Source organism: Castor canadensis, chromosome 8, assembly GCF_047511655.1.
Source record: "Castor canadensis chromosome 8, mCasCan1.hap1v2, whole genome shotgun sequence".
Classification (NCBI taxonomy): Eukaryota; Metazoa; Chordata; class Mammalia; order Rodentia; family Castoridae; genus Castor; species Castor canadensis.
The window spans coordinates 6018228-6162406 of record NC_133393.1 but is presented as its reverse complement, the minus strand read 5'-3'; the positions used below and the strand labels follow the sequence as shown (position 1 = coordinate 6162406).

Sequence of the window (144179 nt, the reverse complement as noted above, 5' to 3'; positions counted from 1 at the left end):
GGGGAAAGTCTGGCATCTTTGTTATGCTAGGCTGCTGCAAGACCTCTGTTTAGACGTTAGGAGCTCTGGTGGGCCCCACAACACTCTAGAACTCTCTGTGATCTTCTTATGCAACAGTGAGCAGTTGTGACTCATTCTTAGCCCACTTACGGCTGCTGACAGGAAGGAGAATTTTATTCTAAGTGAGGGTGTTAGAATTAGAGTAATTGGGAAAATGGGATTTTTGTGTTGGGAGGCAACACAAAAAACTTTGTGTTGGGAGAAAGTACCACTTACTTTCTGGATATGAGTGCAGATGTGACTGAACCAAAAAAAGGCTTAAGGAAGGGCAAACATAAATGTCACTCCTTTATCTCTTGAGTAGCCTTATAACGCAGTGGTTAACACCACAGACTTTGGTATCAGACATACCTGGGTTCAAATTCCAGGTGTACTTGTTATCTGGTCTTGGTCTCATGTCTCTTATCTAAAAGGTGGAGATACTTATGATAAAGTGCTTTTGAAAAACAGAGTTATTTTGAGGATCAAATGAGCTAATGTGACAAAACATTTAGCACACTGCATTATTTGGTACATGCCCAGTAAAGTGTCAGCTGGAATGTTGGATATGTGAAAGCCCCATCATTATTTTTAATGTCAGGTTGATTGAAGCCTAATTTACAAACAGTAATATCTGCTTCTAATAATGTACAGTTCTATGAGTTTTAACACATACAGGTCAAGTATTATCCAAAATGTTTAGAACCAGAAACATTTCAGAATTTGGAGTTTTTCATATTTTGGAGTATTTGAATAAAATTTACTGGTTGTGCAGCCCTAATCTAGAAATCTGGGATACTCCATAATGCTCAAATGTTTCTGATTTCTGAAATTTGCAATTTGGGGTTTTTAGATTAGGGATGCTCAAGCATATAACCACCACCACAATCAATGTGCAGAATGGTTCTGTCATCCCAAAGCATTTCTCTGTGCTTCTTTGTCATCAAGCCTGTCCCCTCCCCTAGACAAACCACTGATCTGTTTTTGTCCCTGTAGTTTCATCTTTTCCAGAATGTTTATAAATGGGAACCATACAGTACCTACAAGAAAGCTCATCATTTTTAAAAGCTGGCATATATTTGGCATCCAAGAAATTAGAGAACCAAGTTAGAATTTTTATTCCAAACCAGACGGTATATTTTCCTGTTGACAAATAGAACAGGTATACTATTTTGAAATGCCTCCTGATTTAGTTCCTCTATGGGAACACAGGTCTTTCTCATTTGCAATCACTACCTATCTGTCATTTTGTCTCAACTTGGAGGATAGAGTTGGCAAGGAAGAGGATATGACACAGTGAAGAGGTCAAGTATTATGAAAGGGGAAAGAAGATTCCCCTCTTGCCTGAAGGAACAGTGGGAGGAGGAGATGTTACTGGTGGAGGTCGTGTTCCAGATGTTTCTTGGTTCTTATAGGGCAACAGCTAGGATTAGGATACTGCCCTAGGTACAGAAAAAGAACCGTGAATAGTGGGAAGACAGCAGAGTGGCTTATTAGCAAAGAATTACAGTACACCTCAAGGGGTGTTGCACAAGGAAGGAACGTTTGTGTAGTAGCTGTCAGGCTTGAGGTTTTACTACCCAATAAGGTAGGTTTACTAGGTGCTGTGAACCTGAGGCCTTCCCTTTGTGCTTCCTAGATGGTTTGACAACTGCACAGTGGCTGTGCTTTTGAGAAAGTGAGGGCAGGTGTCTGCATCTTTGCCATTCCCACTGATCCTCTTCACCCTTGCCGGTTTAGGGCAGTGGAAGGTCATTACACCCTCAAGATGCATGCCCAATCTTGGTATGGGGACTGTGTTCCATAATCATTATCACTGGTCAAGGGCGGGCCTTCTGGGGTTTTAGAGTGGAATCTTATACCAGGGCATTTCCTGGTTCCTGCTCATGCCTGTCTAGCTGTTTAGGCTAACAGAAAAATAGTCATATGAGATCAGAAGAGAATTCTAAGATTCTCAATCTATTTTGGGGGAAGTCTGGGGATTATGGAGAGGAGCAGCAAGGGCAGAAGCATTTTTTCCCCTGCTAATTTGTGGCCTGGACTCTGGGAGGAAATTTCCTTGCAGGTTCCCTGCACCAAACCTAGGAGAGGCCATTCCTAGGTAAGCCTGTGAACATGGTGACTGTCTCCATTCCTATATAGTGTGGAGGGTCTCTGGCAGTTCCCACATGAGGTTAGGGAGAAAAAAGCAAATGAGTTGGGAGTGGCCAACTGTGGCAGGAGATACGACTAGTACAGCGAGCATGGGCCAATTACCAGGCCAGGGGCTCACCAGAGAAAATGACTCAAAGAGGTTTAGCAAGATGCCAGGAGGACTACGGCAGCCAGGCCTCACCCCCAAGCCCTGGCCAAAAGGCCAGATGTTGGAGCATCCATAGGGCTGACCTAGCCTCAAGGGTCACAGGGAGAGCAGTGCCCAGGTTAGCTGGGAAGTGGGAACTGAAACACTTAGGGACACTTCCTGGTTCCCAGAATACCTCTACTCTAGTCCAGTGATGATTCAGTTACCATGTCCTTCTCTCCCAGGCCCATTTTGTGGAAGAAGAGGAGAAGGCAACCAAATTAGTAAGACTAAACATGCTACCACAATTACTGCTTAAATTATTGCAGCCGATAGAGGTGGCTCAGTGCCCAAGGGCTGCTGAGAGTCAGGCCAATTAGTGTTATAAATTGAATGCCATGCATTCTCAGTGCACCTGAGGTTCATGTGTGTAGCTCTGCAGCCTCACTATACTCCCACTGCAACTTCACAGCTACTTTACCTTAATTTCTGCTTGACAGTATCTCTTAATATTGTAACCTCGAGATTCTTAAGAATCTCGGCCTTAAAACTTCTGAGGGAGCTGGATGTTTTAAGGAACAATGCAGTCAGTGTATTCATATCTCTTCAGACAAAGATTTAGACAGTTTTGTGACTCAAATAGGTGCTCCATAACTTTGTTTTTAGACAAGGTCTTGCTACTATGTAGCCCAGGCTGGCATCGAACTTGAAATCCTCCTGCCTAAGCTTCCTGAGTGTTGGAGTTAGAGATGTGTCCTACTATACCTGTCCATAACTCCTCTTTAAGTTCAGGATTTCGCCCTTTGTATTTCTTCAAATGCCCACCCTTTCTTTTTAGATGTATATTATACCATTAGATACATCTGTGCATTTCCACAGGAAAACATGAGCTTTCTATACTGAGCAATCAGAATGCGATTTTACTGCTAGCAAAAAATTAAGAAAATGATTATAAATAGCAGAAAGAACAAAACCCCTTATTTGGGATCAAATAAACTTTAAGTGTTAGGGCAGGTTGTAAGGCCACAGTGATGAAGTAATTAATAGTTACTATTGAAACAAGCTTAGCCCAGGTGAAACTCCATAAATAATTATATTTCCCATGTGTAACTGGACAGGAAAATGGCACCTAAGAAGGAAGGAAAGCAACCCTTTTGTGGACATCCATTAAAACTGAAGGTTGGAGCTGGAATACACTCAGAAATATATTATTATTTTTCTGTACCCTTTCATCATTCTGAAGAAAGGAAATCAGCCTGGGGAGAAAGGGATGGAGTTGGCATTTTGAAATGCATTGAAAAAAACACTAAAGTATGAAAGCTGTTGATAAAGCTGGTATTTATAGGTCAATCAAAGATTGTATAGGATTTATATCTGGACCATAGACACAATGAAAGCCTATTAACGATTACAATTTATTAATGCTGTTCCCATTCACACAGTCATCAGGTTAAAGTAACATGACATTCCTTTTACACACAGATACATGTGAGAGGAAAGGCTGGGTGAGTGACTTCATCAAGATTTAAAATACAATACATTTAATTTAAACTAATAGAAAAAAAGATTTAGATTAAGGTCACCCATGCCAGACTGTACATTTGACAAATTATAAAACTCAGATCCAAATTAGTGTCCAGGATATATCTTTGATATTCATCTACCAATTCTCATGGTTGGAGTCAGCTAATGCAAAGAATAAAAATATATGCATTGACCTGGTGAATTTCTGGTTCCTAAAACTCTGAATTCCCCCCCAAATCCTACCTTTAGATTCTATGACTGGGAGAGATATTATAAAAAACAAAGCCTTCATCTTAATACTGCTGTTCAGTTTCCCCAAGTTCTAAGCCTCCCTTCCTTTGGTAAGACTATCAGTTAGTTTCTTTCTTTCTTTCATATATTCATTTATTTTGTTTGTTATTTATTGCCATGGAATGAATTACCTTCAAGACTTACGAGCTTCAACTATACACATTTATTGTCTCCATTTCTGTGAGTCAAATATCTGGGTACAGTCTAGCTGAGTCCTTTGCTTTGGGATCTCTGATATTGCTATAATTAGTATTAGGATCTCATCAAAAAGCCAGCAAGGAAAGGATACTCCCAAGCATATGTGGTTGCTGGCAGGATTCAGTTCCTTGCAAGTGGTTGGACTGAAGCCTCAGCTCCTCCTGAGGCCGTCCATAGCTCCTTGCTACATGTGCATTTCCAACATGGCAGCTTATCTCATCAGGGCAGGTGAGCTGAAAGGCTTTCTGGCAGGATGAAAGTTACAATGTGTAGTAAGGTAATAATGGAAGTGACATATCCTCAATGTTGCCTATTCTAGTTTAGAAACTTGTTACTCAGCATAATGGAATTGCACATGTCTGTGAAGACTAAAAGGTGGGGATCATTAGGGGCCATCTTAGAGGCTGCCAACCACATTTGTTAATAATTTATTGAGCACTTCCTAGCTGATTGATGCTGTGGTAGGTGTTGAGAAATTACTGATGAATTGTTTTTCTTCTTAAAACTCATAACCTAGCTGGGGAAGGGCAGCAGCCAGAAAATAGGTGATTGTAACTGTGATATGCACACCCAAAAACATACAGAGACTAAAGAATCCACCTTGGTCCAGGTTGAAGGAGGTAGGATGTCAAGCAGGGACATTTCAATGGAGACTTGAAGAAGGACTAGCTTAGAAAAGAGGTGAGGAAGGACGTCTTTCTGGTAGAGGGAATGGTTTGTGCAAATATCCGGAGGCAAGAAAGATGATGACCTATGTGAGATAAAAGTTACTGAAGTACAAAGAATAAGAGAAGAACTTACTTAACTCCTATGTTAAGTAATTTTTTTCAGGAGCCAAAAGCCAAAGGGAAGCCCTTGAGAAGAGACACAGAAGTTTCCTTTGGCCACCTTTCCTTTCAAGTCTTCATTCTTCAGTCTCAGGCTGTAACGCTGGGACACTCCTGACTCCTCTTCGTCCTGTAACAACATCCTGCTGATATTGTACGGAGAGATTCCACGTGACATAGTAACAGCAGGTTAGGCTTTTCCTCCCTCCACATGTCTCCTGTGGGGAGTGGATTATGAGAAGCCTTTGAGAACTTGACATAGCACAGCTGTGCCCAATAATCAGCAGGCTGAGTTTGGCGTGGCCCCAGCTGCAGAAGAGTGCAAAATGCAGCACAGCTGCTTGTCCTGTTTTTTAAGTTCAGAGAAGTAGGAACGCAGGTTTCTCTTGTTGCAATGTCACACCCCTCCCCAAGAACTGTTGCTCCACTTCCTTGTTTACCACTGGATATAAAAGACTCGCAGGAGGACTCGAGGTTTTTTGATGGGGGATGTTGACTGGCCGCTACTGACACTGCTGCTGGCTGTGTGTCTCCACCAGAGCAGCTTTCTGCACTGAGAACTTTATACACAGGCTTTAGAAAAGCTAAGCTAAAGAAAAGCTTAAGAAAACATGGGACAGTGCAAGTCTAAGGAGTGAGACTTTACGAGTTACGCTAATGCAGTTTTTAGAGGCGACTGCTGTTGTTTGTCTGCAAGTCTGAACAAGACTTTAAGAGAGATTAAAAGGAACATGGGACAGTGCAAGTCTGAGGGCCAAGACTTTAAGAGCGATTAAAGAAAATGTGGGACCGTGTGAGTCTAAGGAGAGAGACTTTTAAAAATAGAAAAGAAGGAAGGTTTTAAACAATAAAGAAGAGTTATTAGAGAAAAGAAGCAACGAGGCTGTTGTGCATCTCCATGTGAGCACCCAACACACCTGAGCCCAACTTTATGCATGTCTGTCTTCTATCATTGGTCCTTTCTGCATCTCCCGTCATCCCCCAGTTAGGTCAGGAGGAACCAGGGGACTGTGAAAAAGCTCACTCCAGTCTCCTTGCCTTTTCTTTTTTTTGCTTTTGTTTTGATGGCATTAGGATTTGAACTCAGGGCTTTGAAATTGCTGGACAGATATTCTACTACTTGAGCCACGCCTCCAGTTCTCTTTCTTTTTTATTTTCTCTTTCCTCCTTCCTCTAAAAAATATTTTTTAAAATTCTTAACTGCTTTCTATTTTGAAACTAAATCAGATATGGATCCCTAATAGATAAAACCAATAAAAGTAGAACCATTGGATCAAAGGGTTACAAGAGGAAAAGGAGCACTAAAGAGGACCTCCCCACATTCCATGGGGTCCCCAAGATTCCTTCCTGGAGCTCTAGGACTCTGTAAATTCTCACTTGAGAATTTGCCAGCCATTGTTCCTCATGACTCATTCATTTGGTAACTGTGTTGGATCCTGATGATGTGTCAGGCATGAAGTAGAAGTAAGCACTGAGAACACAAAGGTGATGAAGGTAGTCCCTGCCCATTGTGAACTCTCTGTCTAAGCAGGGATTCACATGGGTGACAAGTCACTGCATTACAATGCTATGTGCAATTGCAGAGGGCTGGGCGGGGAACAGTGACGTTTTCATAAGTAGAGGAGGCTTGAGTGGAAAGAAGTTTGTGTGCGAATAGAGAGTTGCTACTACCTGTCCTTAAGGATTTGCCCCTGAATCTGAAATCACTCTGTCTCTCGGCCAACTTCAGACCACTATCTAGTCAGGATTATGGAAACCCATTCTCACTACGTTAAAACAACTTCCTTGGGCTCCAAGGAGAAAGGCCTCAATCCCTCTCCCAGATTCTAGAACAACCATGAATTAGAAAGCTTGTACTGGGCTTTTGATTTCTCATGGTTTCTGGATTGGAATAGGAGAAGAGCACCTTGCACAATTCTGTACCTATAAGTGTACTGAGGACTGTACTGAGGACACTCTGTGTCCCTACCAGAACTCTGCACAGAGGAGGCAGTGGCAGCCTTCGGCCTCTCTTCTGATTTCAGCATCATAGCACTGAGGTCACCCACCAGGTCTAGCATGTTCTGTTGGGCTACTGGATCCTCCTTGTTCCTTGACAAATCAGAACTCAAAGATGAATTGGCTGATTAGTTACCCAGGGATTTGACTATCATTATGATGACAACCAAAAGGTCATACAAGTCTGAAAATAGTAAATTCAGTAAATTTAAAGCCCTGAAACAGTAAAAGATACCACAGTTGACTGAGGCTATAGCACAATATTAGAACTGGCCATTCAGAGGAAAAGTCTTTAGACGGAATGTTGGGTTGTACCAGCCAGGGAGCCTGTTCAATTGCTTTTTTTCTTGGTGACTCATTCATTATCTTTTTTGCTTAGCCCAGGGCAGTTTAGGATAAAAAAACCAGAGTCCAGCTCAATGCTTTTCTCTTCCTTAAGAGATCTGTCTTAGTCATATAAACTCAGATCACCTCTTGATTTTCCACAATAATAATAGTAACATAATAGTATAGTGTCTTGGGACACTCATGCTGTTTTTTTCCTACCTAGGTAATTAATGCACTTTGTCTGCCAGAGTAGATTGTGAGCACTTTTAGGGTGCTGGTAATGCTCCACCAATGCTGGTATTCATTATTCTCTCCCACCTCTGGTAGATGGTGCAATGTCATACAAAGAATGGTGTCTCTATAAATCTGCTTTGTATGAATGAATAACCATGGTCCACAGTCCTAATGATTAGAGTTGCACGCATTTGTAGGGGAAAGGCCTTCTTGCAGGCTATTTGAATGGGTAATATGTGGTACACAGCTGCCATACAACCTTCATAGACCCCAGGCCAAGTATGTGCAAAAGTCAACACCTTCATACCTTGAAAGAAAAAGATCTCTCATTAAAGAGAGCTCTTTAAAGATGTGAAGGCTCATGCTTGTAATCCTAGCTTCTCAGGAGGCAGAGATCAGGAGGATCATGGTTCAAAGCCAGCCCCAGGCAAATAGTTCTCAAGACCCTATCTCAAAAAAAGCTCAACCACAAAACTGCAAGGAGGGTAATCACTATTTACTTAACCCCAACTTGGAATACACATATTACCAGGCTTTACCTGAGCCTCTTTTTTTTGGTGTAATTTGGCAATTTTTACCACATTTTACTTCTTTACCTAGGAGAGTTTTTCTTGAAAACGATGAAATGAAGGATTCTATCAAGCTGCATGGCTGTATTTCCTTTCACTATTGCCTTTACCTAGAGGCAGGCAATTAAAATTTCATCTCTCTCAGCCTAGATGAGAAGTCAAAGAGCAGAGTGTCATGATGCTCTCATTCAAAGACAGGTTTGTTTTTTAGTGCAAGTAAAGACGCTGAGTGTTCTTGGCCCTGGAGGGAGTTAGGCCTCTGTTTTTAAGACATACCTCCTGGCTTTATGACTGAGTGACTCATTCACCCAACTGACAACTTTCCTCTGGCCCTTAAAGGTGACAGGAAAAGAAGGGATATTGTGAATTGGTTTTTGTCCATCTCTTCAAGAAAAAAGAGAAACCATAAGGCGTGGGTTTCTGCACTAATCTTCCTGTCTTCTCTATTTCTGGCAATAGGCCTTCTTTTTTTTTTTGTGGGGCTGGGAACTGAATCCAAAGTCTTACACATTCTAGGCAAGTGCTTTTTGCCTATATCCCTATCCCCAATGAGATAATTTTCTGGATGTCGAGACATTTTACAGTGGTATGTGGGCAAGTCTTATCCAATCCTCCTTTCCAAACCCTATGGTTTTTAAAAATCTTTAAATAATATCTACCTCACTCACCCACTTAGTGACTATTATGGAACACCAGTGAAAGTCAAGCCATTGTGCTGGTTGCAGTAGCAGAAATAAGAATAAGATCTGGTCTCTCCATTAGAAGTTTACAAAGTTCCTTAAGGGTCACAATAATCAATTATTTCTTAGGGTTTTTCCTCCCACATTAGAATTCGAAGTTAAAGTCTAATTTCCCACACACAATCATTTATTTATTTTCTCTATCAAACACTGTACTAACAAATTAATATTCCTAGATGAACATTTTAATCATGGCATTTTGTGGAGTTAAAATTTTCCATAGTTCTACTCTGACCACAGGATCAAGGTCAATCTCTTAATTTGGGTGTTTAAGAGCTTCTAAAATCTGAAATGAACTTATTTGCTGATCTTACTTCCCAGAATGCCCCATCATAAAATTTCTTCTTGGACAAATTGGTCATATTACTATACTAGCGATACTCTTCCTTTTTTGCATGCTATTCATATAGTCAAGAATGCGTTTGATGCCTTCCGTGTGGCAGTGGTGTGATAAGAGAGGGAGCATGGTTTCTGTACTCAAAGAGCTTATTGTTCATCCAGGGATATGGACAAATGGAATGACCATGGCAGTGATAGAAGGAGCTGTTAGGGGAGCCCACAGAATTGTGCTTAATCCAGCCTTGGAAAAGTTAAAGAATATTGCTCAGAGAAAGTGACAAATCAAGTGAGACATGAAGATTGAGTAGAAGTTCAGGAACAAGTTGAAAAAAAGTATGTTCCACACACGAAAACAGTGTATTCAATGGCCTGGTGATGAGAACTTGATGGGTTTGAGTAACCAAGAAAATCTGAATCAGAATGGAATGTAGAAGTGTGTGTGTGTGTGTGTGTTGTGTGCAGGGTAGGGCAATTGCAAGGGGAGAGGCTAAAGAGAGAAGTAAGGGCAAGTAATTGGAGGTCTCAAAAGCCAGGTGAAGCAGTTCAGACTGGACAGGTTTGTAGCAGCAGGGTCATAACCAGATGTGGCAGCCATGTACAGAATGCCAGGGTCTCTGTCTCAACATCATTGCTGCTTGTGTTGGTCTTTTTTCTTTTCTTGCTATTTACACAAATCTTCCCCACCACACACTATATTGAGTCTCTTCTACCCATTTCAGCATGCAGTCACCAATTTTTTTTTCCTCTCACGTCATTTGACTGTTAATTATTCATAGGCTTGTATCAACACCCAACTTGTGTGTAAGTCTTATATTAACAACAAAATCATGAATGGTATTAAGGTAGAAGTGTGTCTATATATATCTTCTTATATGGATCAGAAAACTTGTCCTTTCAATGATCAGCTAATAAATGTTTAAAGCTTTTCAGACCATATATGGTATCTATCAAAACCACAGACCATACATAAACAAATGAGCATGTTCTGATAAAACTTTATTTACGAAAACAGGCAGCAGGCCAGCTTTGACTTACTTGAAGCAGTTTGCTGACCCATGACTTATCCACACAGAGATCAACATATAATAGGTGTTTTATTAATATTCTTCAGATGAATGAAGAGGCAAGGGCTAAATGTTTGGAATGTTAACAAGTAAGGATTTCCCCAAGAGTACTGGTAATGATCTTCTTAAAAATTTTGATCAATTTCTCTGCATTAGTCCTGAAAGTGTAAGTCTAAGAGTCATTCATCAAGAATTTAGGCAACTAGAGGATCTTTGAAAAATGACCTGGGAAACTTTCCTAAATCAATAGGGGAAGTAGATTACTTGGTGATATTTCATACTAAGTTCTTGCCATAAAGATGATATCTACCATTGATTGAATGCCTACTCCATTCTAATGTCAACTTGTGGGAGACTTGTATTAATACACCCATTTGTTTAATGCTTTGCTGCTTGGGGATTCTTTTTGCTATATGCCCTCATTAATTGTTCTTAAATTCTGCCTTGCATAGAGCTCCAGGGTGTGGATGTGATTCTGCCTGGTTCTTTGGAACTGTATTAACAAGGAAGGCCTTTACTCCATTTCCGGTACCTTGTTCCTTATTTCTACCTGAGATGTCTTCAGAATTGTCTTTGCCGTCTATGTTTCTACCAACATTCTGGTCAAGACCATCTAAGTAATCTCTACAGATCTCTTCCTATGAGCCCTATCCAGAATCATCTTTAACACTGTAATTATGACAGTCTACACTTTTTCTAGCCTGAAACTTCAAACTCTTCCAGCCTCTTCCCATCATCCAGTTGTACATGTTTAGGTATTTGTTACAGTAACAGACCTACTTCTCAGTATAATTTTCTATTTTAATACATTTTATGTTGTTATATCAGAATATCTGAGACTGGATAATTTATTTCAAAAACACAGAGATTTATTTTTTACATTTCTGAAGGTTGGCAAGTTCAAGATTAGAGGAGGTATAGCAAGGGCTTTCTTGTGTCATTCCATGGTGGCAAGCAGAAGGGCAAGATAGCATATGCATGTGTGTGTGTGTGTGTGTGTGTGTGTGAGAGAGAGAGAGAGAGAGAGAGAGAGAGAAAGAGAGAGAATGGGCTTGAACTCTCATCTTTTATTAAGACTCCACTCCCATGATAACTTAATCCACTCCCCACATTCATTACTCATCCATTTATGATAACTGAATCTTCATGATCTAATCACCCCTGAAAGACTACACTAGTCAACACTATTGCATTGGGCGTCAAATTTCAGACACATGGACTTTGGGGGACACATCTAATCATACAACAAACCATAGTACATTTCTATAGTTTGAAAACTGAGCCTCAAATAAGGAAGTAGGAACTGGGGGGTGTGGCTCAAATGGTAGAGTGCCTGCCTGGCAAGCTCAAGGCCCTGAATTCAAACCATAGTACCAAAAACAAAACAAAAAAAACCACATCAAATAAGTAACTAGCTTGAGGTCTTAGGAACAAACCTAGGATTTGAACCCAGAAATACTGTGACGTCAAAGTACAGGTAATATTTAATTGAAAATTACTCTCTATTAATCAGAAGTAACTAGAAATTTTCCTTTCCATCATTATTTCTCAAAACTCCAGGTGTCTAGACTATTCTGTGCTTGGTCTAGGTGGTAGATATGCAACAAATACACAGAAATGAGTAAAGGGGGACACTCCACAAGAGTAGAGGGGGTATTTCCAGGTGATTTGTATTGCTGAGATACTGGAGAACAGGATTTAAACTATGAAAAGTAAGTAGGTACAATGTTTCTCTCACTAACTTCATCTCAGATCCAAGCTTTATGGTAATAGTTAGTGGGTTGGAGTGAAATTGCTTCTCTCCCATGGCCCATTTGAAAAGTATAATGAATGGTTCCTTACATAAGGCTTCCTTGTATGATTTGACCAAGTGTATAGAACTGAGTCCTTCAAAAACAGAGGCTTGTGTCCAGGTTTTAAAAACCACCAACCAACCTGTGCCCAGAAACAGTACTCATTTAGCTTAGCAAGGGTTGAATGACTTCACAGATGCTCCAAGCCAAACGGCCCAGGATGAAAAACAAATAGCAGCAGCTTGCTCTCTTGATATTTCCACGAATCACCATACCGAGTAAAGAAAACAACTTGAATCTGCCTGTTAATCAACTCAAGTCTGAGACTATAACTTGCATCTCGGTATTGTTTAAGTGTTTAAAAGTGCAAAAAATAATGAAAATCCCAAAGCCGAGACCCTGAAAATAAGTTGGGATCCCAATGAAACATCAGCATTTCTGTTCTACCTTTTACTATCTGTCCCATGAAGCGAGTATACAAATGATAAGTGCAACACTGCCTATGATCACAGAACACTGGAAAACAACCTAAGTATCCATTAGTAGGGGTGGCTAGTAACTAACGTAGTGAATTGTAGAATACTCTGCAATAAGAAAAAGGACGTTCCAATGGGTAATAATAAGTACTCAGGTAGATAGCTTTCTTGGTTATATGGCTGAGTATAAAAAGTAAATGGCAGAAAATTAAGTATATTTTGGTAATATTTATGTAACAAAAAGGAGAAAATGAAGTTAAATTTGAGCAACTCTGTATCTTTTCTGAAAGTAAATGTACTATAATGCCTAGTGAGTTGACATGACAGAGCAGGGACTTTGATTTTATTTACGATATTTAATTTTTAAAAGGAGGAATATTCTTGCATTTATTGCTTAATTATAAATTAATAATAATTACCAAATAAATCATAACACTTTAACTTGAAAAAGAAGAGACTAATGGTGACTAGTATGAATCCCTTCTAGATTATTTGCCAAGCTCATATAAGAAAGATGTAATTCTTTTTTTCTGTTTTTTTGTTCTTTTTATTGCTGGGAATTGAACCCATGGCTTCATGTATGATACACATACACTATATCACAGAGCTATAACCTCAGTTCCAGAAAAAAATTCTTAAAAGGGAACTTAAGACTTCTCAAGGAAAGACTTTGTTAAGTGTTTTTGAGACTATGAAAAAAAAGATGACTAAATGTTATGCTGAAGACTTTCTCATGCAAATTTTTATCATTAAAAATTATTTAATGAGTATACTTAAATAGAAAACAACCTCTCCCAAATTAAATGAAGTTGAGTAAAATATCCAGAGTTTTGCATAGTTTTCCTATGTATCACCAATTATTGATTAGAAAACATTGTTGAAAAAAGCACATCAATGATAGCAGCACAAAGGCACAAAACGTCGTAGTATATGCAGGATTGACAAGACCAAAACTTAACTACGAAATATAAAAGAAGATTGAAATAAATTGAGAAATGGAGCAGTGTTCTCTGGTGAGAAAATGAAATGCTGTGAAGGATGAAGCAATCATTCCCAAATAAATTTACAAGATTAAGGCAATCACAAAGAAAAATTACAATGTAATTTTGTTTTATTGTTGGAATTTGAGGACATGATTCTAAAATTCACTTCAAAGAATAGATTGATGAGAAAAACCAACACTTTCCTTGCTTTACTTTATGATAAAGATACAGCACAGAGCTTCAAGTTTTAGAAATTTTGTGATACTAACAAAAGAATTGGTGCAACAGAAGAGAATATAGTTTGAAAGTCTGCTTATCCATCTGACAGAAATATCATAATCCAATGATGAAAGGAAAGATTACACATCTGTTGAGATTTAAAAAAATTGATTATTTAAAAATAATAGCAGAACCAAGATTAATTCCAGTGTTCTGTTTTCAAGATTTCCATAGAATCATAAATTATATATTTCATTTGAAAGTGTAGATTGAGATATAACTGATATTTATAGAGAAGAAAATTCTGACTATAAAGAAAGAAAGAGAGTACAAAAGGACAGGTTATGTTTGAGTACAGAGAAGAGTAAATGTCTTTCACTGGGCTTCTGAGTTGCAAACTGCAGGGGGAGAATTGAAGGTTCCTTGAGCCTGCAAAGTACATGCAGGGGCTTGTTTATTGTATATCAAAAACACCATCATCTGGACTTAAATAAAGGCAGAATTGAAAAGCACTTCGTCAGCATATATGACCAAGATTGAGCCTTTCACCATGGTACATCCCTTCCCACCTCTGTTCAAATCTATGGCTACCCTCATGCTGCAAGCAAAAGTCAAGTAGGTCAGTAGCCTCAGTGCTCTCCGGGCACCCCTCTGACCTGTATTCTTCTGTTCCTTTTCCCCTAGGTGACTCCACACTCGGTGGTACTGGACCTTTGCACCTTCAGCCCATTGAGCACACTCCCCACTGCCCAGTCTTTGCTTTTACGGCTCCCTCTGCCCCAGTGCTCTCCTCCTCACAGACTGCTTCAGACCTCTACATCACCTTTTCAATGGAGTTGCCTCTCCTCTGCTGCTCACCTTATTTTTCTCCATGGTACTGAACCCCAGTGATGTTCTGTATGTTTACTATTTACCTGTTTTCCATCCTCCTGACTCTTGAATGCAATCTCCTCCAGAACAGAGACAGTATCTACTTGGAACCCTCCTATTTTCAGAATCTGGACACCATCTGTATATAGCATTCTGCATTTATTAGTGAATGACTAGCTAAGTGTATTTATTAATTAGTACTATCCCCCCACTTTATTGTTGTGCTAGGTTGGCATACATTGTGGCATTTACAAAAGTTCTTATAATGTATCAAATATATCATACTTGAATTCACCCCCTCCACTGCTCTCCTTTATCTTTCCCTCACCTGATCCCTGGAATAGTTTCAACAGGTATCACTTTTGCATTTACATACATGTGGACACATTTTTTGCACTGTACTCACCCTCCTACCCCTTTCCCCACTACCTCCCCCCTCCCACTGGTATCTCTCCCCTCCTCCCCAGGGACTTGTTCTTACCTCCTGTTCTCTGATTTTGTGGAAGAAAAAGGAAGAAAAGGAAAAAGGGGAAAAATGACATTTTTGATTGTTTGAGATAAAGAGCTACACAAGGAGTTTCCTTGTGATATTTCCATGTATATATGTAGTCTAACCCTAATTGGTTCATCTTCTCTAATTTTCTTCATTCTACCTTAGTCCATTTCTTTTTTTTTTTATGTTTTTTTAAAATTCATTTATTCACAAGTGCATACATTGTTTGGGTAGTTTCTTCCCCCTATCTCCCGCCCCCTCCCTCTCCCTCCCAACCCCCCTCACTTCCAGGCAGAATCTGTTCTGCCCTTATCTCTAATTTTGTTGAAGAGAAAACATAAGCAATAATAAGGAAGACAGAGCGTTTTTGCTAGTTGAGATAAGGACAGCTATACAGAGAGATTCCTAGCATTGCTTCCATGTATAAATGTGTTACATACCAAGTTGATTCATTTCTAACTGATCTTTACACTGGTTCCTGATCCCCTTCTCATATTGACCTTTGTCGCTTTAAGGCTTCTGTATGAGTTCCTCTGTAGTGGGGACTTAGTCCATTTCTTATGGTAGTTTCAGTCAGTTTAAGATTTCTGTATTTATTCATGTATAGAAAGTATATCAATCATATTCATCTTCCTAGTTTCCTTCTTTTACTGTACCCCTCCTGTATAAGACCTCCCTTAGTGTGATCGGTGTTTCCTAGTACTGCTGTATTTGTGTTAGGTCTGTATTCCACATATGAGAAGGAACATGTTGCTTTTGGCCTTCTGAGCCTGGCTAACTTCACTTAAGATGAAGTTTTCCAGTTCCATCCATTTACCTGCGAATGACAAAATTTCACTCTGATTTGTGGCTGAATAGAATTCCATTGTGTATAAATATCACATTTTTTTTTCCTTGAAAAATTTTTTTTTTCATTTTTCTTTTATTATTCATATGTGCATACAAAGCTTGGTTCATTTCTCCCCCCTGCCCCCACCCCCTCCCTTACCACCCACTCCACCCCTTCCCTCTTCCCCCCCTCAATACCCAGCAGAAACTATTTTGCCCTTATTTCTAATTTTGTTGTAGAGAGAGTATAAGCAATAATAGGAAGGAACAAGGGTTTTTGCTGGTTGAGATAAGGATAGCTATACAGGGAGTTGACTCACATTGATTTCCTGTGCGTGGGTGTTACCTTCTAGGTTAATTCTTTTTGATCTAATCTTTTCTCTAGTTCCTGTTCCCCTTTTCCTATTGGCCTCAGTTGCTTTTAAGGTATCTGCTTTAGTTTCTCTGCATTAAGGGCAACAAATGCTAGCTAGTTTTTTAGGTGTCTTACCTATCCTCACCCCTCCCTTGTGTGCTCTCGCTTTTATCATGTGCTCATAGTCCAATCCCCTTGTTGTGTTTGCCCTTGATCTAATGTCCACATATGAGGGAGAACATATGATTTTTGGTCTTTTGGGCCAGGCTAACCTCACTCAGAATGATGTTCTCCAATTCCATCCATTTACCAGCGAATGATAACATTTCGTTCTTCTTCATGGCTGCATAAAATTCCATTGTGTATAGAGACCACATTTTCTTAATCCATTCGTCAGTGGTGGGGCATCTTGGCTGTTTCCATAACTTGGCTATTGTGACTAGCGCTGCAATAAACATGGGTGTGCAGGTGCCTTTGTTGTACTCTGATTCACGTTCTGCTGGATTGTATGGCAGATCTATTTTTAGTTTTTTGAGGAGCCTCCATATTGTTTTCCATAGCTTACATTCCCACCAGCAGTGTAAGAGGGTTCCTTTTTCCTTGCATTCTCACCAACATTTGTTGTTGGTGGTGTTCTTGATGGTTGCCATTCTAACAGGAGTGAGGTAGAATCTTAGTGTGGTTTTAATTTGTATTTCTTTTATGGCCAGGGATGGTGAGTATTTTTTCGTGTGTTTTCTTTTAGCCATGTGGACGCCTGTATGTTTCATTACAAGTAACAGGGACCCACTTAATGTAATTTAAACTCAGATGGTCTAAGGGAGGGTAGCATGGTGTTGTGTGCACCTGTGCTCTCAGCACTTGGGAGGCAGAGGCAAGACTATCACAAGCTTAAGGCCACCCTGGAAGACTGTTCCCACCGCAAAAAACTTATTATGGTTACATATTAATATGATGAGATAAATGACAAATTCAATGTGATTCTAATTTTAAAAACATTATTTTTTCATGAAAAAAAAGACCATCGTGGTATTATCTCTAATGGGGCTATAGGTAACTTTAATTTTGCTCTTTTGTTTTAGGTATTTCCAAAAAAATTTTATAATCACATGTGCTTCTTTTACAATCAGAAGAAAATAGTGTTTTCAAAAGGCAAAAAAGGAACGTAAATGAATCCTTTTGTTGGTTCAATTCCTTTGAGAATGACATAAAAGCCTTTCCATGGTTGACTGCAGTTTCCATACAGTTCTCACTGGATTCTAAAATAATGATGATAATGAAGTAGAGGATAAATGGAAAGTCAAATGGGAACTTCTATGGAGAATCTCATGGGACGCCTTTCCTTATAGACAATTCATGGGGGCTCTGTGAGGTTTCCTCAAAGGACAAGACTATGAGAGCTGTGTGGAATTGTGTGTGCTATCTTCACTGGAAAGAGAAAAAGCTCAACCTTCTATAATGGCTCATTTTTACCTTCTTTCTAGGGTTCACAGGTGATGTCAAAATTGATCCAGTTTGGAATCTTCTGGAGGGAACCCAAGGTCCTTCTAACACCCATAGATATGGGTTAAATGCATAAGCAAACATCTGACCGGCTCTTATTAAGGTTCTTTACCAATGAGCAAAATTTGAGACCAGAAACCTTGCATTCCCTGGTGGACTCTTAAACACCTCTTGGCTTTATTTATCCAGGAAGTTGGAGGAAAAAATGAACTTGCCAATACAAGCTATATGATGGAGCAAGAACATATTAGAGTTTTACTTACATTTATTTTTGTGCTCTCCTTTAGAATTTTCTATTCTCTCTGTGTACAGAATATATTAGCACAGTAATACATGGACACAATTTAAAAAAATTAATACATATGTGCATTGGTGTGTGCTGGCTTGTATTTTTTTTAACTAAGGATACATACAAAAAAATGTTAGGGGTCATAAATTTTGACCAATAGATCTCAGCTTCAGTCTTTAACTGTGAAGTATGTTGTGATTAATATTTTACTGAGGATAGTGAAATATTATATTCTTTAGAGCAGGGATATAGGCATAGCCTGTGCTTAGTATGTTCAAGGCACTGGGTTTGAGCCCCAGAAGCTAAAAGCAAGAAGTAACAAACAAAAACAACAAATGAAACCAAAAGACATAAATAGAAAGCAACAAAAAATCAGAGTGGATCCAGGATTACCCACTTAATAGAATCACTCTCACTTCTTCTTCTTCTTTTTTTTTTTCAGAAAGAGCAGTTTTATTGGATTTAAAATGACAGTATGCTAACTTAACAGCTAGGTTTTATAAGGTTTGAAAATTCCCTTTTTGATGATTTCTCACTTCTGAAATAGGCAATGTGCTTTCTTTTTTCAGTAGAAAATGCAAGCATATATGTATCCCTGTTTCCTCTAAAGCTCCAAATTATCCCTCACTATTAAAGTCTCAATAAAATTTAAAAAACTGGAAATGAGCTGGGTGTAGTGGTATGTGCCTATAATCTCAGCACTTGGGAAGCTGAAGCAGGAGGATTTTGAGTTCAAGGCCAGCCTGGGCTATGAGGTGAGACTGTCTCGAAAACAAACAAATCAAACAAAAAATAAAAAGTGGAAATCATTGTAAAGAATTGTAGTTTCTGGTTGTCTTCAAGTGAGAAACACGCATAGATGTGCTATAGGAATGAAAGTACAGACAAAAATCTGTGTGAGTGACTTATAACAAGAAAGACGGGATAAACATTTATATCACTAATGACAGAATAGACCTTACTACCAAATAAATTATATGAATGAAAATTTCTACTTATATTAATGCTGCCATTTAAAAAAAATCTGAGTTAGCAGAGTAACACATTTTCTCTAAGCTTGTCTTTCAATAACACTCCCTTGCACTCTTAATATGCCTATGGAGAAATGTGCTGAAAAAGAAATTGTCTTGCCTTTTAAATAAAGTTTATAAGTTAAACTATTTTTGTGTTTTTCCATGTTGACTATATCTGGGGATCAAACACAGAGCATCATATGTGCTGCACAAGTGCTCTGCCACTGAGCTACCTCTCCATTTCTGTTACGATTTTTTAATTATCAGATGAACAAAATGATTTTGTGAATACCAAATCAAGGAATAAGAATCTGTAGAACTATTTTCTTATTTTTTAATAAAACATTTCGATTTTTTTTAATCTTTGGATAGATCACAACAGTGCAGCATACTTGTGAACGTCAGCCATCATTTGCATTGCAGTAGGAGTCTAAGCGCATTGGGGCTGTATTCCAACCTCATCTGAAGAGGCAACTTCTTCATCAGTATTCCAGAAATCCAGACTACTCCTCAATCCCCAGATAATCCATGAGCTAGAATTTCAGAGGTGCAGGTGGCACCACTACCTAGAGGCCTTGAGGTCTAGCGATGGGAAGAGAAAAGATGGGGGGAATCAACAACAAACTATGGCCATGGGTGGATTTATATGTTGACTTTATCTCATAGAGTCTTCAAAGAGAAAGACTGGCCATTTGTCAGGGTAACATCCTAAATCGATACTTCTGTCTACTCATGGCCTGATTTAACTACTGAGGAGGTCACAATTCAGAGTACTAAAGAGATCCTTTTAGTCTCTCTGGATCTCACAGTGATGAGATGTTGTGTGTTAGAAAGGCCAAAATGATGAGGAAATAAACAAAAAAATAATCTAAACAAGACCAAACCAATCGACCAAACAACAAAACCAAACAACAAGAGCTTTCTAGTTTTTGTACTAGAAATGGTGAACAGATGTTCCTCAGATCCACCGAGAAATGGACTGAAGTTTGAATAATCAGAATTTAGGTAGATCACATATTTGGTACAGATGAGATGCAGAGCCCGGGGGATAGTTATAAACTGGAGCAGAGGTGATGGGTTAGAAAAGGTGGATGAAGATATTTTCAGAGAAGAATTATTTAACATGGGAATTGAGGCTGTTTAAAGAATATTTGCTCTTAGTAGACATTGAGATAAGGGAATCTCATCCCTGTGGGACAGAATAAATCAATTCTTAGTAAAACACAAATAACTGGGTTCAAGGCCTGAGCATTTGAATTTTTAAAGAATTCCTGGTGGTTTTGATGCACCATGGACTTGCAATTAAGCACACTGAATAAACTATTGACTTTCTCTTGATTGTGAATTTGTTTACAGAAACTAGTAAGATTGTTGACCCTGGTTGCTGTAGTGGGTGATACTGATTGTGGACGAGCTGCAGGAAAAGATCTGGAGCTACTGTACAGATCTTAGAATTCACTAGTGCCTTGAACAAAGGGACATGTTATTTCATTATATTATAATGTGTTTCTTAATTGCTTTTCTCAGCATTAACTATTCAGTTAGCATGTTCTCACATGTTTTCTGTATTGTAATGTCACTTGAGTTTTTTCAAAGGATCTAACATTACCCTTAATTACAGTGTTGATATAACAATCTGTAATGCCCTTCTTTTCTACTTACTCCTGCTTCAAAGTTTACAGTGGTATACCACAGTAATCCCTAGCTCTGAGGATTTCTCCCCTTACACCCAAGAGCAGATGCAGGCTTCAGAACTTAGGTGGTCCAAAGGGTGGAGTGAGGGCTGCTTTAGGTAAGCAAAGGTCAAACCACTTCACTTACCCTAAGTGAAAGCAAGTACCACAACTTCCTAGTGGCTTTTAATTTTATTTTATCATTTGTTTAATATTCTCACTTAATTTCCAAAGAGGAAGTTAAAGCAACATATTTGACTGTTTGTCTAAGAAAGTAGATTTAGGCTCAGAGGAGGTCTGATAACTACAGTATTAGATTTCCATTGTGGTTCCTTATGTGGAAATACCTGACTCAAATAATCCTTGCACTTAAGCTTGATATTTTGAATCGATTTTGGAAATTGATTGTTTTATACATGGCCTGAGAAGAGCAGGGACAAAACCAAGCAGAAGATACAAACATTAATGCAAATTTCTTGTATACTCCACTAGGGAAAGTCTTGTTTCTGTTTAAATGTGCAAATCAGACACACATTTCTGTGGTTGTTAGAGAAGTTTTGTACATTTAAAATGATTCTCTTTCTAGATCATGTAGGTCTCTAAATAACGACTTTCAAAATTTTTATCTACTATTGATCAGCATAATGAATGACTATAAGACATAGTCCTGGAACATATCAGAGTTGTGTAAAATAACTCACTGCACTACTTTATTAAAAGCTTTTTATCTATGTAAGAAAGCATATCAGAATCAAAGTGAGTAAAAAAATATTAATGATTAATCTAGGTGGTGGTATTAAGACTGTTGATCATTGTACTATCTTTGCTCATCTTGAATTATACTAATTATATTAATATTTAATTTGGGGATGATTGATTCAGTAGAAATACAATCAGTACACTCTGTTGAAGTTAATAATTAGAGTGAAAGGGCTGGTGGAGTGGTTCAAGGAGTAAAAGCGCTTGGCCAGCAAATGTGAGGCCTTGCGTTCAAACCCCAAAAAAGAAAAAAATTAATTGGATATTGATCTATTGAATTTATTTGAAGGTACTGGTGTTTGAACTCAGGGTTTCATGATTGCTAGACAGATGCTCTACAAGCTCGAACCATACTTCTAGCCCAAATCCATTGAATTTTAAATTGCCCTAAAAATGACATCACTTTAAACAAGCTTTTTACTAGAGACTCTGGCCTAGCTTTGGTGGAGTAACTGACATGGGACAACCTGCATTTCATTATAAACAACCACAATATCACGCAATGTGTGTGTGTGTGCATGTACACACCTGTTTGCAGAAGCTGAACAACAGTCAGAGAAGGCTGTAATTCCTGAAAAAAGAAATACAAATGCAGCAAACTACACATACAAAAAAATGACTTCACCAATGAATTACTTTAAACATTTAAGGAAAAAATGATAGAAAAAAGAGGTGGGGAAAAACACTTAAAAACTCATATTACAAGGCAAAGATTCCTCTGATACCAAAACCAGAAAAAAATATTATGAAAAGGAAAACTACTGGCCAATAATGTCCAGAACATAGATGCAAAAACCCTTAAAAGTTTAGCAAATTGAACTCACCAACTTAGAATAAAAATAACACTCCAGTGGAGTTTATTTAAGGAATACAATCATAGCTTAATATTTTAATACACTTTGATGCAACTTAATAGAATGAAGAAGAAAATTATATGACCATCTCCATCCAGCAAAATTCAATAGCCCTCATGATAAAAACTCTCAATAAACCCAGAACAGAAAGAAATGTCCCCAATGTGATAAAGGACATCTATGAAAAATCTATAGCTAACAACATATTTAATGGTGAAAGGTTAAAATATTTCCCCCCAAAATATTAAGATCAAGGCAAGTATGTTCACTTTCAATATTTAGATTAGAGGACTTAGACACTTCTACCAGAGGTCTTCAACAATAAAATAAGACTGGGAAAAGATATAAAAGGCACAATATTGTAAATGAAGAAGTAAGATGTATTTGCAGATCACACACAGAAATACTAAATAATAACAGCTACTGAGCTTATTAATGAATTTAGGAAGTTTGAAGGACACAAATTTAACATGCAAAGCTCTGTTGAATTTCTATATATTGGCAAACGGACATCTGAGAACTAGAAACTAAAATTACATATGAATCCTAAAGTACATAGGAATGCACTATGTACTTTATTTATTAATATTTAATAAATATTAATATGTAAATATTATATATTTATAAAACATAATCTGTAAAACTATAAAATACTGCTAAGAATCAAAGAAGATAGACAAATAGAGTGACCTGCCATTTTTTGTTAAGAGCAAATTCTCCCCAAAATTGATTGATAGGTTCAACATAAACCTAATTAGAATCTCAGAAGGCTTTTTAATAGAAATTAACAAATGAATTATTAATTTTCTCTAGTGTTTTGAAAGGACTGAAGGAGATAGAACAATTTTGGAAAAAATGAAAAACACACACAAAAAACCAAAGTTGGAAGATGTACATTATCTAATTTCAGGGGGGCTATAATGCTATGCCATTCAAGAAGTGTACTACTGAGATAAATACAGATCACTAGATTAGAATATAGATACAGGAACAGTTCAGATATATTTGAGTTTTGACCAAGGTGCCAAAGAACTCAAAGGGGAAAGAAAATAGATTCATCAAATCCTTTTGGAACAACTGGCATCTATGAAGCAAAAAAAAAAAAAAAAAAAAAAAAAATTAGTTGAAACCCATACCTCACACTAAACACAAAAAAGTTAATTTTAAATGGATTATAGCACTAAACACAAAAGCTGGAACCAAAAAACTTGTAGAAAAGTCATGGGAAGTTATTATCACAACTCAGAAGCCATCAAATATTTCTTTTTCAGGATCCTCAAAGCATTAGTCACAAAAGAAACAGTGATAAAATGGACTTCACCAAAATTTAAAACTTCTGTTCATCTAAAAACACAGTTTAGAAGTTGAGTAAATAAGTTACAGATGGGAAAAAAGATTTATACACATATATCCAAAAAAGAACTTATATCCAGAATATGAACAACTCCTATGGCTCAATAATAAAAAGGACAACATAATTTTAAAAAATATGATCAAGAAGATCTTTGCGTCCGAAAAAAAAAAATGGAGTGGACATGTTTTCCCTTCATTCTTCCTATGTAGCCTAGCTAGAAACCCCAGGTATTCTCTGTAAAACACAGATAAGAAGACTGAGAGGTAGAGAGGCCACTAACTGAAGAACAGGAGAGAGTTCCCTGGGTTTTCCTTCTGCCTCATAAATTCCAGACTTGGAGCTCAAGAAGACAGCAACCTGGAAATGTTGGCAGGCACAAATGCACCAAAAACTCCCCTAGAAAAGCCTGCTTATTGTAGCCAAAAGACCAGAAAGGGGCAGTCTAAGAAGACAGAAAATTGTTAGTAACCATCTACCCTATGCCACAGGAAAAACCACAACCTCAGCCCCATCCCTGCTGCACAGACCTAGTGGGAGCCTAGACCTCCACTGTCTGAAGGAAAAATGAAGTATCCTATGTGTCCTCCCCCATACTTTACAGTGAAATCAGAGAGCCCTGATTGTAACTTCAACCTTTATATGCTACGAATCACCCTTTCTAGTCTAAACTATCTTAACTGTACGTAACTAAGAATTCTATCTCAATTTAAGATTATTCTTTTCAACTCAACTCCCTATGCTTCTCCACTTCATACTACTTGGTTCTTGTCTTTCATGCATCAGGATGCCTGTCCCACTTCCCTTAGTGCCCAGCCTGCATCATACATTGCATTTCTCCAATAATACCTTTTTCTTGAATAAAATTTATTGATAAAGAGTTTGCCTGCAATTTGTAGCCCCTTAAAATATACTACTTGTTCAAATGTCTCATCATGAAAACTGGAAAGGGAGTGAGATGATGGATATATTATATCATTCCACATAAATGCAACCCATAAATGTATATAGACATGATGGCCAATCAACAAACTGGGTGCAGTTGCACACATCTATAGTCCCAACTACTCAGGAGGCTGAATCAGGAGGATCACTTGAGCCCAGGAGCTTCTGGTCAGCCTGGGCAACATAGCAAGACTTTGTCTCTAAAACCAAAACCTTAAAAAATAGTATTAATGAATTTAAAATAAAGACATGACAACAATGAGATGTACAATTTGATGAGCTACAGTCTAAGGCATGCATGTAACAGTGAAACTGCAGTTACAATAAATATATAGAATTTTCATCACCCTCAAAAATTTCATCTTCTTGGCAGACCTTCCGACCCGCTAACCTCAGCCTCAGCATTTTTTATCACTGTATTTGCATTTTCACTACAGTTTGTATTTATATTTTTGCAACAGGTTTCTTTCACTCAGCAGAATTTTGAGTGAAATTTTGTGTGCAGTTTGCATTTATCAGTTAAAAAAACGGGGAATAGGCAGTGCTGGGGGTGTAGCTCAGTGGGAGAGTGCTTGCCTAGTGCATACAAGGCTCTAGGCTGTATACCTAGCACCACAAAACAAAATGAAAACAAAACAAAAGGCAAAGCGGGCAAAAGAGTTGACAGGTATTTCACAAAGGAAGACATGCCAATAAATAAGAGAGTAAGTACTCAATATCGTTAGTCATCAAGGAAATGAAAATTAAAGTCCCAATGAGATACCTCTACTGATAGCACCAACTCTTGGCAAGGATGTAGAGCAGAGAGGACTGCATGCATTACTGGTGGGCTTGAAAACTGTGCAACCACTTTGAAAGTTGGTCTGGCAGTTTCTCATAAAGTTAAACATACACCTACCCTATGACCTAGCAAACACACTTCTAGGTATTTACCCAGGAGAAATGAAAACATTTGGACACAGAAAAGACTTATACATGAACGTTCAAAGCAACTTTATTCCTAAGGCTGAATACTTCAGCAAGAAAATTATATTTCAAAAAAAACTTTAGCTCATTGGTAGAAGGCATGGTTGGTGTGCGTGAGGCTCTCAGTTCTCCTCCAAAGCAAGCACACACCACACACACACACACACACACACACACACACACACACACACACACACACCCCTTTCTATTTCCTCTTTTACCAGCATTGGCCTCAACAAGAATAGCGGCAAACTAGAAACAACTCAAATGCTCATGAGTGGGAGAATGAATAAATGAAATGGGTATAACTGTCAATGAAATACAGCAGTTACAGAAATGAAATTCCTCAAATAACACAAATACACAATTCATGGGTGAACCTCAATACTGTTACACCGAAAGTCAAATATAAAAGGCTACATTCTGTATGATTCCAGTTATATGAAGTTCTGGACCTGGCAATACCAATCCATGGCAAAAAAAAAGATCAGGCTAGTGGTTAGCAGTGGGGTGGAGTGGGAAGAGAATGGCTGGGATGAGGCACGCAGGGAATTAAAAAAGTTACAGCAGTGTGCTCCTAGTGTTTCACCACCTTGTATTCATACTAGCTGCTATCTTAGTGGGGGTAGGGGCTACACAGACACAACTATTGAAACTCATCCAGCTGTATATGCAAGATCTGACATTCAACTGTATGTAAATGATACTTCCATAAAATGGGGAAAATTAAAAAGAAATAAGATAGAAAACTGCATTATGTAAGTACCCAGAACATATACTGTAATTAGCACTCATCATATCCTAGTAATCATTTGCTAACTTCAGTTTTGGGCAATAAATTGCTTAAGGCACATGTCACAACTGGTCCCATGTGTTCATGAGCCAAGAATGACTGTGTGTTCGCTTGCTAAATGAAAGGCTTTTTAAAAATAAGTCCCCTCAACAGGTCTCTGGTTGGAGAAATGGTACTGTTTTCTAGTCTTCCCAAAGATTTCAATGCAATGTCAGAATTTGACCCACTGAAACCTACTGGGGAAAAAAAAGAGGTCATTTTCAAACGTCAGAGGGCTTCATCATTTAGGACTTTTCTCCAGTCAACATTGCCTTTTAGGAGAGAATGCCTTACTTCACAGTAAGCTCGATATTTTTGCTATTTCACGATGGGAGGAACTACAGAGGTGTTACTGCCACACATCCCTCTGCTCATGTTTCTGAAGATGAATTAATGGAAAGAATGAGGCAGATTTGGTTTAGAATGTTGTGTTACCAACTATTTGCAATGAGAATACAATGTATATCTTGGAATACATTTCTTAATCATCCTGGCCCTCAGTTTCCACATTGACAGGCACGAGAACACCCATCTCAAAGTACCTTAATGGGTGCCCTGCTCAGTAAATAGTACCACCTTCCCCAAGCTCCTTAACAGACAGCAAGAATGAAGAATGTGACTTCCTCCAAATTTCAGGGGTAAACGCTTTCTGGAATTTGGACATTCTTGGGGGAATCTATACATGTCAATTTGAGCTCTTTCACAAGTGAGGTAAGGATGGGTGGGTCAAGGTGCATGAAGTTGTAAGGGCTTGGAGAGCCTCACCTTTTATTTCCTTGGAACATGACAAGCATTTTATGACAGTGAATGATGAAATAGTGTTTGTACTCTATATTTCTCTGTGAAAGAGTACTTGGGGAACCATTTCTTGTGGTCGTTGTTGTGTTTATTTGCTACTTCTCACTGGAAAGCATTGGTCTTGGACTCAGCTGCTGAGTCACTAGCTGGTGGTAGACACTCACATCAGTACAGACTGCAGCCATGATTCACCGTGAACAATGCTCCCCAGTAGGTGCATAGGAGGGCCATCACACGAAGGTCTCCCCTGCAGCCAAATGCAGGCTCTCTGACTTTCTTCAGTTTTATTTAAAGACAGGATCTGTTTTGCCTTTGTCACACCCTACAGGGCCAACACACTTCATGCACCGCGAAGCCCAGCCAGATCTCTGTAATGAATTACCTGGGTGAGTGGTTGGGCAGTAGGAGGGAGGGGAACAAGGCTGTAAAGAAAAAAGAACAAGAACAAGGTAAAGTGTTTTGAAATATAACTTTCTTCTGCAATACTCAGTACTGTCCCTATTACAAGGGACAGTTGTACTAAGATGTGTGCAGGAAGGTTAACAGGACAAGGTTTGTAGAAAAAGTTTGGTTGGTTCATTTCAGTCATCACTTACAAATTATTCACATTCACAGCAGAATGTTTCCAAACTTTAAAATAAAAAACCTGAAACAAACAGATTTACAGTGTTAAAAACAATAGCCATTGGTACAGCATGTTCTAAGCATATATTTGAGTCTTTAAATTCTGTGAGGTAGGTAATACCGGTATTGCCCCCCAAAGGTTCATGTGCAGAAGATTTGGTCTTCAGTGTGAAAAGGGTGAGAAGTGGTGGACGTTTAAGAAGTGGTTTATTGGAAGGTGATTTGGTCATGAAAGGAATAATGGAGTTCTCACGGGATCCTAGTAAGTTCTCAAGAAAGTAGGTTGCTTTATTTTATTTTATTTTATTTTTGAGACAGTGTCTCACTGTGTAGTCCATCCTGGCTTCAAACTTGCAAGCTTCCTACCTCCACCTCCCAAGTGCTAGGATTACAGGAACACACCATCACTCTAGCTGAGAGTGGATTGTTATAAAGGGAGGCCACCCCAAGTGTTTGACCACTTCTACACAAAGCCAGTTGTTTTCCTTCCTGCCTCTCTGCCATGTTGTGGCATGGACAAGGAGCCCTTCCTAGACGCCAAACAGATGGGGTTGTTAAATCTTGGACACTCAATCTCCAAAGCTGGAGGCTTTTTTTAAATAAAGTAACCAAACTTAGATATTGTGTTATACAGAAAACAGAATAGGATATTTCTTATTTTATAATAAGCAAACTAAGATTCAGAGAATTTATGTGCTTGCTTGGTATTATATGGAAGGTAAATAACAAAACCAAATAAAGATTCAATATGACACTCTCGTGCATTCTCTTGAGTTGGGTCCTCTTTCATACATCTCCTTCCTGTGGTTACATCTGTTTTCCAAATGGGAATAACCAATGAAGAGTGGAGAGCAGAGAAAACCAGCACATGTATCATTTCTAGAGTACGTTACGAGTACCACCAAGTTGGGTGTGGTGGTGCACACTGGTAATCTCAGCATTTGGGAAGCTGAGGCAGGAAGAGTGTGAATTTGAAGGCAGTCTGTGCTACACAGTGAAACCATCTCAAAAACAAACAAACAAATCAAGAAAGAAAAAAAAGTACCACCAACACAAAGAAGAAATCCATAAATATACACATATAATACCATCCTTACCTCTCTATTCTCTCTCTTTCTCTGTCCCACCGCCCACCTTTACTTCTCCCTCTCCCCCTCTATCTCTCAACTAAAAACACTGGTACCTGAAGCAAAGTGGGATGGTGGTTACTAGCGGATGAGGGATAAGGGAAGTAGGAAAATGTTGGTCAAAGGATGTAAAGTTTCAGTGATGCAGGATGAGTGGACTCTGGAGATTCAGTGTGCAGCGTGATAAAATGAAAAATAACACAGTGAATGCACTTACGTTTGCTAAGACAGAACATTTTAAATGCTCTCACCTTAAAAAGAAAAAACCCAGCAACTCTATGTGGTGATGAGAACGTTAATTAGCTTGAACGTAGTAAATGTCTCACAATGGGTGCCTAAGCCAAAACATCATATTGTATGCCTTCTATTTGTTAATTATGCCACCATAAAGCTGGGGAAAGTGTACTCAGCCTTGCGCAATGGTAATATCTGACTATGAATTCAGCGAAACTTAAAGATATACTTGTATTTTAAAGCTCCAAAGAGTACCCAGTACACGTGAAGTTAAACTCATCAATGTGGAGAAACAAAACACTATATTCTGCCTAGCAGAAAGCTTGCTCAATTTTCTTGCCAGCCCAATGTATTTTTGTTAGAATTGTTGACCACTGAAATGATTTCCTTAGCAGAGAATTTTTCAGTAAACTTTGCATATCACTGCAAACTTCCTGTTCCCAACTGCTGTTCCTCTTCTCAGGCCCCTCATTAGAGGCAGCAGGAGTGCTGATGGTCAGCAGAAAGTTAACTTGGCAGGGTGTAGGTTTAAAGGCATTGACTTGCAAGGGAAGGAACTTTTGATTTTGTTTTGTTTTACAAAACTCTGCTCTTTACTTGTGGTATGCCTTTTGAGGTTGCAGATTACCTTTTGAAGATAGGGACTTTTGGTTTAGCCTAGTTCTCAATACAGGTTGAGTGTCCTTAGTTCAAAAATCCAAAATCCAAAGTGCTCCAAAACCCAACACTTTTTGAGCATCAACATGGCTGCACAGTGGAAAGTCCACACTTGATTTCATACAATGGTCCTAGTAAACATTAAGGTGCACTAAAAATCTCGCATAGACATCTTTGGGCAATTGTATTAGTTGTATATGAGATTTAAAATGAATTTCATGTTTAAACTTGGGTCTTATTCCCCAAATATCTCATTATGTACATGCAAATATTCCAAAATTTGAAAAGAATCAAAAGTGGGAAACAATTTTGGATAAGGGACACTCAGCCTATACCTGGAAAATATTTGGTACATATTGTTGAATGGAATGTTTAACACGTGCTTATTTTGACCAAATAAAGAAAATTTCATGAGTCATTAAGAAATATTGTTATTAGTATATGATAGTTATACAGGGGGGTTCACTGTAACATTTCCATATGTACATGTATTTGATTCAGCCCCTCCCTTATTCTCCCTCCTAGCCTTTTCCCCTTCTTAAAATGACTAACAATTTTCAGTGTTCCATCTTCATACACATATAGGAAGTACATCAACCACATTCACATCCTTTACTCTCTGCACTTACCCTTCCCCATGTTACGTGCCTTTCCCTTAACATGACCTGTTTTACGTTCCTGTTCTTCATTGTTTAAGTGTCTGTTTGTTGTTCAGTAGGGATTTTGCCTTGACATTTTACCTGTAAATATATTGTGCTTAGTGGTTCACATCTGTAATCCTAGCTACTCAGAAGGCAGAGATTAGGAGGATCATGGTTCAAAGCCAGCCTGGGCAAACAGTTTTTGAGACCCTATCTTGAAAAAACCCTTCACAAAAAAGGGATATGGAGTGGCTCAAGGTGTAGGCCCTGAGTTCAAATCCCAGTACCACAAAAAAGAAAAAAAAATACATATATAGTAATTGTATAATTATATATAAAGTGCTTAAATCAATCTAACCCCCTCCACTAAGTCTTCCTCACCATTTTCTCCCTACCCCGCATTGTTCAACTTTTTTCCTTCTGTCTTGTTCTTACACAGATGTGATGTATTTCATTGTTATTCACTGTCTATATTCTTTTGATCTTTTCCTCCTCCCCTAGTCTCCTCTAATAGTCCCACTTTTGGAAACATGTTCTGTGTATATTTATATGTACACATAATAATGTTTATATTTGTATTGGATCTATTTTCAACACATGAGAGAAAACATGTGACCTTTATCTTTCTGAGCCTGGCTAACTTCACTTAAGATGATGTTCTCCATTTCCATCCATTTACCTGTGAATGACAAAATTTCATCTTCTTTATTCATGAGCCATGTTTTCATTTTAGATAGAGATTGCAGGAAGAGGCACTCTTTGCAAATTGGAGACTATAGTGCAAATTTAAATGCTGGGTCCTCAAACATAATTTTAAAACAAAGGCCTCTGACTCTTGAGTAAGTACAAAATAGTCACATAGTTACACTGATCCTCCTTCTAAGTCATCAGGCTTGCCTGCATGGGGTGGGGGTGGGGGTGTCACCTGGAGTGTGATAAATAGCCAGGTTTTTAAAAACACAGCTGCCTAGTCTCAGACTCAGAAATTCTTTGTGATTCCAGCCTGGACTTCTGAGTTTTTTGTTTTGTTTTGTTTTTTAGCTTCTCTGGAGATCCTACTGGAACCAAAGAAAGCATCATTGATCACTGTCTTAAATGAATGATCACATTTAATCAATACTTTCTAAGTATCAAGTACCAAGCTAGGCATCTGTTATCTTTTGTTTTACTAACATGGAGAAAGGTACTCATAGCTCATAGAAGTTAATTTGCTTACTATAATAGAACAGATAACTGTACAAGTTGGAAAGCCATAAAGAATGGGGACAGAGACAGAGAGAAAGAGAGAGAGAGAGAGAGAGAGAGAGAGAGAGAGAGAGCAAGCGAGAGAGAGAAAGAGAGAGAGAGAACCCCATGACCTCGTAACTAAATGATTGACTTGGAACATGAAGACAGCCCAGCACTGTCTTCCGTTGACGTTGTAATCATAGATCAATGTTCAAAAGAGTCCAGTGTCAGCACTCATTGAGTTGAGCACAAGAATGGTTGAGAAGCAGGAACTGGGCAACCACCACAAAGAAAACAGGGGGTGAGCTGCCCACAGGGTGGGACTCACCCTGTGAGTTCAGTTCCCCTGCGGTAGGCTGGCAGGGTGTGTTACTAGACTGTCTGTCAGCTGCAGACAGACAAACCACTTAGAAATCCAGGGAGCAGCTCTTTGATGAACAGAAGTTGGATTAAGGAAATCAGCACTCAATCAAACCCAACTTCAGTTGTGACAGAGAAGCTCAGTGCCTGTTTGATGGAAGTTTGTGACTTCAGTGTTTATATATGCTGTGTAATTTTTGGCTCAAATAACCCCTGTGTCCATCCTTCCTTTTTCTCTCAGAATTCTCCTTCCTTCAGTTTCTGCCCTCTGTTTTCATAAACTATTGGTTCGTCTGCTGATACACGTTTGGAATAATTAGAACTAGAGAACATTTTCCGAATCTTGTTTGGATCAGTGAGAACTGTCTATATTGAAAAGAATATAGAATCAGTGGCACTTGGAGAATGGAAGATGAGAATGAAATTGGAGTATACAGAAAGTGACGGGGAGGTACTTAGAAAGAAAACAGAAACAGAAACAGAAACAAAGACCCAGAAAGGGAGGGAGATTAAAAAAAACCACACACACAAAAAAAGTCAGGGCTGGTGGAGTGGCTCAAGTAGTAAGAGTGGCTGCCTAGCGAGCATGAGGCCCTGAGTTCAAGCCCCCAGGACTGCAAAAAAAAAAAAAAAAAAAAGCTCAGACAGGAGACAGAATCAAAAGGAGAGACAAACACAGGCTGACTGCAGAGGACAGACAGAGTAAAGGGGAGGTGGGGGGACAGAGAGGTATTGCCAGGCAGGAATATGGAAAGTTTTGTCTCACAGCAATGAGGAACTGGACTGGTTTGCCTGCAGGGTCAGCCTTTCTAGCCAGGGCTGTCAAAGGCTATAAGTGTAGTCATCATAAGTAAAACCAGGATTTCTTTCCCTGAGGCTCAGATCCCATTCCATCCGGAGGGCATCTGGTGGATGTGCCATCTATGCCAGCACTCTGGGCCACGGGACCTCACAGAACTGCAGCATGCTGGAACTGAGGACCTTGTGGTAGACGTGAGTGGCTTCTTGGCGAGCGCTTATCCATGCATCCTTTTTCCAGTACAGCCTTCACTGTTTGTGGGGAAACCACCCTTCCCAGCTTTCAGTCCCTGTGGTTTTTGTGGAGTTGACGGCACCTCCCTGACCCCACCCTCTTCCAGGGATAGTTTTTCCTGTGGTCAGTGACAGTTTCAGGGGTAGGTACATAACCGAAGGGAGGCAAATCTGAGTCAATCAGCCTCATTTTGGGGGATTTACCCTTGAATCCAGACTTGAACCATGGAGACATGCTGGCTGGCACTGGGGCTGCCATCTTGCCACCATGTGTAGTCTGAAAGTGAACTCAGTGTGAGAACAGCAGAGTGAAATGAAAACTGTGTTCTTGTGGCCTCTTCTGAACACTGATGAAGCTGTTTCTGAAGTTAAAGCCCTATATTGCTTTTTACAAAAGCTAATAGATTGCTTTTTGCTTTCTAGTTTAAATTAACCCAGTTCAGTTTGAATTTTCTGTCACCTATAACTAAATTGTAATTGGTATAATGCCTTGGATCTTCATGTACCACTATGCCATATTAAAAATGAGTTTAAGAAACTTAAGTTACAGCTAGTTAGTGGCAACATATGAACTGCTGTTTCATTTACCATGTGCCTCCTACATCCTTGAATCCACTCTTTCACCCTCTCCACCTTATTTTGCTTTTTAATCAAGATATAGGGCCCATTTCAAACATGTCTCACTCTGGTGACTTCACAAGATCTAGCCCTTTGTGAAATTGCCACCTCAACCAATACTTATCTTTCCTCAGCCATCTCCCCTTTCTGTGTGTTCGCTCCTTTCCTGGGCCATGGTAAGCAGAATATGACAGGTGTCATAGGTGCTTTTTATGTGAACTTACCAAACAAAACCTTTCTTTTTAAGAGAGAACAGCAAACTATGCCACAGAAATAAAATTTTAGTGTAGGAATTCCACGTATTTTAGCATGTGATCAGAGGACATAATTTGGAGTTGCCAACCTTTTTAGAATCTCTGAATTGTCAAACCTGAGCACTAGGTCCAATATTATAAATGAAAACTTTGTAAGGTTATAAATGACAGATTTATAATTAAAAATGAAAGATTTATAAAAGACTATAGGGCTGGCAGAATGGCTGAAGTGGTAAGAGCACCTGCTTAGTAAGCGTGAGGCCCTGAGTTCAAACCCCAGTGTCACCTTTTTAAAAAAGATTATAAATGAAAACTTACTGAAGAATCCTGAAATATGCCTTCTACATAACATCAAGTTTAAAGCAGTAGTTCTAAAGTTTCCTCATGCATTAGGATTACTGGAGAGAAGGCACAGAGGGCTGACCCCATGCCAGAGTTGCAGTTCAGTGGTCTGGGAATTTACATGTCTTTCTTTTTCATTTTGTGGTACTGGGGTTTGAACTCAGGGCCTATACCTTGAGCTACTCCACCAGTCCCCCTCCCCTGCCTTTTTTTTTTTTATTATTATTATTGTTATGGGTTTTTTCACAATAGGATCTTGTGAACTATTTGCCTGGGGGCTGGCTTGGAACTGCGATCCTCCTGATCTCTGCCTCCTGAGTAGCTAGGATTACAGATGTGAGCCACCAGTGCCTAGCTTGAGAATATGCATTTCTAACATGTTCCCAAGTGATGCTGATGCAGGTCTTGACACCATGCTTTGAAGATCATTGTTTGTATTTAAGCACAAACCTCTGAGACACAGTAGTTAGGCATCAAAACCTCTCAAAACTGTTCTTAGTCCCAGAAGTTAAGTCCTACCCAGAAGAGCTAGGCTGAGAGCTTGAGGTGCAGCCTGGGCAATGGTGGGAGATGGGGGCGTTGTCCTGCAGGTTAGCACACTTGTGACTCAGATGCCAGACTACACCCAGGCATCCACAAGTGCTAAATCAGCTGATGCTTGGGGGAGGGGAAGCATTTTTGCAATAGGAATTCAGGGTTATTTTTCCTTTCCCTTAGTTCCTATAACTCTGGGAGCTCCGCTACCTACTTCTTCCATCTCCATTCCAGGCAACAACTGGACCCATTCTATTCTCACCAGGTCAAGGGAGGGATGATGTAGCACAAGCAGAGAAACAAGAAGTCTGTTTCCTGGCTTGTGCATAATCCAGGTGTCCAGGCAGGGCAGCTGACAGCTTGTGTGTGTATGTGTGTATGCGTGTGTGTGCGGCCAGTGCAGCTGCACACAGAGAGGGTCCTGTGCTTGGGTTTAATGTTCTTTAGTGAGTGTTTTGAAATTCTTAATTATTTTATCTTTGAGTTTGGGACTTGTAAAGTCCAGCAGGACAAGGGAGTGTGCTCCAGGGGTTTGGTACCTTGGCTCCTATGTATTCTTGCTTCCACTGCTACTTGGTTCCCTGGTTTTTGTTTGTTTGTTGTTGTTGTTGTTGTTTTCAGCACTGGAGATTGAACTCAGGGCCACATGCTTGCTAGGGAGGGACTCTACCAATTGAGCCACTCTGCCAGCCCTGGTCCCCTGACTTCTAGTGCCACATACGTTGCCCAATTGGCTTTCCACTCCCTGGGTCCTATTTTGCTGTCTCCCTCCACAGCTGGAAGGGATCTTGGTGCAGATGCATGGAGGGTAAGAGTCTAGTTTGTACCCTGATGCATCTGCTATGGGGTCAGGGCAACAGCCACTTGGCCCCAGGCTGTTGCTGCCACAGTCATTTGGTTGACAACTCTTTTAGAGTGTCTTGCTCACTTCCAATCCAGGGATTAAGTGTGTCCATCCAGGAAGTTTGTGTTACTTTGGGATTTGGGATTGCCTACCTCCGGTGGGCTCCTGAGAAGAGGAAGTTGACTTTCCTAATCCCCAGTCCCTAATTGTCATTTTGCATCAGGTCTGAAAATAATGTAGCTGGCCTTGTTGCACACAGGCCTGAAAGAGTGCCCTCCCTAGAGACCTCTGCACCCCAGAGGAGCAGAGAAGTAATGAAGTCTTATTGATAGCTTGGCAAGTTTTCACTCTCCCCAGCATTGTGTGGGAACAAAAGAGTCATCACTTGCACCTCAAATTAAAGAACTGAGTCTAGAGAGAGCTGGAACTGGGGGTGTCTCTGGCCAGAGAGAACTTAAGAGTGACCTGGAAAGTCAAAGACTAATGGCAAGATAGGAACAAGGATATCTTGGGGGATGCTCTCATGAATAAATAGTGACTCAAACCAGGTGACCTCCCCAAGATGTGTGTGCAAATCCCAGAGTGAGGACTAAACTCCTAGTGATGAATGAGACGGAGGTTTGAAGTAGAGAACAAATTGGATTATAGCAAAATAGGGGCTATTAGATTTCTTATGTTCCTTTGTTTGTAGATTGAGGTTTACAAGATAGAGGTTTAGAAGATTACTGCACTTGTTCAAAACGTGAAGCTTGTGGAGGTTACCAATGACGATTTAAGAAAGGGGACAGCTTACCAGGATGAGAGCTGGGAGACAACGATCAGGTTTGGGAACTAAGAAAGGAGTGCTGAAAGTTAACCACAAAAGCCCAATTACCCAGAGGTTAAGGAACAAAGGGAGTAAGCTCTCAAGAAAGAGGAAAAGATGTAGCAAGGCACAGTTTCCATGTAAGAGAGTTGCTTAAATTGCTCTTTAAAAATATTTGTTTAAGTTAGATGTTAAGAATTGCACTTGAAATTCCAACACTCAGGAGGACTGCAAGTTTGAGGCCAGTCTGGGCTACAGAATGAGTCTCTGTCTCTGTCTGTGTGTCTCTCTCTCTGTTTCTCTTCCTCTGTCTGCCCCTAACCCTCTCTCCTGCCCTCCTCTCTCTCTCCCCACCCTCATTTTTCTCTCTCCCTCTCTCTGCCCTCCTCTCCTGCCCCCATCTCTCTCTCCCCACCTATCTCTCTCTCCCTGTCCTTTCTCCCTCTCCTTCCCTCTTTCTCTCTCTCTCTGTGTGTCCTCCCACCCCATGCATGCACAATGTTTTATCATATTCATATTTCCCTTTTTCCTGTATCTGGGAGAAAACTTTTCTTAAAGCCACTTAGCTAGGTTGTTTGCTGGCTGTTAGGGAGGACATCAGGATGCAGAGGAAGGACAGTTAGTGGAAGTTGGCAGGAACTGAGTCTCCCAAAGACTGCAATGAGTGAAGCCTGATGTTTGCTGGGGAAAGCTTTTTGGCTGTTTTGTTTTTCTTTTCCTCTATCTCCTCTTCTAATTTTTCTACAATGAACACGCTTTGCTTGTCCAGTTATTACAAAGGGGGGAACTCTGCAATGAAAAGGGACTCACAGTGCTTATAGTCAAGATGCACTTATGATTCTAATTTCTCCTCTACATTTGGAAAGAGAGAGGGAATAAAGGGGATGACAATAGAAAAGAATGAATCACAGATAGTTCCATTCTTTTCTTTGTTAGGTGAATCCAGAGAGAAATGAAAGAATAAACCTTTCTCATGAACTACAAGGAAGAAGTGGAAGCAGGGATGTCCCAATGGGGACCAGGTCTTCACACGCCCAAAGCCACCCTCAGAGCCCTCCTCAGGGAGCAGCTGCAGATGGACTTACAGCCCACCCGAAGCATCAACCACTGTAGGTTACTGAGCTTGGGGGATAGGACCAAACTATTCCTTGCAAATAAAAATTCTTGTATAACCAAATAAATTCCAGGTTATAGTGAATGATATGAAACTCAGCTAAAACAAAAATTATTGCATTCAAAGTTCTAGAATGTTTGCTGAAGCTCCCTAGAGTGGGTTTGACTTATGGAAGGTTTTAGCTTCTCTTTGTGGTGCCAAATCTGCCACAAGAGAGGACTCCTGATGTGAACGCAGCACCACCCTGTGATAAACCAGACAGAACACGCTATTCAAGAGGCCTGAACAGCCAGGAGAACAAAGACAGGAGAAAAGAAAGTCAGACTTTAAAAAAAAATGGCCTTTGATGACTGATTTGTCCTTATGGAATGAGAAAGAGTTAAAAAGCTTCTTCAGAAGAGGGTCGAATCTCTCACACTTTCACAAGAGTGAACACTCTACTTGGCTGGGTGCCCTTCTCCATTGATGTGGCCTCTACGCAAAGAGAACTGGGTCCTGGTTCTCAGAAGCTCATGTTTCCCCTCTGTCATGGATTCTGTTTAGCTCTTGCTGGGAATTTTTTCCTTATCTGCATCATTTTTCAAAATTCTTCACATGGACACTAAATCAAAAGGGAAGAGTCCCTTTGGAATGTTTCATATCATGACTCAGTAGGCTCTTCCTGACTCTCCTGGGAATCTCATCCATGTACAGAGAGGTCCATTGATGCCCGTGGTCCCTGTCAAGTCCAGATGCAAGAGTGGAAAAGATGAGCTAGAGTCTATTTCATGTCGGGTTCATTGGGAAAGTTCTGTTGCAGTCACAAGTCAGAGAAGCTTAGCACTTAAGATGCAGAAATAAAAGAGCCTGCTGTTCAAATACATGGGGTGTTTCTGATTGTGCGTGGATCCAGTAGTTTATATGCAGACTGTTGAGAGGAAGATGAATGGACAACAGGGCTCTGCAGTGTCCTTTTTAAACATGCAATTCAGCCTGTTTTGGGTGGTAACTATAAACTTGTGCAACTAAAGGAAGTGCTGATATGAAAAAGCTCTGCCAATTTTCTTTCATTTCATTTTAATCCCTGAATAGGGAAGGGAGGAACAGAATTTAAGAAAGTTTATTCAAACCTGTGCAATCTAAGTTCTTTCTAGACACATAGTAACTTTGGAGTTTTGAAAGACTATCTGATTTAAGGATTCAACAAGAAACACTGATTTGATATTTTTGGTAGTATTGGGGTTTGAACTCAGGTCCTCACACTTGCTAGGCAGGCACTCTACCACTTGAGCCATACTCCCATACTGTTATGTTTTGTTTAAATTAACATAAGCTAAAGCCTCTTGGCATAATAACTTTCACTCTCACACAAAAAGAATGGAGGAAGATTGACAATGGCAGTTAGCCGAAATTTGTTCTTTAAGCATGAGTACTTTTGTGTCATTTATAAATAGGTCATGAGACTTTGATTTGCTCATTTGTTCATTAATCTTTTCATTTTCTTCATTCATTGAACATCTACTAAGTCATACTGATAGGCACAGGACATATGAAATTAAGTAAGACAGTGTTACGTTTTGAATATGAAATATCCCCCACTGGCTTGTAAGTTGAAGATGTGGTGCCCAGCTGGTGGTGCTGTTATGGGAGTTTGTGTAAACCTAAAAAGGTGAAGTCTAGCTGGGGGAGGTAGGTTACTGTGTTGTGCCTTTGAAGAGTATCTTGTGTCTCTCCTCTTCTCTCTCTCTCTCTCTCTCCACCCCCCACCCTGAGCTCCATGAGATGAATAGCCTCTGTCACATGGTTCTGCTATCGTGACACCTCAGGCCCAAAGCAATAGAGCCAGCTGACCATGAACTCCAACCTCTTTCCTTGTTTTAAGGTGTTCCATATAAGGTGGAATAAGACAGGTAGTCCCCCTTGCTTTTTCAACTTATTGCAGTCATGAAACCTGTATAGAATACATGGAATTGGTATTTAAATGCCACAAAAAGTAAACAGTAGCAGGTGGATGGGGGAAAAGACCATAATTTGAACTACACTACAATGGTGGGGAGTTTCCCATGTTTTTCCACTCTGGTATCCCATGGCCTGGTCTCAAGGCATTGAGAAGTGGGCACTGGCAAGGACAGAGAGCTCTGGGAGAAGGCCTTTAGTGCTGACTAAGGCCTAAGGTAATAGGGAAAAGGTGTCCTAAATTCCCCCATTTTCCTCATTTTTCTCTAATTTCTCACAGTCTATTCTGTGATGGCACCTGAGACTCAGGGAGAGCAAACTTCCTCTCTGCTTGGAAGAACTGTGGTACCAAAAGGGTGGCACAAATTCCTGTTTGTTTTTCCTTTGTCCTCTGACCACATGACTCCTGTAATAAAGAGTATGGTTCTATTTGTTTATTCACTTATTTATTTTTTCATGGCAGGGTCTCACTATACATACTAGGTTGGCCAGGAACTTGTGATCCTCCTGTTTCTGTCTCTTGAGTGCTGGGATTACAGACAAGCACCATCATGCCCAGTGAATTCTGATTCTGTTTTTGATGTTTGACTTGATAGTTGACAGATTTTTGGGCCCCACCATTTCCCTTTCTGCTTCACATCTGAGAGAGCAGATGCTCCTTTGGCACTGGTGGGAAGTCTAATCCATATAGGTTTTAGCCTCATGCAGGATGTCTCACCCCAGTCTCATTTCTGAGTCATCATAAAAACCAAGCTGGTCTCCTTTCTTGGCTCTTCCCAGCCATGTTCAGATCAGCCTGGAGGCCAACTTCATTCTCCCCAGAAAACTTCATGTGAGTGATAAACCTTTTCATGCCCTCCTGCCCCATGTGTGACATTATCAATCTTAGCACAGAAATCAAACTTGGAATGCAGGGTCTGTCTCATTTTTGCAAATGACCACAACAGCCCCCAAATGGGCCCAGTTGAGAAAGGGAACACAGAGGAGACTAAAACAAGGAAATTTCAGGGAACGAGGAAGTACCAGGGAGATCTTAGAGAGCAGGGAGCTTGGAAAGCTACCAACCAAGCTATTTAGCAACCTGGGTTTATTCCCATGCTATAAATGTATGAATCTGACCATACAGACTCTATGGTAGACTGTGAGAACTGAGCAGGAGAGAGATCATGGCCTCACTGCCAGACTGACCACTGAGTGGTATATATCCACTAGATCTGAGGAACACCACAAGAATCAAAACAGAACTGACATCAAAACCACAACCCACAGAAGACTGGTCAGAACTTGTAGCTTGAAGCCACTGGGTCAACTGTCTGATTCAACAAAAATGTCCATGTTCTATAGAATGTAATCCATTGGATTAAATAATTCCATAGGGTTATCATTTTTAAATGATTTTTAAAATGCACATGATGTAGTCCAAAATTACTCGGCATATAGAGAACCAAGGAAATATCAACTTTGATGAATATATACATGTGTTAAAATCTGTAACTTGTACAATAAAATGTTAGTATTATTGTATTTTAGTTTAAGAATTAAAAAATCCAAATGATGTTCTTTCCTTATAAGAAGTTTACTATTGAGTGTGAAATAAAATGACAAGGTTTAGTACCTATGATGATAGACTTATGGGTAGGATAATGTGAGATCACAGTGGGATACCTAACCTAGTTTATGAAATGAGGATCAAATTGAGATTGGCTTCCAGGAAGAAAAGAGTTTAGTTAAGTCTGAAAGAACAAGTAGATAAAGAGGAGGTAGAGAAGTACACATAAGTAAGGAGCAGCATGAACAGGGATATCAGAACAAGTGGGCACAGGAAACTGAATAAACAGTTCTGATTTGTTGAGTTACTTGCTTTCAGGCAGGGAGTTGCAGAAAAGAATGGCGGAATGCCCAGGACCAGTCATGGAAGGTTTCAAATACCATTATATGCCATGTTCACCCTATAAGTCAGCCTATCAGGCGTCTGACGGTAGTACTGTCAAAATTAACACAATGGTCATAGTGTAACCATGGCACCATTTTGGGCCTTGGTTTCTTTTGGCAGAAACTTGGTATGTGCCAATGTATGTATGGTCTTTCCTGTTTCCCAGACTCCCTTCCAATTAGATTGCTGAGTGATGAAGTCTGCCTGGCTCTGAGTGAATGTCATTCACTTGGATGTCTACAATATCCAGGATGACTTTCCTGAAGTCTCTTCCCCTTTCACATTGGCCTCAGAGGCTGTAAGTCAAAGGGACATGAGATTAGAAGGACGGAGCCTAGGTCACTGATTCATCCACTTGGAGGAGAGTTCCTGACTAGGGACAGCCATGAAGGAGTCTGCACAAGTATACAGTGTACTTTCCTTGAGTGAGCCACTGAGATTTCATAATTTGTTAATGAATCATAGTGCAGCCTATCTGACTAATGCTACCTCTCCATCTCCATATCAACAGCATGGATAGCCTCCCTTCAAAGTCTTTTCTGGCTACATAAATCTAACTTAATCAGTATTGAGAAAGCCCTGGTCATCTGGGTTCTTTGTGCTTTACCCAAACTCGATTAATCTTGCCTGTGTTCTTCCTCTCCAGGATACTTCTATATCTTAGAAGATTATGACATATAGCATGAAATAAGCTCTCAAACCTCACCTACTGTAGCTTACTTTCTAGCTCCTGACTCACCTTTACAAGTGGTGGCTCAGAGTCTGGATGAAAACCTCCAGTAACTGAAAAGTTATTGTTCTAACTGTACAAAATTTCTTTCTCCCTTACATTTTAAAAAAGGAAATTGCCCTGTTCATAATTCCTAATCCCCATGGATTATGTCTAAGGTCTCCCTCCCACTATTTTTTTTTTGTTGTTTGTTTTTTTTGAAACAGGGTCTTGCCATGTAGCCCACCCAGGTCTTGAACTCATGATTCTCCTGTTTCTGCCTCCTGAGTGCTGGGATTACAGATGTGAGCCACCATGCCCTTTTTTTTTTTTAACTTTTCAAATGAATAACTAATAATTCCATTAAATGAAAGAGTATTAACTCCATTTGGGACATCTTCTTTATAAGTAAGAGTTCCTTTTTTTTAGCCCCACTTGGTTGTGCATGCTATAATCCTAGCACTTGGGGGGAGGTGGAGGCAGGAGGATTATGAGTTTGAGGCCAGCCTTGGCTACAAAATGAGTTCAAGATCAGCATGGGCTACAAAGTAAGACCCTGTCTCAAAACTCTTTCACACACACACACACACACACACACACACACACACACACACACACAAGTTCCTTTTCCCCATACACAATGAACTATCTATTTAATAGGGTTGTAAGGCCTGTGTGTGATAGTTCAGTAATTTCCATGTGCCCACTAGTAGAAAATTCTCTCTTTGGGAGGATCTTCTCCATAATGTCAAGGTCAGGGTCTGACAATTAGCCACAGCAGTCTGAAAATTCAAGTCTTTGGAAGCTTTGAGCCAATCTATGCATCCATGGAGAATCTGAAGCCACAAACATCTTCCAAAAGTCAATTCAGTGAAAAAAGGAAACCGAAGTGGATAGCTTCATCTGGCTGGAAAGTTTTAACAAAGCCATTTGCGCCAAGGGACTGTCCAAGGCAATGGCTGTTATACAGCTCATAATGCTAGATAGTTAAACACATTCCACAAATGGAAAAATTGGTGAATTGGACTGCATCGAAAAATTCCCAGCTTTTATCTGCAGAGGACTGCTGAGAGAATGAAAATAAAAGTCACAGACTGGGAGAAAAGATTTGTACATCATATATGTAACAAAGGATTAGTATTTAGCAAATATAAAGAACACTCAAAATTCAACAGCAAGAGAAAAAACAAGCAAAAAATGAATGGTGGCAAATAAGCCCAATACAAGAAGTCATTAACCAGTGGGGAAATGCAAATTAAAACCACAGTGTAACATCACTACATACCTTTCAAGAGGGCTAAAACAGGCTGGGCTGGGTGACACATGGCTGTAATCCTAACACAGGGAAGGCTGATGTGAGTTCAAGTTCCAGGCTGCATAGTGAGATTGAGGTGACCCTGGCTTACATAATCACTCACAAGGATGTGTGAGATATAAATTAGTGACACCATCAAATGTTGGCCAGGATGCAGAGAAAACTGGATCTCATCCACTGCTGGTAGGAATGTAAAATGGCATAGCCACTCTGGAAAACAGTTTGACAGTTTCTTAAAATACTCAACACATCTTTACCCTCTGCCCAATATTTCTCCTCCAGGGCATTTATCCCAGAAACAAAAACAAAAATGCATTTTTACAAAAAAATGTACATAAATATTTCTATCAGGTTTACTTCTGATCGCCCCAACTTGGGATCAACCGAGAGGGTTAAATGTGCTATGGTCACATCATAAAAAATGATGTGACCTTTTCAGCAATGAAAAGGAATTAGATATTGATAGATGCCACAACCTGGATAGACCCCCCCCAGAGAATTATGGTGACTGAAAAAAAAACCAACTCCTCAAAGGTTTCATGCTGTGTGATTACATATATATAACTTCCTCAAATGTAAAAATACAGAAATAGTGGTTGCTAGAGCTTGGGGAGGAGGTTGGAGTGGGTGGAGAAGTGGGTGAGGTTATAAAAGGTGCACAGGAGGGAGGGGTCATTATGGTGCTGAAAATGTTCTGTGTCTTGAGTGTGTCAGCGTCAGTAACCTGTTTGTGATTCCTGTTTGGAATATATTACCATTGGAGGAATCTCTGTATTATTTCTTACAACCACCTGTGGGTTGACAACCATCTTCATATAGCAAGATTAGTTTTAAAAACACTTCTCAAGCCTGGGTTGCTGCCTATACCTATTAAATTGTAATATTTGGGGTGAGACACCATCAATACTTTTCTTAAGTGATTCCAATGGGGAATGAATTGGGGAAATCACAGAGCCGGGTATCTCAGAAGCCGCCAAGAAGAGCTTTTTTTGTAGTGCTGGTTTTCAAACTCAGGGCCTTGCTCTTGCTAGGCAGGCACTCTTCCATTTGAGCCACACCCCCCAGCCTTTTTGCTTTAGTTATTTTTGGGATAGAGTCTCGAATTTATGGGCTGTAATCCTCCTAGTCATGCTTTCTGCAAAGCTGAGATCACAGACATATGCCACCATATCCAGATTTTATTGGTGGAGATGGGAGCTCATGAACTTTTTGCCTGGGCTGGCTCTGAACCACTGTCCTCCCAATCTCTGCCTTCTGAGTAGCTAGGATTATAGGCTTGCACTGCTGTGCCTGGCTCCAAGGAGACCTTTTAGAAGGGAAAGGAACAAAAACATTTCCTAAATTCTATCTATGGAGATGTTTTTGTAACAGGGAACAACGAAAACCATCCTGTTACATTTTGGCTACAGCTCCAGTCAATGGGAAGGAGATGCCTTGGACATTCCTTGCTCATCCCACAGGCTTCTAGTCTTAAAGCTTCAAAAACTGAAAACTTACACCTAGAAGCCAGCCTTATTAACTACTTCATAACTGGTATATCTCACCAAAAATATTTTAAAAAGCCATTTCATAAATACTGTGATTTCTTCTTTGTTAAGTCTACTCTGAGCTGGGTTATACACTTGCCTGGCTAAGGTATCACAGGTGTGTTGTTCTGTACTGAAAGTAACACTCCACCCACACCTGGCTGGCATTTCAGCTCTTTTAACATTCACTTCCCTGCTTTCCAAGAAATTTCTTAGAGATCCCACTTAAACTTGTCACAACAAGCACCCTCTGTAGTGCAAACTGTAAAAAGGAAGGAGAGAGAAAGCAATCGAATCTTTCTGCTCAGTAAACTTGCACACAGTTTGACCTCTACCCTGACTCCCACACAACCTTGAGAGCATTTCTAGAATGTTCTTCACTCACCTGATAGCATTATCATAGTCTGTTTTTTGGCTTAAGCCTTATCTTTTTCTTTTAGATTAAGAACACTGTTAACTGCAGTAGTAGAGTTACATTAATGCAGTGACAGGAGGCAACCTTATCACGTGATATCTGCTTTTCCTCTAGGATGACATTTTTTTTTATTGCACAAAGGTTCATTTTCTCAACGAGGCCTAGGGGAGAAACACAAATTAACCCTATGCATCAAGGCTTCTCTCTTATCAAGTCAACTTCCTGTTTGATTTTTATGCTCCAAGTATCACAAGTACAGCAGTTGGCTCCATACAGACTAAGGAAAGACTAAGCTGCCTTTGGTACTTGTTTTTGTTTCCAAGAAATCTCTTTTTTTTTCTTTTTGTGGTACTGAGGTTTGAACTCAGGGCCTTCACCTTGAGCCACTCCACCAGCCCTTTTTTGTGATGTGTTTTTCCAAGATAGGGTCTCTTGAACTGTTTGCCTTGGCTGGCTCTGAACCACGATCCTCCTAATGTCTGCCTCCTGAGTAGCTAGGATTACAGGTGTGAGCCACCGGTGCCCTGCAAGAAATCTCTTTGGATTAAGATGAAGCTGTCTTGTCTGTGTACTGTAGTGAGTGTGTGTAAGTCCATGTGTCATAGACAAGAGCTTGATTCTTTTATTGGTAAGCAAAACAGAAGAGTGGGGAGTCATTTAAGACAGAGGCTCTTCTGGACTTTAATGCACAGACATGTAACATTAAATTCAGTTAATGACAACCAATGAAAAGCAAGCTGCACACAAAGATTACCTTTTACCCCATGATGTAAAGTTTCCACTCAGCAACATCTGGAGACCATACAGTCCAGATGACTTCCTGCTTGGAGGCAGGAAGCCACACTCAACCCTGGCTCTCTGTGAACCCAGCTTGTTGTTGAACCATTCACTCTGCTTCTAATTCACAGTGCTTCAGATCCAAATTCTCTCACTTTGTTCTCCAAGTCACGGAGCCCTCTCCACACCCATCCCTCTGCTGAAGCCATTCCTGTTGCACAAAATGTGGTCCCCTGGCTTCTGACCCATTGGCTCCCACTCAGGATCCAGGTCTCAATACTATCCTTCCTATATCCCCGTCTCCTACTCCAGTGTTAGTCTCTGACTTGGCACCCTGTATATGTCTCAGTCCTACTCCAGGAGCTGACATTTAATAGAAAAATATCTGTGAAATTAATAAATGTTCCTTCAAAAATTAACAAGTACTTTCTTCAACCAAAAAAAGAACCTAAGGAAAAAAAACCCCAGATATCACACCATTGCTTTACTGACATTTTAATGACGAATATTTTTAGTAAAAAACAGACATGTATAGATAATCAAACACAAAGAATGTATTGAGTAGCTCAGTCATTCCAAGTCAGAGGCTGCCTTCTAACACTGACAAGGAGGTTGTTCTCATAGAACTTAAGTTGGTGTCACACTGAGTGGCTTGTGAGCCTGACCTGACTATCCCACTTCACATCTGTTCCTTCCTGGCAACACTTACGTCATCTATTACTTGTCCCATTCATCTGCCCAGTAGGCACCTCCACTGCTTTATGAATCCTGCTGATCTGCTCAACTAGCTTTTAAGCTCCCGGAGAACGGGCACCAGTGTGTCAACAGTAACAGCAAATTCTACTGTGTGCTGCCTAGTGCCTGTCATAATGCCGCATGCTTCCCTGTGTGACAATGCTTGCTGGAGGGGGTTAAGAAAGAGTAGGAGAGGGGGTGAATTTGATCCAAGTACATTATATGCATGTTTGGAAATATCACAGTGAAACCCTTTTGCACAATTAATATATGGAAAGAGAGAGAGAGAGAGGGAGAGAGAGAGAGAGAGAGAGAGAGAGAGAGAGAATGAATAATATGTATTATGGGGCCATTCTTTTAAACTCAGGCAGAATGATCACAGAGCCTGCACACACTCTTCTCAAACCTTCTTTGGACTGCCTTTGGGGAACTGCCTGTTACCTCCTCTGTAACATGGGAAGGGTAGCAGTATCTGCCTCAGATACTATAGTACATTACCTCTTCTGGGATATTTCCTGGGAGGCCGACTTCCCATGATACAATCACAGTGGACGGATTTCCTAAGATGAGACTTTCAGCACTAAAACTGGGACTGCAAGCCTTCCTGGGACATGGGACTTTCAGTGCTAAAGCCAGGGCTTTACAAGATGCCTAGAGCAACCTCTGGCACACAGTAGATCCTCGTTAACGTTAGTTGTTTGTGCTGCTATTGCCATTGCTCATGATAAAGTCCTGTGTCCCAGGAAACCCCTCAGATCCAGTTGTAGCATGAGAAAGTCTTGGGGCTGGGCAAAAGTTCATCATGGGTCCACATGGCTGGCCTTGGTCAGGGAACCTGCTTGTGTTCTGATAGTCACTCTACTGCCCTGCTTTTCTTTCAGAGCCCACCGCAAAGTCCCCTTTATGTCCTGTAATTGCTCCCCCGTCCCCGTTACAGTATTTTAGGAAACTGCACTCCTCCACTACAGGGTGTAGTGAAGAAATCGTGTGCCTTCTTCACACATTGTTCCACATAGGTCTTTGCCTTGTTTTCCCCTCTTGCTAAGCACAAGCTATTCTTAGCTCGGAAATAACTGGCAAGGCTAAAAAAGGCCTCCCTAGCTGGATGAAGCCCTGGCATCTGGTGCCTCCTGCTGCTTTTCCACGGGAAAAGCAAAGGACTGAGAAGAGCTTCATTCTCTTACCCGGGTCATAGGAGAAATCGGTGTAGAGGTGCTAACTTGACATTAGACTCGTTTACCCTGCCTTGGAATCACCCCTGTGACTTTTGGCTGTTTGTTTTGCCTTTGAAAAAACCGGTGTTTGCTTAATCATGCATTTCTCACTTACACTTACTTCCTTGATTTCCGGCTGTTTTGCTTTGGGGGTTCGAAGTTTGGCGAAGCGTGGTACTGGCACGCGGCGGTCGGGAGTGGACAGGCGGCCGTCTGGGGACCTTGGGGATCCTCCGCATGGTCCAGGCTCCCCCGCTAGCCGGAGCACAAATCTGCCCGGATTCAGAGCGCGCGCTTGCGGCCAATGGGACGCCGGAGCGCGGCTGAGTGCCACGCGGAACGAACCAATGATAATGCACTTTGTGCTATTGGGCCCGCCCCCCGACTTGGGCCTTATAAGGTCCGCCTGGCGCGCGCCGGAGCGCAAGTGGCGGCGGGAGGTGGTGTCAGCAGGTGACCGCAGCCGTCTGTGAGACGGCTGAGCGCAATCGGCGGAGGGGACAGCGCTGCCACCCAGAGCCTGCGCGGAGCCGCCCCCAGGGGAGGGCGAGGAGCACCTGCAGCAGTTGTCAGGTCCGTGCACAGCCTGCATGCCTTCCGGGTCCCTCCCTCTGTCCTTCCTCTCTTCCCTCCAGCTGGGTACCGAGTCACTGTCACACCATGGTCTCTGCCCCAGGAACATTGAGTTCCTAGAGAGAGACATCTGGGCCCCAGAGAAGAGAGAGCTGTCCCTTTTAGAAGACGGTTTTAGACTAACTTCTAGTGTCCGAAACGCCCAGGACCGTTGCCCTAGCTAGGTGTCTTTCTCTTCTCTCTCCCAGTCTGGGGGTGCTGTGGTCTTATTTAGCTTTGTGACCTTCAAGGCAGAGTGGACATATCGGGAAGAGGTAGTGCAGACTGGTGACTATCTTTCAGACACTTGATCTTTACTGATGTAGTAACAGCAAAAAAATAGTGGCTCTTCTGTAATCCTTCCAGTGAAAGTTTTCGGAGATCCAGCTCTTCCTAAACTTCGGGGGCTCAGACATGTAAGACTTTCTAATTTCTAACCTCATGGTTTCCTAGTAAGACCTCTTGTCAATAAATGTCTCACTTAAACCATTTCAGAAAAGTGTTCACTGGTGATCTGAGCAAATGTCAGCAAAAAGGACTTAGAAGACTGTTTAACCGATGTCTGAGAGACTCTTGACTGTACTGTAAAAATGGATCCCAACACCAGAAGATCAAGATGAAGGCAGTGTGGAGAAGGTATGCTGTGTACTCCGTCAAGGGTCACTGTGTATGGGATTTGATTTCTGAGAGAATTGCATGCCTGGATCGTGGACATGTGACTGGGGAACAGGGCCTGGGGGCTTGTTCTTATGCAGAGGTTTATGGGCTGGTCCACAGGCATTTAGTACCGGTTTATGTGCCTGTTTGGGGCACTGTGCTCATATGTGAGGATTCGAAAAGCATCCAAGGATAGCGTGATAACTGTTTTAGTGCCATCTGCAGAGTAAGGAACTAGAACTTAGGAAAGAATAGGTAAGTAGAAGAGGTCACACAGTGAGTAGGAGTGGGGTGACCAGGACTCTAACCCCTGCTCTCCTTGCTGCTTTAAATTCCTGCTGCTTTATTTCTGAAGCAATTGAGTCTTAGATAGGGATAGTCAAGATGGGAAAAAGGGTTGCAGTGGAAAAAGGCTCTAAGAAAGTCAGGACTGATTTGAATGTGTGTGGGTAAACTGGCTGGATTTCAGGTTTAGGGACAATTGAGAGGTCAGATGTGGGTAGAGTATGGTGTGTTTGGAGGGGATGACATATTTTGTATATGTCCCTGAGTAATGCTCCTAAGAAAGGTGGATGTGAATTAGTTCAGAGTCTGTCTGAGTCCCTTCTCAGAAGGAATCACCCTAGCTTTATCACTGAAAGTCCCCTGTCCCAGGAAACCCTACAGTACCAGTTTTAGTGTTGAAAGGCTCTTGTCCTAGGAAATCCTTTAATTGTGGTTATAACATGGAAAGTTCTGCTTCCCAGGAAACTCCTCCCTTCTGGATTTATCACCCAAAGTCTAAAACCCCTTAGTCCTCGGCAAATCTAGATAGTTGATAAACCTAATTGTTTTTTAAAACAGGTCTAGACCAGAAACTATAGAGCTGGGTTGCATAGCATGGACCTCAAAAAAGCCACAGCCATGAAGAAGGATCCACAAAGAAATCTTGATGAGGATGTGAACCCCCAAACCACCCAGAAGATAAGAGATCACTTTGTCAAGTCTGGGGAGGTGAGCATTTTCCCCAGGTGTGGTTTACATTCCCTGCTAGCCTTCTGATGCTCCCTCCTTCCTTCTTCTTTGCTTGGCTGACTGGCAGTCTCCACAGAGGGGCTTCTTTCCTCCTTTCTGGCCTATGAAGGGCCTTCTTTCCTGTGAGCTCCCTTCAGAACCTGAGCCAGGGGAGGCATTGGCCCTGAACTTTCTAACAAAAGACAAGGTTCTGTTTTCATCCTCTTTAATGTGTTCTGGAGAAGTTCATTGCCATCAGTGAAGCAAGGTAGGGAGCCTCACTTCTGTCTCTGGATAGCTAGGCCTTGGGTTATTGGGGGCTCAGTAGGGCCATCAGTCACCTCAAGGTTAGCACTGAAAGTTCTGTGGCTTCAAAGTCATTCCCTGGAATTGAAAGGTCCAGTGTTTGGCAATGAGTGTAGAAGTTTGGAAGAAAAATGCAAAACCCATAGATTTTCAACACTGTCTTTAGTGTCTTGAGGATGTGGCATAGATTATCCACTTTCTGTATGTTCTGTTGCCTGCTTTTTCTCTGAGCAGTGATACTGGCTATCATAATTTGCAGTTCAAGAAATGGTTATCCATGCATTATTGGGTCACTCGGAGCAATGTGATTTAAATATATCGCAACCATTCATATTGACAATCCATTTTTAACTTTGCCCACAGGTTATCTGTTACGTTGTGATTTTTTAAAAATGTTTGAAAATTGAAACATTATCTGATGTTTCTAAGACATCAGATAACGAATATGAAAATGATTATAATACCAATGCAAGCATGACCCTGTAACCAAAAAAGAAAGCTGTTTTAATAACAGATGGAAGTACACATATAACTGGATGATAAAAGTAATTACCTAAGTAGAGTACACTGAACGCTATGCAGAAAATAATTTGAAATTGCCATAGAAGGGAATGTGAAAGCTTTCATGGAGACTGAATCTCACAGATCAAGGACGAGACAGGCAAAAACTCCAAACAACAATTAAAGTATTTTCATTTTCCAAAAAGACACCTATGTTCAATGAATAACAACAACTGCTGAGTTAGCTCAGGCCTGCCACACAAACCAACATGCACTATTGTATCATTCCCTTGACGACTCCACAAAACTGAGTAAAGTTCCATTTCCTGATTTAGGGATTGTAACTAGAATATCCTGTGGGCTCACAAAAGTGGCAATCTTGATTACTGACGTATTGGTTTCTTACAATATATAGCTGACTTTGTCATATCTCCCCAACAATCATACTTCACCAGTACATTCATGGAATCATGGCAACAACAACAACAACAAAAATGTTCCCTCTAGCTCTGAGGTAATTTGACTTGAAAAATGGAGTTTCAGATCATCATCATGATTTCTGTGAGGATTTTAATGAGACCTCTGACATCATAAAGGAAAATATTGTTGATATTTTGTCTAACTATCAACTGGACCTGGCTCATCTACGTGCGTATTTATCAAGTGCTGATGTAAATCTTGGTATAGTCTATTCAACTTATGAACTTCTAGCCAAAGAAACTGAAAGGATCTTACTGGAACCATGTCCTGCACATCCTGACTAAAGTTCTGTTAAAAAAAAATAAAAGGCTATGATGCTGGGTGTGGTGGCACATGCCTGTAATTGCAGATACCAGGAGGTGGAGGAAGGAGGATCAAGATCTAAGGCTGGCCTGGACAAAAGTGGGAGACCCTGTCGAAAAAACAAACTAAAAGGCAAAACGACTGTGTGTGTGACTCAAATGGTACAGTGATTGTCTAGCATTCTTAGGTCCCCAAGTTCAGTCCCCAGTACCACAGTAAAGAAAAAAAAGCAGCCAAAGTGTGTGATTTGTGATATTGATATTTCCATTATGAGCATTTTTGGTTGCTTCCAGTTTCCTCAGTAGGTTTGGAAGCACTGTGAGACTTTCAACATCATGAAATGGAAGGAGATAACCTGTTTAAACAAGTGCCTACAGGATGGCTACCCTTGCTGCCAGCAATAGAAAAGATATTAAAATGTTGGCTTGCCAAAAAGTCATATTGTCAGTGTGAACAAGAAGAGTGTCCTTCTCAGATTTGGAAATATGTTGAGGTTGAGGGCGGTGGTAAGGAGCAGCATAGAGTAGATATTTGTAAGCTGATTGTGCAGAGCCCTCTGGTGATCTTTGAAGAAGCTAAAAGGAGCTATGAAGGATGGGCTGGGGCCAATGGCCCTGAGTTGTTCAATGTCATGGACAGGTTGAGATATAAGCTCAGACAGCAGAGAAATGATTTATTTTTGGGAAATAAGACTGTTTTGGAACTAAAAACAAACCTGGCAGCCAGGTTAAACAAAGACTTTCTCAATTTCCTTACTAAAATTGTCATTTATTTGGAGTTCGACTTTAATTTTACCAGTTCAGATTGTTTCTGTTCTCCTTGAGCAGACGTTTAGCTTATGCTCACATCCAGTAAGCTCAGTATGTTTAAAAGTGAGAGATATTTTAGACATGGAGAATGTCTATGATGAGTTTCTAGATGAACGGGTCCTGGTGACAAACAGCTGCCCTGTCAAAACAAGCCTGAGGATACAAAGTAGTGGGTGTATTTGGAGAAATGGAAACTCATCCTTAGCACTCTAAAAACTCCCTGTTGCTAGTAAGTAAAATCCTAAGCATTTCATGCTCAAACGCTTGCATTGGAGGATGTTTAGGCTGGTGTCTAAGCCAGGGCAGCCTGGCTTGAGAAGAGTGGAGCTGCAGGTCAGAGTGAGCCTCGCACCTGACTGTGTTCTGTTTACCATTGCATGAAGGAGCAGCTGGCTGCCTCAGGGCTACAGGCAGTTCAAGAAACTGTTATTGGAAGAGGACAGAAAGTGAAAATATTCTTCTGTGTCTAGAAAGAAATAGGTCACAGTTATTTTATTACTTAAATGTATGAAATGTCTGTTTAATTAGACGATTATATTCATGTTTTCCTTTAGATCTTATTTTGATATATACATCAAACATGTATCCATAGCATTTTAGTACACCAGCATGTATTGAAATTAGAATCAAACTATATATACATATAAATAATATATGTATACTACTTTGTACAATTTTTTTGTGGCACTGGGATTTGAACTCAGGGCCTCATGATTGCTAGGCAGGCGCTCTACCACTTGAGCCACTCTGCCAGCCCTGTATACTAATATGTATATAGGGTTGCTTATTCAAAATTTCTTTTACTGATGAGCAGAGGCCTAAATGATAAGTAGCCACATGGTATCTGAAAGGGAAGAAGAATCAAGGATATGAAGTGGACTTTTTATTTTTATTTTCCTTTTTTTATTGTTGTGCTGGTGGGGAGTACATTGTGGCATTTACAAAAGTTCTTACAACATATCAAATGACTTTTTAAATTTAACATGAATAAGTCCCTTGTGATATGATTTTTATGAATCAATCTTCCAAAACCAGGATATTGAAAGAGCTGAGACAACTAAGTTTCTGAACTGTTGATGGTGAGGACTAGGTTCAGGATCCCAGAGCATTCACCAAGGGTGAACATCCAGGGAGGCCCTGCCTGAGCAGCCAGTTGACCAGCCTCTTGGGCTCCTGACCTTGCTTCTCCTTTCTCTGATTCTGTGTACAGCCTATCATCACTGGAGATTTGGAGTTCTGCATTTGGGATCTATAAATCAGAAAGGGCCGGAGGATAGAAATCGGGAGATATGAGAACATAAATGGGAAAAAGAAGTTTCTATTTTCACTAACCCCTAATTGAAACTTAGCATTTCTTTCCATTAGGAAAATAGGCAGTAAACATACTGTATATATACCTTTGTCTGTCAACACTAAGAATCTCATATTCACATGTTATATATATATTTAAATACTTTCTATGTGTAGTATTACTTTGAAATTATGATAAAATTAGACCTTTCACTAGATTATGTCATCTTATGTTCACAAAGTAGTTTCCTTTGTAATCTTAGGTATTTTGTCTTGTACGTTACTCCAGAATGCCAAAAGCACCATCTTTCATATTGGGAGTTGAGAGTCTCTGCTGTGGACCTTGAACAAACAGCTTTACAGGTAGGCACAGGTGAATAGACTTTGCTGCACCCTCACCCTGTGCTCCAGCCTCACCATTCACTGTGCAGGGTTGAGAGGACATGGTCCCTTTGTCTAAGGACCATTCTGCTCCTCCATGATCAAGAGTACACAATTCCCATAGTGTACAGAGAGTTGTTCTTTTATGTTTAAGTGAAATGAGTTGAGTAGGAATATCCTGAGGCTGTTTACACCTCTAATACTTTAGCAGTAGAGTGGAAGGAAATCTCAAAGCATCTAGTCTAAGCCACATCTAAATTACTGAGGCTGGGAGTGTGGCTCAGTGGTAGAGTGACTGCCTAGTTTGCAGGAGGGCCTGCCTTCAAATCCCTAGCACATTATAAAAAAAAACAAAACAACAACAACAAAAACCAAACCTTTACTTCAGATACTGACCCTGAGCTCCAAGGGAAGTTATTTACCCAGGTCACATCATTTGAATAATAAGGCATTCTGAGAGGGTTTTAGTTTTAACTCAGAATAGGTAAAGTGTTTTGAGGGTCTCAGGAGACCGGGGAGGAGACTGGGACCAGGATGGACATAGAAGGGCAGCTGGGAGAACTCAGAGTCAAATGTCAGGCACCACTTCCTGCACATCCCAGTGTCTTCCATCAATTCTCCTGTGAATCTTCAGGGATTTTATTAACTCCCTAGGACCAAGAGTTAGATGCAGTCACACAACTTCCTTGAAGTGGTTTTATGTTCAAAGAATAGATTCAACAAGTTTCACAAGACTTGCTGTGTACCTTAGCTGTGTATCTTTCTTTCTTTGTTATTCTGAAGAATTCTGCTGTTATCCCAGCCCCACAGAATCCTAGAGCTGTTTGGTCCTGAGGAGTGCTTTCTTCAAATCCCAGAAAGTCTGCCCTGTGAGGAAGAGTGGCTGCATTTAGCCTAGAAGGCAAAACTGAGTGAGATGAAAATTCACCAGAAGGCACAATTTCAAGTCAAGTCCTGGGGACAGAACAGCTTATCCCGGACTGGACAAGATTGAAAGTGCTCTCCGACTCAGATTCCACACTGTCCTCCTCTGTATCTAAGCCCAGCAATTGTGGCCTGAAGTGAAAAGGCAGAATGTTCTCTCTCAGCCCCATCTACATCACCCCACTGATGGCGTGACTGAAGGATCTTTGGGGTTTGAAACCAGATAAACTTGGGTTCTGACTTTGGACTTCTCTCTCTGAACTTCATCTCCCTCCACGGAAAATGGGGACAGTCTGCTAGACAGCGTAAAATGCTAGGTTCCGTAGAGGTCCCACAAATGTCCCTCAAATGATAAATGAACCTCTACACTTTTAAAAATCTTTTCGCCTTCAGGGATCCTTGCTTCCTAAACATGCGTCCTGCGAGTGCCAGGCAATCCAGCAGGAGGCAGCACAGCCCAGCCCAGGCTCCTAGCCTGGGCCAAAGGCCGAGTGGAGGAAAGCAAATGACAGATCCGCCCGCCTCCGGGGAGCAGCGGAACGTGGGCTTCTGCGCTGGGCAGGACCGAGGGAGGGGTGGATTTGGGGGCGGGGGAGCGCGGCGCATGCGCACAGCGGGACAAGAGGCCCGGCGCCCGGCTCTGCGCTGCCCGAGCCCACTGCGCAGGCGCGGAGGCCGCTGCGGGAGTCTGGTTCTGCGCTCGCCCGCCGGGGTCCCCACTTCTCCCTTCCGCAGGGAGGACTGGGGCTGCAGGTGAGAGCTCTCATCCCACAGTGGAGACTTTCCTGCCCTAGATTGTCTTCCAAAGCCACAGAAGTAAAAGGGCCTTTGCCGCGCCCCCTCCCCCACTGGAATCCCTACAGCAGAGGACCCTGGGGGGGTTGGGGGGGTGGGAATTGTGCAGGGGTTGGAGTCTTCCCAGCACCAAAACCTCATTGTTTTTCATGGCCAAGGAACCCAAGGGTAGGTAATTGTTTACTCTAAGCGAACGAAAATGCTTTGCATATAATAGTTTGCAAAAAATCTCTCTCTGAATTCCCCAAATTTTGGAGGACTTGGGTCTGATAACAAGGCAAGGCCTCGTCACCTGGTTTTGTAGGCAGTGCAGTAAATCTCCGTGCTTCATTGCACCCATGTTGCTTTTTTGGACGTTTACAAGGCTCTCTGAGCCTAGAAACTGCTTGCAAGGATTGGGGTTAGATTTGTTTTGTTTTATTAGAACAACACTTAGTTCACTAAAGAGGTTAAGGGACTGTGTGGTGCCCGGAAATACAGCTGGGAGTAGTAGGGGTTCGATAGGGCGTCTTCAGGCAGAGTTGTTGCTTTGATGCATTCATGCATCCCTTCATCCTTGGTAAAAGGGAGTGTGTTGTCGAGAGGGTTACAGGAACCACTGGGGGACTCAGGATGGAGAGGAAAACTGCCTTTCACACTGATGCTTCTCTTTAAGAGAAAATTAAGTCCCCGGATTACAACCCCATGATGAATGATCTCTCTCATGAGCTTCAGATCTGTAGGAAGGGTGTTTTCCTGACTTGTCAGGTACCTAAGACTGAATATATTCCATACTGTCCCTCATTCCTCCCACCTCCCTCAGCACACAGGCTGTAACTGCTGCAGTGGTCTCTGGCTCAGGGAAGGGTGTCATGATCCCAAAATCCCTACCTCTCCTGCTGGTCTGAGCCAGAGACCTAGGGATGAGTCACCCCTGCTACATCACTGCTTTGCTCCCCACAGTGGCTTTTGATTCTTACCTCACGAACCTCCCTTGTTCCACCCTCATTGCCATTTCTCCAGGCCAGGCTACCATCCTCAGTTAAACTCTTGCTTAACTTACTGTGCCTCCATCTCCCAGCCAGGATGCACTTTCTGGGTTCAGACCTGATTGTGAAGCCCACTTCGTTAATCCTTCACTGTTAGGGTAGAACCAGGCTCTCTTTTCTGTCTCAGATGGATGAACAGCCCTGCGTTTCTCACCACACCCTCGCTTTTCACAACTCCCTTGCATTTCCTTTTATTCTGAGAACAAACCATGCTCTCTTGTACCAGGAGGCCTTTTCTCAAAGTCCTTCTTCTACCTGGTATCCTGGTTAATAGGCTCATTCCTGCTTTCCTCAAGGTCCCCACTGGGACCCTGCTTCCTCTGTGTGTCCTTCCCTAGGCCTCCAAGCCTGTCAGATGCCTGTCCTCTGAGGACTTAGTCAGCACTTGTCTCCTGGTGTGCTGCACTGCAGGTCCTGGGAGACCAAGTCATATCTGGGGGCTTTCTTGATTCCTCCTGCTTGCTCAAAGAAGGTGCTCAATATGTAGTTGTCAAGTGGAAATGAGTTTAAATACAAATAGTGATAGGGTATACAGTTCATTGAATGTCTGAATCACAAATCATTCTGCCTCATTTGTTTTCTCATTGTCCTGAATTAGTAATGACTTATATACTTCGAGCTTAAAAATAGGTGTAAGGGTCAAGTAGTTATTAGCACACCTATTTGCTTTAAATATTTTAAAAGTGTTTTTAGTATTCTAAATATGTTTTTAATCCACACATAGTAATCATACATATTTAAGGAGTATAGTATAACATTTCAGTACATTCATTCAATGTGTAAAGATCAGGTCAGTGTAATTTGCATAACCATGATCTCAGACATTTATTATTTTTTGTGCTAGTAACTTCCACAGCCAGGGTCCGAAGTTTCTTCTTCCCTCAGCCTCTACTTCTGCTTCCTATGGCTGATGGCTCCAGTGCTGCTCCCACTACCATCTCCTGCTGTCACAGGTGCTGTTGTTGGCTTCAGTGCTGTTCCTGCTGCTATTGTGGGCACCCCTGTCAGCTCTGCCACTGCTTCCACCACTGATTGGCTGCTGGTGTTAGCTCTGCTTCTTGGACCCTTGCACTACTACATCAGCTACACTATTACTGATGACACCCGAAGTAGGCAAGAAAGACCACTTGAGCCTTCATAGGAACAAATGCTGGCAGCACAGGAGGGTGTCTCCTGGCTGAGTCACAAAGCTCACTGGACAGCCCCCATATACAGCCAGAAAGAAGGTGTGACATGTATCTGCACCAATCATGGCAGTCCCCTCATGTAAATGAAGGACTGTTGCTACCAACCACGGCACAGGCACATGCACTGTCACCAGCATGGCTGTCTCTTATGCAAATGAAGGACTGTGTTTGCACTATCACAAGTGACCCATCCCTGGGTCACCGGGGAAGTGATCCTTCTCTGGCATGGGTGGGAGAGGCTTCAGGATCTTCTAGAATTCACTGAGGCTTGTGGTGGCAAAAAGACAATGCAAGCTGTTTGCTGGGGTGGTGACTTCAACAGCCAGAGTTGTGTTTTGGGTTCAAAGCCGCTGATGCTGGCATGAGGACAGTCCAGCTGCCTGACTGGTGGTCCTTCACTTAAGTCAGCCAGGCTCCAGGAAAGGATCTAACAGCTGTCAATAGGGAGTTAAATTCCCACAGGCCCTAACATCTCAGCACATTTAAAGGGGAAAAAAATAAACAATACAAGTAGTGGTTAGAATAAAGGCTTATCATTAAAATTAACAGTACTTTGATGGAATTTCACAGTATTTCTAATAATGCTTAGCTCCTGCCCTAGAGCCACAGGGAGATGTGGGTCCCTACCCTCTGTTTCATTGGTCCTCAGAAGCATAGATGATGGTGAGAGCCCCAGGGCTGAGTGGAAAAACCTTGATTTGAATCCAGAAGTTCAAGTGACCCAACACTCAGTGTGTGAGCCGGGGCAGGTGGTTCTTTCTCTGAACTTCCTGTACTCATCAGTAAATAGGATGCCAGAAGCTAATTCCAGGGTGGTTGTACAGGAATGACTTCTTCCTACATACTGACTGTGAATGAGGAATAGGTGTGTGACACATGGGAAATTATCTAATCTCTGTTGGTCTCATTTTCTGTCGACTCAGCAAAACTTTGTGGTAACCTTTGTCCCAGCCTTGGCCTGGCCTTTGGAATGAAACGAGAAAGTTACTTACAATGTTGAGCATTATGGTAAAAATTCATTTCTCTTTGTAGCATGATTCTTAGTGACTAAGAGAGCTAAGTGTGAGGCTTTGAATAACTTGACTGTGTGTCCCTAGCAGTTAAGACACACACCTCACATATTAGTGTGAGTTTGACTTTGCCTTCCTTTTACTGAGTCATGCCACCTCCATTTCCCTGGAAAGAGACTATAATAGGTCATTCTCATTCTCATTCTGTAGAGTTGATCCACTTTCAGCCTACTGAAAGTATACTAGTTTCCTAACAAACTTTGCTAGTACTTTCATTACAGAGGGAAGGAAGGAAGGGAGGGAGGAAGGGAGAGAAAAGTGTGATGTACAGACTCTCCAATTACAAGACTAGTGAGTTGATTAAATATGTTTGTAAAGGATTTCATACCTTTTAAAGGTTCCATTTTTGTGTGTCCTACATTGTAAAATGTAGACCATCGAAACATTTAAAGTGTAAAATTCAAGTCACACATAACTTTTCAGAAATACATCTGTTGGGACAAAAACATTAAACTCAACAACAATATTTTGTGAAAAGAAATTTAATGTTTTATAACAGGGCTCTGGGTTTGAAGAGAAATGTAGCTGTTTTTCCCCACGTCCTGGCATTGGTGCTCCTGCTTTCAGTGAGTCTTTTGTGTTTCTGTTTACACTCACGATACTGTTAGTTTTGTTCCTCTGAGGCACTGTTGATTTTCATTCTGATTCTTTGCCATGTTTTACCTCCCAGGAAGCCTGAGACAGAGTAAGGACTATCAAACTTCCTTACTGGACTCCATCAGTGTATCTCTTGCAATGACCAAGTGAGCATGCACACATCCATACACACAACACACACATAACTCAAACGAGAACCTCATCAAACATTACCCTTTCTGTGCTCTGATACTGTTTTCTATTTCATTTTTTTAAATTAGTGGATTTCACAATCCTCTGAAGAGTTGCCAGGCGTATTGGAAAATCACTGGCATAGAAAATAAAGCCTAGACTTTGTTTTTGAACAAGAGTGACTTTGTATCCTGCCTGGTACAGCACTTCACTGGGCAAGTTGCTCTAGAAACTCTAGTATCCCCAACTGTAAAATGAGGAGTCCTCAGAGGTGATTTTTGTTTTTAAAACATAAAATGAAGCTAAATTTGTGTGAATACCAGGGTGTGTCTGACATTGAACAAATGTTTCTCCATTCCATATTCTGTGAAGTGGATGCAGTAACATCCCTTTTACTAGGTTATACAATGAAATACAAGTAGCAGAGGTAGAACATAGAATCCAAAGAAGCAAGCATTGCCTGTCTGTGCAATGAATTGGATCTGTTGGCTAAAGTTGAACAATTCTTGAGGCCTAATTTTTGCGTTTTGATCAAATGCAGCCTAATGGCCAAAGGGCTGAGTAATGACTGCTCCTCCTGGTCCTGCTGTCACTGATACCTCTGATTTCAAAGCCCTGACAAGCTCACAGGCTCTTCACCTGTGTGCATTGAGACCATCCTTGTTTCAGTTCCTCATTGTGATTTTTTCATGGCATTCATTGACTTTGATGTGGACATTGCATTTAACTTCTTTGGTGTTCAGTTCCATTAATTGAAAATGGAGATAATAACAACTAGGTCAGGGAGCTATGATGAATATTAAAGACATTATGTATCAAGAGACTAGAACTAGAGTGGGACCAGTAGTAGGTTTTCAATTAATCCTCTAGTTCTTCCTTTTCCTTCTAACTCCTGTGCATGCATTATTGCCATTCATTAACTTGCCAAGAGCAGTCATATTTTAACCAATGGGGATACGAGTCTGAGGGTGCCTACTGATTGGGTAGCAATTTAGATTAGTGAATATGTTCCAGGAACTTCTCCAGCCCCTCCATAAAGAAGGCAGATACTTCTTCAGTGTGTCTATCCATCATAAAGTACCTTTGATACCATGGTTTGTTTCATTCATCTGTTTACATTTAGAGAAACCAAGGGACTGCTCTCATGGCAGGGAAGCCCATTCTTCACTACTTCAATTCACGGGGCAGAATGGAGTCCATCCGCTGGCTTTTGGCTGCAGCTGGAGTGGAGGTAGGTTCTGAGTTAAATCATATGAAGTTGGGCCTACAGTTGACTGTATCAGATACTTTTCTCACATGAGCCAAGTGAGGTTTCTTACTAAATGATTTGTCAAGAATATTGCTGAAAGTAAAAATTGCCAATTGTTAGAAGATTTGTAGACTTTACTCAGTAAATTATGAATATTTCTTCTTACCAGAGAGCATAGACATTAAAATAGATTTAAGAAACTTATCACAATTTGTAGACCTCATTTGAATTTAAACAAGCCATAAAAATTATAGCACTTAGGCAATTAGAAACATGAATGTTAATTATTTTCTCATATTAAATTATTAATGTTTTTGGTGTAATTCTGTATTATGTACTCCCCACCATGATGCTCTACCTCTCCACTTGTCCAAAAGCAGTGGAGTTAACTGACCCTGGATGGAAATTTCTGAGCTCACAAGCCAAAATAAACCTTTTCCTCTATTTAAGTTGATTTATTTCAGGTATTTGTTACAATAACAGAAAGCTGACCTAGCATGGTATGTAATGTGGTCAGCATCATAAATTCTGTACACTTAGGCTACATTAAATTTATTTAAAAATTCTCTTTTCTTAGTAATAAATTCACCTCCGATTACTGTAACCTTGTTACTTTATAAACTTGCAATTTAAAAAAATTGGCTCTTTTGTGCTAACACTTAGCTTAAAACAGATGCATTGTTTGCTATATAAAATATTTTGTACTTTATATCCTTATTCTATAAGGTCTTTAAATTTTTTAAATGTTTTAATTTTTTCCTTTAAAATTTTTTGTTAAAAGCTAAGATGCAAATTCACACATTGGCAGACAGACCCACTGGTTCAGGGTCCTCAGTATCACTGACTTCCACCTCCACATCTTGACTCTCTGAAAGTCTTTGGGGAACTTGCAGGATCTGAAGGGTCTGCCTGAGGCTCCTCCTGAGGAGGTATCAGACTTCTCAGAAGTACATCCATGCTGGGTTGCTTGGTTTGCTCCTTTTAACTGTCACAGACTTCCTTGAAAGCAGATAATACGTTATGAAATTCCTCTCTGTTAATGAAACCATCCATGTTGGGGCTCATGTTTTCAACTTTTTAAGGCGCTTGTTGAGTCTGAAAAAGCTGCACTAAGCCCTTCCCTGTGGATTGTCTTGGGGTTATTCCTTTTCTTCTCCTGAAGTTTTCTATCCTCTTGTTCTTCCTCATCCATATGTTCTCTAAACAATAGGAAATTTTTCAGTTCTTTTATAATTTTATGGCACTAGCTTATGTAAAGAGTCTGGTTGACTGGAATATTGCTCTGAAGGGCATGAGTGTGCCTGATCTCCTTTAAATTATTGCAAGAGAAGGAGAGTGGGTGGGCATAAATGAAAACCAGCAGGCTTGAGATAATTGTTGAAGCTAGGGGAGGAGTAAGTACAAGGAGAAACAGTTTTTCTGTGTATTTTATACATTTCACAAACTTCCATAGTAAAAGGTACACTATTACAAAATGAATGCAATTACAGTGAAAATACTTATCGTAAATTAGAGGCAGGCAGGAGGAGATAGTAACAAACTGCATGTTAACCACAGACCACATTAATTTAGCAACTGCTATGTTCAGCAACTATTAAGTACCAGGTTCTGTGCTAGATCCTGGGGATACAGGGTGAAAAGGACAGATAAGATTCCTGTCCTCAGGCAGTATATGTATCTGTAAGAGATGGAATCAAGCATTTTATAGTGTGAAAAGGCCATTTTTCATAGTGTTTGTACAGGAATCTGGTAGGATCTTTGTGACTTTGTGGGTGCTCCCCTCTAGAGGGGTCACTGGGAAAAGCACTTCTCAGTCAGACCAGAAGGACCCAGCAACTGTGAGAGGTTTCCTCAAGGCAGAAGTCGTGGACACTCTCAGGAAATCTTGTCCCTCACATGAGAGCAGAAAAGCAAGGATAAGCGGTGAGTTCATTTACCAATAGGGGAACTTTAGTGCTGTACCTTCAACCCTATAGCACAGTATTTACCTAAGATTTGGGATTACTTTCCTTTTCTCTTCATGAATACATGAACTTTGGCCTGACCCTTTCTCAATTTCTGAAGAAACAAGCACAATATAAATACAAACTGTAGTGCCATCCTTGGTTTTTGGTGTTCAATAAGTGAATAATCTGGTTTTATCATCATCCATATGCTAGCTTTGTGGTTCAAGCCTCTGGATAAGATGAGTCTGGCACAGAGAGGGAAGTAGAGGTGATGCCTAGCAGCCCACAACTTCATCTTCTCCATCCCAGCTTGACTGAATAGAGGAGGGCACAGGTTGAGTGGAGACCCTTGCTAAGATTTTCTGTGTTCTCTGTTCCCAAAGTGTCATTGTTGCAACCCCATCCATCACCATCAGCCTCACCATCAATATCACACTCACCAACTTTGTCCTCCTTGGCTACCTTCCTGGGATGACCACTGTTATCTTGTGCATTTTTCTTGAACTAAACACTTTGTAAGTTGCTGGTGCACACTATATTACGATCTTTGTAATATTCTTGCAATCATGTAGATCTACAAGGAACTTCCACAGAACATGATAGAAGCACCCCACATTGACTTTTCACCATAAAGAACTCCGTTAACCCATGATAACCCCTGCAGACACTAATATTGCTTGATACTTGGCTTATGTGGGTCAGGACCTATGATGTGTGTTTTGAAAATGCAACACTATTTGGCTTAAGAAAAATTCTCTATCCCCATTTTACAGAAGAATGAATGAAGGTTTTTAGAGGTTAAATAATCATACCCAGAATACGAAGCTTGTATGTGGTAGAACTGCAGTTGGAACCAAAACATGTCAACTTCAAAATCCGTGTATCTTGAGAACTGTCTCCATGGACTTTTGGCTTGACAGATTTTTGCCTAATAAGTATCTTGTTTTATAAAAACTGATTTTATCTTTGTATTGCATAAGGGTGACCACTCAGAACTTCTGGTCAGGTCAAGACATCCCTGCTACTGGCTGCCATTCCATTCAAAATGACTTATGTCAGGATATTTAAATTACTGGATGCTGATCAAGAATAGAGAATATTTTAATGAGTGTTATATTGATTTAAATTTTTTATGATAGGATGATATGATGAAATAGCAGCCATCTTTCAGAATCCTTATGATGACTTTTTATTTATTGAGCAATTAATAGACACCTGGAACTTTTCCTCATGTGCATGCCATAGTGATTTCCTCTTCATACCAACCTAAAACACAGCTATTGTAAGTATACTGTTTTACAAATTGTAATACTGAGGTTCAGCAAGGTATCCAAGGTCAAGAAGCCAGTACCTTGAAAAGGTGACAACCCATACAGCCATATCAGAAACCTAAGTTTTTCAGTGACAACATGTTAGTGTGGGGACTCTTAATTCCTTCCTTATGTTGGGAAGTTTATTCTATCATGACCAACATTTTCCAGGGGAAGACAATTGTAGTTATAAAAGTAAAATCTATTTAACAACCAGGACCCACTCCACCCATGGCAGGACTCCTGGGGTATGGTGTGATGTAAATTACAACAGAGGTCTCGTGGTAGCTATTTAGATGGTCATCAGTTCATGGCATATCCCATGGTGGAGATCTCAGAGACACAGCCTTGCTGGTGGAGTGGCTGAAGTGATAGAGCACCTGCTTAACAGGTGTGAGGCCCTGAGTTCAAACCCCAGTACCCGAGTACTGCCAGAAGGAGAAGAAGAAAAGAGAGAGAGAGAGAGAGACAGAGAGAGAGGGAGAGGCTTTCCTGAGACATTACAAAGTAATGAGAAGAAATGCATACCTCTTCCTTCCAATGATACGCCTCTAAATTATGACCTAATCAGGGACATAGGAATGGCCACAGTGGATGTGACATGAACTACAAATGAGCAGGTGTTTGCTGTGACCATACTCTTTATTTGACTGATCTGATATAAATTCCCACATGATCATGACCACCTTGCTTGTGTACCTGCCATACTCAAAAATCTTCCCTTCTTCATATTTTGTGTAGACAAGAGCCACCAAGTTTAAAAGCCTAAAATGCTATGGAAAGAATTAACATGAACTCACGTACTGTTTCTGCTTTCCAGTTTGAAGAGAAGTGTATTAAAACTCAAAAAGACTTGGAAAAATTAAAAAATGGTAAGAACTAGTATCTAAATATCTTTTAAGAGGGTTTCTGGTAGCAAGAAACACCAGATTATATCTATGTGTTTGTAGGGTATTCACTGGGGATAGTGGAAAGGCAGAGAGTAGTAAACCGTAAGGGATGGGCCTTGTTTAGCAGGATTGGCAACTCTCTCAGGGCTGAAAAGGGCCAGACCTCTCTGAGAATTGGCTAATGGACCATCCATCCCCAGGGCCCTGTGTGACCTGTCCTTGCTTTCTCATGCTGTCTGCTTCATGACTGAGCTATAGTCAGTTCTGAATCCCACACTGCTATCTCCATCCAAGGACACACAAGGACATGCATTAGATGGCAGGAGAAATAGGTTCAGCAGTTATCTTGAGTTGTTTTCTATGATGAAGTTGACAAGGCATTTCCCCCAGTGATATTTTAAGATGGGCAGTGAGATAGTGTTAGATTATTTGGAGTTCCAGGTGAAAGGGTGAGGATGAAGAGAAAAAGAAAGGCCAGCAGCTGTGGGTCAGGGACAAAGGCCCTCCATGCACACACTGTCCCATGGTGTTAACTTGAAGACCACAGAGAGACCCTCTGTAGAAATCTCCCTGTGAACTGGCCTTGATGTCATAAACACCATGTGATTTGGGGGAACTTCCTGTGTTGAAGGGCAGCTAGCAGCTTCCTTGTTGCAGTTTCCCCAACTTTTTCCTAAAATATCCACAAAGATGAAGTACAAAAAAACTGGGCAGGGACAAACAAACAGTGTATCTGGATGAGGAAAACACCAACGAAATAATAGTCTGAAGGTAAAAGAAGACTGATAAGAAAAAGAAAAAACAGAAAACAAAAAATTAAATGAAATTTTACTTGAAAGGTTAGAAAGTAATATTTTCTCCTTTTGTATCTTCATTTATTTCAACAAATGTTATTTCTTCTTGAACATGTCTGACCCATAGACATTTCACTTCCCTTTATCTTTTTTCCTTCTTTTAAAAGATGGAGTTTTGATGTTCCAGCAGGTGCCCATGGTGGAGATGGATGGGATGAAGCTGGTGCAGACCAGAGCCATCCTCAACTACATTGCCAGCAAATATGATCTCTATGGGAAAGACATGAAAGAGAGAGTACTGTATGGTAATTTTTCTGTTCTTACATCAGTAGATAACACAGAAAGGATCTAAGTCCCAATTTGAATGAAGAGGACGATGGCAGGGAGATCATGGCTAATAGGAAGCTGGGCTTCAGACATCAACACTGATGTCAATATGGGAATGTCCTGTGGAGATAAGAGAATAATAAACTGGGAGTGGGTTCAGGGTTGTGTCATTGTAGAACAACATGCACTTTATGGGTATAATGCAGTGATAGAGGTTTTCAAACACTAAGGAGCTATAAATTTAGCAAGATGGTAGAAAATCTTGATTGCGTTTTTGGGTTTTAGAGGCTAGACTGTAGCCAGTAGCTTGGATGAGGGGAAGTATTTGAGTGTCTGGAGATAAAAGTCTAGGAAAGAAGGTTCCAAAGTAGTTGATTCTCAAGTTCCAGAAATTGCAAGGTTGATAGCCAGGATCTAACTTACTATCTAATTCTGTAAATGGGTCAACTTGATGGTTTGTCAAGTTTGGTGCCAAGGTATCAGGGTTACCTGAATCATTTCATGTACAACTAACGAAGTCAGATTGATTCAGCACCACCAAAGCTGGGATGATATTTTCTTCCTCTGTGATGGAATTGCTTGATTGAAAATAAAATCTTGTGTGGAATGTGGACAGTTTTTCAAAAAATTAAGTATAGAGTTATCAATGATCAAGCAGTTCTACCACTAGGTATATATCCAACAGGAATAAAAATATATCCTCAGTAATACTTGCACAGAAACATTCATAGCTGCATTATTCATAATATTAAAAAGTGTAAATTAACCAAATGTTCAGTAGATGAATGGATGAAGAAAATGTTCTAAAGCCACAAAATGTGGGGGATGAAGTACTCAGGCCATAACATGGATGAATCTTGAAAGCATTATGATAAATAAGAGATACGAAACTCAAAAGGCCACGAATTGTGTGGTTTCTTTTATACAAAATGCCTAGAGCATTCAAATCCAAATAGCCAGAAGGTAGGTAGAAGTTGTCTGGGACTGGTGGGGGAGAATTGAGGAATGGTTGTCAAAGTATTTTATTATCTATCCAGTGTGGTAGCAATGTTCTGGAATTGGAGACTATTGTTATTTTCAGATTTCCATGATATACTAAAAACCAGTGAATGGTGTACTTAATTGGGTGACAATTATGGTTGTGAGCATATGTCAAGAAAGGGATTATTTTTAAAAAAGCGTTTTAGAAAGTCCATTTGAAATAAAGAAATGTAGGTGTCCTATAATATGTACTTGTTATAACCATGTAACAAAGTGCCCCATGTAAGGGGTTATTTTAGGTGTGTTCTCAAGAAATGTAAACATGACCAGAGTTGTGCAACAGCACATGTAGGGGGTGGTGGAATGAATCATGTGTTATGGCAAATAATTGGAAGAATTTCTAACATTGGAAATGAACGTGAGACTGGGTGTGTAACAGGATAAGAGAGGTGCAGAGATACATATGAGAGGCTAGGCCAGGGACTTTGTCTTCAGCTTCCTTGAGAGGTGGGTCTTTAGCCCGCAGAATCACACTGTGTTTATTCACTGAACAAACTACAACAGACAGGCACAAATCCTGAATTCAAATCCCAGGACTGCCAAGAAAAAAAGGTTAAATCAGAGCAGAGAGCAAACCCTATTCATAGTAGCAGTGGTTCTCTCAACATTGACTCTTGATGGATCACTGATGCGCTTTCTACCTCTATTGTATACATTGATCATGTGTGTAACAAAAAAATTTTACATATATCTCTCCTGTACATTGATCTAGCATATAAATGTTAACCTAATGTAAAAATAAGAGGCCTCCATGGGTGGTGAATTGCTTTGCCACTATCTGATACTCTCTTCTCTTAGGTTTCTAAACTATAAAATCTGAGGCAGAAAGTATTTGACAGAGAGGTTGCTTTTTGTCTTTCAGTATTGACATGTATGCAGAAGGTACAGCAGATATGAATGAAATGATTGTTCGTTACCCATTCCTTCCATCTGGGGAGAAGGAAACAAGCCTTGCCCAGATCAAAGAGAAAGCAAGAAACTGTTACTTTCCTGCCTTTGAAAAGGTGAATGGAAGCTGCTTCACCTTTAAGAGTACTTTGAGATTAGAGGTTGTCTTTATCCTAACAGAGTGTCTTACTGGCAGTTAAGGGTGGTACAACAAAAATGCCTTAATGTGGGTGGTTTAAATAATAAATGTTTATTTCTCATAGTCTGGGGACTGGGAAGTACAAGATAAGCCCCTGGAAGATTAGTATCTGGTAAGGCCTGCTGCTTGGTTCACAGATGGGTAACTTCTGACTGTGTCCTCACATAGCAGATGGGTCAAGGGAGTGCTCTGGGGTCCCAAAATAAGAGCACAAATGCCATTCATGAGAGCTCTACGTACAGGACCTAATTATTTCCCAGGGGCTCTACCTACAAACAGTACCATATGGTGGGTTGGGATCTCACACATGAATTTTGGGGGAACATTTATTTTATAGCAGAGACAAGAGAGAAATAGTACCTTGGTATTCCTGAGGCATTGACCTTCCCTTTTAAATGCTTTCATTAATATTAATTCAGCACTCAGACACTTAAGGTAGTACATAAAGAGAGACTGTGAAGAAGCATTGTATTACTTATATCAAAGTTACAAGTTCCCAGAAAGTGTTATTGTAATGGGACCAAATCTAGAATTTTCAGTGTGACAGGATTTCATAGTTATAATCAGAACTTGGACTGTGTAAAGGTTTTACCTCCGCTAGAGGTTGGACTAGATCATTCAGAACACCAGTCTTTGGACTGAGAATAGCATGATGAATGCATTACATGACAGAAAATATTGTGTACCACACAAGGGAGATATAAGACCAGCTGTCTGTCTGGAGGATATGTAGTGTTTCAGGAATGGATGAGAAGCGTCTACACAGTCAGTGGCAGAAGAATGGAGAGGAAGAGACAGATGAAGAGATGTTAAGAAAAAATAATCTCCAGTGTTTAGAGACATTGCACTGAGATTTTTCTAGGAAAGTTGCACAACACTAAGGAAATGTAATTCTACCACTATATATACATGGTACCTATCTTTACTAAGACTTCTCCTTGAAGACAAAGGGAAACATTTCAAGATGAAAATTACCTGAAATTATGCTGAATAAAATCATGAATCAAAAAAATGACTTAACAATACAGGAGATTTACAAATAAAGGACAAACTGCTTAACTCCCTCTTATAGAACATCAGATCATTCATTCATTCATTCATTCAACAAATGTTAATTCATTGCTTGTGTGCCAGATCCAATGCAAGCAGGTAAGATTAAGTGTAATCAGATATCCAGATTCACCCTCCTGGCCCTTGTGGTGCTGATGGCTTAGAGCTTAAAGCATATCACACAATGAAAAGCTCTTCAGCCATTACAGTTAAGTCAAAGAGTCCCATGAACATAAATCAATGATGTAAATTGCAGTATAAATTTCATGTGTTTTGTTTTGCAATTATTCATAATCTGATAAAATGTTTGACAAAAACATTATCTTTAGTTGGTTGTAACCATGCGTGTTTTTCTCTTCATGATTTCAATATAGCTGGGTTATCTTAGTAAATATTGTACATTAGCCCCAAAATTTTCTGTGTAACTTTCATCCATCCAGACAAGTTAAAGGAAATTTTAAAGTACACATAGATACCACCTACCTTGATAGCAAAATTGACATCCTATAATGCTGACTTTATCATCTCTCTCACTCTCTCCACCAATCAAACATATTCTTTCTAGCATTTCACAGTTAGTTGTGGGCATTAGTTCAGTTCATGCTTAGACATTCAGGATGCAGATTATACTGTAGTATTAAGAGTGAGAGCCAATATTGTAAAGGATAGAATAACTGGAATTCACTTTAGATCCCAGTGACAAAACCAGGAAATTAGGAGAGCAGATGAGAGGGTAAATGTAGACCCTGAAATGGTCTACTTATGGGTAAAGGGTGCTGCCATGAAGGCGGAACCACTGCCCATTGGAGACTAGAGAGAGCGGAAGGGAGAGGCACGCCCTCCAGTTTCAGGGCTGCACCCTTTTAGGGTGTGAGGTAGACAGAATCATGGCACAGCAGGAGCTGAGCCCTTCGCACATGTGAAATGAGCAGGAACAGATGGGAGGTATGAACATCACAGGGATGTGGGAATGAGAATGAAAGGTTGCCTGGCATTGACAAAGAAAAGACCCCACTCCTGCTCTCCCTCATGAGTGAGGAGGCTGGAGAAGGGTCTGGAGCTCCACACCTGTCCAGGGAGGTAGAAGAGTGGGAGAGTCAGACTAAGGGGATCAGAGAGCTGCAGGTGCCTCCACCTGACTGTGTGTGTACATGGTCTTCAATTCTGCAGGTGTTGAAGAGCCATGGACAAGACTACCTTGTCGGCAACAGGCTGAGCAGGGCTGACATTCACCTGGTTGAACTTGTCTACCATGTGGAAGAGCTCGATTCCTGCATTATGATCAGCTTCCCTCTGCTGCAGGTGATCCCCTTCCCAGTCTCAGAGAGGCATCTCCACATGTCCCATCACAAATTTGGTATTGGGACCATGAGGCTCGTGGTTTTCTGACTTTCAGCCATCATCATTTCCACCTCTGCTCCCCCTAGTCTTGAAAATGATCTTCCAGGCCTGGTTTGTACATATAAAGAGAATCTTGTTACACTTGCAGTTTGAGGTAGATGCTTCCTTTAGAAGCATATTTTGCCTTACATAAACCCAGGGCCCAGTTCTGTCCACAGCCTCATATTCTCTCATGGGTTCTGACCCTTATTTCTCTGAGATGCCCTTTATCACAGGTGTGCCCTTGTCTCTTCTCACTAAATTTGTCTGAGCAGGTCTGTTTCCATCTGTGTTCCTTCCCTCTTGTCAGGCTTCTACTAGCAGATACGGTATTTCTCTGCATAGCTCCCTCCCATATGCACATATTCCCTCCATTTTTACCTCTAGTGTGAAAATTGGTTTGACTGGACCCGGTTTTCCTGCTCTGTTTTCTATCATCATTTTAAACTCAATTTTCCCATGTTGTCATTCCACTTGTTTAGGCACTTCTCTATATTGATGCCTGACAGACACATTGTTCTTCCTTATATTGTCCAGTATGGATGAATGTACAGGACTAAGGTGTTAGGAAGAAGGTAGGGATGACTGTAACTGAATAAGGTCTTAGCAACACGTTGGTGAAAAGTATTACAGCACTTTATTTTCTACCTTTCATCTTTGTTTTCCAGACTTTGTACTGATGTTGATGGAGAGGCCGGATTAGTCTTTGTCAAGGAAGGGTTTAGATTTCCTGGGTTGTGTTAATGATACTCTTATTTTGAATTCCCTTTGAGATTTTGTTCCTCTGCATTGCAGGCCCTGAGAACCAGAATCAGCAACCTCCCCACGGTGAAGAAGTTTCTGCAGCCTGGCAGCCAGAGGAAGCCTTTCGAGGATGAGAAATATGTAGAGGAACTGAAGAAGAGTTTCTGGTAAATGTTGCAGAACATGGACAGGAATAGCACATACAATACCAATCTTCTGAAGTTTTGGAACGATGAAGTGCCTTATGTTGATCCTGCTTACTGTGAGGCTAACAAAGTTCTCCATCGTTTTTATGGCAATTTAATTAGAAATCAGCTAGCAGGTGTAGTTGCAATGCTGTCAATTTGGCTTTGAGCACATTTGAAATCATGGTCACCTTCTAGAATACCTCTTTGAATTTGAATAAAACAGATTTTTAGATTCTGATCTATTCAAAAATTGTCATATACCAGCTGTCATATACCTTGTCAAAGAAAATTTAGTAGAAATTTTTATCTGACACTTTAGTGTATGCAAAAATACTCTTTTCCTTTTAAGTTTTTTTTTGCTACCTTTCTGATCCCCATCCCCCAAATTTTAAAAAAAACCTAATTCCCTTCAAGTAATCAATCTTTTCTTCTTTTCAATTTTCCAACCTACATATTTATGTCAGTATGGAACATTCAGTGTTCCAGGAGCCCAGAAAGTAATAAAGAATAACCAAGATGCTATCTCATCCTCCTGTAGCTCAGGAAATAGTAGCAAGAATTGACAAAGGGGATTGCATCAAAGTTAAAAGCTTTTGCACAGCAAAAGAAACAATCCACAGAGTGAAGAGACAACCTACAGAATAGAAGAAAATCTTTGCCAGCTATTCATCCAACAAGGGATCAACATCTAGGATATATAGAAAGCTCAAATAATTAAACACAAAAAGAACTAATGATTCACTCAATGAATGGACAAATGAACTAAACAGGTGCTTCTCAAAAGAAGAATTACAGATGGCCAATAAATACACAAAAAAGTTTTTAGCTTGATCTTTAGCCATCAGGAAAATGCAAATCAAACTGTACTGAGATTCTCATTCCAGTCAGAATGAGTATCATCAAAAAAACCAAAAAATAACAAATGACTGGAGAGGATGCTGGATACACTGCTCATGGGAATGTAAATTAGTCCATCCACCAGTCCAGAAGGCTGTGCTGAGAGTGGGAATTCCTGCTATCCTTAGGTTTACCGTGAGATATATGAGCTGGAAAGAGAGTATGTGACTTGTCATCTAACTAATTAGTGGCAAAGGATGAATTAGAGTCTAGTTTTGACATTCAGAGTAATTTATTTCTATTATAATAAATCTTAATTTTGAATGTTCACAGTCCACATGGTATTACAGTTATTTACATATGTATTTGTGTAAATACAGACCTCATACAACATGAGGTTTCAGAGAGCAAAGACTTCTTGTGGTATTTTTAGCACTGTGTATTGCACTTAGTTACAAGTGCAAGATTTCTACAGTTTCCTCCTTTTAGCTTGCTTGATAAGAGTTAGTACTATAAAATATTAAGCAGAATCATGATACTGGGTCAGCCAATTCTGATCATTAAGACAATTTTCTGTAGATTGAACAGAATAAATAAAGAAGTAGGCTTGTTCACTTAAGCAGACACAGAAAAACTAAGGAATGGAAATTTGGAAAGAACATGATGTCAGGCAGATACGGAATTTTGTAAAGGGCAAGAATTAACAAATACTTGTTGGACTGAGAATATAACAAGAAGGGAATTGCTGGGTTGCTGGGGGAGTGAAGGAGGAAAAAAACGAAATTGAAGCAGAAGTGGTAGAGAGGCAGTGAGCCCAAAGTCTGAGTCAGAATCCATCATCAGGGGTGGGAGAGAACCAGAATGGCACCAGGCTTGTAGGACCTACAGGAGGCTGGGGCCTCCTTTCTCTACTTTAGCAAGCTCCCAGGGCCACTGTAGTAACGGCAGTCACTTTGACAACCTCAGTTAAACTGCGCAGTCCACCGAAGGTGAATGAAGGAGAGGGCTGCTGCAAGCCCTCAGCTTTTGGCAACTCCCACCTCTTCCCTCGGGAATAGCTCCTTATCAGCCAATGACCATCTTGACAGTGAGTGATGACACATCTAGACAGCCCACAGAAGAATCTTCCTATCAGGAAAACTGAAAAAGCATTATTTATAGCACTAGGATTTGTGCATAATTTGTTAAAATGGCAAAAACTCATGAAAATAATAGTCAAAATATAGATGCAAGGCCCCAGACTTATTGGAGTAGAAGTGCTGATAGAAAGGATGGTTATGTGTGGATGAAGAAGTAATCTTTGTAAAGAAAGAGTGAGCCATTGTGATGCTCAAGAAGAAATGGTGTAGAGAAAATTGAAGTTTCTTTAGGGAGCCAAGAAAGACACACAGCTGCTAATCCATTGGGTGGTGCATTGATCATGGGGATAAAACCCAGGGCTTTGTACATGCTGGGCAAATACTCCATCAATGAGCTACATTCCCAGCCCCTTTTAACTTTAATTTTAATTTAATTTAATTTTTTTAGGCCAGTCTTTTGAACAGAAACTGCAAGGTGCTGTGGGGAAGTAAAGAATTGCAATAGACACACTCTTCAGGGCTTCCATCCAAAAGAAAAATTTGTATCGGTGAACTCATGTTATACAAGTGTCCTTTTCCACCTCTCTCAGATTTAGCTTTTAGGTCACATTTTATTAAACAACACAATGCTCCTGTAAGTCCAAAATCAGGTGAATGGGTTAGCACAGACTTATCTTAGGGTAAATGGAGGGAAGGGCAGCTCAAACAAAGAAGAAACATGGAAGAAGATAGAAACTCTCACCAATGTTCATTCCTGTGCCATACTACCAATGATTCATTCATGTAGAAGTAGTCCTATAACTGGCTGTGTAATGAACCCAGTTTCAAATAATAGTATAGAGGATAGTGATATGGTTTCAGATGATGAAATTCTAGTACCTGGCCCAAGTTGCAGAAAAAGAAACAAATGGGGAAAGGATGGTGAAATCCTATATAGTTGGAAACACCTCTTAAGTACCCCATCCATAGTGATTATGTCCATGGTCTTCAAACAGACCTCCTTCAGATCAGTAACCATCTGTGTTACTGGGGAGTGATGGATAAACATGCAGCTGGAGCTCAATGAGCGGGAAAACTATAGGGTAACTTTGTACTTGAAAACTCAGCACAAGAAGACTGTTTTTATTCATCCTCTGTTAGCTTTAGGTCCTGTAGTATTTTCTTCATGCCCACATTGAGCACTGGAACCACAACTTTAATTTTCATGAGTATGACCTTGTGTCTTCCATTTTCCTGACATTACTTTTGTAAATTTTATTTCCAGATCAGTTTATCAGTTTTATTTTGTCCTTCCTTCCCTCCCTCCCTCCCTCCCTCCCTCTTAATGTATATATTTGAAAGTGAGGAGGCATTGCAAATAATTTGTATATGCCGTATTTTTTAAAAGCCACCTTATGTTCTGTCCTACATGAAAAATCTTTTGTTAATCTATGCCATCAGCACTGCCGCACAGAAATTGTACTGTCGAGAGCTGACTATGAGAAGCCTAAGAGAATGGACACAAGCAAGGTGAGATGAGCTCAACTGCTTTTCGTGAGATTGGCACAGCCGAGTCACAGAGGGGAAGATGCAGAACAGCTAGTTCTAAGTTGTTTACATTCAGAGAAGCAGGAAAGCAGGTTTTTCCTGTTTCAATGTCACCTCCCTCCCCAGAACCTCTGCTCCACCCTGTTTACCACTGGACATAAAAGACTCACTGAAGGAGGACATCAGGCTTTTTGCTTTGGGGCTTTAGCTTTGGGGGCTTTTGCGTTGAGGCTTTTTTGCTTCGGGGCTTTTGGGCTTTTGCTTTTGGCTTTCTGATGGGGAAGGCTTTTTGGATGTGGGAGGCTTTTGGAAGGGAATATTGCTGGAGGGAGATTGCTGAAGGGGGGAAATGAATGGCTAAAGGGAGAAGAATTGCTGAAGGAGAATTGCTAAAGGGGAATTGCTAGCAAGTTTGAGGGCCGAGACTAAGAAAGTTAAAGAGAGAACATGGGACAATGCAAGTCTAAGGACCAGGACTTTTAAGAGTTATGTATATGCAGTTTTTAGACATGGCTGCTTTTGTTCGCAAGTCTGAGCACCAAGGCTTTAAGAAAGCTTAAGAGAGAACATGGGACACTGCAAGTCTGGGAGCAAAGACCTTAAGAGAGATTGTGCTAAAGAACAGCTAAGAGAAAACATGGGACAGAAAGAGTCTAAGTAAAGAGGTTTTAAAGAATAGTGAAGCAAAGTTTTAAAGAAGACTTTTAGAAGCAAGGTTTTAAAGAAATGTAAAGGAGTAAGGCCTTAAAGAATAAAGATAGAGAAAAGCAGAGTAAATGAAGAGAAAAGAAGCAAAGAGGGTTAGGCATCTCCACCCAAGCGCCCAATACACTTGATCCCACTTTCTGTCTGTCTGTCTATCCTTGAAAGGGATAAGCTTGTCTCAGCAGATCCCCCTAGCAGAAACCGGTACCGGTGCCCCGTGCTGATAAGATAAGCAGGGCTCGGACATATGGAATGTGAAGAACGCGAACGGGTTGCGAACGACGACCAGATGTACGTGCAAGATGTGCCCTGCCTGCTTGCTAAACGTATGTGGCGCAAATACTGACCCTTGAATCTATAGGCTAAGAAATAATGTACCCTTAAATGGATAGGCTGGAAATGTATGTGGTGTTACAAACTCATTGGCTATGTATTGCACGGGCTTTTGCTATAACGGCCAGTAGGGGCCTATATAAGATCCTCCCTAAAGAGGCTTGGGGTCTTGCCTGCCCGACCGGACCTGCGTGTCTGTGTGGGAGCTAGACCCTGGCCTGCCAGCTCAATAAACCCTGCTTTGTTGATTGCATTCATGCGTGACTCTCTGTCTCAGGGAGGAATAGGATTCTCGGACCCTAACAATCCTGTGTCTTTTCTGAATCTCCAGTTGCCCCCAGTTAAGCCCCAGTTAGGTTCGGTAATAACCAGGAGCAAGAGGAAGCTCGTTCCAACAAGGGAGTGAGAAAAAGCTCACTCTATTTATACATTGCTCATCCCCTTTTCATCACGGTTTAAAATTCTTCAGATTTCATTATTTAAAAAAGAGAATTCCTGTTCTTAATTTTGTTCAAGTCATAAATCCAGGTCATTTTCCTGTATAAATCTGAATTTCTACAGACTTAGATTTACTTGTAAGTTTCAAACAGTTCACACACAAAAAAAAATTCTGTCTACCTTTTGGAGCACACTAACAGTAAACAAGTGTTGAAAAGCCAATGGCAGCAACACTTGACAATAAATCATGAATTACCTCTTTATTTATTTATTTGTAGTACTGGGGCTTGAACTCAGGGTCTTCACCTTGAGCCATTCCACCAGCCCAATTTTTGTGATAGGGCTTTTTTCAAGATAGGGTCTCACAAACTATTTGTCCAGGCTGGCTTTGAACTGCGATCCTCCTGATCTCTGCCTCCTCCTGAGTAGCTAGGATTACAGTTGTGAGCCACCTGCGCCCAGCTACTATGAAGCATCTCTTAAAAAGGGAGGAGCTACTGTGTGTCCTATCTGCTATGGTGTCTCCAATTAGATTGTTTGGAGGATGGATGGCTCCTTTCTCAACAGGAGGTAGGGATTTAGGAAACAACTGTTGATGGGAAATTGTGTAGATGTATAGTGCCTTCACTGGGGATCCCAAGTCTGTGGTCTTCACAAATTTCAAATAGTTATGTCACTATTACAGAGCAATTTTTAGCATAAGCTCCTGCAGTCCCTCTTGCACTGCTCACAGGTGCAGGATAACTAAAGTGCTACATCATTTGTTCTTATATCTTTGAATTCTCATGTCCAAGGTTTCTAAATTCATTATATATCTCAAATTATGTATTTAAAAGCAGCTGAATAAACAACTCTTAAACTGCCACTCATACACACTAAGGAAGCTTGAATGTGAGTATACAATTGATGTTTTCTTGTGAGGAGGACACATTTTAAAGTATTTTTCCAGGAATTACATGTAAAGGTGTATAAGATTGAGAGGATCAATAATGGCCTTGTTAAAGGCTGTCTCCCTCTTGGCTCCATAGCTTGCTTCTGAGAAGTCTTGTAGGGTTTATATGCTGTTTACACATCTGAATAACTCCTTCCCACTGAAGGGCAGAATCCAGTCAGAAGAAAAACACTTCCATAGGTCTCTGGGGACACAAATTCCATACCAATTGGAAGAGGAATGGTAGGTCAACCTGTTTCCACAAAACAAATGGGTAAATGTTCTTTTTCAAGGTTGGCAATAGACCAATAAAAACTTCAGGTTGATTTGCTCTCTTTGCAAGTCATTGGAGAGTGGCATTTTTGAAGAAAGTTGCTGTGGGGTTTTTATGAATTGGATGAATGTCTGAAGCACATGGAAAACCTCTACTGCGAACCCAGAGGGTAGTGTGCAGTGTACAGCAAGCACAGTCTGCTGGAAAACTTTTCATGTAAGGTTGCCTGCTAAGATAAGAGAACAACCAGCTGAAAATGAATTTCAGGCTATAAGTAACTGATAAATAGTTTTGTTATTTAAAGTAAATTTCCAAGAAAATTTTGTTATGTTAATCCCCAAAATTCCAGCCATGTTTCACTACATACCTGAGATTGTCAAAATAGAGAACTGTCTAAACATGACTCTTCAGTAGACTACGTGACAGACATTATAGGAAAATTCTTTGAAGTAAAACAAACTGCAGGGTCTCATTTTTCTTTTTTTTATTAAATTTTGAATCACAGGAAAGAGAAATGTTAGAAGCAATTTAAGACTCCAATTCTACATCAGATCCTACTGAAAGAATGAAGTATAATTAAACCATGGCACAGGAGCTTCTTTGTGACTACATAAAACATGACGGAACGTAGTATCTCATAACACCCAATCAACACTCAGGTGAAGCACTTAGTCAATGCCACTTTTCAAAAATTGAAAATCTTCTTTACTTTTAGTACATTTTCCTCATCCTCAGGAGGCTTCCTCTGGCTGCCAGGCTGCAGAAACTTCTTCATAGTGGGCAAGTCACTGACTCTGGTTTTCAGGGCCTGCAGCACACAAATCACATCCTCAGAGAGGAGCCCAATGACCAAACCAACTATGAGCAAAACCCAGGAAATCTGAGCCCCTCTTGGACAAATACTAACTGTATCCTTCCATTGGCACTAGTATGGAGGCTGGGAGGAGACCGTGATGATGAATGGAAGAGATAAAAAACATAGCTCAATAGCATTTACCAGAAAGATATCTTGAAGTCTTTATTCAGTTCCATTCATCGTTGCCTTCTTCCTTACATATTAACCCTATTGATTCATGGCTACGGTACAATATAAGGAAGAACAATGCATTTGTCAGATAACAACTGGAGTTGTCTTCAAATAAATGAAGACATGGCAAAATTGTATTGGAATTGAGAAAGGAAATATTAAGGGTGAAAAGGGGCCAGTCACAACCCACTGTCACACTGAGAGATAAATACGGGTTATGGGGGACTAGGTGTATGTAGGGGAGCTATACAGAGACAAATACCACATCTGAGAGTCGGAGCAAGAGCTGAGGGTAGGAACAGATGGTAAGAGTCCTGGTCAGATAGACTTAGCATGTAAAGACAAGGGCAAACCTGGGGTAAACAGAATCCCAAGGAAATCAGGAACAGAGCCCACAATAGAGTAGGGGCAGAGGGAAGAGATGCTGGGCTCTGGGTCCTTCTCATTATGAAAGGTAAGATAATACTGAAGTCTAGTATCCACCTCAAATTTCATTACATAAATTTCTTTTAAACCTTTAGAAAAAGTGCCTGAAAATTCTTTTGAGAAGCCCCGGGTTCCAAATATTAGATTCACAATGGGAGAGGCAGGGCCTCATCTTGTGAGGGCTGTGAAAGAGATCACCTGCAGCAGAGGGAAGCCAGCCAGGATGTTGGAGTCAAGCTCCTCCATGTTGTAGACCATTTCAGCCAGGTGAATGTCAGCCTTGCTCAGTCTGTTGCCAACAAGGTATTCTTGCCCATGGCTCTTGAACACCTGCAGAGTTCAAGGGATCAGATGATGATCTCAGAACCAAACTGGGGTTCCTGCTTCTCCCTGAGCTTCTAAACCCTACTGTCTTCCTTCAACTGCCTCACTAGGCAGGGGTGGAGCTGCAGACCTTTCTCCATGTGCTGCCTCATGAGGCACAGTGAGAATATCTGTCAATCAACTGAAAGGGTGTTGTCCTAAAATTTCAAGATGTTCCTCTCCTCTCTATTTTCTCCATTTCCTTGAGAGGTGGTTTGACCTTCATGGCATTACCTTCCAGCCAGGAGACCATGTCAGGGTCTAAGCTTCTCCCCTTGTCTGCTCCTCTATTCCTTGTTATCTATCTGGGATCTAAAGTAGACCTGGGTGGACTTAATCTCACCATCTCCTTTGCAACATTGGCTCCGACTCCTAATTCTCTGTATGAGAAATTCTCCAGGATCAAATTGCATTGATGCCTTGAACTTACTTTATAATGTGTAAAAAATAGTGTTCCCTAATGGAGAGGGGTGAAGAGATAGACTTGCATGATAAAACCAACATAATATATGCTAATTTACCATGTACGTATGGCACACATCTACATGGAAGTTCCCATGCGTTCATTAAACATTTCATTAAACCTTTCTGAATGAATGGGATTTTGTGAAACAAAATTGAATGTCATTTGTGGTATATATAAAATATACCATCAACAATCGAATTTTAAATAATTAGTAGAAAATATACACATGACACCACCAAATTAAAGGCACTATGTTGACAAATATCCTCTCATGCTATGTGTGTACTCACACAATCATGCATAATTACTTGATGAAAAAAGAGAATACAATACCACGTGCTGTACTGTGATTTACATTGTTCATTTACATTCATGGATCTCTTTGATTTCATAACTTAGATGAGTTAGACGGTAATGGCTGGAGAGTTTGTTATCTTGTGATGTGCCCCGAACTCTTAGCACCAGAGAAGGAGTATCTGACATCTGAGTGCTCTCAAATAGCTCTTTCCTTTCAAGAGCACAGTCAGCAATGAATTAACCTTTCCTAATGGATGAAAAAAATGATGTAGTACTTTATACAACGACTGTTGACGATATAGCCTACCACGTTATTTATAAGCTTACAGTGTCTTTCATAATCATTTTTGGTTCATGATTTTTTAAACATAAGTCAGATAGCTTTGTTTTCCTTTTGCCTTCACAAAGGACCCGTAGCTAAGACAGGTGCTACACATACAAGGATTGGATTCTTATTTCTGCAAGGTATGGCTTTCATATAGGACATGAGCCCTCTGTCCCCAAATACTGTAGGTTTTTCTTAATTTCTCTTCATCAGTCTCTTCCTCTCCATTCCCGTGTTACCATCCATGTTTAGGTACTTCCCATCCATCCCTGCAACACTGCAGCGTTCTCCCAATGGGCAGCTGGTCTTGTGTGCCCTATACATGGTGTGAGAATATGTTCTGATGTTTTGTTTTTCTCCCAGTCTCTTGAATCAAAGGACCTGCTGTCACTCATCATCTAGTCCAACCTCCAGTGTGGCTTACAGCTTTCCACAGAGCAAGTTGTAATCATCATCATAGAATTCTCACAAACACAAAGGCTATGCTGGGCTCAGATATCAACATTTTCTGAAAAAAATGTTAACTTTGGTACAACTTATAATTTTTCCTCACACTATATAATAGCTTGAGTGTCAGTATGCTAAACTAATCTTAAGGGATGCTCTTTTGAAGTGCAAGTCAATGCTTTGACCACCGAGGATCTGTTTCTCCTCTGCCTTCTGTGATGGACTGAACGTGGTGTCTCTTCAAATCGCTATGTAGCCATCCTAATGATGATATCTGGAATGTGGGGCATTTGGGAGGTGACTAGGAGACGTGAGTGGAGCCTATTAATGCCCCTATGAAAGGACCCTAAACAGCTCTTTTGACCTATCTGCCTATGAGGACACAGCCAGATGTCAGCCATCCATGAAGCAAGTGTAGATCCTCATCAGTGACTGAAAATGCTCTTGTCCCTCCCAGCCTTCAGAGCTGTGAAGAGTACACGTCTTGTGTACGAGCTACTTAGTCTATGGCATTTTCTCATACCAGAGAAACTGCTGAGACACTCTGCAAGACTAAGCCACCCTTTAAACGTTTGGAGACTTTGGAGACTGGGCATTACTATGTCACCTCCTGAAAGCATGGTGCTCAGTGGGCCAGGCTGACCTCGAACCCACAATCCTGTCTCACTATCCAGAGCATTGGGATTTCTGGGGTGCCATCATGCCCTGCTCCCTTGAACTCTCATTGTCCATAAAGCCAAAAAGAAGCCTGCACTTACCTTTTCAAAGGCAGGAAAATAACGGTTTCTTGCCTTCTCTTTCATCAGGGCAAGGTTTTCTTCTTTTTGCTCAGATGGATAATATGGGTAATTAATAAACATTTCATTCAAATCTGCCAAACCTTCTGAATACATATCAATCCTGAAAGACAAAAACAACCAAACTGCCAAAGGCTCCTGCCTTAGACTTTATAGTTTAAAAACCTCAGAGAAAACAGCACCAAGTGGTGGCCAAGTACAATTCACCTCCAGTGGGGTCTGTCATGAGCCAGCCGCTGAGCTGTGATTTTAGTTGTACATTAACATGTTTCTTTATGCAATCTGCAGAAGGCACGTGTGTCTAAAATTTTTGTTGTACATGTGACCAAATGCAGGAACAAAGAGCATCGTGGCCCCTGCAGAGTCACAGTCCTGAGAACCTGGTGCAGTCACTGCATGTAACCAATCCTAGAAACAAGGTCTGAAGTATCACAGTGCTGACTGTGACACTGTAGCACTGGCTTGGGTTGTGCAAACATGCTGTGAATCCTGAGCTAAAGACTGCTGAGTCAGCTCAAGACAGCTTGAAACATGTCCTGCTCCTCTCACCCTGTTACGCAGCCCAGGCTCAGATTTTCAATGTTAGAAACTCTCCCTGCGACTTCCCACAACACGTGACTCCACAACCCTCTCCATGTACTGTTGACTCCAGTCATGCTTGCATCTCCTGGGACCCCACCCAAAACACCCTGAGAAGACACATGTATTTCAACACATGTATACAATGTGCTTATATGTAAACTAGTGCTTATTACAGGGGACCTTTACTTCTTTTGTGCCAAACTGGACTTTTACAGTACTTTTTAAAGATAATAGTGTTTTATCCCACTGTTCTGTGTGTCTGTTTTTATTCCAGTTGCTGCTTTGCTTGCTACCACTTGATAGTGTACTTTGAAGTCAGGTATTGTAATGCCTACACTTTTGTTCTTTTTCATCAGGATGGCTTAGGATATTTGGGGTCATTCAGCCCATCCATATCTTTTAATTGGGAAATTTAATCCATTTACATTCAAGGTTATGATTGATAATTAAAGCATGCTCCTGTAATCCTGTTCACTTTTTTCTGGTTGTATTGAGTATCCTTTCTTCTTTGTTTCCTCCCTGATTCACCTTTCTGGTCTGTTTTTCTATATGAATTTAATTAAATTCTTTCTCTTTTGTGGATCTGTTCTATGGCTGAGTATTGTACTTTTATGTTTTCATGATGGAAGTTATCATTCTTTTGCTTCTAGTATTGGGTTCCTTTAAGCATTTCTTGTAGGGCCAGACTTGTGGTGATGAATTCCCTCATTTTTGTCTTGGAATGTATATTTCTCCCTCATTTCTGAAGGATAGCTTTGCTAGATATAGGATTCTTGTGGAAATTCCCTTATAAGTAACCTGAAGCTTTAAGATTGCTGTTTTTAGAATTCTTTTTGACTTTTACAGTTTGACAGTTTGACTATGTGCCTCAGTACGAATCTTTTTTGATGAATTTAGTAGGGGTCATTTAAGCTTCCTAGACCTGGATTTCCATATCTTGGTCATAATATGGAAAGTTCTCAGCAATTATTAGATCAAATAAGTTTTTCATCCCTTTTCTCTTCTGTTCTTACGTGAAGGTTTGTTTGCTAGCTTCCCATATGATTTGGCTTTATTCATTTACAATTTTGTCCTCTTTTTAAAAACCAATTGGGTTATTTCAAAAGACCTGTCTTCAAGCTAGGAGATTCTTTCTTGTGCAAAGTGAATTCTGCTGTTAAAGCTCTCAACTGTATTTCTAAACTCATGTACCAAGTTCCTAAGCTCCACGATTTGATTGGTTAATCTTAATCTTTTCCCCCAAACTTCTCATATCATAAATTATCATTTAAAGTAACTGGGGGAAATTTGCCAGCTTTGGACAAGCTGATTCAGTCTACCTGCTTTAGTCCTACAAGGTGTTACTCAGGTGACTCCAGTATTACGGGGGCCAGCCTTTATTCAACCTTGTCACATTGAGCAATCCACATGAGGAGCAAGTAAATAAATTCCTGCTCACCATTGTGATCATTACTGAAAATTAAATATCAGCATATCAGGTTTTTTCTGTTTTTAAACCTTTATCCCTAATCATTTAAACACTTTGTCCCTTGTTGCAAGCATGAAGGGGCAGTGCAACCTTGGAAAGCTTGAGCATCTGGAATCACAATCCCATCATCCTGCTAAATTCAAGGCTGACCAGTGTTTGCAAACCTTTGTCATTGTGCTGTGTCGAGAACATCATCCTCAGCTATGATCACACTCACCTGAATATACTCCTAGTTTAGTCTTCCTTTACCACTACAGGATTCTGCCATAACTGAACTTAGTGGATATTGCCCATGTCTAGATTGCTGCTGGCCATGATTCCCCCAACATGGTTTGCTCCTTCAATGAAGCATCTAAACCCTTCCCTTGTTATCTGTTGATGTAAAGACAGAAAATACACCATACAGTGCTCTTTCCTTCATGTCTTTCCCGTAGAGATCATATTTGCTGGCAATGTAGTTGAGGATCGCTCTGGTCTGCACCAGCTTCATCCCATCCATCTCCACCATGGGCACCTGCTGGAACATCAAAACTCCATCTTTTGGAAGAAGAACAAAAGAAAGTGAAATGTCTATGAGTCACACTCTTTCATGATGAAAAATGTCAAAATGACTAAAAATATAAAAAGAAATAAAGCTATCATTTGGTAACATTTCTAATACATTTTTTCTGGCTTCCTGTAGTTCTTTTTCATTTTCTTTCTTTTTTTCTTACTAACCTTCCAGATATATATTAAGGAACTTAAATTTCTTTTTCTTGACTTAACTTCACAAATGTCTTAGTAAGAAACTGGAAGAGACTGCATGGCCAGTCAGAAGCCATTTGAAATAAGTTCCTAGTGTTTCTTGGTATTCACGACATCAAGGTAAGTTGTGGTAGAGATCACTATGGAGGGCTCTTGTTTACTCTTCAAACAAAAGCATTAGACCATGTGCACAGGCATGCATGAGTCCTTTCCCCACGGCTGCTGCTATCACCTACCTGGACTTACAACTAATTCAACATGATCTCATTATCAGTCCTACAAAATTACTGGGGAATCACCACGCCAACCTATTTATTACAGAATACAAGATAAGTTTGAACTTCTTTCTCCTCCTGTCATTAATGCATAGCTCTGTGTGTACTTGGATGTAAGGTAGTGTGGGAACCTGAGCTGATTATAATTTAATTATGGTACAGAAAGTAAGAGAAAGCAAGGAGAGGGTATTTTCCTAGGCCCTGCGATGGTTCCTTAGCAAACAGAGTTGTCTATCCATTTATAGCCCCAAGAGAGTTGCCAGTCCTGCTCTTTGACCACCATCCCTTATATTTTAACCACTCTCTGACTCTCCACCATCCCCAACTATCACCCTATCAACACACTGGCATTACCTAGTGTCTAAACCTTCTGTTGAGCTGGACACAGATGGCTTATGCCTGTAATCCTAGGTGCTCATGAGGCAGAGATCAAGAGGACCGTGGTTCAAAGCCAGTCCAGACAAATAGTCTGGAAATATCCAACACAAAACAGGGCTGGAGGAGTGGCTCAAGTGGAAGAGTGCCTGCCTAGCAAGTGCGAGGCCCTGAGTTTAAAATCCAGTACCACAAAAAACCTTCTATCGATACCATAATTTGCAATATTTATACTTTTCTTACCACTTCTTAACTTTTCCAGGTCTTCATTGGTGTGCATAAATTTCTCTTCAAACTGGAAAGCAGAAAAAGTAAATGAGAAGTTGTAAGTTTATTCCATAGCATTACAGGTTTTTCAAGTTGAATGGTTCTTTCTTGGTACATATTATGAATAAGATGAGATATTTGAGTTTATCTGTGTACAACACAGAGTCTGATCTCAGCCATTTGGAAATTCCCAATAGATCCACCAAAAGAAGATCCAGTCTCAGCTCAAAGCTGCTCATTCTTACATTTGCTTTATCCACAGCCTAAACACCATCAATATCTACAGTTCATGATTTGGGAGGGATTTCACTGCAAGGAAGGGTATGCCGAGTTCTGGTTATGGAGTTTTAATATCTTAAGGAGTCTGAGTCTCTAAGTGAAATCAGAAGAGGTCTTTCATATCCTCAGCAGGTGGCATGTCATGGGCCAATGACCATCTCCTTCTCAGTGAGCAAGGAGTCTCTTATTTACATCACACCATTCCCCAGGACCTCAGGTGTAGTTTTGCACAGCTTTAATTCTCACAACTGGAATTTCCTACCTGGAAACATGGGGCATTGTAGTGGAATTCCCAGTTTAAGTAAGGAATTCAGTTCCCCACACTAACATTTATAGAAACACAAATTTTGTGATCTTGTGTGTAGTCATCAGAGCACCCACACAAAGTTTAACCAAAACATTGGGGTGGCAATACGTCCGTATAGATTTATTATGACATTTTTCATGTACTGGGTTGACCTTGGACCCATTACCAAATCTGTGTCCCTATTCCACTGTACGAAATGGGCCTAGATATGGTATCTATGTTTAAGTTGGTATGAGGAGTAAGTTACTAGGGCATGCACCAGGTGGGTAGGAAGTACGCTAGGAATACAACTTGTCATTAGGATTTTCACAGATGCCTGATATTTCATTACAACATCCTTTTATTATTTTTTTCCCTCTAAAGCTAACAAGTATTGATGAACATCTACTTTGTTTTTGACATGCCTCAAGAAAGGTCAACCTTTTCCTGAGAGAAGTCACTTTGACAGGCAAGTCAGTTAGAGGCAGGGCTGTCTCAACCTGATCTGAAGCCATATATGTGCCATTATTTTCTACAATGAAAGCACTCGGTTTGGCAAGATATGGTGGCTCATACCTGTAATCCCAGCACTCTGGATGCTAAGGCTGGAGGATCACAACAAGTTAAAGGTTCCACTGAACTAGTGAGATCTTGTCTCAATAAACCAAAATTGAATTTTTATATGTTACACTTGACTTCATATATAGAATCTAAAAATTAAGTCTAAGGAGACAATTATGAATATTCCTGTATTTTGAAGTTGGTATTATTTGTTTCCAATTTTGGCTCTGTCTTACAATAGCTGTCTAACATAGCTGTCATTATAATGTGAGATCTCTCACAGTTCATTTCCTCACTTGTAAAATGAAGGTAGAGCATTTTCTATTTATTTATTTTATTTGAGAAAGAGTCTCGCTATGTTGCCCAATTTGAACACCTGGTGTCAAGTGACCCTCCTGTCTTAGAATCCTAAGTAGCTAAGAGTACATGTATGTGATGCTATCCCCAGAAAGGCATTTTCTTAAATAGAATATTATAATGTTTTCAAAACACATGGTATAGAGCCTGACCCACATAAGACCAAGCAAGAAGTAGTAATGCTGCTTGCAGAGGTTATGATTTAATATAGTTCATGGTGATATGGTCAGGAAATTTTTTCATTTTTGGAATGCTCAGTGGAATGGTTTCTTATGGATCTACATGATCAACAGAATCAGGCTATAGAGACAGTAAGGTGGTGTGGGCCAGCAATTTGCCAAGTGTCCATTGAGGAAAAATATAAGGGATGGACACTCATCATCACATGATGGTGGCCGAGAGGGATGTGCTTGTTGAATGTGATGTTGATTGTGAGGCTGATGGCGATGGATGAGGCTGTAATGATCAGGCTATGACCAAGGTCTGAGCAAGGTCTCCAGATGGCCCTTGCCCACCACCTTCTGTAGTCACACTGGGACAGAGGAGAGGAAGCCTTGGATGCTGAGGGCTTTGCCCCCACTTCACCCTTCATTTGCAATTCATCCTGCCCAAAGGCTTGGAATGTGTCCCTGAATGATAAGGCAAATATCTGGATGACAGGGAAACCAGGTTACCCATTTGTAGAATTAACACAACCTGGAAAGGCACTAGAGTTTGCATTTACTGTTGATTCTTCAAAACTGAGAAGGATCAAGCTGAAGTCCTATGCATTCATGAGGCATTTGAGAAAGTGTAATCCCAGGGTTATGCACACACAGCCTTTGCAGCTCCCGCCTCAGGGCCAAAATCTCCTGAAAATGCCCATGGGTTCCTGTAAGCCAACCAGTCACAGAGTCTCTTATCCCTCAGGTATGGGTTGAGAAGTATTTTCCCCAGTGATGACTTCAGGGGGCAGCACTCAGAGTTACAAGGAAACCTACCAACTTGTCCTGCTCAAACTAGGAGGAATGACCTTTCAGCCCTGTGAAATGCTTGAATGTTCCCACAGATGCGCCATCCTCCATTTTAATAATCTCTTCATGTCTCTGCACTGTTGTCAACACACAGGACACCCAAGAACAGGGACATCTGATTTGTGTCCAGGACCTAAATGAACCTGGCACTGGTAGTCAGCATACGCATTGCTTAGTGAATGTGTTACTTAGGTATCAGGCAGGTTGTCACTGTCCACTCAGTGGTTTGGATTTCCACTTCATTTTCAAACTTTGTACATTTTAATCCTTGCATTATGGAAACTTTATAATAAAGTATTATGCTGGTCCTTGACCCCTTGCTTAGCTTCCCTGATCATCAACTAAAGCAAATGCCATCACATCTATTCCCACTAATTCTCTTGTAATAATTTAAAGGAAATATCAGATAGCATATATTTCATCCCTAAGTACTTTCTCTAAAACATAGGAACTGTGTCAGAAAAAAAACACAACTCATTACTTCATCTATAACAGTAGTGATTCTTTAATGTCGCCAGATATTCCATCAAAATTCATATTTCTAATTCTTGTACAATGCTACAAATTATTTTTACACTTTAATGCCTCATCCAAATAAAATATGTATATTGTGACTAGTTCCTTAAATTTATTTTACTGTCTGAGCTCACTGAAAAGAAGAAATCTAACTATTTTTAGGTAAAGTCTGTTCATGTTTATCTTCAAAACTTGGAATTTTATTTAAGGCACAATTTTTTCTCTCTCTCTCTCTCTGCTTTTTTTTTTTTTTTCTTTTTTTGAGACAGGGTCTGACTATGTTTCTGACTGACCTTGGAGTCACAATCCACCTGTCTCAGCCTTCTGAGTGCTTGGAGCAATAGGCATGTACCACGACCATACTGTGCCAAGGTACACTTCTTGAGAGATTGTTCAGTGAGAAATATCTCCTAATTGACATGGGAAAAGTATCAAATACAGTCAATTTTAAGTCTATCTAGCAATGACACAACCCAGAACTTACTTCCACTCCAGCTGCAGCCAAGAGCCACCGGATGGACTCCATTCTGCCCCGTCCATTGAAGTAGTGAAGCAAAGGTTTGCCCACCATATTAGCAGTCTTGTGGTTTCCCTAAATATGAATGAATGAACACACAGAAGGAAAGTGTATGCTGGGATTATGGTTAATAATACAACACTACACAAAGACTATCTTCCTTCTTCATGGAAGGACTGGAGTGTTTGAAGGAAGATCCAAACTCTCATCCATTAATGGCACCATACTGAAGTTGTTCCAAACCAGGTTCATGTTTGCAGTTGCCTTACTTGCAGGATGTGAACAGAGATGCCCAGGTGCTACAGTGCTGAAGGACCTGGGAGCCTGGCCAGAGTCCTTTAAAACCAGACATAGCACTGACAGGGAGAGGATCAGGAGCACAGGCTCCCCAGCATCTGGGGCATTTTATTCAGAAGCTTTCAATAAGGCTCAGTCTCACTCTGACTGGAGCCCAAACCTAACTTCTCACAGGAGAGGTGCTGATTTCCTTCTATTCTGGAGTCTGTTTTTTCCACTGCTGCATTGATTTTATGTACTGCCTATAGAAAGAGTAGTTGCTACATAACTTTATATTGCAAGGAAAGCAACTAAGGTATGATTAGTATTTACCACACAGTGGGAAGTTTCTCATTTTTATGCTCATTTCATCATCATAAAATCACCTGGCATAGAACCTTTATTGTTCTGAGTTTACAGGTGAGGATATTGATAGCTGTTACATGGTGTGGTAATCCTGGTTTAAATACACTTTTATTTGACACCAAAGTCTGCTATATCAATGTTTTCTAAACTCTGGGTCATGACTTACTAGTGGGTTAGAAACAAGACTTGTGGGTTCTGAGTAGCATCTTGTAAGTTCCAATAGCATGGGAAATGTCAGTGTATCATGTGTGGTAAAGGTAAGTATAATTGATGAAACTTTCATATTTCCATTTATGCCGTGAGTACACATATGCAACTGTGTGCTCTGGGTTGATGTAAAATATGTGAAATGCACCTCACCGGGACCAGCAAAAAAAGCATGACAGCCATTGCTGCCCAGTTCAAAGGCTTCCCTGCACTGTTGCCATTTGGGGCTGGGTAGTTCTCTGTTCTGGGAGGCTGTCCTGAGCATTGCCACGTTTACTAAGCAGCCTCCATAGTGTAGTGCTGTGTGCCCTCCACCCCCAGTCATGACAACCGAGGGCATCTCTAGACTTTACCAAATGTCCTCTGGGCACAAACTCACACCTGGCTGAGAACTGCTGTTCTACTGCAAGCTGCTGGGGAGAACAGCAGTGGGGTTGTGCAAGTTGTATCAGGAGTGTGGACACAAAAGCGCAGGATTCATTATACAGCAAGAGTCAAATTACCCAGCATTAGGCAGGATCAATTTCTGTCCTATATTAAGTCACCTCTGGTCAGAAAACACTTAAATTTGTTTTTGTCAGATTTTGTGATTATTCAATTTTTAGCACACAAGTATTTCTAATACTTATGTTTTAAAAATGTATGTCAACCCAGGTGCCGGTGGCTCACACCTGTAATCCTAGCTACTCAGGAGGCAGAGATAAGGGGATCCTGCTTAAAGCCAGCCCAAGCAAATAGTTCACAAGACCCTATCTAGGAAAAACCCTTCACAGAAAAAAGGGCTGGTGGAGTGGCTCAAGGTGTAGCCCCTGAGATCAAACTGCAATACCGAAAAAAAAAAAAAAAAAAAGTATTTCAAAATGGTTTCAAGGTGCCAGGGAACCTTTCTTTATTGCTTCCTTCCTTTGATGCCCTCATATACAATGCCCTTATATATATAAAATGTCTTTTTTAAAGGCTTCCTTCAAATTTTCTCACTATCCCTCAATGACAGTTTCTACATGTCAGGTAATGATGGTGGCTGGTAGAAAATGACATGCCAGCCTGATATGGTCTCTGACTAAAGGGATTTAAAGCTGGAAGGAGCTCAGGCTTGTGGACACCTGGCAGAGAAGAAAGTGCCCTGCAGTGGTTTCACTTTATGGGGCCCTGACATTTTAACCCAGCACTCATCATCCTCTTAGCCAGGGGAGAAGGCTGCCAGTCTGAGAATCAAGGGTCTGCCCTTTCCACTCAGGGGGGCTCCTACTTGCCAGGTGAGCATCATCCAGACTTGACAGCTTTTCACCCCTCAGATGTCAGCCTTCCTGCCTGGATTGGGGCTGGTACTCACAGATACCTAAGCTGTGGGCAGCATAGATATGCTTTGGTTTGTTCACCATTGCATTTTAGTATCTTCTATCATGGGCATCATAGTGTTTGTTTTGCTTTTTCCTATGAATTTGTTTATCCTACCCTGCTGCAACACAGTTGGCTACTCACGTGAGCTCTAAGAGTCTGAGGCTTTCTGCATAAGAACTTTACTTTTTTCCCTTTATGTTGATAATTATTCCAAGGCACTACTGACTTCTTGTGTGACATCCTACTCAGTGACTATATGTGCCTTGTGAAAACTAAGCAGCTGCACTGGTGTGTCTGGCTCTCCCTTCAAGACTCCCCAAGTTACAGAGCTAGAAGGGATCTGAAAGATCAGCGAGCCCTTCCCCCCAAATTGTGCTGTTTTGAATATTAGAGATAGCATGTGGATTGCCCACTAGGTAGGTAGTGACAAATCTGGATTTTGAAACTAGTTCTGATATTCTGACTAGTTTCTTTCTGCTTTATCTTACCATTGAATACCACAGCTTGCAAAGGTTACTCTTCTCTTGCACCCCATCCCCCACAAATTGTGAGCTCCTAGGAAGCAGAAAAGTTAGTACAGTCTTTTTCTGTGGTATGTTATGCAATGTTCAGTCCACACTTCAAAAATAGCATACAGCTTGGTAGCTCAAGAGCTACACTGTTTTGCTTTGTTTCTTAAAGCATTTTCTTTGCAGGATTCAGCATTTCAAAAATACAGTTAGTATCAAGCAATTAAATAAGCTAGGATTATGATAATAAAATAAGGAATTGTGGTTAATGAAACTACCATTCAGCTGTTCAAATAGAATTGCGAAAGCAATGGGAATTTCCTAAATAACAGAACATTTTTTTTTTTTTTAAATGGGTCAGTCCTTTGACAGAGCAGTCCAGGGGAATATTTAACTTGGCAAGTACAAGTGATGTGCAAATTCTCTGTTGGGTTGGGAATGTGGCAATTCAAAAGAAGGGAAGTAAGCCAGACTCAAAAAGTCAAAGGTCACAGGTTTTCCTGGAAACTAGACCTACAAGTTAAATGTATATATAGATAAATATATGACCATACACACACACACACACATAATGAGAGAGAGAACAAAATTGTATTAGTGAGTCTGTCTGAGCAGACTACATGGGCAAGACAGCTAAAGAAAATATTACAGAATAAAAAATAATGAAATAGCCCATCTATATTTGAATATAATATGCACTGCACTGCAAGCTGTTGAATATTAGGGGAGCATGGTGATGGAGAAAAAGTAATGGGGAAGGGATGAGAGGTTTAGATGGATTAAAGCATGATATATTCAGGCCTGAAGAGAAGGGAATAATTGTTTTTAAGTTTGCCTCAGAAGGACATCCAGGTCTTTTTGCCTCACTATCCTAAAATCCTACACATTTAGATTCTCCTGAAATTATGGTTCTCTCAACCCTCATCACCCTTTGGACTTAGCAACATTGAAGGAAAAGGAGGAAGAAAAGAAGGAGAATGAAGACAGACAATGAGAAAGAGACTGAAGACATAGCTCAAGTGATGGAGTGCCTGCTTTGCAAGTGGGAAACCCTGTATACAAACCCAGTTCCACCAAAAAAAAAAAAAAAAAAGAGGGATGAGGAGTGAGAAAGCAGGAGATGAAAGGAAGGAAGAGGACACAGTAAAAGAAGGAGGGAAGAAGGAGGAGAAATAGTTTGCTACTTTGTGCCAGCTTACAAAGTAACTTAATGAACAACAAGCAAATGCATCTGAAAACAATTATGGAAGTATAAATTTAAATTATGATTGGAAAGCACTGATGGCTGGTTTCCAAATTGGACACTCTGCTGCAAAAGGCAACCAACCACCTATTACATGTTCTTTTCATTGTTCAAGTGAAGCCCCCAATAGGAGACCCTACTAAATTTAAATCCAGTATAATTGAGTGTTGACCCCTGCATGAATAACACTAATGCATCGTAAGCTCCTACACACCTCCAGGTACGGTATGACTCTACTTTCAGATTGCTGATAGTGACACCACATTTACTTTCCTTGTACCATCAAATTCTCTGCTTTCATTTTCTAAATCCTTGGTTATTATTTTTCCTTAAAGAACAAATAAACAACGCATGTGCAGAGACCAGGGATGCCTTAAAATATCCTATAATTGAAAGGAAAGTTCCTCTTTCCACTCCTCCCCCCATTATTTCCCAGTCCAAAGGGGCAGTCCTGTGGAGGCTGAGAATCCCTGCCTTAGCCATTCTCCTGGTTTTCCACCAGTTGGTTGAACTCCAGGGACAGGATGTGACTTGTCCCCTAGCAAAGTAGTGGTGAAGACTCAATGAGAACTAGTATTCCTGACATGTAGACTAATTTATTATTATGTAGACTAATTACAATAAATCCAATTTAAAATTTTCACAGCCTGTGTTGAATTACAGTATCACAATTCACAACGATTGCATGTTGATTACTTGAATGGTAAAAGCATTTCTAGCATGACTCCCACACCCCTCTCCACTGGGCATAGCCTCAGTTTGTAGAAAATGGTGCTCTCTCTTTTCTCCTCATGACGGTGACAAGGAAACCCAGAAAAAGCAAAGCCAGGGAAAGGATCAAAGACAAGTAAAGCCCTTCCCCTTAGCTGGGGCCCCTGCACCCAGCTATAGAAACTGTGGATGGCCTTCGTCCACAGCTGTGCTGACATGCTATATTGTAACCTTGAACAGCTAACTGCCAAGTCTACTTCTGCACTCCCTGCTTGCTTGCTGCTGCTTTTCTCAGTATAAAAACCTCAACCACCCTGAGCTCTGGGCCTGCGCCCTTTTGGAATATCCAGGTGCTGGTCCGCTAGCGTGATAAACCTTCCTTTCCTCCAACCACCTGGGTTTGAGTCTTGTTCTGACTGGTCAGTCATACTTTCTGTACTGTTCCTGCAACGATGGGACAGAGGCATAGAGGGTTAAGATACAGATTAATGGGGTTTAGACAAAATAGCTTCCCTGAGGTGCAAAACTGTGAGAATGTGAAAGTGGTCCTAACCCAGTTTCCAGAGGCATGAAGAAAAAAAGGTCTTAAGCCCTCCAGTTGTGCTCCTGGGGCTGAATGCTTTCCCTAAACTATGGTATGTATGCAAGGAAAGTGGCAGTAGCTTTCATTTGCATAGTAAAAGGCACACCAGGAGGTGGAGGCTTCAGATGCTTTAGAGACATGCGATGTTCAGAACAATGTGAACAGCTGTGCCCAGGCATTGTCCTACCCTTCCTCTACCTGTGAGGAGGAAGAGAAAGCTGCACCCCAGGAATGGGGAAAGGTGCAGGAATCCTCTTCCCCATGCTCTCTGAAGCTTCCCTTGTGCTAGAAAAAGCATAAAGCCTTCACTCCTGCATGCCAGCATCTCTGGCTAATTCCTGAGGGTCACTGGAACCCACAGGTCCCTCACAACATTGACCTTCATGTGATTAAATTCTCATATCCTTGTTTTCTAAATCCTTCTTAACATTTCTGTAAAGGTGTATACAACATAGACCAAATAAACAGTTCTTCAAATATCATTTAAGAACAAGAAGAAAGACCAAAGTGAGAATAAAACAGACTTTTCTTGTACTAAAGACACATTTTAAAGTATTTTTCTAGGTTATCTAAAAAGGAAGATAGGAGAGTTTGTAAGAAAACTGATTAGATGAGATAAAGTGAGTACTTACTGTGCTAATGTTCCCTCTTAGCTCCAAAACACAACAGAGGCACTGATGTGTTTATAAAGTTATTTATTCACTTAAACACCACCTTCCCACTGATGGGGAGGAGTCCAGTCAGGAAAATCACTCCCAGAGTTGGGAGCCAAGTTCTCCTTAATTAGAAAGAAAGTGCTAAGTCATACATTGCAAAACAACTCTTCAAGGATGGCCATGAAGGAGGAAGCAAAATGTTTCAGGTAGATTTTACTGTCTCTGCCTTCAGTGAAGATTTCATGTTTGAACAATGGTGCAGGACAGTTTTCATGTAAGGAATGCAATGATTATGTCTGATGAAAACCTCCACTTGAGAGACTGCACTTATAAGCCAACAAGTCATAAAGGACAGACAGCTTTATTCTCATGCAGAACAGGTGTCCAAACAGGAACACTTGCTCAGTTCAGAAACCCAAGTGCTGCACCAATGTGAAGCAGGAATGGTAACATAAAAGATGGCCCTATGTATAGCTTCCCATTCTTTGAGCAAGATAGGCAGAGTTGAGGCATACTCCACACAAATCAAAGTAGTGGTGTATTTTGTAAGACTGTGGGAGTGAGGTTAATAAGCAAAATGGTACTTCTCTGTTATTGTTCAACTTTCACGTGCTCTTAGACTCTGCAAAATGACTGCCTCTGGACAATTCACTGCCCAGCATGACTTGTGAGTGTGTGTGTGTGTGTGTGTGTCAACTTAACCCCACTGCTGCATCTCTAAGGCTCGGAAAGAGTTCTGCTCTCTTTTTAACATTTCTGTAATCATTTTGACTTTTATGCTTTCACTTCCCCCTTGTCATCAAATGTCTTCAACAGAGACCACATAGATGAACTTACAGGTGTTTCTACTGCTCAGGGGAAATCCCACTGCACTGGGAAGGCTCATTCCTGGGGATTCATGTCCCACCGAGGAAGAAAAGATTGGTGATGTCAGCAGTCTGCAGAAAAGAGGCCTTTAAGGAGTCAGGCCAAGCTGCAAGAACAAGGAGACCTAGCTACTGGGGCAAGTCAGCTCCACTGGGGGATGTCTTGTGGTTTAGGCTGTCAATATGGTTCTAGATTGGAAAGGTCCCTAAAGAGATGCTGTTTTCAGAAAACAAAATCACCAGGCCGTAAACTTTGGGGAAGGTGTTCTTATTTTCCAGGAGCATGCTATGAAATATTGTTCTACTAAAAAGTAATTTCTTTCTTTTTATTTATTTATGTAGGTACTGAGAATTGAACCCAGGGCCTCCAGCATGGAGAGCTATTTCACTCCCCTGCCAGCCCAAGAATATTTTTAATCAATAGCTTTAATGAGCTCTTGACAATATGTAAGAATTCCTTTTCATACGGTTTAAGAGCCTAGGTCTCCTAAATGTGTAGGGGAATGTGTAAGTCTTTGTCATGATTTTTAATGGAGAATGATGGCCTTTCTCCACTGAAGTAAGCCTTAGATTTGACAAAATTTGGGGAAGAGTTCTAGGCCATGGCAGTGTACGAGTTTGTGAATTTTACTGATTGAGTTTTTATAGCATAAATAATCGAGTTGTTCCAATTATATTTTGTATGATCTTCCCAATGAAATGGGAACTTATATTACATTATCATTTCCCAATTGGCAATTAATATTTCATTTTAGAAGCACTTCTCTAACTGCCATAACCATAGCTCAGCTACAAGGAAAGGCTTTCATCCAATGAGATAACCTAATAGCACAGCTATCCAAATAAAACCAGAGGAAGATTAAACACCATTAAAAAAATGTTTTCCCGTGTGTGTGACACATCAAACAAGCCCACTTTTATACATCTCCTCCAGCTTCCAAATCCTCTGGCCAAAAAGACTTAGTTTTAGAACTTGATCTTAGAAGTTTGCCAAATGTTAATGGTTGAAGACACTGTCAAAATCTAATCATGGGTCACTATAAAATACGAGTCATTTATTTAATTGCAGTGATTTATACAGTTATAAACCACTTTTGCCCAGATATACAGTGATTAAGACTTCAAAACAGATAGATAACAAAAATCTGAACTCTTCTAAGGCTCTTGATAAAACATCTTTGTTTTAGGGCTTGTTATGGAAAGGTAAAGGAAAGCCTGATGCATTGTGATTGTTTTTTCTGAAACGAGGGCTGTTTAGGTCACTGGACACTCAAGTTGGTTAATTAGCACCTGTAGCAGAGGACTAGGGGACTCTTAGGAACAGTAAAATCACATAAAATTGTCTGGTTACATGGCATAATCTAGATACAAGAAAGCCAAGAGGCCTTTGCACAAGCACTGTTAGTGTCTGGCCCTGATCGAGTCAGAGTTGGGGGAAAATAAAACACTTTGACTTAAGGACTGCAGAGCAGAGGGAGAGGGTCACTGCTTACATGCAAGTTGGAAAACAGGAAACACGAAATTTAAGAAGGTAGTTGAAAAATGAAAAACAAGACTTTAGAATTAAAAATTAAACCTCCTGCAAATTTTTCAGAGCAGATCAATATTTTAAGAAAACCCTGTTGCTGTAAATAGAGAACTAGATTTTGGTTTTATCTTAGTGTATTAATACTTAATTTTTAGAAAAACTTATAGAAATTTTCTTTTAATCATAGCCAACTGAATCACACACAAATTTTCTTTTAGAAGATTTATCCTTTACAAAACTTTTGGGACTAGTTTAACCCTGTAGTTTTGACTTATATATAATTTTTGTTATGAGACAATCTAATCATCCAGCTTTTGGACACACATTTCTTTCTACTTCACAAAATTCCTTGTCTTACAAAAAATTCTCCTTCTCTTTTTAACTTTCTGTATCAAAAATGCATCCTCATATTTGTAACTTTCTTGCATCTTTTCCCCCACTTACTAATTTTTTTGTCATTTTTATTCCTTTTCTTCATTATGTTTTTTGAGAAAGAATCTGTGAACTTAGACAACCTTTTTCTTTTTCTCAGTAAAAGAAAATACTTTATCTTCCTTATAGTTTATCAGACACATTACTTTTTGGATTCTTTGCATATAGAATTGGTTATATTAGTAAGAACATTTAACTCTTAGTAACCTTAATTTCCAGTGAAAACCAGTAAGCATTGAGAATTGGCCTATATGCACTGACCATAGGATAATTTCTAGATTGACATTTATCTCACATTTTTATGATTATTAATAGACTCAAGCATTTAGCTTTTTGAGACCAGGTAGAAAGAAGATGTCAAGGAAATAAACAAAAATTTGTATTTAGTAATATTTTAGTATTTTAACATATTTAGAAATGATTCAGACTTTTATAAATATCTAAGAAGTTGTATAACTAGATTTTAACTTACCAAAAGTTTTTTTAAAACTATTTCAGCTAACATATATTACAATCATTTCACTTGTAAATTTTTATCCCATTGTATTATATTTTAATTACTTAATTTTAGCAATTACATTTGAATTGTTTATGAAGAACAAGGTGAGTCACTGTTTGTAATTTTTTTTGATGCAAAACTAAAATAACCTTGAATGATCCCGCCTTGTCTCAATATGGTCTTAAGACATAAGACGCAGCCTTCCCACCCTCACATCTACCAAGTCACACTGGGTCCGAAGCAGCCTCCTGGCACTGAGGACATATGGGAAAGGTGTCTATCTGGGTTCCTGATCTACAAACCAGGTGTGGAGCCTGGGGCAGAGGACAGGCAGCTCTGAAGATAGTCTGAAGACAAAACTGGGCCAGGGAGAATGAGCCATATTGGGGTAGCTTTGCCTTCTAGCTGGTGGCCCAGGTATTAGGGACACACACATATGTCACCAAGTTTTACCATGGCCACCTGAACATAACCTAGAATCCAGAAGCTTAAAACCAAAGTCATAAACTCACAGTAAGAAGTGGGTAAGCTCCGGGGACCCAAGCACCAGCCCCGAAAGCGTTAGCTCACAGACAACTCAGACAAGCCACAAATATCACAGAAGCAACCGTTTCATGACCTTAAACCTTCTAGCAGAGACAACACAACCTGTCTGACTAGCAGACTCAAGCAAAAATGTCCATTATAGTTAAATGCTGGTGATTTTGAAAACATTTTAATTTTATTTTAACACTTATTTTAAAACTAGCTTTATTTACCAAAGATGAAGTCATTTGAAAATAGTCATTTTGATTAATTGCTATATATACTTTTAAGAATATAATTTTTATTGTAAGCACTTAACTTATGTAAGATAATTAAAATACGCTTTTATAAATCAGTAGTAGAAAAGCATTGAACTTTTATTACACATACTTGTGTACAGAAACTCCTAAATACATGGACAGAAATAGATATTATAGTTTTTAACCATGAACCAAATCTTTTAGCCATGTCTCAGATTCCATAATTTAAAATTTACTCTTAAAGTGTAGCACTATTTAGACTAGTTAGAGTTAAATAGTCAAAGACAATGTCAAGAGAGTTTTGAGAGGGCTATTTTAGATTTTTTTTTTTAAATTTTGAGCACATAGTTCATTCTAGCTCTGTTAAGAAACAGGAACATACATTTTTTAAAAATGTAAAGAGAAAACAGTTTCTTACCTTTGTTTCTGGATCCAAAGGAATCTTCTGAGGAAAGGAATTTAGAGACCTTGTGACTGACTTTTTTTTATTTCAAAAACATGGAGGGAGCTGGCAATTGCAAGAAGAAAGAGCTCTGAGAGAGAGAGAGAGAGAGAGAGAGAGAGAGAGAGAAAGCTCAGAGAACAAGCAGCCAGCCAGTCAGGGGACTGTGTTTGCAATTCCATAGTCAGGAGGGGGAAGCAAAAAGATCTTGAGTTCCAAGACAGCTGACTCAAGAAAAAAGAGAAAGAAAAGATAGAGAGAAAAAGTCTTCAGAGGATTTTTTTTTTTTCCCCACTTTACTTTTGGTTTACATTTGGTTTTCCAAATGAGTGGCCAAATAAACAAACTGGGAAGTGTCAAAACATCCCAAGTTGTTTCAAGTCACCCACTCTGTGGGAGCCACAAGAAACTAATGGACCCTCTACCTTGTCTCCTAGCCACAGGATTATTCTGAGGCAAATGACAGATACAACATCATTTTGTCTATGATTAACAGTGTTACCAATTCTTGATCCAAACCATGTTCTTTTCCTGCTCAGAATTGAGTAACCCGTCACAAAACCAGGTGATTGATCAGTGAAGGGAAGTTTGTTCTTTGGCCAGAGAGTAAGGAGATCACAGATCAGCTTTCCATCTAAACAAAAGAGAGGGTCCTTTTAAGATAAGGGGAGACAGGGCGATTTTAGGTGATAAGTAGGAGGATTGTTTATCACTGTTTCCAGGGAGGGGGACAGCAGGCCCACTGGTGTCCTTTCTGGCTGAGACAAGTGATGCCTGCTTTCATGCTGTGTGCTGTTTCACTGTTGCCTGACTCCAATTTGTGGTTGATATTTTTCACTTTAATATTTTTAAACATTGTATCTTTTTAGTGTGTGTTAACTGTACAAGTGAAGTTTCATTATGACAGTTCCACACATGCATATAATGTGCTTTGATTCTGCTCATCTGTTCTACTTTTTCCCTGCTTCCCCTTTCCCTTCCATATTCCTATTAGTCCCTGTTTTACTTCTGTGTTCATTTTTGTTTATTCCTCAGCTCCACATATTACAGAAAATATGCCACATTTGAATTTTGTGGGATTGGCTTTGGCTGGGAAATCCCCAGGGGATGAGGAGCAGGAACCCCTTGATCTGCCTTCAAGGTACTGTCCCTTTTCCCAGCTCCTCCAGGCTCCGTGAGCCAGGCCTCAGCCTTTCCAGCCAACTGCTTCCCCTGAACCACTACTCTGATGTCAGCCTACAGTCAAAGGAGCTGGGGATTTAGGCCTGATGACCAGCCCTTCTCAGCCCCCTCACTCAGGGTGCTCCCCACCTGCAGGCAGGAGGTAACACCCTATCTGCCACCATCAGCCTCTTCCAGAGCCCATCTGCCCCACCCACCCACCTCCCTTGCCCTGCCATACTCTACTCTGCCCCATCCGGGGTGCTCTGCTCAGGGATGGGCTGCCAGGTCTGCAGAGACTCAAGAAACCTCTGGGATCTTACTCTGGTCGTGTGACTCCAGGGGTGCACATGGGCCCCTTGGATGTCTGAACAGAAGCAGATGGGAGGGAAGGTCACACCCCACCCAACCCAGCACCTCGGGCTCCTGAGTTGGCAGATTTAGCATTTTATAAACTGTATTTTAAATGTCTTAAATTTGTCAAGAAAAAACCCCAAAAACAGCATTCACAACAACATTAATAACAGTGTGAATTGAAGCTCCAAGAGAGATAAGAGACTGGTTTGAGCTTATACAGCTAGCCAGTGGCAATGAAGAGATCAGGAGCCAAGTCTCAACTTCTAGAAGACTTTCTGCCAAGACCACTTTATGTGTTAGGTATGGCCCTAATCCTCTACCTTCTTCTCAATTGTCATGCAGGCACTAAGAGACCAAAGGCAAGATTTTCTTGTGGGCAATCAACTGGGCTGGGCTGATACACAGCTCTTTGAAGTTACCTTGATGGGTGAAAAATGCAAACCCAGTGTCCTCCCAGGCTTCTCTCTGCTACAGGTAACGTATACAAGTAGTTCTCAGGAAGGGCATGTGTACTCTTTTATTCTTTTCCCTCCCTCCCTCCCTCTATTCTTTCCCTTTTTTGATACTCTGCCTCATTTTTATACACTATTGTCTATTACGTATTTTTGAAATTTTTCATGATTATATAACATTCCATTGATGATCTTAAATAGTGAAAATCACGACTATGTGTTTAATACCGAGAAATGTCTGCATGAACGAATGAAGCTACATCCATTGTACAGAATTATATTCAGCCATTTAAAGTTGAAAATGACATGAAAAATGCTGATGGATAAGAACAAGGAGGACTTCCCCTAGTATCCACCAGGCTGCTCTGGAATGTTTGCTTTTGTAAATAATATGGCAACAGTGTCTTTATAGGTATGGGGTTTTCCACATTTAAGGTATCGTGAGGATGTAATTTAAAAAACAAGATCACTTGGTTACAGCCTATGACGTGTTGTACCCAGATCGCGAGACCCCAAAAGGCCACTCAGGAGTCCGAAGTCGCATGCAAAACCAAAGAGCCTTTATTCGGGCTTAAGCTTGGGCTCTCTGACCTCACCGACACAGCGGGTCTGCACAGAGAGCCCCGGGCCTCACCCCAGCAGGGTTTTTATTGGGCAAGGGCAGGAGGCAGGACTTCTCATTCTGGGGGTAAACAGATTGGATGTTATTCAGGTGAGGGGGTCTTGGCATATTGGAATTGGTTTTTACTCCATTGTGTCTTGGTCATCAGTAGTGTGGCCAGAGTTATTCCTTTTTTTGGTCACCTTGGGCAAGGGCCTGCTTTGCTCAGTTATGATTGGATCAGGGCTGAGGTGGTGCATTCCAGAGGGGGATTCATGCCCAGGTTATGGAGCATTCCAGGGGAGAGGTTGTGCTCAGGTCAGTGATAAGGAACAAAGGAGCCTGAGCCTGAAATGACGATGTCCCTGTTATTTTTTGAACGGGGCCCTACATCTGTTATTTTTTCCTAGTTGGGGCCCAACATTCCCCCCTTCTTCTAGTGAATTCTTCAGGCCCAATCATGGGCCTGGGGAGGAGGTAGGGGTTACAGTATATAGAGGTTGATATTGCGACCTCAGCACCATGAGTTGGACTGCATTTACCCGTTCTCTGATGAAAGTTAGCAGCCGGTTAACTACACATGGTCCTATAGTCAGCATTAACAGGAGGAGTATTATAGGCCCTGCCAAAGCTGAGAGCAAGGTGGTGAGCCATGGAGACCAATGGAACAATTGCTCATACCATCCTGAGCTTTGAGGCTCTCTATCCTTGATCCTTTTTCTAAGCAGCGTCATGGAATCTCTAATAACCCCTGAGTGGTTAACATAGAAGCAACATTCTTCCCCTAAGGCTGCATATAAGCCTCCTTGCTGCATGAAGAGGAGATCCAGGCCTCTTCTGTTTTGCAGAATAACCTCTGCCAAGGAGTTTAGAGATTCCTCTAATTTAGAGATTGACTGTCCCAGATTTTTGAGGTCAGAATCAATGGCTACCTGGAGGGCCCTATAATTTTTGTCCTGCAAAATTAGGGCTGAGGTGCTGACCCCAGTTGCCCCAGCTATTCCTAGGCCAACCAATGAGGCTAGTAAAATTGCTGCTACCCCTATAGCTCTCTTAGTTCTGGAAGAAGGTATGGGGGAAAAAGCTAGCTCCATCTGGGTTTCTTCATAGTAAGTTATCCTGGGGAACAGTTGCACCATAACGCAGTAACTGTTACCTTTGTTGAGGACTGTTCCATGGATACAAGGGGTTAGTCCTGTGGAGCAAGCCCACCACCCTGAGGTAGCTGAATAATAAGTATTGTTTGAGATAGCAATGGTTTGATTACAGAGTCCTGGGCTGGGCTGGGCTGGGTTTGAGATATCAATGGTTTGATTACAGAGCTGGGCTTTGGGGGACCAAACACAAGTCCCTGTTCCTGTCACTTGTTGGAGAGAAAGTTTGCCATTTAGTCCCCAAGAGCACTGGGTCAGATTGACCTGTGTGTGGTTTCCCATTATAGCTACTCCGGTATAAAATGGAGGTTGGGCATTCAGGCAGAGCCAGCATTCCTTTGTCAGGTTTGGTTGGGAGGAGTTAAGTACCTCAAAGGTCTTGGTCATCAATTCCCAGATAGGATATCGGGAGAAGGGAAGGCTCTTAGTATGGGAATATGTACCTGGAGAATGACGCTCCTGAACTGCAGTTGCAGATCTGGCAGTCATCGGGGGAGCCGTAGCAGGTTTAGGTATCGCTGGGGGGAATTAAGACAGGGTTTGGGCCAATGGGTATGGGTTTTGGAGAGTTGGGAACTCCTTTTCGTAGGATGATGGTAAGTAGTCCTCCTGAAACTGACCAGACCTTGTTATAGGACCTTAGCCCCCAGGTCTTTCCTGTTTCCCAGGTTGTATCTTGTCTACCGGTGTTGGTAAAGATTATCTTGATAGAGTTGAAGTGACAATTACTGCTGGGGGTACAGGTTTTGGTCTTACGGCTTTTAGGAAGGGTTGAGGGGGTGTCATTTCGGACAACGTTAATGAGATCCCCTTTTACTGGAGGTGACCAGAAAATGTCCCCTGTGCTCACACAGCCCCAAGAATAACAAAAGTAATCACTGGCTCCCCCACATTGTTTTCACCAGCCCTTATCAGCCCTTATCAGCCCTCTTCCTGGGACAAACATAGAAGTAATTATGGCATAATGCCCATGGACTGCAATCAGGGAGCAAAGAATGTAGGTCAAAACCCAATTCCGGGAACCAGGTGTTAAGGGGTGCTATTTTTGAGACTTGGGTCAAGATTTCTCCCTTGGAAGTCTCTGTGACTAACCAAGTGAGGTTAAGGGGTTGATGAGGGTTAAGGGGAGCAGTACATACAGTTGTAATAAGTGTTAGGATAACTATCAAGAACGGCACAGCTTCAGTTTGAGGGGATTGTCCGTGTCTCTGTTGATCTTCCATTGTGAAGTATAATCCTCCAGTCGGTCGTGGGGATCCGCAAGCCGGATGTGGGTGTGATGAATCCAGGTGGCAACCCCGTTGACTTTAATAGCCGTTGGCGTGGTCAGAAGCATGATGCATGGTCCTTTCCAGCGTGGTTCAAGGTTTTTCTGGTGGTGTCTGTGCACGTAGACCCAGTCTCCCGGTCGGTAGTTATGCAGGGTAGGTGGAGGAGCAGCTTCGTAGATAGCCTTTAAATGAGGCCATACATCTTTGTGTGCTTGTGCTACAGCTTCTAAGGAATCAAGCAATTGTCGGTTATCAAATTCAGCAATCAATTCAGCCTTTAGATTAGGTAAGATGGGAGGAGGTGTCCCAAACATAATTTTATAAGGGGTTAATCCTAACTGATTGGGTGAATTCCACACCCGATACAAGGCAAAGGAAAGAAGAGCCACCCAGTCCCTGCCAGTCTCCATGGTTAATTTGGTAAGAGTCTCCTTTAGGGTTCTATTCATTCTTTCTACCTGTCCTGAACTCTGGGGTCTATATGTACAGTGTAATTTCCATTTTGCCCCCAGTGCCTTGGCTAACTCTTGAGTTACCTGAGAAGCAAAGGCCAGTCCATTGTCAGAGCTCAGGAGCGCTGGCATACCATACCTTGGTAGGATGTCCTCCAGCAGCTTTTTGATGACCGTTTGTGCAGTCTCATGTTTGCTGGGGACTGCCTCAGTCCATCCTGAAAAAGTATCTACCAAAACTAGGAGGTATTTATAGCCATATTTGCCAGGTTTTATTTCCGTGAAGTCCTCTTCCCAATGGGCTCCTGGTTTGGTGCCCCTTAATCGAGCCCCCTGTTCCTTAGGTGCATTTTTTACATTAGTTAGCCTGCAACTAAGGCATTTGGCAGCAATTGAATCATTCAGTGGCCTAAGGTTGAGCACTTTTAGATGGGCATTCCTCAGGAGGTCTTCTGTCTTCCGAGTCTCCAAATGTGTGGTTCGATGAATATGGTGGAAGAGGTTTTCAGCTAGGTCACCAGGCAAAGTTATCTTATGGTCTCCTGTATACCACCAACCGTCAATTTTTTTGGTCTCAGGTAGCACTTGTATTGACCTTAAATCCTCTTGTGAATAGTGGGGCCAGTCTGGCAGTGTTGGTGCTCCTGGGTCGGGTAGCTGAGTGGTCAGGATGGTGGTGGCTTGTAAAGCCACCTCCCTGGCTGTTTGGTCTGTCTTCCGGTTGCCACGGGCTATGGGAGTTTCTGCTTTTTGGTGCCCAGGGCAATGAATAATGGCCAGTTTTTTTGGCAGCCATAAGGCGGCCAGCAGATCCAGGATCTCCTGTTTATTTTTAATGGTTTTTCCTTCTGCCATGAGTAACCCTCTCTCCTGGCATATGGCCCCATGAACATGTGCCGTGGCAAAGGTATACCGGCTATCAGTGTACACATTGAGCTTTTTGTTTTTACCCAGTTCTAGGGCCTTGGTGAGAGCTGTCAGTTCTGCCCTTTGGGCTGATGTTCCCACAGTGAGAGCAGCTGCCCAAATTATTTCAGACTCTGTCACCACTCCTGCCCCTGCATACCTTTGTCCATCCCGAATGAAGCTGCTGCCATCTGTGAACCAAGTGATCTCAGCGTCTGGGAGCGGTTGGTCAGTCAGGTCTTTTCTGAGCCCATGAGCTTGACTCAGGATCCCCGCACAATCATGCAAGGGAGCTTCCAGATCTGGGTCAGGCAGCAAGGCGGCCGGATTGAGAGTCGTACTCGGGAGGAAGCGGACACGTGGGGGATTGAGAAGCAAGCTTTGATAATGGGTCATTCAGGCATTACTCATCCATCTGTCGGGTGGCTGTTTTAAGATCCCCTTTATAGTATGAGGGGTGGTGACAAATAATTTCTGTCCCAATGTTAATTTATCTGCATCCTCGACTAGCAGGGCAGTCGCCGCGATAATTCGCAGGCAAGGAGGCCAACCGGTAGCCACCAGATCCAATTTCTTGGAGAAGTATGCCACTGGTCTGCTCCAGGGCCCTAAAGTCTGAGTTAGTACCCCCTTATCTATGCCTTTTCTCTCATCCACGAAGAGATGGAATGGCTTGGTGATATCAGGAAGTCCTAGGGTGGGGGGCTGACAGCAGGGCCTGTTTTATTTTGGTGAAGGCCTTCTCTTGGTCTCCAGTCCATGTAAAAGGCTCACTTTCTCTGGTGACCTCATATAGAGGTTGGGCCAGCTCTGCAAAATTGGGTACCCAGAGGCGGCAGAAGCCTGCTGACCCTAGGAATTCTCGGACTGCCCTTCTAGTAGTAGGGGTGGGTATCTTAAGCACTGTTTCTTTTCTGGCCTCCGTGAGCCATCTCTGTCCATCTTTAAGAATGTAGCCCAAGTAAATTACCTCCTTTTTACATATCTGGGCTTTTTTTGTGGAGATTCGGTAGCCGAGGTCTCCTAGGATGGCCAATAAGTCCTCTGTCCCTTGTCTGCATTCCGAGAGGCTGTCTGTGGCTATCAGGATATCATCAACATATTGTAACAAGGTGAGTTGGGGTTGCTCTACCCGGTACTCACTCAGGTCTTCATGAAGGGCTTCATCAAAGATGGTTGGCGAGTTTTTGAGCCCTTGGGGAAGTCTGGTCCATGTGAGCTGTCCATTGAATCCTTCCTCCCGGTCTTGCCACTCAAAGGCAAAGAGTGGCTGGCTTGGTTCCGCTAAGGGGAGGCTGAAGAAGGCATCTTTCAAATCTAAGACTGTATACCAAGTTCTGGAGGGGGACAAAGAGCACAGGAGCGTATAAGGGTTAGGCACTGTGGGGTGTATGTCCGTGACCCGCTTGTTAACTTCTCTTAGGTCTTGAACTGGCCGGTAGTCATTGGAGTTGGGCTTTTTTACAGGTAATAAGGGAGTGTTCCATGCGGAATGGCAAGGTATTAGAATACCTTGCTCTTGGATATGAGGGGTGATCCCTTTCTGGGCCTCAAGGGACATTGGGTACTGTTTGACCCTAGCCGGTGAAGCCCCAGGCTTTAATTCCACCCATGTGGGAGTGCGATGGGCTGCAAATCCCATGTCTCCAGTTTCAGCCCACACAGTTGGATGTCTCTGCAGCCATTCAGACATTTCTACTCCTATCAAGGGAGTAGGTCTTGGATGTAACCTGTATTCATCCTCCAAGTGGAGGGTCAACACGTGGATGGGCTGTCCTTCCCTATTAGTTACTTGAGTTTCTGCTGAGTCAAAGTAGATATGGGCTCCTATTTTAGTAAGTAAGTCCCTTCCTAAGAGTAGAGAGGGGCATTCTGGTATGACTATAAATGAGTGGGATACCCGGTCCGTGTCCAGTTCCACTGTTCTTCAGGTAGCCCATGGGTATTGGTTCATACCGGTTGCCCCCTGCACCCAAGACCTTTTTTGTGATAACTTTCCTTGTGGCCACATCAAGACCTAGTGCTGAGTGCCCGTGTCCACGAGAAAACTTACAGGTGTCCCCTCCACTTTAAGAGTTACCCTAGGTTCGGGGAGGGGGCCCGAACCCCATCCCCACTAGTCATCTAGTTCCTCTAATTCCAGGACTCGGGCTCAGCCCCCACCATCATCTTGCTTTGTAGTCAGCTTCTCAGGACACTCTTTGATCCAGTGGCCTAGCTTTCTACAGTAAACACACTGGTTTTTCTGTAGCTTAGGGCGCCCCCCGTGTGCCCTCTCTTACCTGGGTCAGCTGTCAGCCGGCGTAGTTGATGTGCCCGGTCCTCTGGCAATTCCACAGAGGAGGCCAAGAGAATCTTGGCGAGTTGGCGAGTCTGCTTTGCTCCTGCCTCCAAGGTCATTTGGGTTTGTCTCTCCTGTGGAGTTTTCCGATGGTTATAAACCTTTTAAGCCACTGCCAGGAGTTCCTGTAGGGACCTGTCAGCTAACCTGTCCAACTTCTGCAGTTTACGCCTTATGTCGGGGGCTGACTGATTTACAAATGTTAGAATAATGGCATTCTTATTTTCAGGTGCTTCTGGGTTCATAGGAGTATAAGTGCGGTATGCCTCTAGCACCCGTTCCAAGAAGGCTGCCGGCGATTCGGCCTTGTCTTGTTGCACATTGGTTACCTTGGCCAAATTAGTGGGCCGCCTAGTGGCCGCTCGGAGACCCCCCATTAGAGCCTGGCGGTAGACCTGGAGCCTCTCCTTACCTTCTGCCCTGTCATAGTCCCAATTGGGTCTGGTCAAGGGGAAGCCCTTGTCAATCCTGGCTTGGTTGGTGGTTGGATTGCCATCATCTCCGGGAACCAAGTGGTGGGCTTCTGCCTGGATTCTCTCTCTTTCCTCTCACCTGCTGACAGTCGTCCCAGGTGGGCTGGTAAGTGAATAGGAAAGAGTCTAAAAGATCAATAAGACCCTGAGGTTTTTCAGAAAACTTTGGTGTTTGTAATTTCCAATTATAAAGGTCACTAGTAGCAAAGGGCCAATATTGCATTTGTTGGTCTCCCGTTTTGTTGCGTGGCCCTATTGCCCGTAACAGGAGAACTGTGGAATCGGCTGATGGCTTTAGCTGGTCCTGCTGAGCCCTTCTCCTGGTATGAGGGGGACTTCCAGCTCTGGGAGTTGGGCTTGCTTCAGCCTCCCCAGGGCCCTGTGGCTCAGGTGTCCCCACCCTCAGCGGTGGGGACTGATAGGGTGGTGGTAGAGACAAGAGGTGCTCCTCAGTGCCACCCTGCAAGATGGGGTAGAGGGGGCAGTAGAGTTCTGGGCAGCAGACTCAGGAGTGGAGGGCTTAGTTTCATTTTTTTGCCGCTCATTTTCCTGCAAAGTTAAGATGGTTAGTTTTGGTGACCGTGGTGGCAAGAAGGACTTGAGCCAGTTAGGGGGGTCTTCCACTAAGACTTGCCAGGTCACTGGTCTGGGTGTCCCAGCTTTTCAAAGATTACATCTTTGGCCCTGCAAATGGTAGGAAGGTCTAGAGTGCCCTCTGGTGGCCATCCAATGCTGAATGTTGGCCATTCATTCCTGCAAAGACTAGAAAGTCTGCCTTTTTAAATTTCCAGTCCTTGTTCCCTAGCTCGACCTCTAACATCTGAAAAGTGATCTGAAAATAAACTGAGAGGCACCACCTGGGTCTGTCCCATTTCTAAAGTCGTGTAAGTCACACACACAACAATGAACACTAAGACTATGCACACAGAAACAATAATATTTCCTGGTGCCTTAGGGCAAAAATGAAAATGAGACGATGGCCTCTCACCATTTCGCGGGCGCGACCCGCTTCGTCTCCTCAGTTTAACCAATGGGATCCAATCCCGGTCCGGTGGGCTCGAGACGTCTCCCGAGTCCCACAGCCTGGGGTCTTCCAGCGTGTCCGCCTAGACCACCTGCAGGCTATCCTAATAGCGCCCGACACTCAGAACAGATACTTCACAAAAACAGAACACTTACCAGCTGGTATCAGGCTCCAAGAATCGGGGGTCCTGGGGGGTCTGGGGGGGATCCCGGAAGAGCCCCCAAATGTTGTACCCAGATCGCGAGACCCCAAAAGGCCGCTCAGGAGTCTGAAGTCGCATGCAAAACCAAAGAGCCTTTATTCAGGCTTAAGCTCGGGCTTTCCGACCTCACCGACACAGCGGGTCTGCACAGAGAGCCCCGGGCCTCACCCCAGCAGGGTTTTTATTGGGCAAGGGCAGGAGGCAGGACTTCTCATTCTGGGGGTAAACAGATTGGATGTTATTCAGGTGAGGGGGTCTTGGCATATTGGAATTGGTTTTTACTCCATTGTGTCTTGGTCATCAGTAGTGTGGCCAGAGTTATTCCTTTTTTTGGTCACCTTGGGCAAGGGCCTGCTTTGCTCAGTTATGATTGGATCAGGGCTGAGGTGGTGCATTCCAGAGGGGGATTCATGCCCAGGTTATGGAGCATTCCAGGGGAGAGGTTGTGCTCAGGTCAGTGATAAGGAACAAAGGAGCCTGAGCCTGAAATGACGATGTCCCTGTTATTTTTTAAATGGGGCCCTACATCTGTTATTTTTTTCCTAGTTGGGGCCCAACAGACGCTGTTGTGGTTCTTAAGAAATACTGAAACTTACATTCTACAAGAGTACTATTGTCACCAGTGGGTGGTCTCAGAAGACCCTGGTCAAGGCGAACTCAGGCCTTTGCATCTTGGAACAGACTGCAAAGCAGTAGCAAAGTTGTATTGATAGAGAAATGTAAGTAGAGGAACTGCAAAATAAAGTACCATGGGCTCTGGCCAGAAGGCACAGAACACTGATCTCTTTGTTCAAAAGGGCAATTTAAATAAGTTGTAAGGGTAACCAGCAGGAAAAATCTGGGGGTGGTCTTTGTGGGAGGGCTAGAGTGATTGACAGGTGTGATTGAAAGGTCTTGTCACGGTAACATGGAGCATTCTGTTATGTACTTAGGCTGCTTCCCAGGCTTTCAATTACCTGTTTGAGATGTGGCCAATATTCATAAGGTCTTAAGAGGGCTTTACCTGAGAGGTCAGATTGAGGACAGATTTCCCTTTACTGGGCATGTACCATTTTCTGGTCTGAACCAATCAAGAGGCTGTCTTTGGAGGGCAATTCACAACTGCAGAGGAATTTGCAACTGCAATCCTGACTATAAAATGACTATTAGAGGGGCTGTCTGAGGATGGTGCTAGGTGGTGACAAGAATTTCAGAGTGGAATATTCTCTTGCTGAAGAGGGTGGAGTCCCATGTGGGATCTTTTTTTTTTAATTCCCCGTTGCCTCACTATCACTTTGCAATGATACACAGTGTAGGAAGATTCCATTTATCCCCCACCTCTACCAGCAGTGAGGAGTAAAAATTTTATACACTTTTCCTCATATGTAAGATTAGGCCTTATTAGTGTATTTTGCTTTGTTTCTTTTGATATACTCTTCTTTCATGGTCTGTGACCTTTGGCATTTTAGGAATTCAAGGTTAGAATCAGCCACATTCCCACAATTAACAAATTCCTCCAGGCTGGAAGTCAGAGGAAGCCTCACTGGATGAAGAATCCATTGGAACTGTGAAGCCCATATTCAAATTTGAACGTGACATGTTTCTCAAAACCATGAGCACAATAGTAGTGGAGGCCTAATAATAAATAAAAAAATAAGTAAATAATAAATAAATAAATAAAGAGGCCTAAGCAACTCAGTCAATACGTCACACTTCATTTACAGCAAGACCTAGAAGAAAATCCTAAGGCCATGTTAATAACAAAATAAATGCATAAGGGAATGAACTACTTAAAACTGGCTTGCAAGACAGAAAACTCTCTTTCTGTTGTTTTGTAAGACATTTTGACACAAATAAGCCAGGACCATCCAAATAAGAATTTTTCTGCATTCTGCTTAGTGCAAAAGAGTAAAATCATTAGCAAGCAAATGGATGTCAAGAATTTATTTAAAAAACAACAAACAACAAACAAAAACCCTCACGTATATATCACCATCATTCACTTCCACCATCTTTGGGGAACAGTCCAGGAGACAGAATAGCTTCAACTAGTTTCTAAAACTTTCAGCCCATATTGTATCTCATGAATTTCACATTTACCCCTATTCATTGTATATCATAGTCTGAATAGAAGCTGTTGTCAAGCTGAAACTGAAGGCTCTTCCCAGCCACTTTGACAGTTAGCAGCTTAGCGGAACACCTGTCAACATCTGCCTCTCTTTCCTATAAATGAAGATCAGTCTTTTCCTTGTCCAAACATTGCTCTCTGAAGCCTCTTGCACATTTTGCTCTTTGTAACTTCAGTGTCTTCTGTTAGTGCTTCATGGTTTTCCTGTGTCTTCTGCTGTGTTCTGGCCAGCTGCAAAACCTGTATCCAAAAAGAGGATCTCACTGATACCCCAGCTTTTCCTTAATAACTCTTTCCTTCCCCACCTCAATAATAACATTTTTCCAGGACATTGTTGACACTTAAGTTCTAATTGCAATGATGCTGTACATTCTATCTAGGTTATTTTGGATGCTTTAAAAATACTATTTGTATGTTCTAGTGGTCATCTAGTTTTCTCATTTGGACTTCTGAATACTAGAGCTTGATAATTCATGTTATGCAGTGGTTTTGAAGCACAGGTGACTTGCTCTGTGCTCTGTGCCACAGATGGTGTTTAACAATGTCTGGAGATTTTTGTTTTGTTTTGTTTTCATGACCTGGGGAGCAAGGAGGTAGGAAGAGTTACAGCATCAGATGTGTAATGGTCAGGGATACTTCTAAACTTCCTGCTCTAAGATGGTTGAAAAATAGAGAGAGGATATGACTTTTCATCTAGCTAATTAGTGGCAAAGGATGAATTAGGATCTCCTTTTGACCTTTAGAGTAATATATTTAATTTTAGATTAATATATTTAATCTTCACAGCCCACACTGTAGTACGGTTATTTATGTACATATTCATGTCCCCAATAAATTGTGAGTTCTCAGAGAACAGAGACTTGTCCTGGTGTTTTTAGCACTGTATATTGTACTTAGTTATATTACAGTATCATGGATACTTTGATAATTTGAATAGCAGTGCACAACTATTGGGAGGTTACACAGATTTCTACAATTTCCTCCTTGAAGCTTGCTTGATAGGAGTTAGTACTATAAAATATTAAACAATAGAACCATGATATTGGGTCAGTCAATCCTTATTATCAGAGACAATTTTCTGCAGATTAAACAGAATAAATAAAGAAGCAGGCTTGTTCCACTAAGCAGACACAGGATTAAAGAATGGAAATTTGGAAAGAGTGTATATCCAGAAAATACTCAATTTGGCAAAGGGCAGGGGTTAACAAATATTTGGTGAATTGAGAATAAGACTGTCTTCCTCTTGGCTTCACAGCTCACTAGGAAGTCTTGAAGGGTTTATATGGTGTTTACTCATCTGAATAATTTTTGCCACTGGAGTGCACAGAGTCTAGTCAGGGAAGAGCCACTTTCACAGGTCTATGGGCACAGGTTCCATGCTGGATTGGAAGAGAAATGGTAGGTTAACCTCTTTCTGCAAAACAACTGGCAAAATGTTCTTTTCCAAGGTGTGGGCAATAGATGAAAAAAAGAGTTCAGGTTGATTTGTAATCTTTGCAAGTCATTGGAGACTGGCATCTTTTTGAAGAAAGTCCTTGAGGTGTTTTTGTGAATTAGATGATTGGCTAAAGCATATGGAAAACCTATATTGTGAACCCAGAAGTAGGGGACATCAGAGTAGGGCAACACATACCCTGATGGAATACTTTTCCTATCAGGTTGCCTAATAATTAAGAGTAATCAGTCGGGCAAACACAACAAGGGGATTGGACTTTGAGCCCACGATAAAAGCGAGAGCACACAAGGGAGGGGTGAGGATAGGTAAGACACCTAAAAAACTAGCTAGCATTTGTTGCCCTTAACGCAGAGAAACTAAAGCAGATACCTTAAAGCAACTGAGGCCAATAGGAAAAGGGGAACAGGTACTAGAGAAAAGGTGAGATCAAAAAGAATTAACCTAGAAGGTAACACCCACGCACAGGAAATCAATGTGAGTCAATGCCCTGTATAGCTATCCTTATCTCAACCAGCAAAAACCCTTGTTCCTTCCTATTATTGCTTATACTCTCTCTACAACAAAATTAGAAATAAGGGCAAAATAGTTTCTGCTGGGTATTGAGGGGGGGGAGAGGGAGGGGGTGGAGTGGGTGGTAAGGGAGGGGGTGGGGGCAGGGGGGAGAAATGAACCAAGCCTTGTATGCCCATATGAATAATAAAAGAAAAATGAAAAAAAAAAGTAATCAGTCAAAGCGAACTGCAGGAAAATAACTAATAAAAACAAACATTTTTGTTATTGAAAATAAATTTCCAAGAACATGTTGTTATGCTACTCCCCAAAATTCTAACAGTGTTCTTCTGTGTACCTGAGATTGTCAAATGAAATGTCTAAACATAACTCTTTGATAGACTACTGACAGACAGAAGGACATTATAGGAAAATTCTTCGAGGAGTAAAACAAACTGCAGGATCACCAGATTCACAATGGGAGAGGCAGGGCCCCATCTTGTGAGGGCTGTGAAAGAGATCACCTGCAGCAGAGGGAAGCCAGCCAGGATGTTGGAGTCAAGCTCCTCCATGTTGCAGACCATTTCAGCCAGGTGAACATCAGCCTTGCTCAGTCTGTTGCCAACAAGGTATTCTTGCCCATGGCTCTTGAACACCTGGAGAGAACTTAGAACCAGACTGGGGTTCCTGCTTCTCCCTGAGCATCTAAACCCTACTGCTGAGACACTCTGCAAGACTAAGCCACCCTTTAAACGTTTGGAGACTTTGGAGACTGGGCATTACTATGTCACCTCCTGAAAGCATGGTGCTCAGTGGGCCAGGCTGACCTCGAACCCACAATCCTGTCTCACTATCCAGAGCATTGGGATTTCTGGGGTGCCATCATGCCCTGCTCCCTTGAACTCTCATTGTCCATAAAGCCAAAAAGAAGCCTGCACTTACCTTTTCAAAGGCAGGAAAATAACGGTTTCTTGCCTTCTCTTTCATCAGGGCAAGGTTTTCTTCTTTTTGCTCAGATGGATAATATGGGTAATTAATAAACATTTCATTCAAATCTGCCAAACCTTCTGAATACATATCAATCCTGAAAGACAAAAACAACCAAAATGCCAAAGGCTCCTGCCTTAGACTTTATAGTTTAAAAACCTCAGAGAAAACAGCACCAAGTGGTGGCCAAGTACAATTCACCTCCAGTGGGGTCTGTCATGAGCCAGCCGCTGTGCTGTGATTTTAGTTGTACATTAACATGTTTCTTTATGCAATCTGCAGAAGGCACGTGTGTCTAAAATTTTTGTTGTACATGTGACCAAATGCAGGAACAAAGAGCATCGTGGCCCCTGCAGAGTCACAGTCCTGAGAACCTGGTGCAGTCACTGCATGTAACCAATCCTAGAAACAAGGTCTGAAGTATCACAGTGCTGACTGTGACACTGTAGCACTGGCTTGGGTTGTGCAAACATGCTGTGAATCCTGAGCTAAAGACTGCTGAGTCAGCTCAAGACAGCTTGAAACATGTCCTGCTCCTCTCACCCTGTTACGCAGCCCAGGCTCAGATTTTCAATGTTAGAAACTCTCCCTGTGACTTCCCACAACACGTGACTCCACAACCCTCTCCATGTACTGTTGACTCCAGTCATGCTTGCATCTCCTGGGACCCCACCCAAAACACCCTGAAAAGACACATGTATTTCAACACATGTATACATGGTCATGGATTGAAAAGTTCTCAGCAATTATTACATCAAATAAGTTTTTCATCACTTTTCTGTTTTTATGGAATACTCATAATGTGAAGGTTAACTAGCTCCCCATATGTCTTGGCTTTACTCATCTAAAATTTTTGTCCTCTTTTAAAAAATTAATTGGGTTATTTTAAAAGACCTGTCTTCAAGCTCAGAGATTCTTTCTTGTGCAAAGTCAATTCTGCTGACAGAGCTCAACTGTATTTTTTAATTCATGTACAAAGTTCCTGAGCTCCAAGATTTGATTGGTTAACATCTTAATCTTTTTCCCCAAATTTCTCATTTGCTAGGAAAACACTACACATCGCACACAAAGGAGGCTCACAAGAGGTATCTCATGTCCAAAACTTTAATAAGCAGGCTGGCTGGCCGAGAAAAAATGGCGCAGCAACTTCTCTTGGCAGGTCTGGCCTTAAGTAACATTTGGAAGAAAGCAAGGGCTAGGGTCAGGCAAAGGGAGGTGGCAGGAGATAAAGGACAGTGGAGCTTTGTTCTGCAAGGGATGAGACCAGCTGCCGAAGCAAGGGCTAGGGACGGGCAAAGGAAGGTGGCGGGAGATAAGGAACAGTGGACTTTGTTCTGCAAGGGATGAAACCAGCTGCAGCTCAGGCTGCAGAATGGTGGCAAGAGGCAGTTCTTATCATTCCCCCATTTTTTGTTTCTTAGAGAGGGAGAAGAAAAGGGTTGGGTATTGGGGTGCAGTTTGATCCTCTGGCTGCTGCCGGCTGGCGGGGGCCATGTTCTCAGGTGGGGTCCTTAGGGTTTGGTGTGGGGGTCCCCTCAGTGGCCCTGGGGAGGTTGATATCCTTGGAGGAGGAGTTGATTGAATCTTTGGTTGGTGGCTGTAGATATGTGATCTAGTAAAAAATTTTGTAATGTTTTTGTAATGTAGGGGAGAAAGCTCAGAAGGATAAAGACAACAATAAGAGGCACTAGGAAAGGCAGTAGCCAAGAGAGCAGAGGGGATTGAGTTCAGTCTAGGACAGAGGAGTTTTTAGTCCTGCAAAGTTGGATTTCTTCACTTAAGCGAGACAGGGTATCAATATTTTGTTTCACTAGACCTGACTCATTAATGTAGTAACAACATTCCTCTCAGAGGAAAAAGCAAGTGCCTCTTTTCTTAGTGGTTAAGACATCTAGGGCCCTGCGGTTTTGTAAGGCAACCTGAGCTAATGAGGTGAGTTGTTGCTGAAGAGAGGATAGAGAAACTGAGGTTGCTTCAAGAGTGATCTGCAGGTGCTCCTCAAAATCTTTTGCAGAGATGACACTATGGCCCAGGTCTCCACCAGCAAACCCAGTGGCAGCGATGGAAGAGGCCAGACTAATCTTGACCATAATGGGTAGGAAGGCGGCTCGTGGTTGTCGGGGCGAGTATAGCCAGAAGAATTCAGCCTTTCCATAGAGAGTAAGTTGAGGAACTCTTATTACTGAGAGGCCGGGGCCTGGAGTAGAGGCATTTGTACAGGTGTGTAAGGAGCCATTGCACCAGAGGTATAGTCCAGAGGGTGGGAAGGTTTGAGTAGTTATAGAGACATTAGAGTGACAGAACTTGAGGAAACCAGCCCCAGAAGAGGAGTGGACAGAGGTGTAATTGCAGGTGTAGGAGGGAAGTGAGAATTGGTCTGGGTCAGGTTCCCACAGAGGTATAGATCAAAGGGGGGCAGTAGTTAGAGCTTTGGGACATGGAGTTGGGGGCAGGGATAGAGAGGTTTTTATTTTATTTTTTTGGAGTCTCAGTGGATGGATGTGTCTCTGTCTTTTGAGACCTTAGGGAGTCAGGAGATCTTTACTTTTGTTAGTCTTGTAAGGAGAGATTGGTAGATCTTTTGTGAGGCTGCCAACTTTAGATTTTGAATGTGTACCCAGCAAGGGAATCCTGCTAACTTTGCAGCTGTAGGTGTGGTAAGGATGACCTTAAATGGACCTCTCCACTTTTCTGTTAGACGACCGGGTGTAGTAGTACCTCTCAGATATATAAGATCTCCTACTTGGAGGATGGGAGGCATCTTAGTAGTGTCGGAGGGCTGTGGTAGCTGGTCATGAGCATAAGACCAAAGAAGAGAGTGAAGAAAGGTAAGGAGAGGATTGAGGAGGGTGGGGGAAATGTGGGGGGGCTTTGGCTGAACCATGATAGGGAGAAGTGGGCAGGAGCTCGAAGGGGCTGAGCATGAGTGGTCTCTTTGGAAGGGCTGGGAAGTGGAGAAGGGCTAAGGGCAGGAGCTTTGTCCAATCTAGATGGAGTTTGAGAGAGAGTTTGGTGAGTGTATTTTTGAGTGTGCGATTGGCACGCTCAATTTTACCTGAGGATTGGGGGTGGTAGGGGATGTGGAATTTTCAGTGGATGTTTAAGGCTTGTGTCAGTTTTTGGGAGATAGAGGAAACAAACTCAGGTCCATTGTCTGATTGTAGGGAGGCCGGGAGGCCAAACCATGGGATAATATTGTGACCAGAATTATTGTTACTGCGGAGGCCCTTTTGTTAGTTGTAGGGAGGGCTTCCACCCATCCTGTGAAGTTGTCTACCAGTACCAAGAGGTATTTGATTTTCTTTACTGGGGGCATGTGGGTAAAGTCCACCTGACAGTCCATGGGAGGGAGGCATCCCCTGGCTTGGTGGGTAGTAAAGGAAGGGGGTCTAAATTGGAGCTAGGGTTTGTGCACTGGCAGACTGAGCAGGATTGGGTGATCTGTTTGAGGTATTGTATGTCTCCTGGAGATAGGGAAAGGGATTGGTGGAGAAAGGTGTAAAGAGCATGAAGGTTAGGATGAAAAAGCGTATGTAAATAGGAGAGAAGAGTTTTAACTTCAGAAGGGGGGGAGAGAGAGTTAGTGGGGGGAGGAAGCTGGGGTAAAGTGGTACATGGTTAATTGAGGTGTAGATTGGAGGGCTGCTCATTTTGCCTCTGCATGTGCTCAGTTGTTTCCTCTGGTAATGATAGAGGAGTCAGTTTGGTGAGCTTTACAATGACTAATGCCTATCTGGGAAGGGAGGGGCGAGGCTTCTAGGACCTGGGTTATTAAGGCAGCATTAATGATGGGGGTTCCTTTTGTAGTTGAGTCCTCTTTCCTTCCAGATTGTAGAGTGGTACAACAAAGTATGAATGGCATATTTAGAGTTGGTGTAAATGTTAATGATTTTGTTTTTTTGCCAGGGTTAGAGCTCTGGCCAGGGTGATTAGTTCAGCCTTTTGGGAAGTTGTGCCTAAAGGGAGAGGATGTGCCTCGATGACAGCAGAATTAGAGACAATAGCATATCCTGCCTTTCACTGCCCAGCATGAATGAAGGAGTTGCCATCAATAAACCAAGTATAGTCAGCCTGGGGAAGAGCGCCCTCTTGTATGTGATCTGGGCAAGGGAGGAACTTTTCCAGGGTTTTGGGGCAGGAGTGAATCAGGGGTGTTGAGGAGAGAGGAAGAAGAGTAGCCAGGTTAAGCAGAGAACACAAAACGAAAGATAGTGTGGGGTCCTCAACCAAGGCCACCTGGAGGGACAGAATATGAGAAGGGTGCATGGAGTGAAGTCCCTTATATGTAAGGAGCTCCGAGAGGCTATGAGAGGAGTAAACAGTAAGGGGCGACCCAAAGGTGAGATTTTTACTTTCTTGAATTAGAAGAGAGGCAACTGCCAGGGTCCTGGGGCCCACCCCGTGGTTGTGGGGTCTAATTGTTTGGAGAGGTATGCTACTGGAGCAAAGGAGGGCCCTATATTGTGTCCTAAAACTCCTAGGGCAAACCCTTGCCTCTCAGAGACATAAGGAGAAAAGGACGAGTGAGGTCTGGCAGGCGAAGTGCTGGGGCTTGTAAAAGACACTTGAAATGGCCTGACACAGGCTGAGAGGGGTTCAGGGGCTCTTGGATGGGGCCCCTGGATACCTCATATAGAGGTTTGGCCATTAGACTGAAGTTGGGCACCCAGGCTCTGAGATAGCCATCCAGGCCAAGAAAGGAAAGAACTTCAGCCTTGGTGGTGGGGGCAGGGAGAGAGGCTAGCAAGGTCTTACGATCTGTGGTGATAGCCTTATGAGTAGGGAAGATAGATAGGCCCAGGTAAGTTACCTGGGTGAGAGACAGTTGAGCCTTGTTAGGGGACACCCAGTATCCCTTTTTTCCCAGAAAATTAAGCAGGAGGGCAGTGTGTTGTTGGCTATCCTCAAGCAAGGGGCTGCAGAGAAGGAGATCATCTACATACTGGAGGAGTTTACTCAGGGAGAGATGGAGGGTCAGGAGGTCCCTAGCCAGAGCTTGGCCAAAGAGGTGGGGACTGTCCTGGAACCCCTGAGGCAAAACAATCCAGGTCATTTGTTGGGAAGTATGAGAATCTGGATCAGTCCAGGTGAAGGCAAAGAGGTTTTGGGACCATGGGTGGACAGGTATAGTGAAGAAAGCATCCTTTAGGTCTAGGACTGTGAAATGGGTGGTGGTACCAGGGATGAGAGACAGGAGACTGTAGGGGTTGGGCACCACTGGGTGTATGGGAGTCACTGCCACATTAAGCAGAGATCCTGAACCAGCCGGTAAGACCCATTAGGCTTTTTTACAGGTAGAATAGGAGTGTTGTAGGGAGAGTGAGGTGGGTGAAGCAGGCCCTTAGCAAAAGCTCCAAGATAATAGGTTTAGCCCCTGTAGGTGGGTTAGAGAGATGTGATATTGAGATTGGTTTGGGAAAATAGAAGGATCTTGGAGAGTAATGACAACTGGCTCATGATGTGAGGCAACAGAGGGGTTTTTGAGATCCCATACAATGGGGTCCACCAATGTTGCCAGTAAGGGCAAGGAGTTGGGAGAAGCTTGTGGAAGCAAGGCACCTATGATGGCGAGGAGGGACCATGAGGATGGAGATGAGGGGTTGATGGGTTGCGGCTTTTGTGGGGATGGATGTAAGGTGAGGGTGGCCTGAAATTTTGTTAAAATGTCTCTACTGAAGAGTGGAGTGGGACAATTAAGTAGCACTAGGAAGGAATGGGTAGAGGGTGTCTCCCAGTATGCAAGTTAAGGGAAAGGTCATTAAGGGCTGGGTAGGAGTTTCCTCCTCCCAGACTATGGAGGTTAAAGAAGGCTTGGTAGGTCCCCAGAACTCCTGCAAGACAGAAAAAGTGGCACCGGTGTCTATGAGGAGAGAGACAGGCCTACTGTCTATGCCGGCTGTTACCCTGGGCTCCCGTGAAGTTATGGTCATCGGGCCTGGGAGTCCTGCACTCTGTCAGTCTTCTGCCATGGTTGCTAGTCCTAGAAAATCAGTTAGGGAGGAGGAACGTTAAGGGGGTCTAGACCCCCACCTTGAGGGGTGGAGGGGCAGTCCCTCACCCAGTGGCCCTCTTGTTTGCACTTAGGACATGGTCCTGATGGGCGGCGTATCTTAGGACAGGCACAGGCCCAGTGTCCCTCAAGGCCACACTGAAAACATGGGCCGGGAGGTGTTTGGATTTTCCCTGGCCTTGTGAGTTGGGAGCCAGGGGGTTTTGTTGAAGGGCTTGGGCCAAGATCTGGAATTTGGTCTTATCTCTGCTCTCCTTATCAGCTTTCTGCTGTTCCTCATGGTAATTATAAACCTTAAAAGCCACCTTTAGAATTTCAGCCTGTGGAGTCTGAGAACCATTTTTTAGTCATTTTAACTTTTTTTTATATTTGGGGCTGACTGGGAGATAAAATGGGTCATAAGAATAATTGTCCCATCTTGTGTTTCAGGATCAACTTTGGTATGGCGTCATAGCACCTCTGTGAGTCAGGACAAGAAACAGGATGGATTTTCTTTTTCCTCTTGTTGAATTTCTCTGAGTTTATCAAAATTAACAACCTTTTGGGCAGCCCTCTTTAACCCTGCCACTAGGCAGGTGACCATCTGGTCTCTGGAAGTTCTGTCATTAGTTTGATGGTCCCAATAGGGTTCTGTCTCTGGAATTGCCAGTGTTCCCATGGGGTGGGCAGGGGTGGTGCAGTGAATCTCATCTGCATGTGTCTTAGCTGCTTCCCAGACCTTTTATCTCTCCTCTGGGAGGAGGGTTGAGGAGAGGATGGTATAACTGTTATGCCAGGTGAGGCTATAAGATTGGGCCAAATATTGAAATTCTTTAATATAAGAGTCAGGGTTAGTGGTGAAGGAACCGAGGCATTTTTCAATTTGAGACAGGTCTGTGAGAGAAAAGGGAACATGAACTCGCATGATACCCTAAGTGCCAGCCACCTCTTGGAGGGGGTAGAGGGAAACTGGTTTGCTGGGGGGGTCTGTGAGAGTGAGTGTGTGGGGGACTCAGGGGATCTGGTGGTTCTGAGTTGGTAGGAGGGTGGGGGGAAGGGGAAATGGAGGGAGGAGTGGAGGAAGAGGTGGGAGGAGGGGTGGGGGAAGCAGTGGAAGGAGCGGTGGAAAGAGGGGCAGGGGCCAATGGTTAAACAATGGCAGCCCGTGTCTGATAGGGCAGAGGCTCATCAGCAGGATCGAAAGAAGGGAAAGCGGAGTCAGGGAGGGTAGTTGGGGGTCTTTGTAGCCAGAAGGATTTGGGCAGGGAAGCAAGGGGTACAGAGAGAAGGTTTAGAGCAGAGGTAAGAGAAGGCCTGGACATAGGGAATCTCCTTCCATTTTCCAGTGTGTTTGCAGAAGTTACAGAGATCCCTGAGAATGTTAGGGTCAAGCATGCCATTAAGCGGCCATTTTGAGTCATTGTCCAATTGGTATCATGGCCAAGCCTGATTGGAAAGAAAAATGAGTTTTGGGGCTTTGAGATCAGGTGAGAGCTGTAAGGGCTCAAGGTTGGCCAATAGACAGCCCAGAGGGGTGTCTGAGGGAATTTTGGAAGGTCCAGTCCCCATGGTGAGACCCAGTCTGAGGAAGAATATGGTGGGCATCCCCAAGATATTGCTTTCCTGGACGAAACAGAGGAGCGGTGGACCTCAAGGGAACCTCTTCACCAAGAGGATCATCCATGCCCCAGGAACCCAGTTCCTGAGCCGAGTGAGCCGGGACCTTGTACTAGGATTTTGACCAACTGCAAGAGAGAGAGAGAGAGAGAGAACGAACCACAACTCATGGTGTGGTAGCATGAGGGAACTCACCAAGGGAGGACGGAGGAAATCAACCGGTGGTGGGTGAGTAATGGGAGCACATTGGCCTTGAGGGGGTTCCCTGTGAGTGAGAGTGGAGATGGCGGCACTAGTCTGGGGTCAGGGGTCCTGGCAAAGCAGCTCAAATCCCAGTAAGTTTATCCAGGCTTAAGGAAGGCAGCTCCCTCCTACATGGCTTTGGCAGGCCAGTATAATCCCCTGGCCAGACACCCTTATATAGGGGATGTCTGCCTTGTGGCCAAAGTAGGCTTGGGAGCCCAGTGTATATCAGGATGGCCTGAATTTACTGATTGGGGGATGCCAGAAGCTCAGTTGGATCTGAGCTATGGCACCAAAATGTTATGAAAACACCGCACATCGCACACAAAGGAGGCTCACAAGAAGTATCTCATCTCTTCAACAAAATTAGAGATAAGGGCAAAATAGTTTCTGCAGGGTATTGAGGGGGTGGAGGGGGAGAGGGAAGGGACAGAGTGGGTGGTAAGGGAGGGGGTGGGGGCAGGGGGGAGAAATGACCCAAGCTTTGTATGCACATATGAATAATAAAACAATAAATAAAAAAAAAGAAGTATCTCATGTCCAAAAGTTTAATAAGCAGTCTGGCTGGCAGAGAAAAAATGGTGCAGCAGCTTCTCTTGGTGGGTCTGGCCTTAAGTAGCATTTGGGAGAAAGCAAGGGCTAGGGACAGGCAAAGGGAGGTGGCAGGAGATAAGGGACAGCGGGGTTTTGTTCTGCAAGGGATGAGACCAGCTGTGGCTCAGGCTGCAGAATGGTGGCAAGGGGTAGTTTTTATCATCATTCATATCATAAATTGTCTTCTGAATTTTGTTGAATTTTCTGCCTATATTCTCTGTTTCTTTAAAGTCATTCCTTTGAATTCTTTTCCAGTTTGTTGATTTCCTTCTCTTTGGAGGTCTGTTGGTAAGAGTTGTTGTTTTTTTTTTGAATACACTGTGTTACGTTGTTTCTTCAAGCTTCCTGAGTCTTGAATATCTAGAGGGTATTGTATATCTCCTGGTATTTGTGTATCTAGAGGGTTAGTAACTTCTACCAGGTTTATAGGGTGGCTTTCATAATAAAAGTCTTTTTTTTTTTTTAACCACCAATGTATCTTAGGAATTGGCTGAATATGCATCACTGGCTTTGATTCTAGGTGGGCACTTCAGCATAGTATTCAGGTAGCTTCAACTGTTGTCAACATTGGCAATGTCAGTGGCCTAAGCTCTGGAGGTTGTAGGGTTCCATAGTCAGCAGGGATGCAGCTCCCATGGCAGAACAAGTACCCTGATAGCTGTGGGCATCAGGTGCTCAGCTGCAGATCTGGGGTGCATGCAACATTCCTCTGGCTGTATGATGGTGGAGGTACCATAGTGGACCAAGGTGGGTGTGGCACAATGTGCCCAGTAGGAAGATGGTGTGCCTGCTGGTGCCAGAGGGCACAATGGGGCACAGCTAAATCAGCAGGCCCACATTGGGCACTTCTTAGTGTCCAACAGATTCAGAGTTGATTTGGGTATGTCTCCAAGGGCTGATCTGTTGGGTGAGGTCTGCTCAGCTGCTTCCTGGGGACAAAAGTGGGTGGGTAGTATTGAGTATCTGCTTCCCAGTACCTCAGTGGATCAAACATTTTAGTTCAGGCTTTTCAGAGCCACTGGAGGATAGTTGCAGCTGCTCAGTTGTTTGCTGGGGGTTTTGCCCCACCAAGTCATTCAGGGCTGATTGCCTGGATGTTTTCTGAGGCTAAGGGAACATTGGCAAGGCCACCTGGCTGCTTCCACAGCAGAGAGAAGATAGGTGGTGTCACCTCTTTTTTCTGGAGACACTCAGTGCTTCCCAAGGCTTTTGGAAGGTGGAGTTGGGTTGGCAGAGCTGTCACTTGGCTTCTTCACAGTACCTTGGATGGAGACATTTCAAGATGGCTCCATGGCAGTAGATTTTGGGGTGGCTCAATGTAGGCTGGGGCCTTTCTCTTGGACAATGCAGCACTGCAGTAACCAGGAAACCTCCCATGCTGGGCTAAGGACCAGCAAGGCTAAAGGATTCTTCAGAAAAAAAAAATGGCTTGAAGGGACTTTTGGGAATCTCCTGCTAATCTTTTTCCTGCAGAGCAATGTCCAGCTTTGTTTAGGACAGATCAAGAGAAGAGATTGTAGAAGCTGCGTACTCAACTTCCCTTCTTCCTAAGGCCGTCATGTTCAATAACTACCACGACCCAAATGCACCAGCCCTAAGGCCTTCCACTGTAATGGCGGTTGTGTGGAAAAGAAAGCCCTCTTGCCGGGATTGCTAGCAGATTTTGATTATGAACAATGCTGCTATTCTGCAAAAGAATTAGTGAGGATGGATTTTTGTTTCTCTTGGTCATTGCACTTAACTTTTTGATGAGCTGTCACCAGTTTTATCTATTGTAACTGGGAGGAAACTTGCCATTTTTCAAGGAACTGATTTACTCTGGCTGTTTAGCCCTACATGCTATTTCTCAGAGGACTCCATTATCATTGGCACCAGCCTCTACTCAACTTTGTCACATTGTGCAGTCCATACAACCAGCAAGTAAGTTAAGTTCCTCATCATTGTGATATTTTTGGAAATTGAAAATCAACATACCAATGTTCTTCTGTTTTCATGCCTTCTTCCCAAGACTTTGTCCCTTGATGCAAGCAAGAGGGTACAATCCGGCCATAGAAAGCTTGAGCACCTGGAATCAAAATCCCACCATCCTCCTAAACTCAAGCCTGATCAGTGTTTGCAAACCTTTGTCACTGTGCTATGTCTGCGAACCTCATCCTCAGCTATAAACACTCACCTGAATGAATATACTCCAAATTTATTCTTCCTTCACTCTATAGGACTCTGCCATAACTGAACTTAGTGGATATTGCCCATGTCTAGATTGCTGCTGGCCACAATCCCCCTGTCATGGTTCTGCTCATTCAATGATCTAAGCCCTTACTGCATTACCAGTTTATGTACAAACAAAAATATACTGTACAGGGCTGTCTCCTTTATATCTTTCCCATAGAGGTTGTATTTTGGTGGCAATGTAGTTGAGGATGGCTCTGCTCTGCACCAGCTTCATCCCAAAATCTCCACCATGGGTACCTGCTGGAACATTAAAACTCCATCTTTTGGAAGAAGAAAAAAGAAAGTGAAATATCTGTGAGTCCTACTCTCTTAGGATGAAAAATGTCCAAATGACTGAAAATAGAAAAAGAAATTAAATTATTATTTGGTAACATTTCTAGTACATTTTGGGGGTTCTTACAGTTCTTTTTTCATTTTCTTTGCTTTTTTCCTTGCTATTTCATTAATGGTTTTACTCCCCATTCAGATATATGCTAGGGACCTTATATTCTTTGTCTTGACTTATCTTTACAAATGCCTTGGGAAGAACTGGGAGAAAGTGCAACAAGGTGGCCAGTCAGAAGCCATTTGAAATAAGTTCCCAATGTTTCTTGGTATTCAGGACATTGAGGTAAGTTGTGGTAGAGATCACTATGGAGGGCTCTTGTTTACTCTTCAAACAAAAGCATTAGACCATGTGCACAGGCAGGCATGAGTCCTTTCCCCACGGCTGCTGCTATCACCTACCTGGACTTACAACTAATTCAACATGATCTCATTATCAGTCCTACAAAATTGCTGGGAAATCACCATGCCAATCTATTACAGAAAAGAACACAAGATAAGTCTGGACTTCTTTCTCCTCCTGTCATTACTGCATAGCTCTGTGTGTACTTGGATGTAAGGTAGTGTGGGAACCTGAGCTGATTATAATTTAATTATGGTGCAGAAAGTAAGGAGAGGACATTCCCAGGGCCCTGCAATGGTTCTTTAGCAAACAAGAGTTGTCTGTCTATCCATTTATAGCCCCAAGAGAGTTGCCAGTCCTGCTCTTTGACCACCATCCCTTATATTTTAACCACTCTCTGACTCTCCACCATCCCCAACTATCACCCTATCAACACACTGGCATTACCTAGTGTCTAAACCTTCTGTTGAGCTGGACACAGATGGCTTATGCCTGTAATCCTAGGTGCTCATGAGGCAGAGATCAGGAGGACCATGGTTCGAAGCCAGTCCAGACAAGTAGTTTGTGAGACCGTATCTTGAAAATATCCAACACAAAATGGCTGGAGGAGTGGCTCAAGTGGAAGAGTGCCTGCCTAGCAAGTGCGAGGCCCTGAGTTCAAAACCCAGTACCACAAAAAACCTATTGATACCACAATTTGGGATATTTATACTTTTCTTACCACTTCTTAACTTTTCCAGGTCTTCATTGGTGTGCATAAATTTCTCTTCAAACTGGAAGGCAGAAAAGGTAAATGAGAAGTTGTAAGTTTATTCCATAACATTAAGGATTTTTCAAGTTGGTTTCTCCTTGGTACATATTATGAATGAGATGAGATATTTGAGTTTAGCTGTGTACAACACAGAGTCTGAGCTCAGCCATTTGGAAATTCCCAATAGATCCACCAAAAAAAGATCCACTCTCAGCTCAAAGCTGCTCATTCTTATATTTGCTTTATCCACACCTTGAACACCACCAATAGCTACAGTTCATGATTTGGGAGGGATTTCACTGCAAGGAAGGGTATGCCGAGTTCTGGTTATGGAGTTTTAATATCTTAAAGAGTCTGAGTCTCTAAGTGAAATCAGAAGAGGTCTTTCATATCCTCAGCAGGTGGCATGTCATGGGCCAATGACCATCTCCTTCTCAGTGAGCAAGGAGTCTCTTATTTACATCACACCATTCCCCAGGACCTCAGGTGTAGTTTTGCACAGCTTTAATTCTCACAACCGGAATTTCCTACCTGGAAACATGGGGCAATGTAGTGGAATTCCCAGTTTAAGTAAGGAATTCAGTTCCCCGCACTAACATTTATAGAAACACAAATTTTGTGATCTTGTGTGTAGTCATCAGAGCACCCACACAAAGTTTAACCAAAACATTGGGGTGGCAATACGTCCGTATAGATTTATTATGACATTTTTCATGTACTGGGTTGACCTTGGACCCATTACCAAATCTGTGTCCCTATTCCACTGTACGAAATGGGCCTAGATATGGTATCTATGTTTAAGTTGGTATGAGGAGTAAGTTACTAGGGCATGCACCAGGTGGGTAGGAAGTACGCTAGGAATACAACTTGTCATTAGGATTTTCACAGATGCCTGATATTTCATTACAACATCCTTTTATTATTTTTTTCCCTCTAAAGCTAACAAGTATTGATGAACATCTACTTTGTTTTTGACATGCCTCAAGAAAGGTTAACCTTTTCCTGAGAAAAGTCACTTTGACAGGCAAGTCAGTTAGAGGCAGGGCTGTCTCAACCTGATCTGAAGCCATATATGTGCCATTATTTTATACAATGAAAGCACTCGGTTTGGCAAGATATGGTGGCTCATACCTGTAATCCCAGCACTCTGGATGCTAAGGCTGGAGGATCACAACAAGTTAAAGGTCCCACTGAACTAGTGAGATCTTGTCTCAATAAACCAAAATTGAATTTTTATATGTTACACTTGACTTCATATATAGAATCTAAAAATTAAGTCTAAGGAGATAATTACAAATATTCCTGTATTTTGAAGTTGGTATTGTTTCCAATTTTGGCTCTGTCTTACAATAGCTGTCTAACATAGCTGGCATTATCACGTGAGATCTCTCACAGTTCACTGACTCACTTTTAAAATGAAGGTAGAGCATTTTCTATTTATTTATTTATTTGTTTTATTTGAGATACAGTCTGACTATGTTGCCCAATTTGGTCTTGAACTCCTGGGGTCAAGTGCCTCTTGTCTTAGACTCCTAAGTAGCTGAGACTACAGGTGGGTGACACTGCATCCAAAAGGGCTTTTCTTAAACAGAATATTATAGTGTTTCCACAACACATAGTATACAGCCTGACCCACGTAAGAGTAAGCGAAAAGTAATAATGCGAGATTCCAAGATGGCGGCTAGAGGTAGGAAGCAGAAAGCGACCCTCCTATAGTGAAATCTTGGAGAGACGCTGGAGACACACTTTGCAGGAATAATCACCGAGAAAAGGCATAACTTTGACCCCTCCACATCTCCAGCCGGTGCAGAGAATCTCCACTTCACATTAAACGGAGAAACGAGGAGGGCCCCTGGGGCCGCCAGTGGCCGGCGCCCATACGGCTTGGGAAGACGCGGACCAGGTGAGCTTTGTGGTACCGCGGTAGCACCACAGACAAGCCTGGGCCAGAGCAGCATAGCCCCCTGGACAGACTGACCTCCACCCGGGAAAAAAAAAAAAAAGAGAAACTGAGTAATAAGCAATAAGAACAGTTAAGACACGCTGGAAAGAGGGTGGGGCGCCCTGAGCACTGAAGATTGGGGGAAGGGAATCCTTCCCGGGACTGTAAATAAACAAGCCAGGCGGGCCAGAGAGCCTCTGGCAGGAGCGGGGCGCGCGCCCAGCAAACAGGAGCGGGGAAGCTTGTGAGAGGAGGAAAGACCCACTTCCCACATGAACTGTAAACAAACATGGCGGCCGGCAGGAGCAGCAACACCGCCCAGTAAGCAGGAGCAGGAAAGCTGCTGAAAGTGGCAGTGGGAGGAAAACTTCAGAGGAGAGGGGCTCCCACATGAACTGTAAATAAACACGCAGGCCTGACAACGCGGGGCAGTGTCACCTTTCCTAGTGCTTGGAAAGGGGAAAGCCTGTAGCAGAGGCTCCCGCACAGGAGAACTCTGAGCAAACAAAGCCTGTGGGACCAGGTGAGTGCTAGCTCACCCCAGAGATCTGCATAAATAACGCCGCCAGCTACAGGCTGAGAGCAGCAGGCAGGCAAGCCACAGTTGCAGATACCACTCTCAGAACTGCCTCCAGACGCTTTTTTTTCTTTTTCTCCCTACCTTTGAGGAGAGAACAACCGAATTACACCTGCAAGCCGAAAAACTTACTGAAACTGTATTGCATTTGAACTGGGGACACTTGGTGGGGCTTTTTTTTTTTTGTATGTGTGTGTGTGTGTGAGTGTGTAGTTTTGTTCTACTTTATGCATACCCATTGATGAGACAACTACAGAACAACATCTGAGGCACCAACTCCAGGACTGGAGATTGAGACAGACACCCAAATTATTAAGACTGAAACTGCATTGCATATAAACTTGGAAGTTTTTTGGTTTTTTTTTTTTTTTAATTTTCTATTTTCCATTTTATTTTAATTCATTTTTATATATAGATATTACTTTCATTTACTTATTTTTTATTTTTTTATCTTTGATTTTCAATCCTCTCTCTGTCTCTCTAATGTCTGTTCAGCTTACTGTCGATTAGTACACTAACACTCCCTGTTTATACCTTTGAAACTCTCTTGTCTGATACCTTGTTCTGCTTTCTCCCTCTTGTCTGTATATTTGTTTTCCCCTTTTCTTTAACTTCTTGCTTTCCATCTCAGCTCACTCTTCCATTCTAAATATTACCATTGTTATTATTACAAGCTAGAAAATACTTAATTACACACAGTACAGGGACAGTAACAACACCAAGGACAATGACGGGAAGACAGAAAAAACAGGGAAACCAGTTTCCCCACAGCAAAAAATTAGTACAGGAACCAGAGGGGAATGAAGAGAACAGAAACTCAGATCCAGACTCCAACAAAATGAAGATAAACTATGCCAAAGGACCCAATGAAGCCCACAAGAATAATTTAAAAGAAGACATACTACAAGTACTCAATGAGAATTTTATAGAGATGATACTGGATAGGGTCAACCAAAATGTACAGGAGACACTCAAGAAATTCCAAGACAACAAAAATAGAGAATTTGAAAAAGCAAAAGAAGAAATAAAGGAAACCATAGAAGCACTGTATAAACATCAAAGTGAAAGAGAGAACACAATGAATAAATGGATAAATGAACTCAGGACAAAAATAGACAACAATAAAGAAGAAAACTGCCAGGATATAGAAAACCTCAGAAAAAAGAACGAAACAGAACTGCAAAACAAAACGGAAGGCCAATCCAGCAGAATAGAACAAACAGAAGACAGAATCTCAGAACTTGAAGATGAAATGGTAATTAAAGGAAAAACCGAAGAACTATTAATTAAACAACTCAAGACATGTGAAAAGAAAATGCAAGAACTCACTGATTCCATCAAAAGACCAAACTTGAGAATCATGGGCATCGAAGAAGGAGAAGAGGTGCAAGCGAAGGGAATGCGTAATATATTCAACAAAATAATAACAGAAAATTTCCCAAATCTAGAGAAAGATATTCCCATACAGATGCAAGAGGCCTCCAGGACACCAAACAGACCAGATCAAAATAGAACTACTCCACGACATATCATCATTAGAACAACAAGTTCAGAAACTAAGGAAAGAATATTGAAGGCTGTAAGAGAGAAAAAACAAATAACATACAAAGGTAAACCCATCAAAATCACAGCAGACTTCTCAACAGAAACATTAAAAGCAAGAAGAGTGTGGGGTGAGATCTTCCGGGCACTGAATGAAAATAACTTCAACCCCAGGATACTCTACCCAGCAAAGCTATCATTCAAAATAGATGGAGCAATAAAAGTCTTCCATGATAAGCAGAAACTAAAACAATATGTGACCACAAAGCCACCATTACAAAAGATTCTGCAAGGGATCCTGCACACAGAAAGTGACACCCAACTTAACCATGAAAAGGCAGGCAGCACCAAACCACAGGATAAGAAAAAGCAAGACAGTAGAGAGTAACATCAAGTTAGGTACACACAATCAAACCTTCAAATAACCAAGACAACTAAATGGCAGGAATCACCACATACCTATCAGTACTAACACTTAATGTTAATGGACTTAATTCACCCATCAAAAGACACTGTTTGACAAAATGGATTAAAAAAGAAGATCCAACAATTTGTTGCTTATAGGAGACTCATCTCACCGACAGAAATAAGCATATGTTAGGATGAAAGGCTGGAAGAAGATTTACCAAGCCAATGGCCCCCGAAAACAAGCAGGAGTAGCAATACTTATCTCTGACAAAGTAGACTTCAAACCTACATTGATCAAACGAGATAAAGAAGGACATTCCATACTAATAAAAGGGGAAATAGACCAAAAGGAAATAATAATCATCAATCTGTATGCACCCAATGTCAACGCACCCAATTTCATCAAACAAACCCTGAAAGACCTAAAAGCATATATAAACGCCAACACAGTGGTTGTGGGAGACTTTAACACTCCATTATCATCAATAGATAGGTCATCCAAACAAAAACTCAATAAAGAAATCCAAGATCTAAAATATGCAATAGATCAAGTGGACCTAGTAGATGTCTACAGAACATTTCATCCAACCTCTACACAATATACATTCTTCTCAGCAGCCCATGGAACCTTCTCCAAAATAGATCATATCCTAGGGCACAAAGCAAGCCTCAGCAAATATAAGAAAATAGAAATAATACCGTGCATACTATCTGATCACAATGCAGTAAAAGTAGAACTCAACAACAAAAGTAAAGACAAAAAACATGCAAACAGCTGGAAACTAAATAACTCATTACTTAATGAAGAGTGGATCATCGATGCAATAAAAGAGGAAATTAAAAAGTTCGTGGAAGTCAATGAAAATGAAAACACAACCTACCGGAACCTATGGGACACAGCTAAGGCAGTCTTGAGAGGAAAGTTTATAGCCATGAGTGCATATATTAAAAAGATTGAAAGATCCCAAATCAATGACCTAATCATACATCTCAAACTCCTAGAAAAACAAGAACAAGCAAATCCCAAAACAAATAGAAGGAGAGAAATAATAAAAATAAGAGCTGAAATCAATGAAATAGAAACCAAAAAAACCATACAAAGAATTAATGAAACAAAAAGTTGGTTCTTTGAAAAAATAAACAAGATCGATAGACCCCTGGCAAACCTGACTAAAATGAGGAGAGAAAAAAACCCAGATTAGTAGAATTAGGAATGCAAAAGGGGAGATAACAACAAACACCATGGAAGTCCAGGAAATCATCAGAGACTACTTTGAGAACCTATATTCAAATAAATTTGAAAATCTAAAAGAAATGGACAGATTTGTAGATACATATGATCATCCAAAACTGAACCAAGAGGAAATTAACCACCTGAATAGACCTATAACACAAAATGAAATTGAAGCAGCAATCAAGAGTCTCCCCAAAAAGAAAAGTCCAGGACCTGATGGATTCTCTGCTGAATTCTATCAGACCTTTAAAGAAGAACTGATACCAACCCTCCTTAAACTGTTACACGAAATAGAAAGGGAAGGAAAACTGCCAAACACATTTTATGAAGCCAGTATTACACTTATCCCAAACCAGGCAAAGACACCTCCAAAAAGGAGAACTATAGGCCAATCTCCTTAATGAACATTGATGCAAAAATCCTCAACAAAATAATGGCAAACCGAATTCAGCAACACATCAAAAAGATTATTCACCACGACCAAGTAGGCTTCATCCCAGGGATGCAGGGGTGGTTCAACATACGAAAATCAATAAATGTAATAAACCACATTAACAGAAGCAAAGACAAAAACCACTTGATCATCTCAATAGATGCAGAAAAAGCCTTTGATAAGATCCAACATCATTTCATGATAAAAGCTCTAAGAAAACTAGGAATAGAAGGAAAGTTCCTCAACATTATAAAAGCTATACATGACAAACCTACAGCCAGCATTATACTTAATGGAGAAAAACTGAAACCATTCCCTCTAAAATCAGGAACCAGACAAGGATGCCCACTTTCTCCACTCCTATTCAACATAGTACTGGAATTCCTAGCCAGAGCAATTAGGCAAGAAGAAGGAATAAAAGGAATACAAATAGGTAAAGAAACTGTCAAAATATCCCTATTTGCAGACAACATGACCCTATACCTTAAAGACCCAAAAAACTCTACTCAGAAGCTTCTAGACATCATCAATAGCTATAGCAAGGTAGCAGGATATAAAATCAACATAGAAAAATCATTAGCATTTCTAGACACTGACAATGAACAAACTGAAAAAGAATGTATGAAAACAATTCCATTTACAATAGCCTCAAACAAAATCAAATACCTAGGTGTAAACCTAACAAAAGATGTGAAAGACCTCTACAAGGAAAACTATACACTTCTGAAGAAAGAGATTGAGGAAGACTATAGAAAGTGGAGAGATCGCCCATGCTCATGGATTGGTAGAATCAACATAGTAAAAATGTCGATACTCCCCAAAGTAATCTACATGTTTAATGCAATTCCCATCAAAATTCCAATGACATTCATTAATTAGATTAATTCATTAATCTAATTTCATTAGATTGAAAAATCTACTGTTAAATTTATATGGAAACACAAGAGGCCACGAATAGCCAAGGCAATACTCAGTCAAAAGAACAATGCAGGAGATATCACAATACCTGACTTCAAACTATATTACAAAGCAATAACAATAAAAACAGCATGGTACTGGCACAAAAACAGACATGAAGACCAGTGGAACAGAATAGAAGATGCAGATATGAAGCCACACAACTATAATCAACTTGTCTTTGACAAAGGAGCTAAAAATATACGATGGAGAAATAGCAGCCTCTTCAACAAAAACTGCTGGGAAAACTGGTTAGCAGTCTGCAAAAAACTGAAACTAGATCCATGTATATCACCCTATACCAAGATTAACTCAAAATGGATCAAGGATCTTAATATCAGACCCCAAACTCTTAAGTTGATACAAGAAAGAGTAGGAAATACTCTGGAGTTAATAGGTATGGGTATGAACTTTCTCAATGAAACCCCAGCAGCACAGCAACTAAGAGATAGCATAGATAAATGGGACCTCATAAAACTAAAAAGCTTCTGTTCATCAAAAGAAATGGTCTCTAAACTGAAGAGAACACCCACAGAGTGGGAGAAAATATTTGCCAACTATACATCAGACAAAGGACTGATAACCAGAATATACAGGGAACTTAAAAAACTAAATTCTCCCAAAACTAATGAACCAATAAAGAAATGGGCAAGTGAACTAAACAGAACTTTCTCAAAAGAAGAAATTCAAATGGCCAGAAAACACATGAAAAAATGCTCACCATCTCTAGCAATAAAGGAAATGCAAATTAAAACCACGCTAAGATTCCACCTCACCCCTGTTAGAATAGCCATCATCAGCAACACCACCACCAACAGGTGTTGGCGAGGATGCGGGGAAAAAGGAACCCTCTTACACTGTTGGTGGGAATGTAGACTAGTACAACCACTCTGGAAAAAAATTTGGAGGCTACTTAAAAAGCTGGACATTGATCTACCATTTGATCCAGCAATACCACTCTTGGGGATATACCCAAAAGACTGTTACTCCAGAGGCACCTGCACATCCATGTTTATGGCGGCACTATTCACAATAGCCAAGTTATGGAAACAGCCAAGATGCCCCACCACTGACGAATGGATTAAGAAAATGTGGTATCTATACACAATGGAATTTTATGCAGCCATGAAGAAGAACGAAATGTTATCATTCGCTGGTAAATGGATGGAATTGGAGAACATCATTCTGAGTGAGGTTAGCTTGGCTCAAAAAACCAAAAATCGTATGTTCTCCCTCATATGTGGACATTAGATCAAGGGCAAACACAACAATGGGATTGGACTATGAGCACATGATAAAAGCGAGAGCACACAAAGGAGGGGTGAGGATAGGTAAGACACCTAAAAAACTAGCTAGCATTTGTTGCCCTTAACGCAGAGAAACTAAAGCAGATACCTTAAAGCAACTGAGGCCAATAGGAAAAGGGGACCAGGAACTAGAGAAAAGGTTAGATCAAAAAGAATTAACCTAGAAGGTAACACCCATGCACAGGAAATCAATGTGAGTCAATGCCCTGTATAGCTATCCTTATCTCAACCAGCAAAAACTCTTGTTCCTTCCTATTATTGCTTATACTCTCTCTACAACAAAATTAGAAATAAGGGCAAAATAGTTTCTGCTGGGTATTGGGGGGGGAGAGGGAGGGGGCGGAGTGGGTGGTAAGGGAGGGGGTGGGGGCAGTGGGGAGAAATGAACCAATTCTTGTATGCACATATGAATAATAAAAGAAAAATGAAAAAAAAAGAAAAGAAAAGTAATAATGCTGTGTTACAGGGGTTATGACTTAATATAGTTCATGGTGTCACAGTTAGGAACTTTTTCTGGCATGTTCAGTAGAGTGGTTCATTATGGATCTACATGATCAACAGGACCAGGCTACAGACATAGTAAGCTGGTGTGGGCCAGCAATTTACCAAGTACCCACTGAGGAAAAATATATAAGGTATTGAGTGTCATCATCACAATAGATGGCCAAGAGTGATGGGGTTGGAGTGTGATGTTGAGAGTGAGGCTGATGGCGATGGATGGGGCTGTAATGATCAGGCTATGACCAAGGTCTGAGCAAGGTCTCCAGATGGCCCTTGCCCACCACCTTCTGTAGTCACACTGGGACAGGGGAGAGGAAGCCTTGGATGCTGAGGGCTTTGCCCCCACTTCACCCTTCATTTGGAATTCATCCTGCCCAAAGGCTTGGAATGTGTCCCTGAATGATAAGGCAAATATCTGGATGACAGGGAAACCAGGTTACCCATTTGTAGAATTAACACAACCTGGAAAGGCACTAGAGTTTGCATTTACTGTTGATTCTTCAAAACTGAGAAGGATCAAGCTGAAGTCCCATGCATTCATGAGGCGTTTGAGCAAGTGTAATCCCAGAGTTATGCACACACGGTGCTGTAAGGATAAGGGAGCACTAGAAGGTCCCATCACAGGACACCACCTCACCCTCAGCCTTCATTTACAGCTCCCCCCGCAGGGCTAAGATCACCTGAGCGTGTCCATGGGTTCCTTTCCAGGGAACCTGTCACTCAGGTCCAGACTGAGAAGTGTTTTTTCCAGTGATGACTTCAGGGGGCAGCACTCAGAGTTACACAGATATCTACCACATGTCCTGCTCAAACTAGGAGGAATGACCTTTCAGCCCTGTGAAATGCTTGAATGTTCCCACAGATGCGCCATCCTCCATTTTAATAATCTCTTCACGTCTCTGCACTGTTGTCAACACACAGGACACCCAAGAACAGGGACATCTGATTTGTGTCCAGGACCTAAATGAACCTGGCACCGGTAGTCAGCATACTCATTGCTTAGTGAATGTGTTACTTAGATATCAGGCAGGTTGTCACTGTCCACTCAGTGGTTTGATTTTCATTTTACTTTATTTTCCAAATATGTACACTTTAATCCTTGCATTATGGAAACTTACTTCATCTATAACAGTAATAATTCTTTAATGTCACCAGATATTCAATCAATATTTGTATTTCTGATTCTTGTACAATGCCACAAATTATTTTTTACACTTTAATGCCTCATTCCAAATAAAGTGCATACATTGTGACTAATTCCTTAAATTTACTTTACTGCCTAGGCTCACTGAGAAGAAATTTAACTATTTTTAGGAAAAATCTGTTTATGTGTATCTTCAAAACTGGGAATTTTCACTTAAGGCACAATTCTCTCACAATTTTTTGTTTTAGTTTTTTTTTGAGACAGGGTCTGGCTACATAGCCCTGGCTGACCTTGGAGTCACAAGCACTCTTCTGAGTGCTTGTGCATGCCACACCAAGGTACAATTCTTAAGAGATCACTTAGTGAGAGACATGTCCTAGCTGGTATGGGAAAAGTACCACACAGTCAGTTTTAGGTCTGGCTAGCAATGACCCAACTCAGAACCTACCTCCACTCCAGCTGCAGCCAAGAGTCACTGGATGGACTCCATTCTGCCCCGTCCATTGATGTAGTGAAACACGGGATTCCCTGCCATATTAGTAGTCTTATGGTTTCTCTAAATATGAATAAATGGATGAATGAATACACAGAAGCAAGATGCATGCTGGGATTAATTATGGTTAATAATGCAACATGATACAAGGATGATCTTTTTTTTTTGGTGGACTCTAAGGAAGATCTAAATTCTCACCCATCAGTGGCACCATCCTGAATTTTACACCAAACCAAGTTCATGTTTGCAGTTGTCCTCCCTTGGAGGATTTAAACAGAGCTGCCCAGGTGCTACAGTGGTGAAGGACCTTTGAATATGGCTGGGGGCCTTGAAATCCAGACATGGGAACATACATTTTTAAAAAATGAAAAAGAGAAAAATAGTTTCTTATCTTTGTTTCTGGAGCCAAAGGAGTCTTCTGAGGAAAGGAACTTAGAGATCAGCTGAGGCTCTCCACTCACTCATTTCAAGAGTATGACGTGGTCAGAACTGAAACTGCAGGGTTTTAGAGCCCTGAGGAGTCTTGTAGATCACTAATTTAAAGAGTATGAGAAGCTGAGTGCCAGAGAGAGAAGGGCCTCCCACAGAGCATACTAGACAGTGGAAGAGTAGGGCTGGGATTCAGGTCTTCTGACATTCAATCTGTGCCTGATCGAATGGACATTAAATACTCTCTCTTCAACAAAATTAGAGATAAGGGCAGAATAATTTCTGCCTGGTAGCGAGGGGGTAGGTAAGGGAGGGGGCAGGGGGAAGCGGGGAGAAATGACCCAAACATTGTATGCACATATAAATGAAAGAAAAAAAAGTTATGACTATACCTAAAATGAAGTTGTGTTTGGAAACATAAATTTTGGAGAATTGTTACTATTTCAGAGAGAAGGTGGGGTTGAAGATTATCTTCTCCTGAAGAAATACAAGGTGTAAGTACCACTCCCCTTGCCCACCAATCTCTTTCATAACTAATTAAACATTTAAATGTCAAAGATGATAGAGGATATAGAGAATGAAAGCAATAGGTTTAAAACAAAAATCTTTTATTTGTATATTGAATACATTCTGTTAGGACACAGAGGGTTCTTAGAATGAAATTCTTTTGAAGAAAAAAAATAATACTAATAGCAATACAAATAAAATTTCTAATACAATCCAGGTGACCAATAGCTGAAGTCCACTTAAGGAATTACCTATCTGGTAAGTTATAGTTTAGTTTAAACTTGCTTGAGTCATGAGTATTTGGAACTGTCCCCCCAAAATACCACACACATAAAAATAGTCCCAGCAAATGAAACAGTGTATCATGATTCACTAAACACCTTTAATGGAAAGAAGGCTTGACAATTAGAAACAATTAAAAGATTTTTGCTCTAAAAAAACAAACAAAAAACCACCTCAAGCTAGTGTTCATGTTAGAGGTGACAGTGTTACTTTTGTTTCAAACATAAAATGAGACATTTAACACTCTAAATTTAATCTCTTAAGTACAAAGAATGCACCCTGCCAATTACAGTAAAACGACAAATTTAGTTTTCAGTTATCTGGATGATCACAGCAGCAGTAAAACAAGTCTCAGGACCATCATGAAGCTGAATAAAGACAAAAGGAAGACAGAGAGAGGGTCACTCTTTGGTACAAGATGAAAAAGGTCACATACTAGGCTGAGTTATCTGACTAAGCCTTGGTTCCCAGGGCTGTCTCCCAGCTCCACCCCTGGGAGCAGGCTGAACTCAACAACCCTGTGTTCTAACTTCCCAGATGAGACTTCAAAATGTTCACCGAATGAATGAGAACACTCAGAATGTGCTGATCTGAAGGTTAATGAAAGACAGGTTTGGGAAGAAACAAACTTTCTTTTTTTTTTTTCAAATGGGTGTCATTAAGAAACATAAACTTTCAAAAGTGAGTCAAAAGAAATTAAGGAACAATTTGGTGGGAAAAGGGTTATTACAATCTCAGCTACTTTCTGTTGGCTGGTTTCTTGTCTTGAGCAATAAACCCTACTTTTGATTCTTTCCCACAACAAGTGTCATTTTTAGACAAGGGCTATCACTAGGAAGCAGTCATTTGTAATTACACTTTGCCCATCCCTAAAAATATAAGCACACTAGAAAATTCTACAGAAAAGCAGAAAAAAAATAACATTAATTAAAATGTTGTTATGCAACAACCTAGACAAAAATTACTGACAGTTTGAGGTATATCCTTTATAGCTTGTTTTTTTACATACACATTTAAAAAATTGGGTTTAAACAACCGCAGTAATATTATGGGACACAGGTCACACACTAAGGGGAGAACACACACACGGGAGGAATAGGGAAAAGGAAGAAAACCTAAAACTTGTGTTAATGTGCCCACTGTAGATGAGTGAATAAAGTAATTTTAAACTGGCAGAGGCCACAATGGGAAGGGGACTAGGAAGTAATGAAGAGGTCTGGTAGAGATGAACCAATGTGGGTTGTAATACACTTGTGCATGGAAACAATGCTAGGAATCTCTCTGTATAGCTACCCTGATCTCAAACGAGCAAAAATGCTTTGTCTTTCTTATTATCTCTTATGTTTTCTCTCCAACAAAATCAGGGGAAAAGAGGATGGAACAGTTTCTGCCCGGAACAGAGGTGTGAGGGGGGAGGTGGTCCAATCAATGTAGACACATTTAAGTAAATGTAAAAATGATAAAATAATAATAATAAAAAAGCATTGATGAGAAAAATTAGAAAAGACCTAAAAAAATTGGGTTTATGTATTTGGTGGGGTTTGAGTCTGTTCTTATACCTTATGTCATTAAGATTTTCTAATGACACTAAACAGTTTTTAAAAACATGACATGCAAATGCCAAGTCAATATTCCATGTAATGGAGAAGATATTTATTGAGACATTTCCATATTGGTGGACCTCGGGGTCATTCCTAATTTTTCAGTTTATCAGGTTTCCATTAGAGATAAAGTTGCAATGGACATCAGCTTCTATGTCCATCTCACCTCTTTGAAATAGATTCCAAAAAGTGAAATGGACATCAAAAGAAATGAACGTTTATGGCTTACAAAATATAAAGGAAGCTTCCACAAGGAATTATAATGTTATCTCTCAGTGTTTTATTAGGTAATATGCTTAATGTCATGGACAGAATTACTGGATCAGGGCTGGGGATGTAGCTTGGTGGTACAGTGCTTGCTTAGCAGGATCAAGACCTTAGGTTTAATGCCCAGCACTGCAAAAAACAGATAAAAAATTAAATTAAGAGAAACTTGACTTACCTTTAAAAATTAATAAACTTATCTCCCTTAAAAATTCAAAATTACTGCATCAGACTGTCACTGTCCAACTCTCTAAAAAGAGACCTAACTAAACTATTTATTGCTTCAGGTGGGTGAATGTTGAGGGAAAAGGAGGCTGAATTTAGCTCTTTATTCTGAAAAGGTAAGTATGTACATGTGCTCAGATATGATAGGGCTTCAAATTATACCCAGTAGAAATTTCATGCGCACATCCATTCCAAAGACTGATGAATCCATGATGGCTTCAGGATTCTACAGTCATGCTACTGTAATAAGAACTACTTTGACCTTTCAAATGAAAATTAATTCTTGACTTTGAAATGATAGCAAAGGAAAGTATGGATGAAAATAGCTCTTACCTTAAGCCTGCAACCAGCCCAGCAGGCATTATTTTCTTGGACCTCTTAAATCGCACACCCATTATGGTGGCCAGGAAGAAGGCTGTAACTGGAATCCAAACCAACCCATACATCAGTGTTTCAAACATGTCATCAGTGCTTGTTTCTGATTTTAAAAAATGGATAATAGGTAGACTCAAGTCTGTAATGATAGTTACTCGGGAAGTAGAGATTGTGAGGACTGCCGCTCAAAGCAAGCTTGGGCAAAAAGGTTGCAAGATTCCATCTTAACCAACGACTGGGTGCAGAAACATGCACCTGTTATTCCAAGGCATGAAGGTGGCTGGGATTGGGAAGATCATGGCTCCAGGCTAGCCTGTCTATAAAACAAAATAACCAATGCAGAAAAAGGGTGGCTCAGGCCCTGGATTCAAGCCCCAGTATCACCCAAAATGAACAAACAAATGGACATAGTTTTGAAGCTATGAAAAATGAGACCTGTTGAAGCTGTTCTAAGACTGCGGTGGTGGGAGACAAAGGAGAATGAAGGAGGGATGAATTTGACTTAGATATATTGTGAGCACTGTTGTAAATGCCACAATATACCCCCAGGACAATAATAATAATATAACAAAAATAAACATAAATAAAACTATTATGTATAGATACTGAGTTATTATTTTCTCAAAAAAGGAAATAGTCCATGCTTTATAAACTAGTTCATTGAGAAATTTTTGAGTAAACAAACATATTAAAGTCCCTTCCTGAAATATCTTCAGAAGAGTCTCTTCCTAAATCTAAGTTTCTACTCACAGGACACTTCTTAAAGACTAGGAGTATGTCTTACTCAGTCTTCCTCAGAAACACTAGGCAGTATAGTTGGACCTACAGGAGACAACCAGTGAATGTTTACTTAACTAAATGTCCCATCATTTCTTTGGAAGTAAGATCTGATTTTAAACTCATACTAGGAAGAATTCTGGCTGCTTTTTTTTTTTTTTTTTTGTAGCATCATTCCATTGGGGAAGGGAGTTATATAACTGGAGCCTAGCAGCATCATTAATTTCATGATTATTTTCAGGAGCCTCATGCCAGCCTTTAAGAGCTGTACCCATAGGAAGGGAGAGGTGGTTTTATGTAAGAGATTAGGGGACCAAAGTCATGGTTTATGAACACAGGAGCTTGGGGATGTAGTTCAGTGGTAGAGCACTTGCCTAGCATGTGTGAGGCCCTGGCTTTGACATTCAGTACTACAAACAAAACCAAAAAGGAATCTAAGACCAGTTTTCAAATAAAAACTATTTATTGATATTAAAAATAATAAAATGATTGATAATAAACATGTGAACTACTTAAATGCACATGCATAAAAGGCCCAATGTATCTATATTTTGCTGATACAGTTTCATCTTCTGACACAACCTCATTATTAAAAATATCCCTAGCCTGCATTTAAAATGTGGGAAGAAAACCCCCACCACATATCTTTGTCTCCCTCAAATATAAAATTTTGTTTGCATTTGTGTTTTTCTCTATATCCAACCATGGCACTTTGAATAAGAATTAAATCAAACAGGCTGAAGGTTGGTTGGAGTGGAAGAGTCTCTGCCTAGTAAGCATGAAGCATGAAGCTCTGAATTCAAACCCCAGTACCATCACAAAAAAAAAAAAAAAGGAATTAAATCAAACAGACAATTTTCTTGGTGTATTTTCCAAAGCATGACTATACAGTAAGCATGCCTTACTTATGGATTTATTGCCATGTAGTTTTGATCAAATACAGTTAAAAAATGTCAAAAGAAAGAAATTTAAAAAACATTTTAAATTTTCACACACACATTACACAGTTCAGGGGATGCAGAGAATTCAGTCTTATACTAGCATCAGTTGTGTTTAAATTATTGTATGACCTGCTGAGTGTTTTCCTGCTCTTTATTTTGTGAAAATTTGCCTTCCAAAAAAGAAAATGACCAAAAAGCAAGGTAAAAATTAATGTGCTAAACTGAAGTGAAAATGTTAGATTTGT

The 144179-nt window shown here is 41.4% G+C and overlaps 4 protein-coding genes and 1 pseudogene across 23 annotated transcripts in view; 2 read left to right on the top strand and 3 right to left on the bottom strand.

Moving 5' to 3' along the window:
• The first annotated feature begins 48815 nt into the window (after positions 1–48815).
• On the top strand, positions 48816–77247 carry LOC109695349 (glutathione S-transferase alpha-3). 14 transcript variants are annotated; one of them, XM_020177808.2, is made up of 11 exons: positions 48816–48976; positions 49511–49651; positions 50516–50665; positions 61631–61738; positions 65833–65884; positions 66864–66996; positions 68927–69068; positions 71372–71503; positions 72377–72492; positions 75870–75938; positions 76827–77247. In XM_020177808.2, exons 3-11 carry the CDS (start codon positions 50552–50554, stop codon positions 76891–76893), a joined length of 933 nt encoding a protein of 310 aa, XP_020033397.2. In that variant the 5' UTR covers positions 48816–48976; positions 49511–49651; positions 50516–50551; the 3' UTR covers positions 76894–77247. The 14 variants fall into 14 exon arrangements, with proteins under 14 accessions (XP_020033397.2, XP_073938042.1, XP_073938052.1 ...); XM_074081941.1 differs by lacking the exon at positions 48816–48976 and adding an exon at positions 49072–49431; XM_020177811.2 differs by lacking the exons at positions 48816–48976; positions 49511–49651; positions 50516–50665 and adding exons at positions 56276–56412; positions 60239–60305.
• Positions 74874–75729, top strand: LOC109695343 (suppressor of cytokine signaling 4-like; annotated as a pseudogene).
• Positions 77248–79104: 1857 nt separating the features above from the next.
• On the bottom strand, positions 79105–100817 carry LOC109695350 (glutathione S-transferase A6-like). 3 transcript variants are annotated; one of them, XM_074081955.1, is made up of 7 exons: positions 100446–100809; positions 89993–90100; positions 86473–86524; positions 85240–85372; positions 82747–82888; positions 80289–80420; positions 79105–79445 (listed from the first exon to the last, which is right to left on the bottom strand). In XM_074081955.1, exons 2-7 carry the CDS (start codon positions 90077–90079, stop codon positions 79323–79325), a joined length of 669 nt encoding a protein of 222 aa, XP_073938056.1. In that variant the 5' UTR covers positions 90080–90100; positions 100446–100809; the 3' UTR covers positions 79105–79322. The 3 variants fall into 3 exon arrangements, with proteins under 3 accessions (XP_073938056.1, XP_073938055.1, XP_073938057.1); XM_074081954.1 differs by lacking the exon at positions 100446–100809 and adding an exon at positions 95894–96042; XM_074081956.1 differs by lacking the exon at positions 89993–90100 and having other exon boundaries at positions 100446–100817.
• Positions 100818–112771: 11954 nt separating this feature from the next.
• LOC109695347 (glutathione S-transferase A6-like) lies at positions 112772–116244 on the bottom strand. The gene is made up of 4 exons (XM_074082560.1): positions 116216–116244; positions 115858–115999; positions 115440–115571; positions 112772–113210 (listed from the first exon to the last, which is right to left on the bottom strand). Exons 1-4 carry the CDS (start codon positions 116242–116244, stop codon positions 113079–113081), a joined length of 435 nt encoding a protein of 144 aa, XP_073938661.1. The 3' UTR covers positions 112772–113078.
• Positions 116245–139549: 23305 nt separating this feature from the next.
• Tmem14a (transmembrane protein 14A) overlaps positions 139550–144179 on the bottom strand; it is a 19227-nt gene continuing 14597 nt past the window's right edge. For 3 of the 5 annotated variants that reach the window (XM_020177803.2, XM_020177804.2, XM_074081938.1), the window contains 2 exons: positions 142175–142262; positions 139550–140119 (listed from right to left, as the gene is read on the bottom strand). In XM_020177803.2, the coding sequence (XP_020033392.2) occupies positions 140080–140119; positions 142175–142262 (128 nt within the window). In that variant the 3' untranslated portion in view covers positions 139550–140079. The other 2 variants (XM_074081939.1, XM_074081940.1) reach the window with 2 other exon arrangements.

Excerpts from the sequence above, each read along its gene's own strand:
- LOC109695349 (XM_020177808.2), top strand. The coding sequence starts at position 50,552 with ATGGACCTCAAAAAAGCCACAGCCATGAAGAAGGATCCACAAAGAAAT. Across the intron at positions 72,493-75,869 it reads GAACTGAAGAAGAGTTTCTG|CACTGCCGCACAGAAATTGT; the intron begins GTAAATGTTGCA and ends CTATGCCATCAG. Across the intron at positions 75,939-76,826 it reads AGAGAATGGACACAAGCAAG|GGATAAGCTTGTCTCAGCAG; the intron begins GTGAGATGAGCT and ends TATCCTTGAAAG.
- LOC109695350 (XM_074081955.1), bottom strand. The coding sequence starts at position 90,079 with ATGGTGGGCAAACCTTTGCTTCACTACTTCAATGGACGGGGCAGAATG. Across the intron at positions 86,525-89,992 it reads TGGCTGCAGCTGGAGTGGAA|TTTGAAGAGAAATTTATGCA; the intron begins GTAAGTTCTGGG and ends TCTGCTTTCCAG. Across the intron at positions 79,446-80,288 it reads CTGGCTTCCCTCTGCTGCAG|GCCCTGAAAACCAGAGTCAG; the intron begins GTGATCTCTTTC and ends TGTGTGCTGCAG.
- LOC109695347 (XM_074082560.1), bottom strand. The coding sequence starts at position 116,244 with ATGCTCTTTGTTCCTGCATTTGGTCACAT. Across the intron at positions 115,572-115,857 it reads ATTTTCCTGCCTTTGAAAAG|GTGTTCAAGAGCCATGGGCA; the intron begins GTAAGTGCAGGC and ends AGTTCTCTCCAG. Across the intron at positions 113,211-115,439 it reads CTGGCTTCCCTCTGCTGCAG|GTTTTGCAGCTGGCCAGAAC; the intron begins GTGATCTCTTTC and ends TTTTGGATACAG.